We start from the raw sequence: 110,278 nt of genomic DNA on the forward strand, positions 1-110,278 counted from the left end.
TTTCTTTCTTTCTTTCTTTCTTTCTTTCTTTCTTTCTTTCTTTCTTTCTTTCTTGTCAGAGAGAGAGAGTGCACACAAGCAGTGGGAGAAGCAGGCTCCCCTCTGAGCAGGGAGCCCAATGTAGGACTCGATCCCAGGACCCTGGGATCATGACAGGAGCTGAAGCTCAGGAGCTTAACCGACTGAGCCACCCAGGTGTCCCTGGACATGGACATGTGTTTCAATTCTCTTGTTTGAAGAACTGTCAGAATGTTTTCTAAAGTGGCTGCACCATTTTACATTCCCACCAACAGGGTATGACTGTTCTAATTTCTTCATACCTTTACCAACAGCTGCTATTATCTGTCTTTTTATTATAGCCATCCTAGTGGGTGTGAATTTGTGGTTGTGATTTGCATTCCCTTGATGGAAACTGATGTTGAACATCTTGTGTGCTTATTGGCCATTTGTACATCATCTTTGGATAAATGTCTATTCAAGTTCTTTACCCATTTTTTAATTGGACTATTTGACTTTTTGCTGTGGAGTGGCAAAAGTGTTTCTGTATTCTACATAGAAGTTTCCTATGATTTGCAAAAATTCTCTCTCATTGTGTGGATTGTCCTTGTACTTTCTGGGTGCACTTTGAAGCGCAAAAGTTTTCAATTTTGAGGATATCTCATTTATCTATTTTTTTCTTTAGTTGCTTGTGCTTTGTGAGCCATACATAAGAAACCATTTCCTAATCTAAGTTCATGAAGATTTCTGCCTCTTTTTATCTAAGAATGTTAGAAACATAAAGTTCACAACCTAGTTATAAACTTATAAGCTTAAAATTTAGAAAACTTTTGGGGCACCTGGGTGGCTGAGTCGGTTAAGTGTTCAACTCTTGATTTTGGCTCAGGTCATGATCTCAGGGTCCTGGGATGGAGCTCCACAACTGGCTCCACACTCAGCAGGGAGTCTGCTTGAGAATTCTCTCCCTCTCCTTCTGCCCCTCCTCCCCAACCCCATGTGCTCTCTCTCTCTCTCTAAAAATAAATAAATCCTTTTTAAAAATTTATAAAAATGTTTTGTAAACTATAAACGTTTTGGGGCGCCTGGGTGGCTCAGTTGGTTAAGCGACTGCCTTCAGCTCAGGTCATGATCCTGGAGTCCCGGGATCGAGTCCCGCATGGGGCTCCCTGCTCAGCGGGGAGTCTGCTTCTCCCTCTGACCCTCCCCCTCTCATGCTCTCTCTCTCTATCTCATTCTCTCTCTCAAATAAATAAAACCTTTAAAAAAAACTAAACGTTTTATAGCTAAAAGCTCTTATATTTGGATCTTGGATCCATTTTGAGCTAACCTTTGTATGTGTTTGAGAGAGGGGTCCGATTTCATTCTTTTTTTTAAAAATTTTTAAAGGATTTTATTTATTTATTTGACAGAGAGAGACATAGCAAGAGAGGGAACACAAGCAGGGGGAGTGGGAGAGGGAGAAGCAGGCTTCCCACGGAGCAGGGAGCCCGACGCGGGGCTCGATCCCAGGACTCTGGGATCATGACCTGAGCCGAAGGCAGACGCTTAATGACTGAGCCACCCAGGCGCCCCTGATTTCATTCTTTTGCACATGCATATCCCATTATCCCAGCACTATTAGTTAAAAAGAATGTTCTTTCTCCATTGAATTCTCTTGATACCTTGTTGAAAATAAACTAACTGTACACATCGTTTATCTCTGGAATCTCAATTGTATTCCATGAAGATATACATAGCTATCTATCCATCTGTCTATCTATCATCTATCTCTCCTTTCTTTATGCTAGTACCACACTATTTTGCTTATTGCAGCTTTGTAGTAAGTTTTATCAAGACCTGTGATTCCTCCAACTTATTCCTCTATTTCAAGTTTTTCTGGATTCCTTGCATTTCCATATGAATTTTAGGATCTGCTTGCCAATTTTTGTGAAAAATAAAAAAGAAGCTAGGATTTTGATGGGGATTGCATTGAATCTGTAGATCAATTTGAGAAGTATTGCCATCTTAAGAATATTAAATCCTCTGACCCATGAATTTGGGATTTAAAAAATCTTGGGCGCCTGGGTGGCTCAGTTGGTTAAGCGACTGCCTTCAGCTCAGGTCATGATCCTGGAGTACCCGGATCGAGTCCCGCATCGGGCTTCCTGTTCGGCAGGGAGTCTGCTTCGTCCTCTGACCCTATCCCCTCTCAGGTGTTCTCTCTCTCTCATTCTCTCTCTCAAATAAATAAAAATAAAATCTTTAAAAAAAAATCTATTTAGGGATGCCTGGATCAGCTGGTTAAGTATCTGTCTTCAGCTCAGGTCATGATCTCGGGGTCCTGGGATCGAGCCCTAGGTCCAGCTCCCTGCTCAGTGGGGAGTGTGCTTCTCCCTCTCCCTCTGTCCCTACACCATACCCCACTCGTGCTCTCTCTCTCTCAAATAAATAAATAAAATCTTTTTAAAATATTCAGAATTACATTAATTGAAGTATGTCTGGCTGGCTCAGTTGGAAGAGCATTCAGCTCTTGATCTCAGGGTCATGAGTTTGAGCCCCACAGTGGGTTGTAGAGGTTACTTAAAAAAAAAATTTTTTTTTTAATTACATTAATTGATTTTGGATGTTAAACCAACCTTGCATTCCTGAGAAAAATCCCACTTGGTAATGCTGCATAATAATTTTTATTTATTTATTTTTAAAGATTTTATTTATTTATTTGACAGAGAGAGAGACAGCGAGAGAGGGAACACAAGCAGGGGGAGTGGGAGAGGGAGAAGCAGGCTTCCCGCCAAGCAGAGAGCCCGATGTGGGGCTCGATCCCAGGACCCTGGGATCATGACCTGAGCCAAAGGCACACGCTTAACGACTGAGCCACCCAGGCGCCCCTAATAATTTTTATATATTGCTAGATTTGGTTTGTTAGTATTTTGTTGAGGATTTTTGTAAGAAATACACTTGTAGTTTTCTTTTCTTGTGATGTCTTTGTCCAGTTTTATTATCTGGATAATGTCCGGTCTAACTTCTGGCCTTCACTTTTCTTCCGCCCTAACTTCCTTTACCTCCCTGGCTCTCTACCAGGACTGTCCCAGGTAGAGAGTACATCCTGGGAATGCCAAATCATAGGCCCTGCTGCTGGAGCAGCAGCTGGTATCTGTACTATAGACCACAGTCATCACCCCCTACCCAGCCAAATGGCTGGATAAATTACGGGCTTCTCACAGGAGAATGCTCCAGGACCAGGGTTGAGGATGAGATAGGGGAAGGCAGCAAGCTTTGTAGGCAGGGCAGTGATTCTGGATTCAACCAAGATTTAGAGGCCAGTTCTCAATTATCTACACATAGTCCCCTCTCAACAGAAATCCCTCCACCTGGAGCCTGCCTTCCTTTCAGTCCCTAGCCCTGCTCTGACCTCATCTACCTACTCCTATTCAGCAAGCTCCAGCAAACAAATTTGTTTCTTCCCAGGCTTGGGGCCTTTGCACTTGCTTCTCCCTGGGGATGGAACACACTGCCCCAGATTTGCCCATCCATGATGCTCTTTCTCAGCTCCAGTCATACTGTATTAGGTTTCTATTCCTGCATATTAAATAACCACAAACTTAGCATCTTAAAAACAAAACCCATTTTTAAAGATTTATTTATTTATTTGAGAGAGAGAGAGAGCGCGCACCAACAGGGGGCAGAGGGAGAAATAGACTCCCCAATGAGGACGATCCCAACACCGAGATCATGACCTGAGCTAAAATCAAGAGTCGGATGCTTAACCTACTTGAGCCACCCAGGCGCCCCACTCATTTCTTATTTCATAGTTCTATAGGTCAGAAGTCCAGGCTGACTCACCTTGGTCCTCTACTTAGGGTCTCACAAAACTGAAGTCAAGGTCTTGGCCAGTCTGGGTTCTTATCTGGAGGCTCTTGCATAGAGTCCACTTTCAGACTTACCCAGGCTATTAACAGAATTCAGTCCCATTTGGCTGTAGAACTCAGGTCCCTGTTTTCTTTCCTGGCTGTCAGTCAGAGGTTGATCTCAGCTTCTAAAGGCCATCTACATTCCTTGGCTGGGATCCCTTCAAAACTGGCAATGGCACATCAAATCCTCCTCTTTCAAATATCTCTGACTTCTGTCTTCCTCTTCTGTTGCTAGCTGGAGAAGCTTCTCTGCTTTCAGAGTTCATGTAATCACATTGGGTCCACCTGAATAATTCAGGATACTCTCCCTATTTTAAGGTCAACCAATTAGTAAACTTAATTACATGTGCAAAGTCCCTTTTGTCATGTAAGGTAACATATTCATAGAGATTAGGGCATGGAATCTTTAGGGGCCATTATTCTCCTTACTACAGTTCACCCTCTAGCCCTCAAAGATTTGTCTGTTCCACAAGCAAAATACATTCACTTCCTCCCAAAGTCCCTAAAAGTCTCATCCCATTACAGCATCAAGTCAGAGTCCAAAAAAATCTCATACAAATCTTATCAAGTCCAAAGTCCTAAATCTCATTATCTAAAAGTAGATGCAGATGAGGCTCTGGGTATACTCCTTCCTAGAGCACAATTCCTGCCATCTGTGGACCCATGAAACTAAACAAGTCATGTACTCCCAATGTGCAATGGTGGGACGTGCATAGGATAATAGTTATAGACATTCTGGTTCAAAATGGGAAGAAATGGAAGGTAAAAAGGAGTCACTGATCCAAAGCAATTCCAAAATCCAGCTGAGCAAATTCCCTTAGGTTTCCAGTTCTAGAAGGACTCCTCCAGGGCTCTGTTCTGCCCTGAGCTCTCGGGTCTGTCCTTTGGATTAGTCACCTTCTCTAAGAAGCCATTCCTGACTACCTGTTAGCACACCCATCTCCAAACCACTTGCCATTTTTTGTCATACATGTCATGGTTTTGGAATATCTTAGTTATTTCTTTACTTGTCCTTTCCACTAAAATAAAAACTCCACGAAAGGCAGAGACCTTGTCTGTATTTTCACCTCTATTTCTCCAGCACTTTCCATAATATCAGGTACATAACTCTTGCTCAGTATTTTATGAATATATGAAGAATGACTGAAATGTGGAATGGGGCGGTATGGTAGGCTAAACAATGGCCCCCTAACCATGTCCACATCCTAATCCCCGGAACCTGAGAATGTTGCCTTAGATGACAAAAGGGACTTTGCAGATGTAATTAGGAATTGTAAAATGGGAGATTATCCTGCAGTATCTGGATGGGCTCAAAGTAATCAGAAGCATCCTTATAAGAGGGAGACAGGAAGGGCGCCTGGGTGGCTCAGTTGGTTAAGCGACTGCCTTCGGCTCAGGTCATGATCCTGGAGTCCCTGGATCGAGTCCCACATCGGGCTCCCTGCTCAGCAGGGAGTCTGCTTCTCCCTCTGACCCTCCTCCCTCTTGTGCTCTCTCTCATTCTCTCTCTCGCAAATGAATAAAATCTTAAAAAAAAAAAAAAAAGAGGGAGACAGGAAGGTCAGAATCAGAGCAGAAGGTGATGTGACAACGGAAGCTGAGCATGGAAAATGTTCTTTGAAGTGGAGGATGAGGCCACTAGTCAGGGATGCAGGCATCCAACAGAAGCTGAAAAGGGCAAGCAAACAGTTCCTCCAGAAGGAGTCAGCCCTGCCAACTCCTTGACTTTAGCCCAGTGAACTAATATTGGATTTCTGATCTCCGGAGCTGTAAAAGCATAAATGTGTGTTGTTTAAAGCCACTACATTTGTAGTACTTTGTAACAGGAGTAATAGGAAATTAATACAATTGGGATGGGTTAACACGGCTAGTGTGTGGCTGTGACTGCTGATGGTCCCCCAATATTCATCCTTCCAAAGTTAGCTTGTTTCCTGGGAATAGTTCCCCAGGTCCCCTAGAACTTTTATCCAGACAAAAAGCTTGCCCAGGGTGAAGATTGTATTTCTTGGCCATGTGACTACATTCTGGTCAATAGGATTACAGCAGAAATTCTCAGTGCAACTTCTGCAATTTAGGGTAAAGGACAAGCCATCCCCTTCACTTTTCTGCTTCACAAGGGCTAAACTGTGGAAGTGGTGATGGACCATCTTAGACCATGTGGGTGAGGGCAATATCCCAGGGATGGAACGGCAATAAGATAAATAAAAGAATTTATTATTGGGGTGCCTGGGTGGCTCAGTTGGTTAAGTGTCTGCCTTTGGCTCAGGTCATGATCCCAGAGTCCTGGGATCGAGCCCCACATTGGGCTCCTTGCTAAGCTGGGAGTCTGCTTCTCCTTCTCCCTCTGCCCGCCACTCCCCCTGCTTGTGCTCTCTGTCAAATAAATAAAACCTTTAAAAATTATTATTATTTTTTATTATTATTCATTGGTCCTGATGACTTCATGCAAAGACCCACCATAGTAATTTGGACTTTTATGTAAGAGAGAAATAAACTCCTACCTTGTGTAAGCCATGGTTAGTTTGGGTCTCTGTTTCATGCAGATGTACCCATAGGCAAAAATACAGAATTTCCACTTATTATCCATTATGTTGGGGCTTCTCGGAAGGGCAGACATCCATGCAATTAAGGCAAGTTTGGGTTTTATTGTTTTTCCTTTTGGACAAGTCCCTTGTAACGGAGCCATTGTGGTCTTAGGACATATGTGAGATTGGCATTTACTAGGCACCAAGTTGATGCTAGAAGGTCTGGGGCCCCATCCCCCAGATGTCTTTCTAGTTCACATAAGCAGCTACCACAAGTTGCCAAGAACCAGCAAGAATCAAGAAGGCTCACTGGACCTGAGGGTAAATATCTCTAAACAAGGGGCAAGCCTCAGACCTTAGAGAGCCACTGCAGCTCATTTTGGTATGTCATTGTCTTGATGATAGGAAAGGAGAACTACGGGGCGCCTGGGTGGCTCAGTTGGTTAGGCTTCTGCCTTCAGCTCAGGTCATGATCTCAGGGTCCTGGAATCAAGCCCCACATCAGGCTCTCTGCTGGGTGGGGAATCTGCTTCTCCCTCACACTCTCCCTCTGTGCTCTCTCTCTCTCAAATAAATAATGAAATCTTTAAAAAAAAATAGGAAAGGAGAACTGAATAGAGAATCTCTGCAACATGGAGGGAGCTTTTATCAGTCAGCTAGGATCAAATTATGCTGCAGTAACAACCATCCCAAAATTTCAGTGGCTCACAACAAATGTGTTTTATTTTTTTTAATTTGCTAATGTTTATATCAGTACACTAAAACTAAATTTTAGAGACACTGGATATCATTAGTTTGGATACCATTAGTTTATTATAAAAGAGAGAAATGAAAATTATTTACATGATGAAAGATTTCACAACTTCACTGGAATGGGCAGCTTCACTTTGTGCCATTTTAATAATGATTTCAGTTCACATACTTTCCAAGAATGTCACCATCTCTAAGTAAGAAATAATCCTTGTCATCTAGAACTAATTTGGTGCCTCCATATTCTGGGAGAAGAATTTTATCTCCAACTTTCACACTAACTGGTTGAATCTCTCCACCCTTTCCTTTAGAGCCTGATACAACAGCTACTACTGTTGCTTGCCACACTTTTCCTTGAGATTTTCTGGAAGCATAATACCTCCTTTGGTTACAGTTTCAGCTGCACTCCTTTCAACTAAAACTTGGTCAAATTGGGGAAGAAACTTTCTAAACGCCTGCCCTGCCATAACTCCAGACGCCACAGTTTGTACTCTGCTCTAGAGCTGCCGCCCCAAATGTGTTTTTCTCACTCATATTCCATGTCCTCTGTTGGGGGAGGTCACCGAGAGGATATGACTGCCAGTTGACCTGTGAGCAGCACCCCCATAATCAAAGGTTCCTCATACCCCTTCCATGTCCTTGGAATGTACTTGCCTTCCCTGCGCCCAGAGACTGCCCCAAGAATGCAGCTTTGAGAGAGCACCGTGTTGTTGAGACCATCTGGATGGTATACATGACTGAATCCAGTTAAGGCCTCTATATAAAACATTTTTTTAAGAAGGCTCCACGCCCAGTGTGGGGCTTGAACTCATGGCCGTGAGATCAAGAGTCACATGCTCTACTCACTGAGCCAACCAGGCACCCAAGGCCTCTATATAAATTTTTAAGATTTGGTGGGAGCTGAAAAAAAAAAAAAAAAGATTTGGTGGGAGGTGCAGAGATCTACTCATCTGGTGGCTGCCCAAGACAAGCCTTGCATGTAAGTCCCTTTGCTTCTTAACCCCGCTATGTACCGATCTGCAGTGGTCTGCCTCTTTGTTCAATCTCTCCGTGCTCTCTATGTACAGGGGCTGGTTTCAGATTTCACTTGGGAAGCTCCTGAGGATGTTATGAACCAACATCCTCCATGGGACAGCTGTTGCTCTGTTCTACATCATCTTCATTCCAGAATCTAGTCTGAAGGAACAGCTTCAATCTGGAATTTTCAATCTCAAGACAAAGAAGAGAAGAAAGGTGTCAGTCCCCATGATGGCTCTTAAAGCTTCCTCTTGGAAGTAGAACATGTTACTCCTACTCGAGTTCCATGGCCTAATGCAAGCAACATACCCAAAGCTGATGTCAGTGGAGTAGGGATATATGATCTTTTCATATGGCGGGGCCCCACAGAGAGGGTTAATGAATGAGGGTTTTTGAACGATTGTGAAATCCTCTTAGTCTGCCTTCTTTGTCACAAATACGGCCTTTGTGTTTCTTCTACATCAAAATAAACACATATCCTTCCCCAGGGAGACCACCCAACTGACCCATCTAATCATGGCATCAGGCTCAAGTCCAGGACCACTAATAGTCTCTGTATCAGGTCCAGAGGCGGCTTCTCTTGAGCCAGAGACCTATGAACCAAAATGATCACCATCATCACAAGTTACCTCCCCACACACATCCAACATATGAAGTGGAACAGGGACAGGATAATAGCAGTAAACACTCCCATTTAGAAGGAAGAATGGGAGACACACAGCACTTACTGGTCCACAGTAATTGCAACATCCTGCTAAGCAGATGTTGCAAAGGCCCCCCACCTTTACCTGGGAGTGGGATTGCTTCCTGGGACTAGTTCCCTAGTTCCCATAGAGTAGCTCCTCCTTTCCCATTTATTCTCCCTGGCCACATTTGAGAAAACATTGGAGGTTATGCCCTTCTGAGGCAAAGCAGCTTTCCGTCTCCTTTATGCCCATAGAAATTTGGGAACCCTCAAGGTCTTGAACATTCATGGTCTTTTAAAAATCCAACCTAGTGGGGGTGCCTGGGTGGCTCAGATGGTTAAGCATCTGCCTTCGGCTCAGGTCATGATCCCAGGGTCCTGGGATCGAGCCCCACATCAGGCTCCTGGCTCAGCGGGGAGCCTGCTTCCCCTCCTCCCTCTGCCTCTCTCCCTGCTCATGCTCTCTCTCTCCCTCTCTGTATCTCTGTGTCTCAAGTGAATAAATAAAATCTTAAAAAAAAAAAAATCCAACCTAGTGGCTTTTTGTGTGGAGGGAAAGCAGCTTCTTATCTATTTGATTCCAGTCAGTTCTATGGGCTAACTGCCAAACCCACAATTCTCTTCGGACATGTCTCTCTCTTTAGACTTAATTGTAAGCAAATGGAACCTACTAACTCCTTTGGGAATTGCACTCTTAATCTCACTTTTCTGAATTACCTTGACTAACTGAAAGGCTTTACTGGGAACCACTCTGACCAATTCAGAAGTTTCTACAAAAGGCATGAGAGTCATACACTTGATAAGACCCTTGCCACAAAGATTAATTTCACTCAAACTTTTCAGCTTAAGGGCCTTGTCAACTGTATCTTTCACTGGTTAAAAATGTAGATCACCTTCCTGGAGTTTCTATAATCTCTTCCATTTCTTTTTTTTTTTTTTTTAAGATTTTATTTATTTATTTGACAGAGAGAGACACAGCGAGAGAGGGAACACAAGCAGGGGGAGTGGAAGAGGGAGAAGTAGGCTTCCCGCCGAGCAGGGAGCCCGATGCGGGGCTCGATCCCAGGACCCTGGAATCATGACCTGAGTTGAAGGCAGACCTGAGCCACCCATGCGCCCATCTCTTCCATTTCTGCCTAAAAACCGGCCAATTATTTTCGGAGTCATCTCTTTCTTACAGTAACTTGTCAAATGTACCCCCAAAGCAATCAAGTCATGCTACTAATATTCTTTCTCAAATTCTTTTTTCCCTAAAGCCCCAAGCTCATTTGGACATTATTTATATTCTTACTTATTTCCAGCCTACCATTTAACCAAATGCTTCACCACTGCCTAACACATATCACCATCTTTCCAACTTCCACTAATGGTTTCCTCATCAGCCGCTGCCTAGCTCCAGAGCCAATGGCACATAATTCAGATTCATTTTTAATGTGGTAGCACGCACTTCTGGGTACTAGTTCTGTGACAGTTGGTTTAGACTTATTCTGATGTGGCAACAACTATTCTCCAAATATCAGTGGTTCGCAGCAAGTGGGAAAAGAAAAGGCAAGCTGCCAGGCTACTTACTGACACTTAAATACCTGAAAGTGATACTTTACATTTCTACTCACATCCCATTGGCCAAAGCAAGACATATAGCCAAGCCTACTATAAGTGGGGCACGAACGGATATAATCCTATAGTGAGTGATCCAGTAGAAAGGACAGTATATATTTGGAACAATAATACAGTCTATCACAGGGCTGTGATATCATGAGAAATGTCAATCACTGAGCCCATCCACTCCTCCTTTATACACACTCTGCGGCAGTGTTTTGTACCATGTAAACACTTCACATACATCGTGGTCAAGGGTAAAGTCTTGACTCGAGCTCAATTTAGTAACTTTTTTTTTAAAGATTTTATTTATTTATTTGAGACAGAGAGAATGAGATACAGAGAGCATGAGAGGGAGGAGGGTCAGAGGGAGAAGCAGACTCCCCGCCGAGCAGGGAGCCCGATGCGGGACTCGATCCAGGGACTCCAGGATCATGACCTGAGCCGAAGGCAGTCGCTTAACCAACTGAGCCACCCAGGCGCCCTCGAGCTCAATTTATAGGCTGGTCAAAGTAGCCTGACCCAGACCAGTCAGGTTCTTTTTCCTGGCAATCTGAACCATAAAATATCGAGTCAATGAGGCAATAAGCGGGGAGAGCTACAGCTGAAAAGTTATGATGCAAGATGGATTTGGAAAAGCCACACCCAACCAAGACCCTGTTCCCTGAAAGTTGGGCTGAGAGCAGCCAAGACAGGATTTCAGTGCAAAACCTGCCCTTAACTCCTCATTTAGGTCAGCTCCCCGCAGGGAAAGGGTATACACAGGGGAGCCTGTGAAATCTCCAGTGCATGGGTCCACCTGACTGCTAGGTCTGCCCCAAACTTTGCCACTCATCTGTTCAAAAGCCTTCCATGTGTCCCCTAGCCCCCAGGAAAAGTTCAAACTACTGGGCCTGGCATCCAAGGCCTCACTCGGCCATCTAGTTACGTCTGTCAGGAGGTTCTGGACTACTTCCTGGGTGAGACAGGTAAGCAGGCTTTCAGGGGTGGCGCTGTCCAGCAAAGCCAATACAAGGTCACATACCGCACACTGACATCCAGGTGCGTAGATGTGACGCAGTCCTGGCATAGATCTGATCATCTCTATCAGATCCCAGTAGGTGCCAGTGGGTTGTGCAGTTTTCCTCTGAAGGCAGAAAGGTGAGGGGGTGGACAAAGGCGACCAATAGGGCAGAATTCCGCTGAAGATGCAGGCCGCAGGGGAAGAGATGGAGAATTAGGGAAGCCCGGAGGCCCCGTATCTAAATCAGTCTTCTAGTGGGGCAGGATCCGTCTGGCCCCGCAGTTTTCCCAGCGAGTGGACATCCAGGTTGTGTTTGCACACTGGTGAGAATGAGGAGTTCTTTCCTGAGGTATCTAGGGCTTCATCTGTACACAGGACACATGAGCTCAGGCAGGAGGACAAAGGCGTGGGTACCCTTCCAGACTCGTGCAGCTGCCAAGTTCAGCGGTTAGGGAGGGGGACCCAGCCACGCCTTCTCGGGTGAGGTCCCTGACTCACCCTACCCTCTCAAGCCCGTGCCCCCTCCGCCTCATTTAGACGTTTGATCATGCCCCGCCCTGTGATCCAATCACTTTTGGGTGCGACAGAGGACTCGCTGAGGCCCCTCCCATATCCGCGCAAGGCTAATTCTGGTTTAATACCCAGGGCTCACTCCCCCAGGAGGTCCCTGGAAGTCCTACAGACCAATCCTGATGCTCCTTAGGAGCAACATTTGTTCCGCGGGCCAATAATTTTCCACTTGCGGCCAGGCCACGCCCCCTACACGAGGGGCCGAGCAAAGGCTCGGACCTGGCGCAGGCGCCTTGCAACAGCCAAGCCAGGGTCGCTCGAGGGCCACTGGGAGGCGCTGCAGGCGGGTGCCCAGGTGGAAGGAGGCAAAGCAGGCAGGGGTCACTGGGGCCTAATCCCGCCCTCTGGCTCCTCCCCCAGGCCGGGCCCAGGGGCGGGGTCCGAGACTGCACCAAGGCCATCACGTCCAGCCCTTCTATGACTCGCGGCACCCCAGCACCCGAAGCAAGCGGTACTGCGGCCAGATGGGCGGGGCAAGGGCAGCCTGGAGCAGCAGCGACGACAGCAGCAGCAGGGGCCTGTGGCATCGAAAGAGGGATGCGACGCGGTGGCTGGAACCCAGCCCCCAGACCTTGTTTGGGGTCAGGCGCCGCCCCACTCCAACCAGGCTTCGGAGCCAGGAGCTAGCCTACTCCTGAAACCAGGTGTCTGGGGACAGGTGCCATACCCAGCTCTGGAAACCAGGCTTCTGGACTCGGAACTCTTAGAAATCTAGAGCTGGGGCCTGGAGCTTAGGTGCCTCAGAGAAACCAGGGGTCAGGCTCCTCCCCCTCTTCTACTGCTTCACCAACATAGCCCCCTAGTAAGCAGGTGTGTTGATCCAGAGTCCCTGGCTCTCTAGGCCAGACTCTTAGGTCAAAGGCTATGCCCTTTTCTGGGCACAGGGCTGCCTGCTCCCCTCTGCCTGGCAACTCTCCCCCTGCTTCTTCCCATACTGGCTCCTCCTCATTTAATGTTCCACTCAAATGTCACCCCTTCTGAGACAGGCCTTTCCCTGTTCACTGTATCTGAAGTAACAGCCTCCATTACTCACGGTGCCTCTTCCTGACCTCAGGAATACCCGATGCCCACACACATCTCACCTATGTCCCAGCCTGGCCTGGCCCAGCTTCACTGCTCTGGGGTTAGGGGCTCCCAGTAGTCTTTCCCCAAGGACAATACTGAGCCAGATGCGGGTGTTAGCCCCTCCCTGTCCCACCTGTTCCCACGGAGAGAAGGGCAGTGCCAGTTTGCTGTGGTCACAGCACCTAGAACGGTCTGATGTGAGTCTCCCTCGGCTGGGCCTGGCCCCAAGGATGGCCAGGAAAAGGGGAGGCTGGATGCCTGAAGGGCCTGCGCCGGCCCTTCCAGGAACACACATGCACATGGCAGTCTCCAAGCACTTTTTTTTTTTTTAATTTCTTACAAAACCGTGTGTCCCAGCCAAACAGGACACTGCAGGCCATCCCCCAGGCATTGTGGCCTGAGTGGGGAAGCCCCCATGAATGAGAGGCTGGCAACCCCAGGAGAACTGTCTGCCCCTCTGCTCAGGGCCAGTGTGAGGAAGGGGGTCCCGCTGGAGGCTCTGTCCTGCCCTCCCCCCTCAGCTGCTGGGAGAGAGGGCAGGCCGGGGTCTCTGGTGCTCTTAGTGCCTGCAAGGGAAGGAGGGAGAAGAGGGTCTGAGGGGACGAGGAAAGGCTGGGGCCTGGGATGAGGCAGGCCAGGGGGCAGGCCCACAGTATCTCACCAAGAATGTGCGAAGCTCTCAAACCAATGTGGTGATACCAATGATGACTGCCACAATGACGAGAGTGACAGACACACAGATGGCGATCAAGACTTTCTTCTGCGGGAGAGGAGTTCAGGGAAACTCACTCAGGAGGGGAGGAAAGACCACCAGGGCCGGGGAGGGGAGGGGAGAAGAGGGGAGGGGAGGGGAGGCTCACCTTCCGAGCCTTCTTCTGGTTTTCGAGGGCAATCTTGACATGTTCCTGCCCGCGTTCCACATAGTCTGCTGAGCTCAGGATGTTCTTCTCAATCCGGTTGATCATCTCCCCCTGCGCAGAGGAGGGGGTGGTTCAGGCAGGTAGGGATGACCGGGGGTGGAGGGCCCAGCAGCCCCTCTGCTTGCTCACGCTAGCCGCCTGAAGGCCGTCCGCCGGCAGCAAACACAGCACTAACAAAGGTGTGGGGCAGGACCACATCTGACAAAAGTTCGCACACCTGAGGGCGGCTTCCGGGCTCCCCTTTATCATGTGGTCCCTTCCGCCCTGCTCCCTTACCCCCTACAACCTTCATTTGCTGTGGTGGCTTGGAGCCAAGTGCTCATACCTTTTCACAGAGGGTGAACTTTTGTCCCTTCGTAATCTGTCTGAATTCGCCCATTCTTCTAGGCCTGCCTCTCAACAGCTGTGAAGCCCTCCCCATCCCTGCCTCCTCATGGCACCGCCAGCCTTCAGGTCCTAGTACTCCTACTGAATGAAATCCCTCCCCCAGTGGCCCCAAGGCCACTGGCTGCAGCACTAGGGGTCAGCTCCTCCAGGACAGGGCTGGAAGCTTACCTCACCCCATGAAACCAGGGGCAGCAGAAGACCACTCCCACCCCAACCTCATACAGATTTGCGGAGGCAGGCCCTCTGAGGAGTGAGGGCCAGCCTCGGGGGCGGGGGGGACGAAAGCCTCGGGGAGAGAGGCTGGAGGGTGGAATGGGCCGACAGTCACAGCAGGGGTTCTTTTTTTTTTTTTTTTTAATTTATTTGAGAGAGAGAATGAGATAGAGAGAGAGAGCATGAGAGGGGGGAGGGTCAGAGAGAGAAGCAGACTCCCTGCCGAGCAGGGAGCCCAACATGGGACTCGATCCCGGGACTCCAGGATCATGACCTGAGCCGAAGGCAGTCGCCCAACCAACTGAGCCACCCAGGCGCCCCACAGCGGGGGTTCTGACTGAACACGGTCTCACGTCAAGCCCAGCCGGCCATCTTGGGTGCCCACCTGCATCTCCACTTCAGTAGCCAGAAAAGTGAAGATCTCATGAAGTTCACGGATACTGCGTTCAAGCTGCTGGATCTCACTGTGCCGGGCAGAGATCTCATTTAGGGCCTGTCGAGTCACCTGTGTGTCCTTCAGTATCTGGGGAGTGGATAGGAACGGACAGACAGGTCATGGGGAACCCGGCAGCAGGTCAGAAGTTCCTGTTGAGCTCTCAGGCAGCCCTCGGGCTTAGAACTGGGGCTGGGGCCCCGATGAGTGACTCTAGGCCTGCTAACTCCTTCCCCTCCAGGCCTCCGTATCCCCTCAATCAGAGAAGATGAGAGTCCCAGAAGAGGGAGGCTAGCTGTGGCCACTCACATTGGACACAAACACCTCGCTCTGCCCACTGTCCAGCATCTGTTCCAGCTCCTCATCAGACACCATTCCAGCATTCGCTGTGAAGGAAAAGGCCAGGCTCAGAGCTGGGTCAGGTTACCTGACCCTGGAGGCTAGACGCCACAACTCACTGATCTTCAGCTGCCGCCGAATCCGCTCCACGTTCTTCTCCCGGTATTCGGACTGTGTCAAGTTGCACTTGTTGATGAGTTCCACGAATTGCTGGGACAGGACCCCGTGCTAGTGGTAGAGAATATAGGCTGGGCACCCCGGAAGGATTTGGCCTCAACATCCCCACAGGTACAGCGAGCAAACAGCGTAAGCTGTTCTAGGTGCCTGCCCCCTTGACCACCATTCTCTCAAAGTAAAAGCCAAAGCCCTTACCAGGGCTTATGAGGCCCTGCATGACCTTCCCTTTCCCCCATTTCCCCTGTGACCTTACCTCTTCTAGCCGTTCCCTCCCTCACTCCCTCCAACCATGGTGGACTCCTCCCCCCTCGCCCACCAAAGCCACCCCCACCTCAGACTTCTGCATTCACTGCTCCCTGGGCCTAGAATGCTCATGCCGCACAGAGGTCACCTTCTGCCATCCAAGTACTGACCAGGCCCGACCCTGCTTAGCTTCCGAGATCAGATGAGTTCGGGCGCGTTCTGGGTTGAGGTCACCTTCTGAATGAGGTTTTCTCTACCTTACTAAAACGGCAACCTGCCTTCTCCCAGCACTCTCAACCCCTCTTCTCCTCAGTTCTCCCCTTAATGCTTAACTGTGTTCTAAAATAATGTACATATTCACTATGGTGTTTGTCTCTCCCCACCAGAACGTAAGCTCCATGAGGATAGGGTTCTTTGGTTCACTGCTGGATCCCCAACAGCTAGAAAAGGGTCTAGCACACAGTAGGCACTCAATGAATACCTGTGAATGCTTGCTGAACACCAGCCTCACTGCTTAGACTAATATACCTGGAGGTCAGTCCATTGCCTAGATTTTACAGGTCCAGCTGCGCCCTCAGCCTCTCACACTGATGGCCACCACAGGCTCCCCCTGAAACGTCCTCTCATCTTGTCCATTCCCCTGTTGCCTTCAATGTGTTCATTCCTTGGAGCTCCTTCCTCAGAGACATATCTGCTCTCCTGCCTTCAGCTGCACCCTTGCAAGATGCCCAAACTGCTCTACCTTCAATCTAGGGGACTTGCTGAGCTCTGGGCCCACCTACTCCAACTCTGACCTCCAGGAAGTAAAATTACTCCTCACTGGGCACCCGGGGCGGGGGGGTGGGCAGTTAGATCACCTCAAATCTCCTTACTAAGATGTTGATTCAGTGACCTTCTGTCTCCAGGGAAGTTCCTCTTCCTCACTTCCTGAATTCCACCCATGGGGCAGAGCATGTCCCTGTCACATGGGCAGGAAACCTCCCAGTCATTTATGACTGTTCCCCCTTCTTCCCTGGGCAGGGATATTAGCTACCAAACCCTATGTGAGTAATGTCTTTGTCATCTAGTCAAGCTTGACTCCCCATCTTGGTTTCTAGAAAGCATGCCTTCCACAGCCAAACCCAGGTCATATCTGGGGACTCAGCAACTTCTCATTAAATGGACAAGGTGACAGGATGTTAAGTGGACTGGGAGTCGGGAGTCTTGACCTTGGGCAAGTCCTTTTTCTCTCTCAACCTCAGTTTCCCCATTTGAAAACCATCAGATTGGACTTGATCTCTAAGAGCCCTTCCTCCTTACTTCGGCCATCTAATGATCTATGAAACCCTTGCAAAATGTCTTAGTTCTGGGAATAATAACCCACCTGGGTTTTTCTCATCCTTGTGTTGACTGAGTTATAATTCTCATCAGCTTCCTCATTCTGGGGCTCTATGGCTGTGGGAAGATACAAGGGTATTAGTGGGGAAGGGGATTTGATCTGTGATTTCGGAAAATCATGTGGGAACCAGGACACAGGGCCAGGGTCATACCCCATCCATGTAACAGAGAGGTGCTTATCTCCATGGGATTCTTTTGGGAATTATAATTGATTATAAATGGGGCACCTGGGTGGCTCAGTTGGTTAAGCGACTGCCTTCAGCTCAGGTCATGATCCTGGAGTCCCGGGATCGAGTCCCGCATCGGGCTCCCTGCTCGGCGGGGAGTCTGCTTCTCCCTCTGACCCTCCCCCCTCTCATGTGCTTGCTCTCTCTCATTCTCTCTCTCTCAAATAAATAAATAAAATCTTTAAAAAAAAATAATTGATCATAAATAATTCTGAGCCTCTGATGGGAGAAAGTATATTTTTCTTTGCAGTACATCAGAGAATTCGCACAGGTGTACAGAGGCCTCTTGAGAAACCCCCATCTGCCTGTCCAAAGAATGCACATTGGGCAGCAAGAATTGTAGGAGTAAATAGTTTCCTTTCAAATAAAGGAGCTCGAGAGGCAGGCATGTGCTGTGCAAAGTAGGAAGCCAGGAGAAAGAGATTCTAGGCCTAGGCCTGCTGTGTGACCTGGATACATCACGGGCCTCTCTGGGCCACACACTCCCCAGATATACCAGGAGCTGGGCTGGACCACAGGGAAGGATCTGTCTGAGGCCCTAGGAGCTCACCCTTCAGCTGCGATCGGATCTCCCTCCCCAGCTGTTTGATCTCCTCACGCAGGTTCTGCAGGTCCTGCTTCATACCTGAACAAGAGAAAGCCATGACTCCCAAACAGCAGCCCCTACCTCAACAAACCTCCCTGGCCACCACCTGCATGGAACTACAATCCCCACAATCCCTCCGGCTGAGCTTGCGTTTGCACTTGGGGTTTCACTCACTTTCCTCGGGAAGGGGCGTGGCCAGGATGGTGACCTGCTGCTTCTCCAACTCCCGGACTTTATTCTCCAGCTTGACCATAGTCTGTCGAATTGTCCGGACCTGGGGAAGGTGACCGAGACGGCTGAAGGAGATAAGGGGGTACTCCAGACCGCGCTGCTCCTCGGGTCATCCAGCCCCCTCGCGAAGACAGGGCAGAGACCCCAGCTTCTTACCTTCTGGAAGAACTCATCGTCCGGGCTCCCCAGCCGTGCCGTGCCCGGGTGTACCACGAGCGCGACCCGTTCCTTGTCCTCATCGTCCGAGCTGTCATCCCCCTGCCAGGGCCGGGGTCACTGGCATCACTTCCTTGCTGTTGCTTTCTCCCCGCAGGACTCACGGACTTCCGGGTCTTTCCTTCCTAGCCCTCAACCACCCCTCCCTGTCCCGAAGACCAGGAGTCCTGTATTCCAGCCAGACCCCGTCCCGTCCGCCCGTGTCCAACCCTGCAGCCCCCACTTCTCACCTGCCTCAGTTCGTGGGTCCTGTCGCGCATGGTGGCCCGAGCTCCCTCTCCCCGGCGCCGGAGCCCCGAGGGCCTCAAGACTAAGTTTGGAACTCCCGTACCGCACTCGCACTCTGACAGTGACACTCCCCTCCGCCCTCACCCTGCGGACCCCCAAACCACCCCACGAGCCACCAGAGGCTCTGTCCCGGGCACCATCCACAGTCAATGGGAAGAAGCCGACCTCGGGGACCCCCCAAGATTCCACAGGTTGGAATTCCCTTTTCTTTCCCCCCCTCCCGCACCCGCAGCCTCAGCCCCGCCCCTCTGGGATGATCGGGGCATGCGCACGGGGTCGCGTCTCTTCCTCGCCCGAGGGAGAGGTTGAGGTCGGAAGCTGCGGCGCCCCGAACGGAAGCAAAGCTGCCAGGACGTGAGAACCCGCCCCCTTTGCCGGAACTGTCCCATCTTCCAACGGAAATCTAGTTGCCAAACCGGGTGGGAATGCGTCATTGGTGCGTAATCTAAGAGGCCCTGCATCTCACATCACCCCATGGTGCCCCCCCCCACACGTCACATGACCGGCCCGGTCCCACCTTCGCGGACCACACAACGTGACGCTCTGATTGTCACGTGTCTCGGCGCTGTCAACTCCGTCTCTGGAACACCCTTCTCCCCACGACGTCTCCGGCACCCTGGCGCCCAAGCTACGCCCCTCCAGCCCCCACGAAGCGGGGAGGGGGCTACTGGCTATCCCCAGAGACCTTTTGAGGCAGTGGGTGGTAGGCCCCTTGCTGAATTCGGCTTCATTTCTTTTGGGTCCGGGGGTGTGGGCAGACAGAGAACTTAGAATTCGCGGCTGTCACCATCATGGGACCTTGAAATTCAGAGAATAATAAGATCCAGCGTTAGAGAATTGCAGGGTTTTGTAGGCAGAGAATCTGGGGGTGGAAAGTGACCTCACCCAAGGCAGAAATCTCTTCTCCCGCATACTCCTGGCGCAGCCTCTGACAGGTGGGCGGCTGGCGCCCTGCTTGAACACTGCAGTTCCGCCGCACTCACCACCTTCTGAGCATGAGACCATTTCAGGGTAACTAAAGCTGAGAAAAGTGTCTGTATTACATTGAGCAGTCTGCCACTTACGTCTAACTCCCTACCTAGCATCTGGGTCTACCCTCTGAAGCCCGCAAAAAAAAATCTGCACACATTCCACATTATAGTGGACTGTGAGCTCTTGAGGTCAGGGCATGGCAGTCCTGTTCTTACCTGAATCCCCAGTACCCAGCACTTATGGGTCCTCAATAAATATCTGTGGACAGAAATTTAGCCTTTCATGTATCTGAAGATAAAGCTCGTGGTTCCCTAGTCTTTCACGCTTCAGCCTCTCATGGTGACACTGCCCTAGCCCTCTAGATGGTCACTCATTCAATGGATATTTATTGGGCATTTATTATGGGCCAGAGACTGTTCTAGGGGTCAGAGATAAATCAGGGCCTAAAAGACAAAACACCTTTCACTTATGAAACTTAGATTATGTAAGAGGAGTCCCCAAGGCCACTCAGTGAGTCTCAGCATAGCCAGAATAAAAATCAGGTCTCCTGGATTCCAGGGCTCTTTCCAGGGAACTTACATGAAGGTTCAAGCAAAGGAAAGAATGGCCTCTCTCTAGTATGCCCCGGTAAGGAAATCTAGATTCCTGTGACTGAGTTGGTATGGATTTCTGGAAAGTGACTTCTTTGTCTCTGGGCCTCAACCTCCCATCTATACAATGGGTGGCCTAGAGGGATGGGGAGATCATCTTTATGGGTATTCCCTGCTCTAAAGTTCATTGATTATGAGGTTGGAAACTAAAAATGCTGTCTGATTCTACTCGAAGGGCTTTGATCCTTCTATTCCCTTCAGAACCCAGCTCACCTGGGGTTGGGAACGAAGGAGTGAAGATGGTGTGCAGCTCTGATCAACCTACAGGAGGAATGAAGGGTTGGAGGGATTTCGGGAGGCCAAGCCCTGCCCCTTGGGGTCCCCTGGAGATCATGAAGAAGGATTTCTCCACTTTAGGGTCTTTTATATCAGCCTCTGCCTCCCTGCCTCCCCCCATTCCCTCTCTCTCTCTCTCTCTCTCTCTCTCTCTCATACTTTGTCTCTCTGAGTGGGACAGTGGAAGGGCTTTTGGACATCTGACTCCCAGTCCTGCATGTGGTCTTGAATAACTCATTGCTCTTCTCTGGGACTTAATTTCTCCATTTGACAACTTGGTCTGGTAATTTCTGCCTTGCCTAAGGTAAGAATTGAACAGTATCAAGTGAGGTGAGAAACACTATGGAAGCATCTTGTGAACTGTTGAGGGTTGCCCCCTCTGTGGGCTTTTACGACTGTGGGTTCCAGCTCTCTCTAGGACCACCAGTCCCACCTGCCTCTCTGTTAGCCTCTTGATGGTTTGCCTTCTCAGTTCCCAGCTGTGATCTGGAGTTGTTGGTGCCTTTGTTAAATTTCCCAGGATTATGATACTCATTATTGTATTTGTGGTCTCTGGGTGGGATCACAGGGTTTGGAATGGTGGCTTAAGGTCACTGGAAGCTGGGCTTAAAGCCTCATGGAGTGGTATGTGAAGAGGGTGGGGCGCAGGGTCCATATAGGGAGAATGGCTCTGGAGATGGAGTTCTCCAGAGCTGAGTCCTTATCTCTATGTCATGACTTGGGGGTTATTCCTTTTGGGACCTCTGAACAAGCTTGAAGTGCGTGTTAAGTATATTGGGTCTTGGATGTGTAGGTATTAGGGCTGTGTATGTGTGTTCCTTTCAGTCTCTGGGAAGGTCAAGCCCTACCCAGTCCCAAGGCATGGCAGCCGGTCCGGTCCCCTCCACCTGCAGGTCCCTCCGACCAACATCCTACCTGTACTGGAGCCAGATGACCTGGGCTGGAATCCCAGCTCATTCACCTCATCATACAACTCTCTAAGGCAAGTTACATAACTTTGCTATGCCTCAGTTCCCTCATTTGAGAAATGGGAACAATAACAGTACCAACCTCAAAGGATTGCCAGAAGGATTAAATGAGATGATATGTGTGAAGTGAATAGAACAGGGCCTGGTACGGACTGAGTGCTATGTAAGTGTTTGCTGCCATTATATGGCAGTGCTGCTGCTGATCATTACCCTGAGGGGGTGAGCAGCCCCAGTGTCTCCGCACGGATTCCTCTCTGCTCCTTGTCCAGGGTCTCCTTCCGCTTTCCATCTCCTGCACCCCCTGTGCGTCAGGTACGAGGCTAGGGGCCTTGCCAGCTTCTCATGTCTCTCATGTCTCCACCTGGATCTGACACACCATGTATTTTTTATATTATTTATATATATATATATTTTAAAGATTTTATTTATTCATTTGAGACACAGAGATACAGAGAGAGAGAGCATGAGCAGGGAGAGAGGCAGAGGGAGAGGGAGAAGCAGGCTCCCCGCTGAGCCAGGAGCCTGATGCGGGGCTCGATCCCAGGACCCTGGGATCATGACCTGAGCCGAAGGCAGACGCTTAACCATCTGAGCCACCCAGGCACCCCTATTTATATTATTTATATTAATTTTATATATTGTCTGTCTTCACTCCTCCTCTCCACCTACCAGAATGGAAGCTCCACGAGGACAGGGATTTTCACCAGTACCTCCAGGAGCACCTGGCAAATGGTAGCTGGTCAATAAATATTCATGAATGAATGAAGTTATTATTTTTAATGTAATATTTATAGAGCATTTGCTATGTGCCAGGCACCAGTATTAGCACTTTGTAAATATTAACTCATTTAATTTTCATAAGCAGTTCTACAAGATAGGTACTGTTATTGTCCTCATTTTACAGAGGAGGAAACTGAGCCACAGAGGTATTAAGTAACTTGCTGAAGGTTACACAGTAGGGAAGGAGAGAGTCGGGATTTGAACCCAGAAAGTGGAGCTCTAGGTTCTGTGCTCTTGTCCTCTCCACTATGATCCAAGGAAAACGTGGGCCGGGGGAAGGCGCACTGTGTCCACCTACCTTTGGGAACTTGCTGCCACCTGCTGATGCCCTGCTTTAGATCATCTGTGGGGAGGAGAGGGGGAAGACTTTGCCTGCAAGACTGAGCCTTCTCCCCTCCCCTGTCACAGGGTCTCTCTTCCACACCTGCTGGGTGGGGCTGACCGCTGGGAGGTTGTCTTCTTCCCACTCCCTATTTGCTCTGGCCCCAGGAGCCAAAGATACTCATGCATGTTTCACGTAAAGGGCTTCTGTTTATCCTACAAGTCTCTGAGGCGGTTTTTGTGCCAAGCCCCAAGGCCCACAGAGATGAAGCCCCCACAGCTTTCTCCTCATGATTGTGTTTGTGGCCTGACTTTGACCACTCCCTAGAGTTCCATCTGAGAACCTCTCCTCTTCAGACACTACATACAGTCTTGTGGCTTTAACTGGCTCCCAAATCCGTATCTCTAGGCCCAAATTTTCTCCTGACCTCCAGATCCTTGAATCCACTTGTCTCCCAGACATCCCTTCCTGGAGGTCCCAGAGGCACCTTAAATTCAACAACATGTTTCAAACAGGATGCATTGTCTCCCCCTGAGAATCTCCTAAACTAGCTTCTATTTCTTCTGTTGCCTCTCCACGTGGGTTACTCCTGATCACATGGGCCATAACCTTGGCCTTGAACTTCATTTTAAAAGTGATGGATCACACAATTTGTCAGGATAAGCTCCCCTAAAAATACTGGAAGAAAATATGGGCAAAAATCCTTTATAACTCTTAGAGTGAGGAAGCCTTTCCAACTCCAACTCAAAACTCAGAAGCTATAAAAGATTAATACATTTGTCTACATGGAAAAAAATTCTGCATGGCAAAAAAACATCAAAGCAAAATCAAAAGACAATAAACTAGGAAAAAATATTTGCAATTCTTATCATATACAAAGGGTAATCTCTCTGCTATTTAAAGGGCTTCTTCAGGGCGCCTGGGTGGCTCAGTCGGTTAAGTGACTGCCTTCGGCTCAGGTCATGATCCTGGAGTCCCTGGATCGAGTCCCGCATCGGGCTCCCTGCTCGGCGGGGAGTCTGCTTCTCCCTCTGCCCTCTTCCCTCTCATGCTGTCTGTCTCTCATTCTCTCTCTCTCAAATAAATAAATAAAATCTTAAAAAAAAATGTTTAAAGGGCTTCTTCATATTGATAAGAAGGACCAACAGTTCAATAAAAAATGGGCAAAGAACATAACAGATCACAAAAGAGAAAATCCATAAGGCCTTAAACACTTATGCAGATGTTCAACTTCACACATAATGAGAGAAATGAAAAGACAATGAAATGAAATGAAAAGAGATACTGAAATGCCTTTTTTTCCTTTATTGCATTGGCAATAACCCATTATATCCGACAAAACATTTTGTTTTGTCACTCTTTTGGCAAGACTGGGGGGAAACAGGGACTTTCACCCGTTGTTGGCAGGAATGCAAAATGGTACAACCCAGATAATATTTTTTTTAAAGATTTTATTTATTTATTTGAGAGAGAGAATGAGAGAGAGAGAGCACATGAGAGGGGGGAGGGTCAGAGGGAGAAGCAGACTCCCCGCTGAGCAGGGAGTCCGACGTGGGACTCGATCCCGGGACTCCAGGATCATGATCTGAGCCGAAGGCAGTTGCTTAACCAACTGAGCCACCCAGGCGCCCGACCCAGATAATATTTATCAAAATTATAAATGTATACACACTTTGAGCCAGCATTCTCACTTGTGAAAATCTATCTGAAAGGCTACCTGTATCAGTTAGCTATTGCTTCCCAAGAAACCACCTTGATGCTTACTGGCATCAAACAACAACGATTTATTGTTTCTCCAGATTCTAAGGATGGCCAGGTGGTTTTTCTGCTGATCTTATCTTACGTTACTCACGTGATGGCAGTCAGTGGGCACCTCAGCTGGGGCTGGATGGCCCGTCGTGGCTGTCACACTCACTAGTCTGAGACCTTAGCTCTGATGGTTGAGTCAGCTGGGATGGCTGAGCCGCTCTCTCCATGTGGTACTTTATCCTGAGTTTGTTTGTTCAAGTAAGCTCTGTGTCCGATGTGGGGCTTGAACTCACAGCCCTGAGATCAGGGTTGCAGGCTCTACTGACTGGGCCAGCCAGGTGCCCCCAGCCTGAGTTTCTTCATAGCATAGTGTCCTCATGGTTCCAAAAGGGTGAGAGTAGAAGCTGCAAGGTCTCTTGAGGCCCTGCTCAGAAGCTGTATGACATTACTTCTGCCATATTCAATTAGTCCAAACAAGTCACAAGTCCATGCCAGTGCAAAGGGGAGGGGGGGAAACAGAATTTTAACTCACGATATCTGCCCATGTATGAAATGACATATATATCAGTGTTACTCATTGGATTTTGTTTGCAAATTTGTCCATCAGCAGGTAAGCAGCTGTCAAAAAGGATGAGGATGTTCATCCCATATAACGTGAGAGTGCTTTAAAATATCTTGTTAGTCAAATATCAAGGTGTAGAATGAGTATATCATGCTCCTGTGGTATAAGAAAAGAAATGTGGGGGCGCCTGGGTGGCTCAGCCGTTAAGCGTCTGCCTTCGGCTCAGGTCATGATCCCAGAGTCCTGGGATCGAGCCCCGCATCGGGCTCCCTGCTCTGCGGGAAGCCTGCTTCTCCCTCTCCCACTCCCTCTGCTTGTGTTCCCTCTGTCGCTGTGTCTCTCTCTGTCAAATAAATAAAATCTTAAAAAAAAAAAAAAAGAAAGAAAGAAAAGAAATGTGTCTGTGGGCATGCACGTCTGTGTGTGTGTGTGTGTGCGCACGCGTGCGTGCGTGTGTGTATGCTTGTATCCTCAAAGAAATCCTGGAAAGTTACAGAAGAAACTAATAAAAGTGGTTCCCTACAGATGTTTCCTGAGAACAAGGTGGTAAGCACCGTTGTCAAGAGTAAGAATTCTCACTGTAAACCTTTTATGTCATTTAGATTTTTGAACCAGGTGAAAGTATTACCTATTTTAAATAACTGTATCAAAGAAAGAAGGTACCTTTGAATAATTTCAAACAAAGAGATATGTCTTAGTCATCTTGGGCTGCTGTTACAAAATACCGCAGATTGCTGGCTTAACCAACAGACATTTATTTCTCACAGTTCTGGAGGCTGGAAGAAAAAGATCAGGGTGCCTGCAGATTTGGTTCTTGGTGAGGGGTCTCTTCCTGGATTGCGGATGGATTGCTGCATCTTCGCGTGGCAAAAGGAGGACGCTCCGGTGTCTCTTCCTTTTCTTAAAAGGGCTCCAATCCCATCAGGGTCTCCACCCTTGTGACTTCTTCTAAATCTATTTGCCTCCCAAAGGCCCACCCCCTGATACTGTTACAGTGGGGGTTCGGGCTTCAACATATGAATTTGGGGGGGGACACATTCAGCCCATAACAGAATACTATGATCATATTTTCATTTTACAATGATCCTGCTGGTAGCCATGTGCAGGGCCACCACAGATGGCTATCACACAAGAGAGTCACCAACCACATTGTGCACATTCGCATATTTGAATATTTATTACAATTGTCTGACAGATGGGGGTAGAGTGTCCTGAGGAAGGGACACCTTTTTCTATTTGCACAAAGGCGCAACTGCCCTGGCCAGGTGAAGGTTGATTGGGAAATCAGTTAGCAAATAATGAGGCCTGGAGTTGGGGATGGAACATCCATTAAAGTGACAGAGTCTATCAAACATGGTTGCAGATTGGAAAAATTGGTAAGGGAGTAGGAGGGTCCTAGATCACCCCTGGATATCTGGCTCTTGCTATATGTGGAGGCAAGTTTGCTGGAATAAGAGAAATTATTTAAAATAAACTGCCTTTATAAATCATAGCAACAGACTATTAGGAAATGTAAAAATACCATTTATAGAAATATATAGTGCCTAAGTAAACCTTTTAAAAATATGTTAATGTCTTTTATGACAGAACGTTTTACTTTTTTTTAAGATTTTATTTACTTATTTTGGGGGCGGGGAGAGGCAGAGAGGGAGAGAGAGAATCTCAAGCAGACTCCTGATGAGCACAGAGCCTGATGTGGGCCTCGATCTCATGACCCCAAGATCATGACCCAAGCTGAAATCAAGAGTTGGATGCTCAACCCACTGAGCCACCCAGGCGCTCCATGACAGAACACTTTAAATTTTATCAAAAGAGGGGCACCTGGGTGGCTCAGTCGTTAAGCGTCTGCCTTCAGCTCAGGTCATGACCCCAGGGTCCTGGGATCGAGCCCCACATCGGGCTTTCTGCTTGGCGGGAAGCCTGCTTCTCCCTCTCCCACTCCCCCTGCTTGTGTTCCCTCTTTCGCTATCTCTGTCAAATAAATAAAATCTTTAAAAAAATAAATTTTATCAAAAGATTTTAAAGAAATCCAAAACTAATGGGTAGATATACCATGTAAATGGACAGGACGATGTCAATATTGTAATGACATCAGTTCTTCCAAAGTCAGAGCCACGATCCGGTCTCCGTTGCATGACATGGACTCTGGTTCTGATGGAGAGAAGGGCTGGAACGAGGCCCCCAGCAGCCAGATACCAACCGGCTAAGAGAATGTTTCGCTAGTCCAGGATTTCTGCCGGGATTGGATCCCAGCTCCTGCCTTGAATAAATTACTTAAACTCCGTGCACTTCTGTTTCCTTGTCTGTGGATGGAGATAGTGACAGTAACCTTAGATGGCTGTTGTGAAGATTAAATCATACGAATAAAACACATAAAATAGGACCCAGCACGTGATCGGCACCATGTGAGATTTAACTATTACCATCACTACTAGTATCCGTGTTATTGACATTATGTTCATTTTACAGGTTCATGATGGTTCGAATAGGCAGTGGAAATAGGGAGAAGGCTGTGCGGCCAAATTCCAGGGCTGTAATGAATAAAACCTGAAAGCCGGATGTGAGGGGTGGAAGAACAGGACAACAATATTCTTTCACATCTGCTTGAATTCAGATTTTCTAGTTACAGATGGCTTCCATGCCTGTTTTCTCAGTAAATCCTCACACTGTGCCTTGGGGAGGGGGGTGGTGGTGAATCTTATGACCCATTTTACAGATTTGGGACCTAGGACTTAGAGAAATTAGGTTACTGGCTCCATGGAAATGGACAGGTTGATGTTTGTTTTGCTCACCACTCTACCTGAAGCACCACAGCATAGTCTTGCCACAAGGAGGAGGGTCTCCATAAATACTCCATAAATAGTGGGGTCTCCATAAATACTCACTGGTTAATGGATGAATAGGTCAAATGGGTATTCATTCTTCTGTTCCTGAGCACAGCAGGTGTGAGAGATGGGTCCTGTGCCAGGTACCATGGGGAGGCAGAGATTAATCAGATGGGGTCCTTGAACATGAGGCCCTCAGAGTCCACTGGGCTGATAAGCTATGTGGAAATTTCTCCACCTGAAGTACTGCATCTTCCTTGAAGGACAGGAATAACCCAAGCGCACTGCAAAAATAAGCCTTGGTCGCATTAAATCACTGAGATTCGGGGGATGTTTGTTATGTAGCATAACATAGCCTTGGCCCTGCCTAGATACACTGTTGTTCCCAAACTTGACTAAACCTAAGAATTTCTAGAGGTAGTTGCTCAAAACCCAGGTTCCTGAGCTGCAACACAGATCTACCAAATCAGAATTTCCAGGGAAGAGCCTGGTAATCTGCATATTTAACCAGCTTTCCCCTCCATCTTCAGAAGGGTCAAGAAAGACTGAGCAGCTAAACTGGAGGGAAGGGTAGGAGTGGGGCTTCGGGATGTGAGAGGGAAGGGGTGTTCCAGGAGTCGGGAGGAACATGAGAAAAAGCATGGGGTGGGGAAATGCGGGGACTAGCGTGTCACTGGAATCGGAGTACATGAGTGATGGTGGCGTGTGCTGAAGGGGGAAGGCAGGGTAGAAGGTCTGGGCTTTATCTCACAGACAGCGGGAACGTGGGGAGGCCTTCCGAGCAGGGGCCGGACTGGTCGTCCTGATGCTTTAGAAAGGCCAGTCAGGCTGGGAGACGGCGCAGGCTGGGGCATGGTGCAGGCGACCCATCTCATAGGGTTATTGGGTGGACTTTAAGAATCGCTGAACAATGAGAGGAATTACAACTGTTACCACATTGCATGTTCCTGCATCCACCTTAGGAGCTGCAGCCAGATTTGAGATGCACACCTTTCACTCATTCCTTTATTTCACAAATATTTGGGCACCTTCTATGTGCTGGGTGCCTATGTGCCATTGGAGAACCAGCCATGACCAAAACACACAAAAGTCCCTGCCTTCGTGGAACTTATTTCCTTTGTCCCTATGCCTGGGTAAGGGTGTGAAGGAATACGCCATTCATTCATTCATTTATTCATTGAGATTTTTAGTGAACATCTGCTTTGCGCCTGACCTTGGTTGCTGGAGAGAAGCAGACATGAGTCAGGCCCAGTCTGGTCTCATGGAGAAGCTGACTCAGCCCACACCTCCTGAGGTTGTTTGCCTAGACTGCTGGGAGAGGCCTGAAGAGTGGTAAGTCTGACTATCCATGAAGGGGCAAGACAGGGTCCTGGGCAGAGGGGAGATGGCACGGTGAAAGGCTCCGGGGTGTCCAGGGTCTGGGATCCCATGGTGTGGTTAAGGCTTGGGGTCTGCGGCCCAGGGAGGGAAGTGGTAGGAGAGATGAGGTGAGGGTGGTGGGATTCAGATGCCAGAGCAGCTACTGAGTGTAATCCGGGAGGCCATGGCCTGGCGGGCGGAGTCGTTGGTGCAGGGGACTGATATTACCACATTTGTTTAGGGGACAATCACACTAACACCTGGGGAGAAAATGGGACATTCAGGGAAAGGGCTGCAGGTGGGGGGACCAGAGAGGAGGCTCTTGTGATGCTCCCGGTGAAAGCCAATGAGGGCCTAGACTGACCCGAGGTGGTGAGGAGGGAGAGGACCCAGGAGGCAGCTCTGGGTTTGGCAGTTGAGGGAGAAGCTCTAACACTGTGGTTTTACAAGAATAAGGTTTGTAATCAAAGGCTGCCTGCGAGAGCCCCAGCCCTGTCCTTTACTAACCTTGTGAACTTAGGTCCATTACTCAAGCATTCCAAGCCTCAGTTTCCTGATCTGCGCACTTGGGATCATGGCGGTAGCAGCTCCGTTGGGAAGATTCTAGGAGCTACTCAGCATGGCACCTAGGACGCAGCGGACGCTCAGAACATGGCAGCATTATGGGGATGGGTGAGGGAGTCAAGGTCAGGTTTCCATCTGCTTTGAGTGACTGGCTGATGAGATGCCATCTCTGATGGAGAACACAGCTTTGGGAGGAGAAGGCAAGGCCACCACAGTCTTGGCAGTTCCATCAAAGCCCTGGCCTCACTCACTATAGTTACGGATTTACTCGTGTCTCTGATGACATCTTTTGCCTCTGTTGTCGGAGCCCAGCTCAGGGCTCAGGTTCCGGGTAGCTGCTGCCTTTGAGAAGGAGGATCTGACTTGCAGGTATAGATGTGGGGACTGTGGGCAGGTAGGTGCAGTTGACCCTGGGAAGCGAGATGATAAAGAAAGAAGAGAAGGGGCGCCTGGGTGGCTCAGTCGTTAAGCGTCTGCCTTCGGCTCAGGTCATGATCCCAGGGTCCTAGGGTCAAGCCCCACATCGGGCTCCCTGCTCCGCGGGAAGTCTGCTTCTCCCTCTCCCACTCCCCCTGCTTGTGTTCCCTTTCTCTGTCTGTGTCTCTCTCTGTCGAATAAATAAGTAAAATCTTAAAAAAAAAAAAAAAAGAGAGAGAGAACGCAGGGTGGGGCAGGTGGGAACCCTGATATAGAGGGGTTGTGGGAGAAAGGATGGATCTGGAAGGAGGCTGGAAAACAACATTCAGAGGCTGGGGGTGGGGGAGAGGGGAAAGGAGGCAGGAGGCAGGCTGGGAGACAAGGAGGGGAGGGTTTCAAGAAGACAGAGGTCATCAGGGTCATATGTCACTGAAAGACCATGAAGGGTGAGGCCTGACCAGTGGCCGATGGATTTGGCACCAAGGAGGTCGACGGGTAAGTTGGCAGAAGCAGGTTCAAGGCCTGTCAGGGGCGAAAGCTCCATTGCAGGGGTGGAGTAGTTGATGTGATGTTAAAATACGGAGATGGGGAGAGGAGAGGTGGGCATAAAGGTGAAGGACGGAGGGTACTTGGATCCTTCGGTGTACCAGCATTCCCTTCCCAATAAGGACGAATTTCCTTTTCAACAGTCAGAGCCATGTAAAGATAAGCCAAGAGGTCTGGAAAGGTAGTGAGCCCCCTGTCCCCGGAGGTAGACAAGCAGAGCTCTGAGACCCATCGCTGCCGGGAGATCGTCACGGTTAGAGTGGGGAAGGCTGTGCAAAATAAACCCCGAAACAAACAAGTCCCTGTCCTTCTCAGGCTTGGCTGATTCCTTGCATCACAAAAGCCACCTAGAGGGTCAGTTTTGCTATTTCTAGCGTCCAAAGAACCCCCTGCAGGGATACACGCACAGAGGTGGTCGTGCCTGCTCACACAGATACTCGACACCAAACACAAAATCTCCCTAGATCTCCCGGTGTAAAGGGATCCACAGCACCCCCTCCCCTCCCACAGCACCCCTTCCCCGAATTCACTCCCTTACCCCCTTTCTGCCGTCCCCCCCACCCCCAACCCAGCAGCTCGCTGCCTCCCGCCGCAGCTCCTTGGTCTCTCGGCCAATCTCTCCCTCCTTCTCCGGCTCTGCCCTTCCCCACCCGCCTCTAGGCCTCTGCACTCCCCCTCCCCGGACCCCCCCCCCTCAGCCGGACTACAAGCCCCAGGCGCCCCCAGCCCCCGGCGCTGCGCATGCCCCCTGCTCCCCGCCCCCTCCCGGCTCCCCCCTCCCTCCCTTCCTCCTTACCTCCCTCCGCCCCCCTCCCCCGCGCTTCGGCTCCCGCATCCCTCCATCCGAGCCTGTGCCGCAGCCGCATCGCCACCGCAGCCCCGGCAGAGCCGAGCCCGGCCCAGGCCCCTGCCCCTGCCCGGCCCCGGCCCACCGCCCCCGGCCCCGCCCCCGCCCGCGGGCCCCCCCCAGCGGCTCGGGTGCCCCCCGGCGCCCCCAGACTCCGGCCTCCCGCACCGAGGCAGGAGGCAGGGAGCGGAGGCAGGAGGAGGGCGAGGAGGAGGAGGAGGAGGAGGAGGAGAAGGAGCCGTCGCAGGATGAAGGATCGGACTCAGGAGCTGCGGAGTGTGAGCTTGGGGGTGGGGGGAAAGGGGGGGCGGGACCCCAATATCGGGGGAGCGCGTGGGGGTGGAGTGGGGGGAGGTGCTGGGACATAGGGGCAAATGATGGGACGGGAGGCTGGTGGTAGGGGCACCCCAGGATCTGGAGGCACCTGATGTCTCCAATGAACCTGCATTCTGGGGACAGTGGCTGGAAGAGGTTGGAGGCCATTAAGGCTCAAGGGGGCAGGAGAGGTTTCAGGGGCTTTGCGTGCCCACATTCCCAGGAGGGCCCCGAGGGTCTAATCCGGGGATGGGAGAGAGTGAATATCAGGAGAGAACTGGAGGGTACCGTCATCCCCAGAGCAGATTTGCGGAATTGGAAAGATGGGGGCGGTTACTGGGCCAGGCTGAGTCTTGCGGGACCAAGGTTTGGGGGGTGCGGGGGGGAAGGACACAGGTTGGGACAGAGATGCCAACACCTGGCAGTGACTGAAGTGTATGTGTGTGTGTGTGTGTGTGCACGCGCATGTGTTGCTCCCTGTGGGGAGGGGGCTCCTCTCAGAGACCAGGAGGGAAGGGGTGGCCTCAGGAGACAGCCAGAGGGCCAGGGCTTGAGATGGGGTGACCCCAGAGGTGGGAGATGGGTTGCAGAGGAGAGGGGGAGGAGGCTCCATGCACAGGGCCATGGAATTGGGTTGTGTGACATGGAGTGTGCTCTGCTGGGGGGAAGTGGGGCAGGGGCAGGTCGAGGTGGGCCCCTGGTTTGCAGGCCTGAAGAGGCCCAGCTCCCGAGTCTGGCCAGGCAGTTTGTGTTCGGGTGACAGGGGGGAGGAGGGAGGCGCTGATGTCCGCAGTGGAGGCTGCCAGTTGGAGGGGCTGGCCAGTGGGGGCTTGATGAGAATGGTTTCTAGGGTCGGGAGAACGCTGGGGCATTTGTGGGGATGACCTGGGGGCCGAGGAGGCGAAGCTGCCTGCCTGCTGTTTGCTCAGGGCCTGTGGTGTCATGTCCATGAAGTACTAGCCCCAGCCGTGATGTATCCTGATGCACTGGGTCTCTGCCAGGAGGAGCCTGTTGGTTGTTCCCTGCTCCCAGGGTTATTACCCCATTTGACAGATGAGGAAGCTGAGGTGTGGAGATAGCAGGAGCTTGCCCAAGGTCACCAAGCAAGTGGGTGGGAGGATCAGACTGGAACCTGGGTTCCCAGTCTGGCAAGTTGACATGGGTCTCTGCTTTTTTGATCTTTGAAACAGAGGTCTCCACACTGGGGGTAGAAAGCCCCGTCTTTGGAGAGCCCCCGGGATATGGGCGAGGGAAACCAGGCTACAGAAAGATAGGAGGAAGGGGCTGGAAGATAAAGTGACTGTTGTGTCTGTTGTTGTCTCCGGGGAAAGATATGTTGGCAAATGGGAAGGAAGAAGAAACTGGTGGTTGAAAGGGAATTTTCAAGGTTTCTGTATTCAACTTTCACTGAATGTGGGGGCCAGGCATCCGCTAAGTGACAATAATAAAAATAATCAACCCTCTAGAATCAGAAACTGTCCTAAGCGTTTTATTCATATTTACTCATTTTGGTCCTCGCCTCAACCCTGGTACTAGTATGATCCCATTTTATAGGTAAGGAAATTGAGGCCCAGAGAGGTTGAGTAATTTGATCGGTCACAGAGCCAGGAAAAGGCAGGCAGGCAGGCTGGCTCCAGCACCGTGCTCTAAACTCCCCTTCTTTCACCAGGCAGTTTTCAAAGCAGGCTGCCATCCATAATCTCATTAGCCCCTCACTGACCTCCTGGTAAGGTATGTAGACTGAGAGACTACCTCATCTTATAGCTGAGGAAACTGAGGCCCAGAGTGGTTAAATAACGTGCCCAAGGTCACCCAGCTCTCGAGTAAGGAATGCAAATTTGAACCCAGATCCCCTGCTGCCAACACTATCCCATGACTCCAAAACCCAGAGAAAGGGAAAGCGGTTTGAGGTGAGGTGGTGGCAAAATTGTGGTATAATTAGAGAGAGAGGGAGGGAAAACCCTAAGACTAAGATGGGGGGCAGGGCATGGCATCCTCATCCAAGTGGATCAGGGAGCCCCTCCGCCCAGAGGCAAGGAGTTCTGGCTGCTGGGGCTGCAGGGGGTGGGCAATCAGGTGGGGGAGGTGGGAGGTGGTGTGGAGGGGTAAAGGGGTCTGGGTAAATGGCTCTGGTGTTAGTCACAGCTCAGGGAGACTGGCGATTTGGGAGGGGATGGGTAGGGCGGAAAGAAGGTGCCAGATGCAAGGAGTGCAAGGGTCTCCCCACCAAAGTTGAGAGCGAGGAGACTGGGAGGCAGGAGAGACCAGGCAGGGTAGGGGAGAGGCCTGCTAAAGAGGTCTCTGAGATGCTGAGAGGGATGGGGGGTAGTGGCGGGAGGGGACGTCAGCTCAAGGGAGCTGAATATCTTTCCAGCAGTACTTTAGAGTTCCCCAGGGGTTCTCAGATCTGTTCATCCCATAGCCGGTGAGGGCACAGAGATGGGAGTCAGACTGTCTGGGTTCAAATCCTAGCTTTGCTACTTCCTGTGTGACCTTGGGTGAGTTTCTTAACCTCTCTGGTCCTCAGTTTCTTCACGTGTGAATTGAGAATAATAATAGTACCTGTTCGCAGGGTTGTCCTAAGGATTGAAACTAGGTAATAGGCAAAAAGTGTCCAGAAGGAGCCTGGGCACAGTAGTGTCCTTGAGTGTTTGTTATTCTACAGCTGACTTGCTTTTTTCCCTTGAACCTCACATCAGCCCCCTGGGATGGGCAGGATGTGACCCCTAATTTCTTTTGGAGTAGATTGAGGGCCAGAGAGGCAACCTGACCAAGGTCATACAGCTGGTAATGGCAGAGCTGGTGTTGAAACAGGGTTTTCTGTTTTCCAGTTCACCAAGGACCTCTGGGCACGAGCTGGGAGGTGCTGGGCTGGAGTGGAGTTCATCGGGCCGGATTGGTGTCCCAGGGCCCAAGGGGCGGGGCCAGGGACGGGGCTCAAGAGGAGAGAAGGGGGAGCAGGTGCGGCAGAGAGGCCGACTGGGGAGGGAGAGAGGGAAGCGTGTGGGGTCGCGTTGTGGACTGTGCAGTGCCCTGGGGGGTGGGGAAGGTAAGGCCCGTAGTGAGGGAGGCTGGAATTTGAGGCCGGGTGGGCGTGGGGGCTGTTATGGGACAAGCCACGCACCTGAAGGCAGGAACTGAGTCATCTGGGTAGCACTCAGGTATGGGCGAGGCACAGAGAGGGCTTTAAATGGTACCCCTGAATGACAGCAGGGAGGGGTGACCGCGTGAGTGCGCAGGGCCCGGCAGAGCCCCGGTGACGGGCTGTTGTCCCCCAGCTGCGCAGGGCTCCTTTCTGCCATCGCAAACCCACCGAGTTCAGCCCTGCTTCGGGGCCTTGGCCCTTGCTGGTCCCTCTGTTTTGAATGCTCTTCCTTCCACCCGGACCGCTGTCCCCTCCGCCTTAAATTCTGTGTCAGCAAATGTCACCCACCCCCGGAACGGCCCTCCCTGACCATCCTGTAAAGGGCCACCCCTGATGGCCGCTTCTCTGTCTCACGTCGGGTCCATCTCCCCCCTGCTAGTTAGCACAGACCCAAACGGTCTCGTTGGTTCTCCCCCTCCCTCAGCTACTTGGAGGCAGGACCTGTGTCCTGTCTTGTCCACCACTGTGTTCTTAGAAGCAGCCAGAGAGCTTGGCTCAGCTCATGCCTCTCCGCCAGGTGAATGAATGACTCAGTGGGGCAGAGGGAGGACGAGGAAGGGAGTAGGTGGGTAAGGAGGGAGGGCAGACTGGCATGGTGGGGGTGGGAGGGCGGAAAGGCCCAGTCAGGGAGACAGATGGGCAGGAGCAGGGGTGCGGCGGACAGAGGCTCCTGCCTCCAGATCAGATGACGAGCTTGCGCCCCCGAGGAGAACATGTGAGCACGTGTGTGCTGTGCGCACGTGTGTTTACACACACACACGCACTCTCTGACTCTTCTGTCACCCAACACCAGGCTCTTTCTGCTGCTGTGTTAGTCACCTCCTCACCAGCTGTCTCTGGTCCCTGACTTGCTGGCTCACTGCGTCCCTCTCTTTCCATCCACACATCTGTCTGTGTTGTCCCCCTGCACCGGCGCGCCCGAGGGCCCCTGGTATCTCTGATGGGAAAGACTGCAGCGGGAGGCTTGGATCTGACGCCCCCGATGCCCAGGCGGAGCCACAAGGTGCCCGGGACCCCTGCAGTCTCTCGTGTCATTCTCTCAAGCGCTTGACAAGCTGGTGAGCAGGGAGAGCAGAGGGCCTGGGTTCGAACCCAGGTGCCACCCTGTCAGCGCCCCATACAGTGCCTGCTCTGTCATCTTGGGCAAGTCACTTAATCGCTCCATGCCTCAGTTTCCTCCTCTGTCAAGTGGGCATAAGAATCGTATCTGCTTCATGGAGCGCTTATAAGGGTTAAAGGAGACACACAAAGCCCTTGTCACAGGGCCCAGGTCACTGTAATCAGTACACACGTGTTAGATTTCTTATCTTCTTCATTTTGCACATGGGGAAACTGAGGCTTGAATTGTCCATAAAGTGGATCGGGGGCATATGATCGTCTTTTTCTGGGTGATCTCATTTGCCCACAGCCTGCGTTCTTTTAGGCTGGCCAGCTTCTTCCGGAAATGGAGGCCGCGCTCATTATTAAATGTGCACCCCTCAGAGCAGTGAGGGCCCTTGGTGCACTGGCCTGCCTTTTCCGTAGACGATCTGGGGCGCAGAGAAGGGCTGAGATTTGCCTCGGCAGATCACAGAGCAGGGCGAGGGGAGGTAGAACGCCTGGCCTTCTCCCTGGGCTCTTCCTGCAGCCTGGCCCGTCTTCCTGGCTTTCTCTCCCAGCCGCAGGAGTTCATCAGTACTAGGGACAGGCAGAGCGGGACGGTTGCGGGGGGGAAGCCTGGGATTAAGCACTAGGCAGTTCAGGTCCCACCTCTGGCCTGCTTTGCTGTGAAACCTTCGGCAGGTCAGGCAACCTCTCTGAGCCTGTTTCCTCATCTGTAACACGGGAGGGGCAGGGGGTCCTAGCCAACCCTCACTAAACACTGCGTCTTTCTGGTAGCATTAGGCATTTTTCCTGCCTGGTCTCATTGCCTCCACCTACCCAGCATTTGGGCAAACGTTATTGCTGTTCAGCCAAGGCAGAGGCTGAAGCCCAGAAGGCAGAAATCGTGTGGCCTTGTAGCTGCTAGCCTGGGCAAGTTCTTTAGCCGCTCTGTGCCTCAGTTTCCCCATCTATAAAAGGGAGCTATAATAATACCTACCTCAGGAGGCTTTTGTAAGAATTAAATGGACAGATATATACAAAGGGCATAGAATGGTGCCCAGCTCATGATCACATGTATGTAAATGTTTGCCATAATTATAATTATGCTGCCCAGTGGTCCTTATAGGGTTTAAAGAAAGATTCAATGAGATAACGAGGATGTAAGACCCATGTAGAAGATGCTGTTTTGTTTTTTTTTTAAGATTTTTATTTATTTATTTGAGAGAGAGAGAGAACACGAACAGGGGGAGAGGGGCAAAGGGGCAGAGAGAGAGAGAAGCAGGCTTCCCGCTGAGCAGGGAGCCCAACGCAGGGCTCCCAGGACCCTGGGATCATGACCTGAGCCGAAGGCAGCTGCTTAACTGACTGAGCCACCCAGGTGCCCCGAAGATGCTGTTAAAAGATATTTTCCTAGGATTACAGGGCACGGAGCCCCACCAGATGGGGCCTTAGCAGGAGCTGAGCTGAGAGGGAAACAGCTGTGGCAGAGCCCCTGGAAGGAGGTGGCCTGGCCTCGAGCCTTAGAAGGGGCTGTGAGGGAGTCTATCGTAGATGCTTATAATTTCCAGCCCATTCAGCCTAGGCGCCCTTGGACAGGTCACTTTCCCTTTCCTCCCTCTGACCTCCCGTTCCCTCATCTGTGAAATGGGGACAATGATATTTGCTCGGGCTTTCCTTTCAGGGCTGTGTGGTGAGGATCAAAAGGGATTAGAGATGTAAAAGTGTTGGTGAACTGTAGAGGATTATTAGCTCTCAGCTCCCTGTAATTATTATACCAAATAAGTCATACTTGGGCCTCTACCTTTCTTCCTTTCTCAAGGACAAGTAAACAGGCAGCCAGGGATGCCCCGGGGCAGAATCTAAGGGAACTTGGCTCTGGGGACAAACAGGAGAGAGAGAGGGAAATTAAACTTTAGAAAGTCGAAAGTCAGCCTGGGGACGAGGCGGAGAACAGGAAAGTTCCCAGGCACCCGGACCAGAGAGACGCCCCATGACCTGTGGGCAGCTGGGCAGGGGGCCGAAGTCAGAGAAGGGGCAGAGGAACGGCTTTGGCTCTAGGGGAAGGAGACCCCGTGGGGCAGCTGGCTTGAGGACAAGGCATCAGGGTCCTCCAAGGTGAGCTGAGCCTCCCAGAGCCTCTGGGGGCCAAGGTCTATCGGCTTAGCCCTGGGTTTGGTGGAGACTTGAGAAGCCGGAGGCCCTCTCAGAATACCCAAGCCCCGCCTGGGCCATCTCTCCTTCCGAGGGCAGCTGTGGGCAGAGACAGAGGAGCCTCCCTTTCCCAGTGGATGTTTGGGATTGTCTGGAAATTAAATGGAAGCGCTGAATACATTTTCTGCGGTGCGGTGGGACCCAGCGTCTGCGGGGAGAATCCCCCACGTTCCGTTTGGGCAGGAAGCTGGGGGGGCATCGAGAGTGTGCAGCTGGAGGGCTCCCGCAGGCTTGCAGGCTCCTCCTGGGGCTGTCGGGGCTCTGCTGATTCCGAGTTCACTTGGCTGCCTAGATTGCATCTCGGTCCCATCTGGCTCTGTCTAGGTTCGATCTGAGCTGTCTGGTGGGATCCGTCTGCCCGAGTAGCTGGGGCTGAGCCTGTCTGGTTTCTGGCAGGTCCTGTCTGCGATCTGCTCGGACCCTGTCGAGGTTCCATGGGAGCTCCTCTCTTTAGATCCCAGCGGGCTATGCTCCAGGTGGACACTTTTGGATCCCGTCTGGATACCATTCAGGCTCCGGTAGTCCGATTCCGTCCTGTTTGGGCTATAGGTTCTTTCTGGAAGTCAGGCTGAACTCTGTTTAAATGTCCACTGGGGCTGATGAGGGCTCCGCACGTTAATTAAGCTTGCCGGGCTCAGCTTTTGTTCTCTGACTTCTGCCCCAAGTGGAGAAGAGCCTCAAGTCCGGAGCGTGCAGCACTGGGCAGCCCAGTCCACCCCCACCCCCCCGCCGTCTTCTTACCTGGCCCTGAATGAGTGTGCAGGCCTGAGGCTCGGGCAGCCCGGGAGAACAGGCCCGCAGGGCCCTCTCGAATGTCCCTGGGGGCGCGGGGACACATCTGTGGGGCCACGCAGGGCAACAGGCAGCTTTGCCGTGGGGCCGAGTGTGGGTGAGCGTCAGCGTGTCAGTGTATCTCCGCGTGGGTGTCAGTGGGCCTATTTCTGTGTGCCTTGTGTGTCAGCCCTTCTGTCTGTGTCACTGGTCTGTCTGGCGGTGGCGGTGTGGGTGGGTAAATCCCTTTGTGTCTCTGAGCCCGGGGGGTGGAGGGCTGAGCCGCAGCAGGTTGCAACTGGGAAATCCAGGCAAGTGAGAGTAGGTGGGTGTGAAGTTGGGAGAGGCTGGATGAAAGCAAGTGAATACATGAGAGGGGCAGAGCAGCAGAGGGGGTGAAAGCAGGCGGGAGGAGGCAGGCACGGGGAGCCAGGGGGGTCGGGGTGCTGCCTGTGTCTCTCCTCCAGCCCCCCTGGGCTTGACTGTGCTTGCTCAGCTCGGCACCTGCTGCTACCAGTGAAGTGACCTCGCACAGGGGACGTGGCCGGTTGGGTGGAGGCTGGAGGGGAAGAGAAGGGGAGCAAAGTGAGGCCTGGATAGGAGCGGCCAGGGAGACAGCGGCCAGGGTCAGCCTCCTGGGCCTCCACTCCAGACCCCTGCCGGGAGCCCAGAGCCGGTTCCTGCAAGGCTGACATTTAGCTGGTGGGGACGAGACCGGTTAATGGCAGTTGTCCTGGGTGTCACCCACCTCCAGGGTGACTGCATTCTCAGGTCCACTTCCACCCTTGAAAGGGTGCCTTCTGCTAATTCCCTCCAAGGTGTCCTTTGGGCTGTCAGCTGCCTGGCCTCCAGGACCCTGTTCCACAAGATTTCCGGTGTTCATTCGGACCGCTTGGGGCCCTTGCATTTGCCCTGCGAATGACCTGCCCCCTGCAGATGACACCTCCTCAGACCCCTGCTCTGAGCCTAGAGCTGGGAGCATCAGGCTCAGGGTAGGATTCTGCCTTTCTTTGCCTCCCAGGCGAAAGACAGTGATGATGAAGAGGAGGTGGTCCATGTGGATCGGGACCACTTCATGGACGAGTTCTTTGAACAGGTAACGGAGCTTCCAGTGCTCCCAGACCCAGAAGCTGGCCCCCGGCCAACGACTCCCTTTGCCCTGTTCCCACCCCTGCTCCCCACTCCTACCCCCTCTTGGCCTTTTACCCATCCCTCGGCTCTGGCCCATTTACCCGAACCCTGACTAAGCCCTCAGGGCCCCTTGCCTGGCTCAGCGACTTGGCTGGGCACAGCTGATTTGCTGCCCCAGGTGGAAGAGATCCGGGGCTGCATTGAGAAGCTGTCAGAGGATGTGGAGCAAGTGAAAAAACAGCATAGTGCCATCCTGGCCGCCCCCAACCCAGATGAGAGTGAGTACCGCTGCTGGGCAGCTGCGAGGGGGATGGGGGCAGACAGTGTGCGTGGGGGGAGGGAGGAGAGGGGGTCTGGGCTCCCATCCAGACTTCTCATCTGCTCTGGCTCTCCCCTCAGAGACCAAACAGGAGCTGGAGGACCTCACTGCAGACATCAAGAAGACAGCCAACAAGGTTCGGTCCAAGTTGAAAGGTGAGGAATGCAATCCCCAGACTAAGGAGAAAAACAACTCTGCCCTCATTAGACCAAACATGTCTTTCTGTAAGGAGTGTCTACAGATTTCCAGGACCCAGATTCCTAAACAGTGAGAAAGCACAAAACCCCAGATTCCCCCCCGCCCGCCCCCCGCCCCTTGCTCCAGATTCTTTGGAGAAAGATACATGGCAAAGAAATGAGGGAGAGGAGGGTTTCTGCCCAAGTTGCATCTGAGCGCTGCTGGATCCACCAGCATGAAGGTCCACCAGAAGAGAGAGTCTTGCAAGTGGCTTCGGTTTCATTAAATCCTTATTTCTCCAGAACAGTTGCCGGGCATAGCGCTAAGCACCCAGTAGGTGGGCTCAGCAAATGCTTCTGAACTGGTATCCTCGGCTCAGGACAGATTGGACTGTGTGGCTGACATCAGGAGTTGGCAAGCTTTCAGGAGGGACCTGCCAAATCCTTATGTATTCGCTCTAATTTAAGGACTTGGGTGCTGGTAATAACCACCTTCCCCCAAAGCACTGTGGGTTGGGAACCTCCTTGTCTGCGGGTGCCAGGGGAATAGCAGTGTTACCGTGATGTGGTAGATTCAGTATCAGAAAACATTTGCCAAGCACGTACTTTGTCTGAGGCCCACTGCGGGGCACTGGGGAAAAGGTACCATGTCAGGTACCTGGCCTTGGCCACACCGACCTGGGTCCAGAGAGTTGAGAACAGGGACTTCCCGGACTCAGTGGGAGGTCATGTGTGAGCCTCCAGTGCTGACCTGTAAAAATAAGCCTTCTACACTTGTATCCTGGAAAGGAAAATGACTTAAACTGGGAGCACATTAAGTACAAATCCAGGCAGAGGGAGTTCAACTTCCATCATCAACTCAATTCTGGACAACTTCCATCATCAACTCATTCCTCCCCTCGGCTTCCTCACTGGCACAGTAAGAAAAACAGAAGCAACTTCAAAGCAGGCTTTTTTTTTCAAGGGGTAGCAATTTTTTTTTTTTTTTCCTTAAATGAAATCTTACAAAGAACTCCAATATATACAATACATAAAAGACAGGCTGTTCTGGCTGAACTGGGGCTGGGAGGCCCAGGGCCCTACCCAGCTGGTCTCCCCTTTACTCCCAGCAACAGCCCCTGAGGTTCTTTCCCAGAAGCAGGGTTCCATGGAACACCGTTTAAAAATCCCTGAGCTTAAAGACTTCTTTGGGCCCACCGAGCTCTCACCTTAACACTCTCTGTAAGACCATGAGGTGGGCTCCACGGATTAGGGGTCCGGGAACAGACCAAGAAGGAAGCTAGGAAAAGTAGCAGTGACATAGAGAAGCTGACCTTCCAGACCTCCAGAAAAAGAGAAGATTCTCTTCTCCGCCATCTTTCTCCAGCTATTTGGTGGCATGAGCTCAGGCTTTGTGTGTGACCTTAAGTGAGTCGTTTTCCCCGTTTTCCCCAGTTGAACCTCAGGTTCTAGTGTGATCCATGGGCTGATACCACTGAACTCTCAAGATTCTTGTAAGAAGTCAATGAGACCCTCTAAAGGACCTTCCACTGCAGGGTTTGGCTCCAGCCCCAAGTCTGACGACAGGGTCCCTGTAGGGGCCAGAGGTTGCGACCTCCCTGGGTGTGCTGTGCCTTCCTGGCCTTTCCTGCAGCAGGTGGGCCAGGTGTCACTCGGTCACTGTGCCCACCATTGCTGGCAGGGGAACGTTGGGGTGCTTTTCAGCCCCCAACTTTTCCCGCTGCCAGCAGAACAAAGAAGTGATGTTCTCAAGAATGGCCTGGAGCCCCTTCCAGTTCTGGAGGGCCTGGTGATTCATCCCTGCTGTATTTTCAGAGCACTGTAGATCTTATCGCAGGCAAGCTCTTTTTTTAGAAAATCTGAAGGATAGATGTCAGGAGTGCATGATCCAGAAGCAGGAATCCCAGTTAATCTGTGCGCTTTTCCAGAACATCCTTTAGAAGTGGGAATTCCCGAAACAGAGATCACCTTCCAGGGCTTGGGGGGAGAGCTATTTTTTGGCGGACATCCCTCCCTCCGCGTAGAATTTTCCAAGAAAGAGGCGGCCACTAGAACCTGACCCACCTGGAAGTGCCTGCCTTCCGCCAGAAAAACCGCAGGATGGGTTCCTGCACTCTTTCCAGAGGCTGTAGGAAGTGGAGAGTTCCCCACGTACTGGAGACCCCCGTGGGGTCAAGCAGGAGTTACAGCTGTGGCCCTTTCTAAGACCTAACCCCTCCGCCAGGACAAGTAGCCCCTTTCTGCCTGGTGACCCACCGACCCTCATCTCCCCTCCCCCTGAAACACCTGTCCTCTATTCACCCGCACCCTGGATCCTTTACTGTCTGCCCTCGCCATGGGTGTGACATCTCTTCACAGGCCCGGGGCCTGCCTCGGGGTGTCGACCCTCCCCACGTCCCGGACCCCCGCCCCACAGGCCCCGGGTCTCCCGGCCGGTCACTGCACCCTCTCTCCCGCAGCAATCGAACAAAGCATTGAACAAGAGGAGGGGCTGAACCGTTCCTCCGCGGACCTGCGCATCCGCAAGACCCAGGTAGGAGGCCGCGGCCTGGCGGGGCGGGGACCGGACCGGATCGGATCGGACTGGGGAAGGAGCCCGGGAGGGAGCCGCGAAAGGAGAGTGGGCGGGCCAGAGCGGCGCGGGGCGTGGCCAAGGAGGCGCCTGGGCGGGGTTCGGGCGGGGGGCGGGGCCGGGCCATATCTCCGCGCGTTTGGCGGGGCCGCGGCACGCTAGGGGGTTGCGGGAGGGCGCGGGGGCGGGGGCGTCCTGGGACTGAGCGCTTGTCCGGGGTTGGGATCGCGGCGCGAGCTGAAGAAGGGCCGTAGGCCAGCTCAGCCTCTCCTCCCCACTGCATCCCTCCACTGGCCTTCTCGCCCCGCTCTGTCCCGGCCTCCTGATGTGTCTGTACCCCACCCTAGCACTCCACACTGTCCCGGAAGTTCGTGGAAGTAATGACCGAATATAACGCGACCCAGTCCAAGTACCGGGACCGCTGCAAGGACCGGATCCAGCGGCAGCTGGAGATCAGTGCGTGTGCCCCGCTGCAGAGTTCCCAGGCTTGCCCCAGCGCTCTTCCGTGGCTGCCCCGGGCCTTCCGTGGAGGCCTAAGGCCGGGTGGGAGGGTGGGCTCCTGGGTCTCTGCCCCATCCCACTACCTCAGGCCCCCAGACTGGCCCAGTCCCTGAGCACGGAGGCCTTTCTCCCCACAGCTGGAAGGACCACGACGAACGAAGAACTGGAAGACATGCTGGAGAGCGGGAAGTTGGCCATCTTCACGGATGATGTGAGCCCCGGGTGGGGGTGGGCCTGGCTTTGGAAAACATTTACTTCTCCTCCCTCCCCGAGCTGAGGTTGAATTAAGGTCCTAAGTCCACCCTGGAATCACAAACAGTGGGAAGTCAGGACCCGGAGCTGGGGATTTCCATGGGAGCAGGGCCTGCAGGAAGGCACCCCCATAAAAATGGTCAGCATTTTGAGTAGCCAGACACTGTTCTAAGCACTTTTACATATTTACACTTGCCTGCTATCTCACTCGGTCCTCACCACCAGCCTCTGAGGGAGCCAGATTTCACCAATGAGGACATCTGACCCAGAGATTCACCAGAGAGGTTAAATAAGTTGCCCAAGGCCTCAGAGCCAGGATTCAGATCCGCCGTCTCCTGTCACTTAGGGCTCTGACGTCTGCCTACTGAAGCAGGTCATTTCACCAAATGACTAACTTGCCTACATTATGAAATTTAAAAAAAAATACCAGTTTTAGTTTTGCTAAAGTTTTACGCCCTGCCCTGCCCTTGTCATCTTAAATGTGAGTGAATGGGCTTCCCCCACTGTAGTTCTTCTTTCTCTTTGTAGATTTTGCCTTGGCCTGCCCAGTTCTGTCTCTGCTTCTGATGGCAGAATGGCTCTGGTTAAGATTTCTAGACCAGAACTCGAGTGTCTTCAGTGACTGGCAGTTTTTAGCAAACTGTTACTTAGAGAACTGATCTTTGTTAAATTAGCTTTGAGCAAATTGATTAGGGCCAGTTAGCCTGGAGCCCTCCCAAACAGCTCTGCCCAGGCTTCTGTCTGAGAACGGAGGGGAGCCTGGTGGGTTCTAAGACGACAGATCTGATCCCTGCCAGTGAACCCACCATCATTACAATGGAAACCTGTCGTTACAATGCAGGGTGGTCGGGATCTTGCCTGAGGGATGTGCATCCTGCAGACAGGCTCTAAGGTAGTGGTTAACTACTGGAGCCAGGGAGGACTTCCTGGGGGAAGTGGCATTGGGCTGTGCTTTAAGAAACAGGGAATATTTGGACATGGTGAGCTGGGCGAAAGGCCCACTAGAGAAAGGGAACAGATTGAACAAAGACAGGGAGAGAGGACCACTTGCCAAACAGCCACTGGATGATTTTGGCTCTTAGCGGATATGTAGGAGATGAAGCCAGAAAGGGAGAACGAGCCCCGGATAGGGTGAGGTGTACAGCCTGTGGTGGTGGTGGGGAGCAGGGAGGAATCGTGGGGAGCCCTGGAGGGTTTCAGAGCAGAGGAATGGCTTGATGAGGTCTGAACAGTGAGCAGTTTGGGAAGCGAGTGGCCTGGCTCAGGCCAGGTGTGTGTGGGGGGGACAGGAATATCCGATTGTGGGTTGGAGTTAATCTCTCTCCCTGACTCTTGAGGGCTGCGGTGCATTTCTTTATTTCTCCCCCGCCTAATGTCATGGGGGCTCCAGAGTGGGCACACTGCCTTCTCATCTGGGCCTTCTCTGCTTCTACTTGCTTTCTCTGCTGGGTCCTCTGCCTTTGACCAGACAGGGGCCCCCAGTATTAATGGTGACTCTACCCCCCCCCCCCATTGCTCTTCCCTGGGCTTCCCTGGTGGTGTGTGTGTGTGTGTGTGTGTTAGAGGAAGCCCTGGGTGAGGTGGTGGGCTCAGGCCAACTTCTATTTCTTGTAACTTAACAAACTTCTCTTTAGTGCTTACTGTGTGCCAGGCAGATGCTGTTCTGATTGGTGGATACATAGTAACTCACTTACCGTTCACAAGAACGCTGGGAGGTGGGCACTGCCATCATCCACCTTTTCCAAGTGGGGAAACTGAGGCCCAGAAAGGTTAAACAATTTGCCCACAGTTAGAGCTAGTAAATGACAGTCAGATTTGAACCCAGACCCTCTGGCTGCAGAATCCAAACTGCTACGGGAGTGAAGGGGGCTCTGCAGCTCCTCCCCTCCTGCCCTCCACCCTATTGCCCTAGATCAAAATGGACTCACAGATGACAAAGCAGGCACTGAATGAGATCGAGACGAGGCACAACGAGATCATCAAACTGGAAACCAGCATCCGAGAGCTGCATGACATGTTTGTGGACATGGCCATGCTCGTGGAAAGCCAGGTACAGCCTCTCCCCCACCTTCTAGGAGCCTCCTGCAGATCCCTGGGGTGCCCCCTCCTCCAGCCCAGCCCCCACCCCATCCTATGCACATCTTCTCTGCAGGGTGAGATGATTGACCGCATCGAGTACAACGTGGAACATTCCGTGGACTATGTGGAACGAGCTGTGTCCGACACCAAGAAAGCTGTGAAATACCAGAGCAAGGCCCGGAGGGTAAGAGGGTGGGGGGTGACGAGTGGGCCGGCGCCTGGGGGTGGGGGGCAGTGGTGGTGGGAACAGGCTGGCCTTGGGGGAGGCGAGCAGGCCTGTGGATGGGGACAGGCAGGCGGGGTAGGTGGGCTGGAGCGGAGCGCTTGGGGCTAGGTTCAGGCCAGGGCTGACCTGAGTGTTGAAATCCAGAGGGAGGCCTTATCTCTGATCTCTGGCTCTGACCTTCCTTTTTCTGTTTTCTCTCTCCCCTCCTCTCTTCCCTCACACCTCCTCCCCCATCTTTCCCCCCCATCTGTCTGTCTCTCTTTATCTCTCTCTCTCGTCCTTCTTCCCTATCAACCCTTTCTGCCTGCAGAAGAAAATCATGATCATCATTTGCTGTGTGGTGCTGGGGGTGGTCTTGGCGTCATCCATTGGGGGGACGCTGGGCTTGTAGGCCCCCCACGCCTGTCTCTCCCAGACCCTTCCCCCACCACATTGGGAGCAATACCCCCACCACCCCTTTCACTCCATCCCCTGCTCCAGGCTCACCCCCGAGACAGACCCAGGCAGCCCCCCTTCCCCACCTCCTGTCAGACCCTGGAGTCCCTGGACCTCACCCCGCCATGGACCACCCCCGGCCCCGCACGTAGATAGCAGCAGGCGTGATTACACATGCACACCAACATGCATGCCGCCGGCACATGCTCAAGACGTGTGGACACCCCAGCGTGTGTGTGTGTGTGTGTCTGTGTGTAGATGTGTGTAGAAGCACCAAATCACCTTTCTGGCCCCCACCTCAAGTCTGTGTGTCGTCTGAGCGTCCCCCCTTCACCTGGCCTGTCCTGTGTAGACTGTGGCCAGGGGCCCACCAAGCCCCGCTCTGTCTTCTGTGAATAGGTGTGTGTGTGTGTGTGGCCACAGCTCCACGGACGCCATCGGTGTACGTGGACTTCTGTGTCTGAGTGTTTGGATTCGGTACAACAGCACTTCCTCCCATGACCCCCGCCTCCGCCGTGCCTGCTCTAGAGACGGCGGGCTGTGAGTGCACGGGGGCTCACACTCGCATTCGCGGACGATCCAGGTCAGCCCCGGTGCACAGAGGCCATGGCAGACACCCCGGTGTGATGTTGAGCAAACCCCAGGGAGTGTGTGTGTGTGTGCGTGCGTGTGCGTGCGCGTGTGCACGACGTGTGTGCATTGTGAGCCTGTGGAGTGTAACCAAGGTGAGTGGAAGCATACACGTACCCGTAACCCAGCTCAGCCTGTCTGTACGTGTGCACTTCTCCCAGCAGGTAGTGTGAGGAGTGCGTGTGTGCGTGCGTGTGTGCGTGCGTGTGCGTGTGTGTCCAGGATGTGCTTCAGGTGTTGGTAGGTCTTGTCCTCAGACGGAGCCCTCCGTGTTGGGTGGGCACAAAAAATCTGTATTTCTGTGCTATGTAGACTGTGTGTGTGAGTGTGTGTGTGTGAGTGAGTGTGAGGCTTTCTACATAGTGTGTCTCTGCCCGCCTGTGTGTCCTGTGCACACGTGTGTGCTTCTTTAAACCTGTGTGCCCCGTCCCGGGTGGTTCACCTAGCTGTATTTGCCCTCTCCCTCTCTCCCCAGAGCTGCTGACCAACATCTGGTGTGGCCTCACACCGTTCCACCAACACTGTGCAACTGGCGCTTCCTGCCCTGCCAGGTCTCCGAGCCCCCGTGCACACATGCCCACGTGCCAGTCTTTTCCATGTCTCTGCCAGAGGGTAGCCCTGCAGCTGGGAGAGCGGGGGTACGTCCGTGTGCTCACACGTGCCCAGGCCGAGGAGGCCCCGCGCGGGTGCCCCCCCAGCCCCGGGCGCGGCCATGTCCGCCGACGCGGCCAAGCTGCCCACACGCCGGTGCCGCCTGGAAGGGCTCTTTGTGGGACGTGTTACCGGTGAGGGGCATGTCCAGGGCTGCCCCGGACCGATTGAAAAGGAGGGCACTCGCGCCTTGCACACGTTTCCCGCAGAACTGGGAGAGGCCAGGGTGTGTCTTCAGCCCTCCCTTGGAGGCCCCGGGCTCTGCCGGTGTGGCGGCCTCCGCCCCAGGGGAGCTGAGTCCCGGGACCCCTCCCCTGGACACATCTCCTGCTAGATGTCGGCCATGGCTGTCCCCGACCCTGCCCCGGGTGGAGACTGAGGTGGCCCACGGGCCTGGGTGTCTGAGGGCGAGGAAGAGGCCAGCGCCTCCCTCGCTGCGTGGACCACACCTGCCCGAGGCACGGGTGGGTTCGCGAGGCTGGTGGCAGGCGGGAGGTGCCTGAGCCAAGGACCCGCGTGGACGCGAGTGTATACCCAGGGCTGGGCGTGCGTGTGCACAGGGTGAAGGGGTCGCGTACGTGTGTGCAGATTGTTTCCCAGGGTCCCGCTTCCTGTGCAGTGTGTGTGAGTGTGAGAGACACAGAGACAGGGAGCCAACGCAGATGTGGCCTTCCAGAACACAATACCCCTCCCGCCCGCCCCCCCCCCAGCTCCTGTAGCTGACCCCTTCCCTACCTGAGCTGTCTGAGCCCCGCCTGTGTGAGGCCGGTCGTTACAGCCCCCACGGTGGGCTCTCTCGACGAGGGGAGCCTGCCCGTCCCTTCCAAGAATGTCCTTCTGCAGGACGGGAAGTTTGCCCCGGCATCTAATTACAGCCCTCGTGCTCCCATGTCAGCCACCTTTGGGGACGTCAGAACGGGCCCCGGCACCCCCGCCCTTTTCCCTTCCTGCCGCCGAGCCAGGACGGCCTTGCAGCCCCGGTGTTCCCGGAATTCCCACAGCCCTGGGGCCACGAGCGCGAGGGCGGAGCCGCGGCTGGAGTGTTGCCGTGGCCTCCGTGAGTGGTGTCAGGCCCACGTCTCTGGGAGGATCCCCGAGGGGCTGCTGTGCCGCAGCTTCTTCAAGTCCCCACATCATGTGACGGCCGCTTGTCGGCTGCTGTGTCGGTGTGTGTCGTGGACCGTTGTCTGGGGGCTGGTGTCATGCACGTTCTGGGACGAGTGTGTGCGGCTCTCCCTCCACGCACCTGCGACCCCCAAGCCCATGTGTGCCCCGTGGGTGGCCCTGGGCCTGGCCGGGCCTCGCTGCTTTCCTGTCCCCCCCCCCCAGCCCTGCCTCTCACGAAGCACACTGCGTGTCCATCCCATGTGCCTGTCGGGCGATGCACGCTCTTGCCACGCGTTGAGCGTGTGTACATGATGTGTTCTATGCATTCGCCCTGTCCCCCCAGCCCGCCCCGTACAGGACAAGATGGGTGGCCCCCGGCTCCCCGCCCCCCCGCCCGCTGTGCAGCCGTGTGCGTTGGCGTGTGTTTCCGTGTCGCTGGCGTGTCACGTGACGTAGCCGTGTTTGCTGACATGAGCCCTTGCCCCTTCTGTTTCTCCGTTGGTTTCTAGAGTTCTTTCCCTCTCCTCTCCGGAGGGGACAGGACTCCTGGGGCCTGGCTGGGGGCCCAGAGCCAGGCCACCCTCTCCTGTTAGCCCTCAGAGTCCCATCTCTCTCTATTGGTGACCAAGTTGCAAATGGATAAAACACAGGAAAATTCTGCCCCCCCCACCCCGCCCTGCATGTCCTGTCCCCAGAGCCCCCCCACCCCCACCGCGGGCCGGGTTGGGCCCCGTGGGACGGGAGAAATAGCAACCAATCCAACAGCGGGCGTGCTGTGTGCTCACTTCCTTCTGTCTCCACATGGGACAGGCGCCGTGGGGAGGGGGAGACAGGGTGGGAGGCAGGAGGGGGGAGCGGACAGGTAGATGGACACAGGCTTGGGTAGGGAGCTTTAATCCAGGGCTCGGCCATGTACAGCACAATATTGTAGGAACTAATTTGGGTGGAGCGGGCAGAAGAAGGGAGAATGCACAGATCTGCTTAGGCTTCGTTGAAGAGAAGAGAGGGCTGTCTAAAGCTGATAAATATTTTTAAAAGAACGGGACTATGACCCCCAAGGAGGGCCAAAGGTGGTGGGAGGAGCCAGAAAGAATCTTCCCGCTGAATGGAGGCCCGAATCCAGGCCTGGACCTCAGAAGGCCAGCACGAAGCCCGTGGAAGTGCTACTCACTTCCTGCTTGAAAAGCCAGAAATGGGACGGGGTGGCTGAGATCATCAGGGGCATCGGACATTCGCCCACCAGCCGTCAGGCCTGGGTTGAGAGTGAAGACACGCCTGTCCCAAAGCCCCGCCCTAGAACTTAGAGGCACAAGGACACCGACTCAAGGCTCGTGGATGCGACACGGGGAGAGCTGTAGGGACAGCCAGGCTGGCCCCAGACCCCTGCTCCAGCTCCAGACTGCAGCCCCCCCCCCCCCCCCCCCCCCCTCCAGGGTTTGAGGGCTCCGGACCCGGATGGATGCTCCAGGCCCTAGCTCCACCGTCACTGGGCCGAACCCTCCATGGCCCGCACCCAGCGGATGGTGCGGGTCCGGCTGTCCTCCCACGAGAACAGGGGCTCGTAGCCGAAGTGGCGCTGAGCCTTGTCGGTGCTCACGGTGAAGGTGGTGTTGGCCACGGCCAGTGTGTAGGGGTTGAGCAGGGGCGCGTAGAGGAGCAGCGGCCGCAGCAGCCACTGCAGGAGGGCGTTGAGAACAGCCAGGAGCATCAGCAGCCAGTAGGGCGCCAGCAGGCGGGTTTCCACCAGCCGCAGCCCGCAGGGGCCCAGGAACTCCATGTTGAAGTCCTCGTAGCTCTTATAGGGCGACTCGTCGTAGCAGAAGTACACCTGGCCGCCCACGAGTGCCGCTCGCCGCTCCAGCTCCCGCGCCACCAGCACGTGCATCCAGGCCACGTTGCCTACCGGTGGGGGAAGGGAGGCGGCTGTGGCCCCGAGTGCCCCGGAGCCCGCGGAGAGGCTGCCCTCTCCCGGGCCGGCCGGTGTCCAAGCCGCCCCCCCACCCCGGCCCCCGGCCCCCGGCCCCCGCCCCCGGCTTTGGGCTCACGTGCACGCGCCCGCGTAACTACGGCCCTTGTAAAGGCTGCTTTCTCCCCAGCCCCTGTAGCCACTTGCCCTCCAGGGCCAGCCTGGGTGGAGGCCACTGCTTCGGCGGCTCCCGTGCGGGTGCTGCCCCTGGCCTCTCCCGGGGAGATGCGGCTCCCGTAACCGCGGTCCTGTCCTCGGCCCGGGACCTATTTCTTCCGTTCGCCTTCCCAGCTCGCACGGCCGCCGCTTCCTCTCTGGTCGTGCAGGCAAGGCCCGCGCATCCGGCTGCTCCGGCCCACGCGTGGCTCACCCTTCGCTGGCCGGGGGCGCACACCGCCCACCCAGGACGACGCGGGCCCTGCCCCGTTCTCAGCCTCCCCGCTGTGTAGCCGGGGCCTTACCCACATAGACCCGACCGTGCTCCACAGAGGCTGGGATGGCCCGGAAGAGCCGACCCCCCAGGCGAAGGCCCTGGTGGTAGAAGTCCCTCATGATCTGGTGGCCTTCGCCGTAGATGCCAGTGGGACGCAGGGCACACGTCACCAGGGGCAGCCCCCCACGGACCTGGGGGCGAAAGGCAGGCATGGTGAAGGCCCAGGACCCGGCAGCCTGCCCTCTGGCCCGGCCCCCTCAAACTGGAGATGGAAGGGAGGTGCCCAGGGCAGGCTGCAGAGAAGCCCCGCCGGCACTGGCAGCCCTCCCCACCCCGGCTTCGTGTCTCTTCGCCTCCTGTCTCACCTCCCTTCCATTGGCTTCCAGGACCAGCCGCTCAGCTTGGGCCTTGCTGCAAGGATAGGGGTGTTTGTGGACTGCTTCATAGGGGGTGTCCTCATTGCCCCTAGTTGAGAGAGAGGGAAAATTCTTAATGCTGAGGGGAGATGGGGCTCCTAGAGTCTTGAGGGGAACCTCAGCTTACCGGTAGAAGGGGTGGCCTTTGATGTTGGGCCCCACAACTTCCATGCTGCTCGTGTAGACCAGGAACCGTGTTCCAGTCTGCACACAAGCCTCAATCACGTTCTTTGTGCCTGGGAGAGGTGGTGGGGAGGGGAAGGGTGGACCCGAGCTACAACTTCCTCCCTCTCTGCATCTTTCCCACCCCGCAACTCAAATCTGGATGACGGCCCCGGGCTTCCTTCCCCGGGTCCAGGGAAAACCACAGCGGGGCTGAGGGCCGCCGGACCCGCCATTACGGCGGGGGCAGGAGTGTCCAGAGGAGACACAGGAGAATCCCAGAAGTCAAGGTCAAAGAGGGGGTGGGGAACAAGCAGCCACCTCACCCTGCACGTTGACCTCGTGGATGGTCTTTGGGCTGGCCCGCCCAAACACATCCACCAGCCCAGCTGCGTGGATGACCACGTGGGCTCCAGCCACAGCCGCTGCCACCTCGTGGGCCTGGGTCACATCCCCCTGGATGGTAGTCACCTGCACGGGCCCTGGTAGGGATGGGGACAGCCAGAGGCAGTGTCAGAGCTGGGGCCGCCGGCCAGCTGCTGGGCTCAGCCTACCCCCTTAGGAGCCACATGTTCCCAAGGTGACTCATTCATCCCATCCATGTGCACTGGAAGATATAAACATGCATCATCTTTTCCACCCCGGCCAGCGGAGTCCGCCCACCCCACCCTCGCGTCCCTCCCCACCATGGTCACCTGTCTTCAGCTCCTCCAGCCAGGGGCCCAGGTGCAGGTCAAAGACCCGCAGCTCCGAGAGCCGGGGTTCCCGCTGCAGAAGCATCCGCACCACATGCTCCCCCAGGAAGCCGCAGCCACCTGTGACCAGGTACACCAGCTTCCGGACCTCTGTGGACTCGGCCATGCCTGGCTGGGGAAGAGAACCCGAGCTGCCTGCCCCCGCATACCCGGTGCCGGCGGCACACCTGTTACCCCTCGCCGCCGCCTCTGGCCTGGTAGGCTCCCGAACCTGCAGCTGGGGCTGCAGCAGCCAGGCTACCTGCCCTCTGAGCCTGCCAACTGCAGCCCCCGAGAGAAGAAGGCTGAGGGCCTGGCGTCTGGGAAGGGCTCAGGGGCTGAGCTGGAGGGGGTGGTTCTGGGACAAAAATGGAGGGCAGGAGGTAAAGAGCTGAGGAAGAAAGGAGAGGGAGACGGGAAGGGCTGTGACTAGGGAAAGGGACCTTGGGGCCCTGGCATCACCTCGGCCTACCTGCAGCCACGCTCCCAGGATACCCAAACTGGCCACCGGACGGGCCGTCTTCTCTCGACGCCTGGGCCAGCCGGCCACCACACCGTCCCCTTCCGCTTGCTCCTCCTCCCTCCTGGCCCATTCCAGGAACAGACACCAACCCAGCCTCCACCCCTCCGTCCCCAGCACTCTTGCCATAGGGCGCCCCCTGGCGGCCACTCTGCAGTCCGCTGGCAGCTGGTTCCAGCAAAGAACTTGGGGAAGGAGGCTGGGGAAGCCACAACCTGCTGGGTGGGCACTGAGGACGGAGCGGGTGCAGTGACCTCATTCCTACTGCATGACATCAGTCCTCCCCTCTTGCTGGATTTCCCAGGATGCCAAAAGCCCAGCAGCAGCTGTGGTTCTGGGAAGGGAAGGGAGGCCGACCTTGGCCCAGCTCCAGCTGACCTTGGTGGGGGATTTCTGGATGACCATTCCAGCCTAATAGGTGGCCCAGAGCAATGGTGGTTGAGTCTGTACGTCTACCCACCCCAAACCTCAGGCCACCCATTTCCCCCTCTCTTCACTCAACCCATCCTCTGTCCTTAAACCCCCATCCCCCACCCACTCTTCCCCAAAGATACTGAGCAAGCACTTTTGTACAATAAAGTTTAATCACAATTATAAAAATGTGGCGTTGGGTTTGCGCTATTAACATATGTACAATCCAGCCCAACAGGAAGGGCCCACCCCCCACCATCCTGGCCTGACGGAACAGGAGCTTCCAGACGCCAGGGTGGGAGGGTGACCCACAGGGTCTGGCAGGAACAGAAGATGAGGCAGGGTTCCAGGCACGGAGTCCCTAGGACTGGGGGCACAGGGCCCCCCCCAGGGGGAGAACATGGCCACTGCCCCTAGAGACCCCTAAACTGGGGAGGGGTGCACGCAGGGCACAAAGGGGAAGTCCCCATTAACACAAAGCAAAGGGGCTAGCAGCCCCCCAAGAACAGGATCTGTACAGGCCGGCACCCCAGGTTTCCACAGGAAACAGCTGCTGGCAGCTACAAAACATTTACAGCTTCTTCTCCGCAAAGAAAAAAAGTTAGGGGGTGGGTGGGCAGGGGCGACGGGGCAGGCAGACGTTGCCTCAAGGAACTGAGGCTCCCTCACTGGGCTCGGGGCAGGTGAGGCCTGCGGAGCCCCAAGGGGAATAAATAGGGGCGCGGGCACCCGTCCTGCCCCTCAGTTGAGGGAGCCTCGGCAGCTCTCGGTGCCGCACAGACACGGGATCTTGTTGTCCTCCAGCGGGAACTTGTAGTCGTACGTGATCTCCTCATCCACGCCGATGGGCTGCTTGGAGTAAATCACAATCTTCTTCTGGGACTCGATGGTGATCACCTTGGCATAGCAGTTGGGCTGCACAGGGGAGGGCAGTGTGAGCCGTGGCCCCTGCCCCGGGATCCCCGCCCCCCACCCCCGGCCGGGACCCCCCCACCCCACGCACCGTGCAGCAGTGGTTGATGAACCTCGCCAGGTTGCCGCACTTGGTAGCATCGATGATGGTGTCGTGGTCCACCCGGAACAGGTAGCTGCTGCCGATGCCCTCCTGCACGTAGCGCTTCTCCCGCATGTCGGCCACCATCTGGTAGAACGGGGCGCCGCCACGGTCAGCTGCCAGCCAGACCAGGCCTGACCCCACCAGCCCCCGTGAAGGGGCCCCGGACAGTCCCCAGCTACCACCCTGGGAGCCACATCGACCTGTCCTGGACCTGCAGAGCTCTTCCTCTGGCTCCCACCAACCCAAGGTGCTGTCTGCTTCCGGGAGCCCTGTCTCTTAGGGTCCCCCCCCCGGCCCTGCCCCGGATACCTTTGGCTGCCATTCTGAGTCTCCCAAAGGGCACCTCGGGGAAGTCTGCAGGGGTCAGTGGGCAGGAGCCCCTGCCTGGCCCAAAGTGGGCAGGCCAGTTCCCGAGATGACAAGGCCATTTCAGAGGCTGAACCCTACTCATCTCTTCTCCTAGGACCCTCTCTCTCCCAAACAGGCACCCACAGGCTGCCACTCGGCGCCATAAGGGCCCACAGTCCTGTGTGAGGAGTGACTCCTATTTCCCAGAAAATGGGACGCTCAACCCTCTGCTCTCTCCCCTTGGGTGATCTCACTCTCTTCCACGGCTTCAGCTGCCAGATAAGTGCTAGGGACTCCTCCCCAACTTCCATCTCCAGCCAAAATCCACCTCGGTGGAGCTGCTGGGCGTCATCCTCTAGATGTCCCCGGGGCCTGGCAATGGCACGCGTCCCCGACTGGAACTCCATTCGACCACACAGCTGCTGCTCCTCCTCACTGCCCACCTCGCTGGCAGCCCGAGCTACGTCCAGCTGCTCCGAGCAGTGCTGAGAAATGGCCTCGCCTCCCCCCGGGCCCCGCTCACTGGAGCCAGCTCGTTGCCCGTTGCTGCCAGCTGCCTTGGACCCACAGGCTCCTCTGTTACCTCAGCTGCCACTAGGCTGCCACTGCCTAGTCCGGGCCACCTGGGCCTCTATGGGATCCCTGTGACAGTGCCCCCGCCGGTCGTGGCCTCCGGCTGTCCCCTCACGCTGCAAAGCCCGTTACCACTGGGCGCTTGGCCACAGCCTCCCTCCCCCTACAGCCGGCCCCAGCTCACCACCACGGCTCCTAAGCTCCGCGGAATCTGGCCTCCACCGGCCTCTCTAACCTTCACTGCGGCCGCCGGCCCTGGTTTCTCCAACTAGCCATACTGACCTCCTTGCCCTCCTCAGACTATCCTGTCTCTGGGCCTTTGCACACGCTGTCTGGCAACTGGAGCACCCCTCCCCTCATCTGAGTCTGGGAGTTCGTCGTCATCCTTCAGCTCCTGGCTTCCACATCACCGTGCGCCCACCGCTGCGGCCTCCCCGAACTTCCCCTTCCCGACCGACCAAATGCCATCGTTCGGTGCAGTTCCTTGTGCAGCGGCTGTCTTCCCCCACTGAACTAGGAGGCCCTTAAAGCGAGAAAGAGCACTGGTCTTGCTTCTTCCTGATCATTCCCATCTAGCTTAGGAGTACCCATTACTAACTGTTGATGGAAGGAAGGAAACACAAAGAGGCAGGTTTCACCAACTACATCTTGGAACCGGGAGGTCACGTGGGGCTTTACCCAGAGATGAGGTGGTTCTCATGCCAGTGTCCCGTGCGGCCATCTGACCGGGGGCTGGGTACAGGGCCTCACCTGGCGGATGTTCTGACCCACGTATTCGATGACCATCTCGTCGGCTGCAATGGGCTCCATGGCAAACAGACCCCACTCGTGGATCCGGCTGCGGCCGAACCGGAGCTTCTTCTTCCGGAACTAGAGGGCAGAAGGCAAACGGTGCTGCTCGGTGCCTCCCTCAACCTAACCCCTTGCCTTGGCCGCCCTCCTCCGAGGGGAGGAGCGAGCTTTTGGCCCCGTGCCTCCACGCCCCCCCCCAGGCGACGTCGTGATGCCACCCTCCCTCCGAGCCGCTCTTCCCCCCCCCCCCGAGTCCCGGCTCCTCACCTTGAGCTGGTTCAGCTTCAGCAGATCACTGTCCATGATGGCAGAGGTGCCAATGGCGCTCAGCAGCCGCCGCTGCTCAGACCGGCGCTCCGAAAGCACACGGTTAGTCCCCTGGGAGAAGCAGGACGGGGGTCGGGGGGGGGAGGGGAGGTGAGTGAAAGGAGAAACCACGGGAAGAGATGCCAGGGGGCCAGGTACCAGGGCAGAGCCTTACCTGAGTGTCCGCTCCTTCCAGCTGCCGGGCCGAAACAGGGCACACATCCAGGTACCTGTCCTTTTCCTTCTTGCTGATGGGGTAATAGCCTTCACTGCGGGCTGAACCTGTCTGGTGCTCACGGGGCCCGTCCTGGGGCCGCCGCTTGCGTTTTGGAGTGCTCAGGTTGGTGAGTGCAGCGTGTTAAGGAAGAAAATGGGTTCCTCACTGGCCAGATCCCCGGGGCCCTCTCCCCTCTATCCCCCCAGTCCCAGCCCAAGGAAGGGGTGACTGACCTTAGCTGGAGGTCCCAAGCATTATTTAGTGTGAGAAGGACAGAAAGATGGAGAGAAGGAAGTCTCAGACCTCACCTTTTCTGCCAGAAAAACTCTGGGAGGCAGAGAAGGGGCAAGAGGCAGAAAGAAAAGAATGGCCTGGAGACCAGGTGAGAAATACCCAGGCTGGCCGTGGCAGAGAGCAGCGGACAGGGAGATAAACCCAGAGGCTAGCTGCAACCTGAGGGGGCTCCTGCCCCCACCACTGAGGCCTGCCCTCCGGTCCAGAGCAGGCCGGCCGCGAGGGCCCAGGATATTGGTGTGATGCACCCAGTGGGTGTCGTTAAGCCAGTCAGCCCCGCTTGTCTGCTGCAACAGCCGCTCGTACGTGAGCCGCAGGTAGCCCATGTCCTCCAAGTCCAGGCCCGAGTTCCAAATGTCATACAAGATGGTCATCTGCTCAAACTCACTGCGGGGCTCGAAGGTGGGGGGCGGAGGGGGCGGAGGGGGCGGGGGGGGCCGCCTGTGCCGGGCATGGGAGCGGAGGCTTCGCCTCCGCACGGCGCCCCCCCCGTCACTGCTGCTGCTGCCACTGCTCTCCGAGGACTCGGACTCCTCCTCCTCCTCCTCCTCCTCCTCCCGCTCCTCCTGCGGCGGCTGCCGCTGCGGCTGCGGCTGCTTCGGCTCCTCTGCCTCGGCCACCACCACCTCGGGGGCCTCCAGGACCTCATCCGCTGGGGAGCTGAAGAGGGCGGCGGGGGCAGGAACCGGCTCCAGGGGCCGAGGGGCCGGTGTGGAAGGCGGCGGCTTGACGGCCAAGGCGTAGTTGTGCTCCAGGAGGATGTGGCTGAGCAGGGGGCCCGCGCGCTCGGCCTCGTCCAACGTCTCTGTGGCCTCCGAGTCATCGCGACGGGCTGGGGTCAGGGCCAGGTCGGCCAGCACCGCCAGGTCCACTTCTGTCCCTGGCTCAGCTTCCTCCTCCTCAGCAGAGCGGCCGCGGCCCCCAGGCCGGCTGCGACCTCCTCGGGACACCTCCTCAGGCCAACTCTTAACCAGAGACGCATGGTCCAGGGGCAGGTTTCGAATGGTCCGCTCCACGGCCCGGGGGGCTTTGCGGGCAACGGGGCCAGGAGACTTGATCTGCGGAGGGGCGGCTGGGGGCGGCTCTGGTGCCGGCACCTCCTCCAGGGCAGAGAAGGAGACAGTTTTCCGGCGTTTCTTGGGTGGGGGCAGGAGGGGGATAGGAGAGGAGGGGCGCTCATCGGGCCGGGGGGCGGGGGCCGCAGGCCCCACCGGCGGCTCGGCGGGCGGCTGGGGCACACTGGGAGGCGGCTCCTCAGTGGAACCTGGGGAAGGAAGCACATAGGGAGAAGCAGAGGGTCAGCAACTCGGGCCAGCCATCCTCAGAGGGGATTCCGTGCGGGCGGGGCACCGGCCAGCCTCGCCGGGGAGGCCGCACGCAGGCTGCCGGCTCTCCTCCGCTTCGGGCGGTCACTTGTCCTGGCTCGGCCGACAGAGCTGCCTCACGCCCGCCATGTCCTCGGCACCGTGGGCTCCCTTGGCAGGAGGAGATTCTGCACCTGCTCGTTCACACAGTCGACAAACATTCACGGAGCACCAACTCCCGTGTCAGGCACGGGGTAAACAAGTCGAGCAAACGCTTTCAAAACCCTCAACAGAGCTTACAGTCCAATGGGGACAATGACAGGAAACAAATGTACAGCCCAAACTGCGCAGAGTCGAGATGGGGGCTCTAGAGAAACCAACGCTTAGGCTCAGGCCTTTTTACCAAGACTGGCAGTGACTGAACTATGTCCAAAGACTAGGCACCCAGGCCAAGACTATTTCTGCCGGCCGCACTGCATGATGGGGATGCAATTAACCCTCTCTGAATTAAAGTATGTTATTTCAACTACAATGTTCTCTGTTTAGTGATGTGAAAAAGATATAATGTAAGCAGCTGACTCTTTGTATTAAAACACTGCATAAAATCTGTTTCCTTCCCACCACCTGCCAAGTAGCAGGAGGGTTTGCCAAAGTGGGGAGGGTTCAGGAAGACTCCCCTAAAGAAGCTGAGGGTGAAGTTGAGATCCCAAGGACGGGCAGATAGCCTGCAGAGGGGACACACCGTCTTGAGCAGGTGGTGTGATCTCTCTCCAGTCCACCAGACAGGAAGCACATCCTCCCTGTTGGGATCCCCAAGTCTGTTGCTGAGTGTGGGGGTCTGAATACAGCTCAAGACGTACACTGACTTGTCCCTGGGGCAGACCCGGTCCTGCGGACTGACCCTCTCCGCTCCTAGGTTTCAGCCACCAGAACAGGCATGGCCTTTCAGACCTGCCTCTCCCTTCTTGCCTACTGGGAAAGCTCACATGCGGCTTTTAGCCCCAGCTCAACGCCATCTTTGTGAAGGCTACCCCAACTTCTCAAGACGCTGGTAGTAACTTCCTCTCAGAACCAGAAGGCCGGTGGTTCTCAAGTGCCAGGCTTCAGGGCGGCAGCAGACTGGTAACTAGTATTTTGCACCAAGCACCAATCCAAGACTTTGACGTATGTTAACTACTCATTTCTTTTTCTTTTTTTTTTTTTAAGATTTTTATTTATTTGAGAGAGAATGAGAGACAGAGAGCACAAGAGGGAAGAGGGTCAGAGGAAGAAGCAGGCTCCCTGCCGAGCAGGAAGCCCGATGCGGGACTCGATCCAGGGACTCCAGGATCATGACCTGAGCCGAAGGCAGTCTAACTACTCTTAACTACTCATTTCGTTCCCCACAACCACCCCGTGAAGTGGGTACTATTATTAAACCCAGCTTACCGATAAGGAAACTGAGGCAGAGGGAGGTTGTTAACTGGCCCAAGGTCACACAGCTCACAAATGCCAGAATAAGATCTGCACCTCAGGCGGCCAGGGTTGAACTTCGAGCTCTCTTCAACTGCCCCATGCTGCTCTGGGCATCCCGCAGTGGGACTCGGTGGTTTGACGTCTGGCTCTAGCACTCCCAGAACTAAAGGGCAGCCAGCTCCAGGCCAACCTGTGTCCATGACCTTAACAGCCATTCACCAGCCAGGCACCCCGAGCAAGGCCCTCCGCCTGCTGTCTCCCGAGGCTCTGGAGAGCAGCCGGAGTCTCAGCCAGCAGTGAGCCACACTCTGAAGCTAGTGAGGCGCCGGGTGCTCGTCCCAGGCCCTCCAGTTTCTCCAAGTCTCCTTCTCTCTGCTGTTCTGGGGCAGCCCTGCCTTTGACCCATCATCCCAACCGAGCCACTGTGCCCTCTGGAAGCCTGGCTCTTGAGGAGAACGAATTCCCCTCCTGGCTCAGCTTCTTCACACAGACTTCTCTTTCGCTTCCTGTTCTCAAAGAAACCTGGCCATGCTTTTCCTTTAGGGAGACAACTTTTGGGATAGCTGCCCAGTCTATACAACTCCCAAAAGCCAAGGTTTCTACAACATGACCTGCCCCACTCCCTGCCCCAGCCAACATTAACTGATAACCTGACCCAAGCCAGGCCAACCAGAAACTTCCCTGAGAATAAGGATCTAAGATAGGAGTGGGTTTCTCCGTAGGAGTGGACAGAAGCAGGGAAGCCCATCTGCAGGAGAGGAATGAATCAGACCAGAAGACAGAAGAAAGGCAAATCCCAAAGGTGTCCAGGTCCCATCTTTGGGTTTCACCAGACAAGTCCTCTCTTGCCTTCGGGCCACATACTCTCTATCCAGTTGCATCCTTGGAACTCGAACATCCCCATTGTTCTCTAAAAGCCAAGGGACCTGCCTTAACCTTCTTTCCCTCTCCCAACTCTGCCATCTACTTCCAGGACTGTTCACCCCATTCTTCCCTCTCCAGTGCCTTCCTTCACTCATTCTCAGCTAGCCTTCCCCACTCACACACATGACCTTGGTAACCCCCAGATGGCCCCACCCAGGACCTTAACCCTCTGATGCCCTGCCCTCTGATCACAATTCCTCAGCTCCTTTCAGTTCACGCCACTGCACCTGTTCCATTTCCCACCTTCAGGCTCCCCCTAGCCTGTCACCCTCCTCCTAAATGAGCCACTCTCATTCCTGTGCCTGCCCCCTGTGCCCGCCAGCAGGGCCCCCACTCTGTCTTCCCCTTTCACAGCACTTTCCACAGCCTTCAGCCACCGCTGCCACCCTGGAGACCCCCAACCCTAACTTTGCCCAACCACCTGCATTTTCTCCTCCTTCACCCGACTCCCAGTCTCAGCAGGACATCTGGGTCGCGAGCCCTGTCCATTTTCATCCTCACTCCTCACTCTCCTTCCCCAAGGCTCCTCCTCTACCCATCCCTTTGTGCTCAGAAAATGCCCTTCCTTCCTACTACAGAGTGAAACAGGGCGTCCTTGGGCATGAAAGCCCACATCTCTCTGCCTCCCCAATTATGGGTGTACGTGCGTCAGGCCTAGAGGTCACCCGCCCACCCCCAGGTAGGCCACCCTGACAGGTGCTGCGCTCTCTCCTGGCCCGTCTACCTGCCTCGAATCTACATGCTTGTTTCACCTTTTTAGTTTTTGAAAAACTAACCCTCCACCAACCCTGCATTCTCTTTCATCTCTCTGATCCCAGCTGGGTGACCTCAAGCATCTCTCTAAGCCTCAAATTCCTCATCTGGAAAGCGGGAGTAACAGGGATGGTGTGCGGCCTGCATGAGGAAACAATCAGCAGTGTGCTAAGCCAAGAGCCTGGCCCACAGGAAGCACTCAAAAAACGTTACCTAGTATCACTCATCACGGCCTTTAGACTCTTCTTCAGAGGAGTAGTCTACCCTTCCACAAGACTGGTTATCTCTGTCACCTGCCCTCACTCCTTTAACACCCCATAAGTTGGCTCCAGTCTGACCCACTCTACTGAAAACGATAAGGTCACCAGTGACCCCCTAACTGCCAAATCCAACAGAAGCTCTTCCTATCTTAACAAGGACCTCTCTTTCGGCCTGCTCCTACACAACCACTCCATCCTTTGGAAAACCAAGCTGCCACATTTCCTTCCCATCTGACCTTCAGATCTAGTGATCCAACTGCCTGTTGGATGTTTCTTTTTTTTTTTTTTTATTTCTTTCTTTTTCTTTTATTCATTTGGGACAGAGAGATACAGAGAGAGAGAGAGCATGAGCAGGGGGAGGGGCAGAAGGAGAAGCAGATTCCCCGCTGGGCAGGGAGCCCGATATGGGACTCGATCCCAGGATCCTGGGATCATGACCTGAGCCGAAGGCAGAGGCTTAACCATCTGAGCCACCCAGGCGCCCCTGTTGGATGTTTCTTACCTGGAGGTCCCAAAGGCATACCAGAGTCAACCCCAAGGAAGCATATCAGCTTTCTTCCTAATGCCGGTCCTCCTCATCTTCCCTTTCCTGGGAAGTCGTTTAACCAAGTGGTTCATCTCCTCAATTTCTCTCAAATCCTCATCCCCACCTCTACTGTACACCTCACTGTAACCAGCCCTGCTTTGGTTCATGCCCTTCACTTACCTGCATCTCTTCAAACCCTCACATGGGTCACCCTACCTCCTTCCTCACCCCTTCCAAATCCCCCCCTTCCTACCAGGATGATCCTTCTGGAGAAATGCAAAACGGACCATGCCCCACTCTTTCTACCTGCCCTGAGAGTGATGCCCTCTGATCACCAGCTCTCCTGCTACTGATGGGCTTATTAGGAAAGGCCGGGAGAGGCGTCTCAGGATTAATGAGAGCCTCGACTCCTCTTGAGAGGCCTGCACCAGAGCAGAGTGCAACAGCGCTGGGAGGTCTTTATGCAGTTACTGTTCATCTCAGACCACAGATTCTCAGTACCATTTGAGAGAGGTGTCTGGAGGGCCACATGCATTTACGAAGCCTATCTTGAAAACTGACTTACTGATGCCATGCTAAGAACACCCTACTCCGAGTTACCGCCATTGCTCGCCTCACTTACTAACCGCAACAGCCTCCTAGCCTCCCGACACATACTCTGGCCCCTCTCCAAGTTCTCTCTGCACTGCATCTTTTTAAAACACAAATAAGATCACGTCACTCCTCTGATGGCATTCCACTGCCCTCAAGATAAAGACCAAATTCCTAATGAGGCCGAGTCCTCTTGTACGGCCCCGTCCTTGCTCACCTCTCCAGTTCCAGCCATTCCAGCTTCCCCTCGCTCCCCACCATCCGGAAGGCCTGTTTTATGTCTCCAACATGCTGTTTCCTCTGCCCTCAGGGACTTTGCACATTCTAATCAAGCCCAGCTGCCTGCTCTGCCTTGATTTCAGCCCAAGGATGCTTCAGCAGAAAAGACCAGCAAAGACATCCCCACAGATGTGCTCAGGTTCTCAGAGAACCCTGTTCTTCTCTCTTATGGGGCTTATCAGTTTGCCATCAGATTTGAGAGATTTTCTGAAGTATTTATTACTCAACTAAACGGTCTTTCCCTATAGACCATAAGCTTCAGGAGGGTGAGAACAGGGCCTATCGTGCCTACCACTGTACCCCATACACCTGCCATAAGTACCGATGACCCTAGAACGACACAGGTTTGAACTGTGCAGGGCCACTCACACACACACTTTTTCTGAGAAATACGGTTGAGTATCATAAACATATCTTCCTTATGATTTTGAGGGTTTTTTTCCCTCTAGCTTACTCTTTTGTAAGAATATAGCACACAATACGTATAACATACAGAAAACATGTTAACCGACTACTTATGTCATCAGTAAGGCTTCTGGTCAACAGTAGACTATTAATAGTTAAGCTTTTGGGGAGTCAAAAGTTACAGGTGGATTTTCAACTGCACAGGGGGATGGCGCCCCTAACCCCGCATGTTCAGGGGTCAACTGTACTCAGTAAATAAATATCCCCTGCCTGAATGAACAGCGTACGTACTATAAAGTAACAGTCAAACGTACAAATCCACAAGGAACTTGGAAAGAGACCGTTCTGGGACGGGCAGGGTGCGGGAGCGGTGAAAGAGACCACTGCTGTCCTTGGTAGCCACATGCCTGCTCTGGCTCTGCGAGCCGCCCCTGGCAGCACAGTCTGAACGTGGCCATAAATGTCTCCAAGGGAGGACTGACAGGAGATGGTGACTTCTGTCCAGTTTGTATGCTTTCAAACAAAGCCACGTACTAGTACATCATTCACAAACGTGGACCCCACTGTTCTCACAAGGACAGATGCAAACATAAAGACCAAATCACCGGCTCGGCACCACCTACCTGCAGGTCTTGCTGGAGACTTTTCCTGTTCAGGGAGAGGCGTGGCTGGGGAGCCCGCAACCGGCTCTGGCTCGGGCTCTTCCACGGGTGCTGGCGGGGGCGCGGGGACATCTCGGGGGGGAGGTGATGCTGGGGGTACGGCTGCTGGCTGCTCCTCTTCCTCTTCCTCTTCTGAGGAGGACTCAGATGATGAGGAGGATGATGAGGACGAGGAGGAGGAAGATGAAGAAGATGAGGAGCTGGATGAGCTGCTGCTCTCGGAGTCCGACGTGCTATCATTTTCACCATCTGAGTCAGCATACAGAGAACATTTGGAGGACGAATCGCTTTCCCCGTCCTCGCCTGGAAATCCAGAAGGGGCAATCAGGCGAGGTGGGAACACCCCTTACTTGGCCAAGCCCTGGGTCTATTCACTGACTCACTACTATGGATAGGTTAGGCTCTGTGCCAGGTGCTGGGAAGTGCAACCCTCAAGGAGTTGGATAAGTACACTGTTTGCTCACAGTGAGACCAGCTTCAGTATGGAAGACCAGGGGAGCAAGGCAAAGGGAAGTCCTGGTTTCTGCCGAAGATCCAGTCAGGGGAGGGATCCCTGTGAGGGAGATGCTCAAGTCGAGAAGGACAAGTAGAAATGCACTAGGAAGACACAAGGGCTAAACAGGGGTGTCAGAGGTGAAGGGAGATGGGGAGACCAGAGACCGCTAAGCGGTCTGCTTTAACTACCAAAGCTTTTCCCAAGGTGGGTCTTAGAGAAGCTGCTGGGGCGAGACTCATAAAAAGGAGTCCAGGGTAAAATGAGCTTTAAAAGTGTTATATGCACGGGGCGCCTGGGTGGCTCAGTTGGTTAAGCGACAGCCTTCAGCTCAGGCCTGGGATGGAGCCCCACATCGGGCTCCCTGCTCCTCGGAGAACCTGCTTCTCCCTATCCCTCTGCCTGCAGCTCCCCCTGCTTGTGCTGTCAAATAAAATCTTAAAAAAAAAAAAGGTGTTATATGCTCTATGCCTCTGGGAAATGGCAATATGTTTGGAAGGACTTTATAAGAAATTAAGAATTTTGAAGTGTCTGAGGAACACAAGTGAATGAATTTATTTTTAATTTTTTTTAAGATTTTATTTATTTATTTGACACAAGTGGATGAATTTAGAATAGATGGTGGTGGTGGCCTGAGATGGGTCTGGAGGATGGCAAGATAGAGCTCAACAGATAAATTGGAGCTAGGTTATAAATGGCCCAAAGTATTGGGCTGAGGAGTCATCTTCTAGAAAATAGGGAGCTAGAAATAGACTTTACGGAGGGAAGTAACAGTGTCAGGTGTGTGCTGGAGGGAAGAGAATTCCATCTGCAGACTGGAAAATGGACTGAATAGAGGAGGAAGGATGGAACCAAAGACAGGGAAATCAGTCAACACAGCTGCAAAAGACTCTAAGTGAGAACGACAGGCCAGCAGGAACAAAGAAGGCAACAAATCCCAGAAACGCTGAGGCAGTGAAACGGACAGAAAGCGGTGACCAAGTGGATGTGTGGCAGTCTCCCCACTTAGAGCAGGTGACCCCACCCTCTGCCTTCCTGAAAAGACAGCCTCTCAGATCATCATTCTTCCCATCTGGCCTCTGCTGAAATGGCACCTCTCAGAGGTGCTCCTTCTCCAAGATATCTAGAACAGCCCATCTTTCCCCAGCTCCCCCATCCGTTACTCTCCACCCCAGTAACCTAGTTTTTCTTCTTTAAACTATGAATCTGTCTTCCAAGGTGCTATCTGTTCATTTGTCAAGTCTCCTCCTCCCCTCCAATCGATCCCAAGTTCCATAAAAGATGTGTCCCCAATACCTAGAACAGTGCCTGGTACCGAGTAGGAGCTCAACAGCTAGCACTGAACAAATGAAGGAGAAGCAAGACTAAACCATGTGCCCTAGACTCAATGGATGTGGATGGACAAACAGGTGTCCAACTGAAGAGCGGAGTTGTGTCTGGGCATGGCAGCCGGGGGAGAGGAGATGAGGGGGCGCACGGCTCAGCGGCCGGGCCTTCAAAGACGAGCAGTGCTCAAAGGCAGAAAGGCACAGTCTGGTAGTACCAGGGGGCAGCAGGAGAACTCAGACCCCTCATCCTGAGGGACTGAGAAAATAAGTTAGTTCTGCTGGGTTGTCATCAGGCGAGAGCCATGTGTCAGCACAGCAGGTAAGAAGAAGGGAGCGGTCTGGGTGTCGGAGTTACTGTTTACAATGGGCCAAGGGTTCCAACAGATGGGGCTGAAAGACAGTTGCTTTGGGGAAGAGCAAAGGAGGCCAAAACATCCAGCACGAAGTTTCTGTGGATTCAGGGAAGGGCTAGACAGGCAGCGGAACCCCTTCTTCCCCAAGCCAGAACTCGGCTGTCCTGTCTGTAACTTACCATCTGACGCCTCGGTCTCCTTCTTTGCAGTGTCCATGGCTTCCTCACGTTCTTCATCTTCTTCATCTTCCTCATCCTCCTCCTCCTCCTTAAAGAAAAGGACAAATAGGGACTAATAAGAAAAGGACAGTTGTCCTCCAGGAGGCCACTGCTACATGGGCTCCAGGCCAGAGAGGCGGTGGCTACGGGGACGGGAAATCTTGGCAGGGAGCGGGCGCCAATGGCCCCTCACCTTCTCTGAGGAGGACTCCTGGGATGCCTCCTCCCCCTCACTGTCCAGAGCAAAGGACTTGCGGTGCTTGCCCTGGGTCTTGCTTCGCTCTTCGTCTCGCTTTGGGGGCTTGGTACCCGCACGTCCAGGCTCTCCGCCCTCCTTGTCCCGCTCAGGGTCTAGGCGCAGTTGAGTGGCAGTTAGAGGGCAATTTACCATCATTAGGAACAGTTCCCGTCCCCTGGTCTGAAAAGAGCTTTGCACACACCCCTGATCTTCCTGACGGTCCGACCAGACAGACCTCATTTTACAGACAAGAAGCTGAAGCTCAACAGAGAAATACAAAAACCCCAAAGCTACCTAGCATTTTCTATAGTTTAACCACACCGCACCCGCTTCACCTTTTGTCCTTTTTGGGGTCGGGTGGAAGAGGGAACGGACTTGTTACGCCTGCCCCAAGAAAATAGCACTAAGCCAATGGGTCTCCAGGGAAGCCAATCGGACTCAGTAAGGAAGTTGCCTAGCCACGTAAGCCATCAACCCACAGCTCAGACCTAGGCAAACTGGAAAGAAGGTTGGAGAAGAGCTTAAGCATTAGATGGGAAACCAAGGTAAGCGACCTGTTTAACCTTGAAACCCTAGGATTCTAGATGTTAAACTTACCATTTCTATTTTACGGGGGAACTATGAAACACAGGAAGCTTCAACCAGCACGCCAGAGTAAGAACCACAACCAAGACCCAGGAATGACCCTATCTTAAGCTTCTCACATCTCTCCGCACTGCTTTAACTCTGTAGCAAAACCGCTACCTGGCCACTTGCCCTCAGGCACCTTCCCTCTTTCTCACTGCTTCCTGCATTCCTATTAGAAGCTAGTATCCTTTCCCCTTTCTGCTCCCACCTGACCTCCCACTCACCATCTTCATCTTCCTCAGCTGGAGTGGAAGGACGGGGCCTCTTTTCCTCACTGGCCTCTGAAATTTCTGAAGGCTCTTTTCGCTTCACCTGGGGCGTGGGAAGAGATGGGGCCTGTTTTGAACTCACACACTCACCGATCCCAAGCACCCCTACCTACCCCACGGAAGGGAGGTCCCCAGCCCACCCTCACCTCCCTCTGAGGAAACATCAGTTCTGGGTACCTTGAAAGAAGGCAGCCGCAGGGCCCCTCGCAGCCCTGACCCAAAGGCGAAGGCCTCGATGCCCGTGGTCCCCCCACTCTTGGCCCAGTCTACGAGGGACAGCAGGCCCGGCTCTTTGAGTTTTGTCTTCTCTTTATCCTCCTCCTTGGCTTGCTGTTTGGCTGCGTTCTGGAATGGCTGCAGGCAGTAGGGGGACTGAGCCCCAGAACCCAGGCGCTCCCTCCTGCCTCCTGCCTGAGAACTACTCCCAGGTCCCAGGAATACAGAAATGCATCTACTCACTCCTCTATTTGACACAGATCTATGCCACACCCCCCTGCACCAGCCCCGTACAGGCATTTTCTCCAAAGTCTGCTCGTTTAGTCCACCCACCTTACAAAAAGCAGCTACTATCATTCCCATTCTACAAACAGAAACGTTGAAGATCAAAACTCAGAGATTTAAGGGCCTCACATAAGCCAGAAGTCTTTCTCCAACGGAGCCCCAAGGTTTCCCCAGTCCCAGGCACTGCCCCTCACCTTGGCCTTCTCTTCTTTGCTCTCCCACCACTGGTCAAAGGCTCCAAAGGCCACGTTCTCCACCATCTTGCGGTTGAGGTCTCGCTGCATGATGCTCTTCATCTCTTGGACGAGGGTGGCCAACACCCGTCCCACGGTGCCTGCTGATGGTAGGGCCTTGCCCTCTGCCAGCTCTGCCTCCTCCCTGGGAGGTAGCCGGGCCTCTTCTCCCGAGATTGAAGAGGAGGGCAGGGGCTCGGCTGCCATGGGCAAAGGCAGGTGGTAGGCCTCCCGGGAGTAGGCCCCTCGGCCTTCTTGCCCTTGTGTGTACAGAGCATAGGGTAAGCCATAGGCTGCCTCTTGCGGGGGTGGGAATGGGAGGAAGGCCTCCCCAAAGGCTCCACCGGGGGGACCAGCTGAGGCAGCAGTCAATCCCTTGCCCTGCCGCAGCTGGTGAAGCCGAGTTAACATCTGGGTCTGCATCTGGAAGGACATGGGCATCCCTCCCCACTGAGCCCCAAGTCGATCCATGAGCTCTAGGGAGTTCACAAAGTCATAAATGTGGGGGGGTGGCGGAGGAGGTGGGGGGTACTCAGGGGGTGGTGGCCCATCAGGGCGCGGTGGAAGGAGGTAGGCAGGCTGGTGGGGAGGATAACCAAGGGGCAGGGAAGCCAAGTAGGGAGGGGGAGGAGGGGGCGGAGGAGGAGGGGGTGGAGGCTGCTGGGGGGGGTGTTGGGGCTGGAGGGGGTGAGCCGCCCCTGTCATCGTCGGAGATCTCCATGTCCTCTCCAGAAGAGCATGGAGAAGCCTGTAGGGGTGCAGAGAAGGGTCACAGAAAGCTTCTGCCTATTTCCTGGTCTCTTCCTCAAATCCGTTCTCTTGCCTGATTCCCTTCCCTCCCCCGCCGGGCCCAACCCTGCCTCCCAGATCCCAGGCACCTCTGCTGGCTGACCCCCAACCTCACCTGGTTCTGTCCGTTGGCCTTGGGAGACTCCCGGGTAGCCCCTGGTTCCCCACTCCCTGTAGGTGCCACATCCTCAAAATTAGCTGGGGCTGGAGGGGGCGTGCAGGGTCCATGACCTGACCCAGAAGGCACCTCGCTCCCTGCGTCTCTAGACCCAGGGCCTGTGGTGCTGTTCTCTTCCTCCTCCTCCGTGTCAGAGGCCAGGAACGAAAACTTGGAGCGCTGCTCCTTCAGCAACATCTCAATGCGGGAATCCAGGCTGCTATGTTGAGCGAAGGGCACACTCTCGTTGGTGGTCTCTGGGGCCGGAGAGCCGGAGCGGGCAGGTGAAGCTGGGCGGGGGGAGGTCCGAGCTTCTTCTCTCTCAGGGCTGGGCCCCCCCCCCACCCCCGCCTCCACCCGGTTCTGGAGGCTCCGGGGGTGGAGCTTCTGAGGCAGGAGGCCGGTAGTCCTGGTCGGCAGGCCGGCTGGGCTCAGGGGGCAAGTAGGAGGTGTAGGAAGGCGGGAAGCGCTCAGCTGCATTTTCAGCAAAAGATGCCCCAGGGGGCTCCTCCCGAGTCGCCCGGCGGGGAGGGTAGGAAGCATGGCGTTGGTAGCGGTTCCAGCTCTCATAATACGCTGGGTAGTTAGAGTCAGTCCCACGAAAATGAGAGGAGGAGGACGAAGAGGAGGACGAAGAGGACGAGGACAACGAGGACGAGGAGGAGGAGGACGAGGAGGACGAGGACGAGGCAGTGGCTACAGTCGTGGCGGAGACAGCAGTGGAGGTGGTCGTGGGGGCTGAAGATGCGGAGAAATGGCGGCGGGAGAAGGAATCCTGGTAGCTGTTCTCCGAGCGCCGGGGCTTGAAGGAGGTTGAAGTGGTGCTGGAGAGAGAGTGCAGGAGTTAGCTGGGTTCAGCTCTGTAGGACCGAACCCTAGTGTCCTGGTTCTCAGGACCCAAAGCCCCTTGAGTCAACGCCCCCAAAGGAAGATCTAAACACTGTTGGGTTTCTAGCTAGACAGTGAGTTCCCTGAGGACAGGGATTTGTTGGCTGAATCCACAGAGAAACCAGGACAAATGACTCCCAACTCCCCTTTTAGAGAGACTTCAGGTTTCTTCTTCCTAGTGGCAACTCCCAGAATCTGGGGGTCCCAGAGGGTGTTCACTCTGCACCTGCTGGAGTAGGCAGAGTCCTGAGAGTAGGGGGTGCTGCCCCGAGATGTGTAAGGGGTTCCTTGGGAGGACTGAGGGGTGAATTGGCCAAAGGAAGATGGGGTGTCTTGTCGGCTGCTGGAGAAGCTTGTGTCCTGGGAGCAAGGGGTTCCATTGCCAGGTGTGCCCACACCAGTGGTGCCTGCCGGGTAGGCAGCCGTGTCAGAGGAGGAGCGGCGGCGGGATTCAGTCTGGAGGGCAAAAGTAGAGCAGGGAGAAAAGAAGAGATCAAGTACCATGTGACAGCTTGCCCTTCCCCAAACCACGAACCTCAGTCCCCTGTCTTTTGGAAGCATCTCAGCATCTTTTCTTGGCTCTTGCTATCCTTAACAGGGAAGTCCAGAACCTCCCAAATGCTGTTCCTGGCACCCAAGCACTGTGCCCAGGTGGCGAGGGCCACGGCAACCATGAGCTACTTACTGCCTCAGCAGCTGCACCAGAGCCCTGGAACTTCTCACTCAGGGCCTTGCCCCCCGTGGGCACTGTCTGAGGGGTGTAGGAGCCGTTGACTATCAGTTCATAGTACTTCATTCGCTGTTGTCCTGGAGGGAGGAAGATGGGAACCATCAGAGTCAGACAGAAAAAACTCCTCCTTCCTGATTTGTTTTTCCCACTTCTTTCTCAGACCTCAAGTTTCCTACAATTTCTTGGAGTCCTGAATTCAGGGATTTCAGTTACCTTACCTCTATCTTTGGGACCTTCTATCTCATCTCTACCTAACGATATTACAAACGACGGGCCGAATGGCACTTTGCAGCTTATAAATAAACGCCTCTACTTATATTACTAAGTTGGATGATCACCAGGAGAGAGAAGCATCAGTACCCCTATTTTATAAGCTCAAAGAAAATTGACCTGCACAAAGTCACAAAGTTGGTCAGTGGCAGACTGGAATTCAAACCCAGGTCGTCTGATGCTAGATCCCACCATGCTCTTCATCCTACAAACTAAAGGTTGCAAAATGGCAGCCTGAGGGCTAAATCCAGGCCACAGGTCTATTTGCCCTACAAAATCACTTAAAAAAATTTGGGGGAGGGGGTTGCAGCATTTAAAACCCTGAGATTTACACAAAAACCTAGATTTTTGACTTAATAACAAAACATTACTTGGCAACATTAGTCCTCATTCTCACTTGCAAACTGGCTAATACCAACTAACAGCTGCCTCCTTTCGATGGCACAGTACTCTACAGTCCGACCCCCCCACCACCACAAGTCCCTCGCTCCTCCCTACTGCCTCTTAACACAGAACCCCAGGCTGCTTCACTCATCTGTACAGGTCCCAAATTCTTGATCCAAAATTTCAAAACCCCAAGAAACTCCAGACCAAGCATTTTTTGGAATTTGATCTCAAAATCTGATCTGAGCTGAGGCGATTTACTAGTTCTTACTGATCATACCTAGCATGACCCTTCCTACATTCTTACAAATACAGTCAAGTGCTAGACTATAAGACGCTACCCAACCTTGCCAAAGATCACACAGACAGAAAACACATAAAAGCCATAATTCCTCTGTAAAGTTCTAATTTCAGAAACACATCTGGCCCCAAGAGTTTCAGCTGAGGAATCATGAACCTGACCATGCGCCTGGCCCCAAACAGGCATTTGCACGTGCAGTCTCTGCTGGAGCTCAACCTTAGGCAGCAGGCAAGAGAGCCCTCACCTTTGATGTCGAGCTGGGCATGGATGATGTTGCCCATGACGGAGGTAAGGTGGAGGTTTTTGACTGTTTCCTTGGCTCCCCGAGTGCTAGTGAAGAGCACGCGGGCCAGGCCCAGGTGCTTGCGAGTACGGGGGTGAAGAAGGATCTCTACCTCTTCCACCTCACCGTACTTTCGGCACATATCCTTCAGGAAGGTCTCCCGCACATTGTCATTCAGCCTCGCGAAAGTCACTTCCTTCAGTGGGATCTGTCCAATATAGAACTCATCGAGCTGTGGAGAGGACAGGAGTCTTGAGTCTGGGGTCTCAATACTGACCACGGTGCCTTTGCCCTTTGGGAAACTTGGTCGAGAGAAGACCAGGAAACACAAGCAAAGAAACGGGGGAAAGGGCCCCAACAAGTGCAACGTGAGACCGACCCCTCTCTGCTCTGAGTTCTTCTCATCACCAAATAACGCAAGAACCAAGAAAAGAAACGTACAACTGAGAAATAAACATACGCAGAAAAAACTAATTATAGAGAATAACTCACTAGTTTAGCTTTTACCACGGACTGGGCACTAGGAATACAAAGATGAAAAAAAAAAAGATTCCTGTTCAGAAAAGCAGATCAGACAGTCACAACAGGACACAAATGTCAGCATAAGTATAGACAGGGTGTCTGGGAGCCCAGCGAAGGAGTGGAGGCAGGGAAGAATTCATAAAGATGGTGTCATTCCTGTTTGGCTTTTTGGGTAGCTAGAGTTCACTGGATGACAAGGACTTGTAGGACACAGAACTATAAAATAACTTGGCATTTTCTAGGAGCTGCAAAACGTACGGTAGAGTGGAACACATGTGTGGCAGGAGATGAGGCTTGGCCAGATCAATAATCATATGTGCCAATACACAAAACATGGGACTTGGCAATGAAAGTAATGTAAGAGTAAAATAAAAAAGACAAATGGCAGGGTGGAACATGAAATGGGAAAAGAGAACAGAGGCATATAACATATAAGAGTATGCATTAAAAAAACAGCAACGGAAAAAGGAAAATTAAGATTAAAAAGAAAATGGGTTTAGGAAAAAGAGTCAGCAGGACTTGGTAACAGATTATGTAATACAGGAGAGGACAATCAAAAGATGACTCCCAGGTTTCCAGTTTGTGCAGCTGAATAGATGGTTTTACCATTCATCAGTAAGAGGGAAATGGAAGGGAAAGTGGGATTAAGGAGTAAAGGTAACTTGTTTTCGATCTCTTGAGTCTGCTATGTCTGTGGGGCCTCCAGATGAAGCTGTCCCTCAATCAGGGCATACAAGTCTGGAGTTCAAGAGACTGATTTTGGCTGGAAACAGAAATTTGGAAGTCACCAATGTTTCAGCTACAGTCAAAATTATGTGTATGGAAAAGACTGTCTCGAGAGAATATACAAAGTGAAAAAAAAATGGACTGAGAGTACCTTACAAATGATTTATTTAAAAAGGAAGGAAAATAAAGAATTAGTGAAGGAAACCGAGAACCTTCAGTTTTCGAGGGCCAGTCCAAGGCCTGATGAATATTCTGCCTAGACAGGGAAATAGGAATCTTCTGAAGAAACAAGATGCAGGATCAAGTGACCAAACGAGGGGTAAGGAGCAGAGGACTCCCAAGGATGGAGTCCCTGGCCTTGTCACTCCCCTTAATTGTTGAGAAACTGGGGTACCACACCAGGGCACTGTAATGCTGTGCATTTTCTAGGAGTACGCAGTGACGGGTACAGCAACTAAACATACCTTTACTTCATTCTTCAAGAAGTCAGCACCCCTGCTTGGAACACCTCACCTATACCTTTCTAGAAAATAAACACAACTCTTCTCCATAACAACTAAGTTTCACAGCCTCAGAGATTATAAGATCTGGTTATGATCCCTTCATAGAAAAGCCCCTTCCCCCTTTCATTAGCTTATCTTGAGACTAAACTAACAGGATGGATCCTCCACACACACACCCCCCCACAAGGCCCACCACACCCAGAGTCTAGCAGATACATACCTTAAACTTAGGGACTGGGAGGGAAAAGTCTCTGTTTTTGGACCTGACGTGGCAACGGGGATCTTGGAGGTCTTCCACTGGTATATACTTCGAGTCCTAGGAAGGAAAGCAGGAACAGAAAGACAGCTCAAGGTGAAAAAGCCGTGCTGCTGAGCTTGAGGAAGCACATTTGGAGGCCCACAGGCAAAAGAGCAGGGTTCTGGTTGCCCACTTTGAAGAAGGCAGGCTATGGGTATGGGAGTTCAGGGTGCTCAACAGAGGTAACAGAGACGAATGGGGCCCAGAGTTCCCTAGCTGGCAAGGCCTGGGGGCACTCACGTTGACACTGAAGTGGACGCCATCGTAGCGGTACACCTTTTGAGAAGGCCTGCGCAAGGCAGGGTCTAAGGCAGGATCCACGATGAGCTTGTAGTTCCGCCACTGGAAGCTCGGGGCTTTCTGCCCATCTCCCCCACCTTCCTGATCCATCTTTGCTCATTTACACTGTTGGGAAAGAGAAATACGCAAGGGGGTTCAGGACTTAGGCCTGACTCCCTTGCTGCCCCTCACTGACTAGCCCAGACTTCAGGTCCTCTCATCACCCCAGTTTCCACACCTCACCATGACCCGTGACTCCCCCAGATTTTCCCCCAAGTACCCTCTTTCACCACAACACCCCATTCTCTCTCCACCTCCCAACTCTCCCCTCAGGCCCCCAGGCCCATCTCGCGCCCCCTTACCTTCCCGCTCTGCCTAGCGCGCGCCCCACTTGGCCTCAGAGCAAGACCCCTCCCCCGCCCCCTGGCAGGCCCCGCCCCCTCCCGCCTCCTCACCGGCCAGCGGCCCGGGCCAAGCCCGGCTCTCGCTCCCACACACCCGCTCGCGTCCCCGCGCCCCGATCCTCTGGCCAAGAGGTGGCACCTCTTCGGGGCGTTGGAAACACCGCGAGACCGAGCCCGAGACCCGGCTTCGGCCCCGAATCCGGGCGGGGGGGGGTGGGGGGAACGCGCGCCGCTGCCCTCTCCTCCCGCCCCGGCGCGATCTGCCCCCCCATCTCCGCGCACGCGCGGCGAGGCCTCACTCACCCGCTCGTGGCGAGCGGCTCCCCCTCCCCCCACCCCGCGCGGCACCTCAGCGGCGCGAGGCGGCGGCGGCGGCGGCGGCAGCGCGAGACCCGGCCCCGCAGCGGTGGCGGCGGCGGCGCCCCCCCACCACCACCTCCCCGGCGCGCGCACCAAACACCACCGCCACCTGCGCGAGGCCCAGCGGGCACAGCGTCTACATTCGCACTTTCGCCACGGGTGCCGCCAGGAGATCCACGGGGCCGAGGAGAGCGGCTTCGCCTCGGCCGGCGCCCTTTAAGGCTCGAGAGGTGCGGCCCAGGGAGCCTGGAGATTGGCCGCATTCCCCGGAGAGTGGGCTTCACCACGACTATCCAGCTGCTTTGGCCTGGGGTCCTTGACGAATCGGCGGCGACGGAAGCAGCGACTAATCCCTGAGGAAAAAGGGGGCGGGGCGGAGGGGAGGAGGCCAGCCAGAGCTGGGGAGATTTGAGTGGCGCGTTGAACAGACGCAGATTCGTCAGGCGGGCGGGGCGAATCGGTGGATGGGATGCGCGCTCCTCTCTTCTTTCCTGCCTCTTCCTCGCGCGGCCAAAGACCTAAAAGGCTGCAGATTCGCCACAGGTCCTGGCCTCACTGTCGCCTCCCTTCACCCGCCTTGCTGGAGTCAAGAAAATAATGCCTGGTTCGCCAAGCCCTGTTGGCAGAGTTGGCCACTTTTTTGGATCTTTCTTAGTAGCGCAGCTTAGGGGATGCCCAATTCCGACCCTGGGGAAATGGCTACGGCCCAAAGCTGCTCTCGGAGTATTATAAGAATTTTCGGCCGAGTATAGAGACGCCCAAGTAATTCTGAGGAGGAGCCGGTCTGGCGAATCTGCGGACCCTCCTGTGGGCGGGGCCAAGGCGCGGCGCGCAGAGGGCGTGGCCAGGGCGTGTAAAGCCGGGCGTCGCGGGGGCGCTTCCTGTAGGACCCACCGAAACCGTGCGGGCTGGGAGGGGCGCCCAGGAGGTGGAAAAATACAACCAACAGTGGTGACTCAGGCCGTTTGCCTGGCGTCGCACATAATGCGGGGAAGGTTTTCCTGTCGCCATCCCCCTTGGGCCTCTAGCTGTTTAAGATGCCCATTTGACAGACTGGGAGACTGAGGCCTGCAGAAGGTGCCGCATTTTACCTATACTCGACCCACCATTCGTGATTCAATCGAAGGCTACCTCAAAGTAATGTTATAAGACTTGTGGGGCCTAAAGGCCCTAGAACAGGTCTTGTGAAAAATAAACTAGTACGTACTGGAGCTGGGATGGTCGATTCTTCAAGCATCATGGTCCCAGTGCCCACCGTTTTCAGCCGGGGGGGGGGGCTAAGCTTACGTGGTCCCGCCGCTCGAGGGCAGCACCGGCCCAGGCGCTCAGGTCACCGAGGCTGGGCATCCTTTTCTTTCGCTGGGACGCAGGGCATCTTGGTTTCTGGGTAATGGCACTCCCAGGAGACCCCTCGGCTTGAGCTGAGGATGCCCTAGCTTTCAGACATTTCTATCTACGTTAGTCCCTCGCTGTGTGACCTTGGGCAAGCCACTGACCTCTCTGAACTTAAGATTCTTCCTCTGAAAAGATGTTAATTCCTGTCACGGAGGACTACTGTAGGCGTCGGAACAGTGCAGGAAAGGTAGGCCTGGTTCATGCAAATTCACAATTCTAAGTAACAGGAAAAGAGAAAAGACGGACTTGACCGAGGTCGCAACGTGGTAAGAATAGATGAGAGGATTAGAACCCCTTAAAATTTTGAGGAAAATTAGGCTGAAAAGAATTTTCATGAACGCATGGTGATGAGAGCAGATTCCTTTCTCTTGTCTCAGTTGAAAGGTATTGGCTTTTTATATCAGAAAGAGATTCCCCGTGCTATGGTAAAGGTAGTCCCAAGTTTTCATTGGCTTTGGGCAAGATCCTCCCTCAGCTTTCGCAGGTCTGTTTCCTTATCTCTGAAATGCAAATGATAAATACTTGTCTCTTGAGGTGGTTGTGAGAGTTAGATAAGGTTACCTAGCTTCTAGTATGTAGTAGTCACTCAAGAAAGTTACACCAAAAGAAGCTTATTCTAAATCCACAACGGAAGAGATGGAGACTCTGGGCTCAGGAAAAAGAGTGCAAACATTTTTGGCTTTGGAATAACTCAGTCTCCAAATCAGGAGCTACTGGCCCCTGTCAGCGCCAGAAGGGGGTCATATCTGGAACCATTCTCCACCTCCTGGTATACCTGCTCGCACCTGGCTCTTAGGAATAAGTCACCTGGGGGCACCTGGGCAACTCAGTCTGTTAAGGATCTACCTTTAGCTCAGGTCATGATCCCACAGTCCTGGGATCGAGCCCCATGTTGGCTTCCCTGCTCAGTGGGGAGTCTGCTTCTCCCTTTCTGCTCACACTCTCTCTGTCTCAAATAAATAAACTCTAAAAAAATAAGAGAGAGAGAGAAAGTCACCTGATCCCAAGGCGGCCTCTCCTTCACCCCATTCAAAGCCACAGAGACATATGTGAAACACATTTTATTATACAAAACAAGGTGCATCAAAAACTCAGTGTCAGAATAGCTCTGTATTCCAAGGCCTAGTGACTGGACCTTCTCCCTTAAAACCTTCTCACCCCAAGACCCTTTCTAGGGAGTCAGGTTGGGCACATGGGCCCTCAGTCTCCAAAGATCTCCAGCCCTGGCCTAGGAGAGTGAGAACCAGACATAGAAGCTTAAGTGTGGGTGTAGGGCAGTGGGGCAGGCACTTGAACCTCCAAAAATAGGGAGGCTCCTCCTAGGTAAGACTGGACCTATGTCTGTGGTAGAACCACACAAATCCTTCTCTACAGCAACTAAAGCAAGAATGTGGAACCCATCAAAATCTGGAGATGGGGGAAAGCTTCCCCCAAATGCCAACCACAAAGTAGATTCTACAGAAATAAAGCAAGGGTTGACTGCCTTCTGAGGCAGCTGGCTGGGTGTGTAACCTTCTGACCTCCACATCCTGTACAGGGGTAAGTGGCTAAGGTCAGCACCAAAGGTCTGACCAGGATCTCCCTGCCTCCCCTCTACCTACCATGATCCTTGGACTGAAGACCTGCTACTTCCTCGCTTGCTCCTCCCAGCCCAGATGTAGAGTAGACAGACTGGGATAGACTGACAGGGAGCATCCCTGGGAATGTGGAAGCTGCCCCAAGGCCCAGCCCAAAGGACCCTGAAGGCAGGAATCTGGTCTCTGCCTGAGAGTGGCCACAAGAAGCGGCTCCAGGCAGGGGCAGGGAATGGGGTCTGCGGACCGGGGTCCCCTTGCAGACCGGAGGGCGGCAGTGTTTACAGCGGTAGCGCACGTGGGCCTCACACAGCCTGCAGCTCCCCCTGCAGGCGACTCAGCTCCTCCAGCTCCTGCTTGTGGCGGTCGGTCTTGTGTGCCACTAAGGAGCGGTAGAAATGCAGGGCAAAGGCCACGAACACAAGCCCCACGGGTACCATGATTGCCGTGGAGGCCATGGCTGCTTGCCAGCCTGGCCCATGGGCCCCTCCTCCAGCAACACACCCTTGCCGGGGTGGGCAGGCCTCAGATGGCTCAGCCCGTGATGGAGCTACAGAAGGGGAGGACGCCTTGGAAGCTGGACGAAGGGAGGTGGTCAGTGGTAACAGAGTCCCAGGCACCTGGGAGGCAGGTACCAGGGGGGCTGGTGTGCCCAAGGGCGTCCCAATGGGCACAAACTTGACCCAGCCAACCAGGACAACTTCAGCGAGGAAGAGGAAGGTGCCCAAGGCAGTGGAGAAGCCCCAGGCCAGCTCCACGTAGCGGTGGAGTCGCTGGTGTGGCGACTGGTGGACAGAGTTGAGGTTGTGGATGTTGCTAACGGCTTCTATGTGGGGCAGCAGACACGTGGAGACCATGAGTGCAAAGAGGTGCACGGCTACTAGCACGGTGGTGCAGGCACTAAAGGCCACCAGCAGGCCTGGCGGGTATTCATGGTCGCTCTCCAGCTGTACCTCCACCATGGCCACCTATGGGGACAGAGGAGACGGATTGAGTGCCCACCACCTCTTTGGCAGTAGAGGGTTGTTTTGCCCGTTGGTCTACATCACCAGGGCATCCCTGGGGCCTAGAACGGTGCCTGGTAGGAAGGAGGTGCTTAGTCTCTGTTGAGTGAATGAACTGGCCACCTTGGTAAGGCTCTGTGCTGTTCTGGCTTCGGTTTCTGCACCTGGCTATCGAGAGGGCTGACACATTAGATGACACATTTCTGAAAATCTTACCTTGTTAGGGGGCTTAAAAAAGCAGGTTGTGGGGGTGGCTGGGTGGCTCAGTCGGTTAAGCGCCTGCCTTCAGCTCAGGGCATGATCCCAGGGTCCTGGGATCGAGCCCCACATCAGGCTCCCTGCTCAGAAGGGGTCTGCTTCTCCCTCTCCCTCTGCACGCATGCGCGCGCACACACACACACACACACACACACACACACACACACACTCTCTCTCTCTCTCTCTCTCTCTCTCTCTAATAAATAAAATCTTTTTTTTAAAGCAGTTTCTGGAGCTGGGCCGCCTGGGTTTACTCTCAGCTCTACAAGCTGCGGAATCTTGAGCAAGTGATTCAGTTCTATGCCTCAATTTCCTCATCTGGAAAGTGGGGATTGATAATGATACCTACTTACCTTACAGGGTTGTTGTGAAAATTACAACACCTGTAATTTGTTACAGTGCTAAGTGTAAGCACTAAGAATAGTATAAGGCACACAGTAAGCTCTAGGTGTTTGTTGTTGTTATTACGGTTATTAACTGTTCTTTTTTTTTTTTTTTGGTTATTAACTGTTCTTAATACTAGTGTTATTATTAGTGTTAGGGGAGAGCAAGGCTCTTAAGAACACTGAATGAAGTCCAAGGCCAGAGTTTGCAAACTGGTATACCATGAACCCAAGCCAACTTTGCACACATGTTTTGCTTGGCTCATACAGTGTGTTTTTTAAGGAACTAGGTTGCACTTTTAAAACTCAAGAGATTTCCTATAAATATCCCTATTTCTAGATCCCCTTGAAAATTTGGAAGATCTGGTTACACCAGACCCACATTCCTACATGTCAACTATCAGCTAGAGTTGAGTCATGACTGCTCCCTTTGGACAGGTCATGGGGTCTCCTGATAGCCATCCCCACTCAGTCCATAATACCTGCCTGTCCTTTGCAAACATTTGCGTTGATGATGCTATTCTAGAGTTGTATAAATTTGGATTCCAGAGCCAGACTACCTAAGTTCAAATTCTGTCACTTACTTGCTGTGGGATCCTGGGCAGGTGTCTTAACATCTCTGATTTGTTTTCTCATCTGTAAAATGGTCATAGTAGTGGTACCTACTTCACAGAATAATAAATGTGATACACATAAAAGCTGGTACTGCATAACATGGGACACGCATTACCTGGTACTGCATGACAGGGCAATACAATTTGTATAATGTGATTCTAACCCAGGGTACCCAAATACCAGAATCTGGATCTTTCCCCATGCCTGGTTCTAGCAGGACCCATTAGATTGCTCTGGGGCTGGGGGAAGGAAGAAGGTACAGTCTGGAGGGTGCTGGTTAGGAAGACAAAGCTAAGTATTTTGGGAAACTGGGCCATGGCGAGTGTTAGCAGTTTCCACAGACAGAGATCTGGGCCAGGCCTAGGCCTGGTTTCTCCCAGAGCCTGACCCAGCCTTGCTCTCCCCTGGCAGGACTGGGGCAGTCCTGCCCCCAGAACCCACTCATCTGGCCTTTTGATCCTGCAGAGAAGGTCCTGGCGTTTAAGCTGTCACCCTGGCAACGTGCAAGTCCAGCAGCAGGCTGGATTGTCCCCTTGGGAACAGGCTGGACCACGGGATGGATGGGGGTGGGGGACCTCCCTCAGCCAGGTCCATGAAGTCGCTTCCTTCCCTCTGCAGTCTGTACAGGTGAAAGAGAGTCACTTCCCCGTCCCTAGCTGACCCCACATCAGGAAAAGTGGGCTGGCCTATGGATACTGGGCCCCCAAAGAGAAAACCATAGACCCTGGATGACGCCTAGGGATAGACTTTTCCTCTCATCATTCAAATACAGAGGCTCTGGTAAAGAGCAGGGCAGAGACTAACGCAAATCACCTAGTGCTGTGACCCCTCCATCCTCATCTCCATAGGTTCCTATGAAGACCGCCCCCCTCCAGCTTGCTTTCTCCTTCCCATCATGATGGTGGAGAAACTCTGGACTAACGACAGTTCAGTGATCCAGGGTCCTAGATCATTCTGCAGCATTCATCTGCTGAGCACTCTTGGCAGAGGCACTGCCCCATTCTGGGCCTTGGTTTCTATGCCTGCCCAATAAACAGGTAGTCTGAGCCATCTCTGATGTGTGTCTTGCTCTGACACACTGGGATCTAGAGTTTGGCAAGAATCAGCTCATTCTGGGGCAGCTATTTGCAGGCTACAGAGGGCACAGCCTCTATGATCTCACAGTTTCCCACTGGCCCTCGAGGGGTTGGATGCCTGTCCAGGGTCACACAGCTGGCCACAGGCCCAGAGGAGGCAGGGTTTGTGTCTGCTGACTCCTCCTGACCCTGGGACTCCTTCAGTCCCATTTCCTATGAGGCCTCCTCGGGACCGTTAGCTGATATCATCCTCCCACACCTGCAGTTTATCAGATCAGGAATCACGTATCAGCTTCCTAATCACCTTTCCCCAGCAGCTTCCTCAGGGGCATCCTCTCTGCTCAAAGCTGTCCTGGGTTACACCAAGCCCTCTTTGTGCCTGCCAGGGACTGGTCATCCTCCTGGGGATGGGGCCGCCTTCAGCTGGGGGACTACTGCATCCAGTTTATTTTCTTTGACTCTCCCAGTCCTGTTTATAGGGCCCCCACCCAGCTCTGATTTGCCTTTGAATCTCTCCGGTGAACCTGGTAATGACTTCTGTCTGGGACCACGCTCCTTCTGGACCTCTCTGCCCCACCCTCGCATATGTATCCCCCTTGGTGATTTGTCTTCCCTCCTTGGAGGCTTGTTTATACTCCCTATGGCCCAGTATATGCTAGGGGTCTGTTTACACACACGCACACACACACGCACGCACACCCGTAAAACGGGACTCGAGTAGTCCCTTGGGACCTTGTCTGTACTCCTTTACCTCTTAAAAACCCTTGCTTTCCCTTTCCTCTGTCCCATCTCCCTTGGGTACCCGTTTACTTGGCCCGCGACCCCCTGCCCCCATGTGCCTCACCCCCACCCTGTGCGCCCCTTCCCTCCCCTCACCATGGCGAAGCCCGAGAGCAGGGCAGACGTGCGGCTGGAGGCTTTGAGCTTGGCCCGGCTGAGGTAGAGGCGGCGCCAGCTGAGGGCCCGCAGCGAGTGCTGACTGGCCCCCATGAGGTCCAAGTAGCCGCGGTGCACGAACTCTCGGTACGTGGCCGAGCCCGCGGGGCTCTCGGCCTCCGGGTTCAGCGGGGCCTGTTCGCCCGCGTCCCCCTCGCCGCCCTTCATCCCGGGGGCCGCAGCACTGGGCGGGCTGGGTGGTCACGGGGGCGCCGAGTCGCCCCGGGGGTCCCACGAGGGCCGGCCCAGGCCGGTGGAAGGCCCCATCCCCGGGCGGGGCGAGCGGGGATGCCGGCGGCGGACGCCCAGGAAGAGGTGCCCGTGTGGAGCAGGGAAAGCAGGCGTCTGCGAGGAGCCCCAGGGGCCGAAGCCGGATAGTAGAGGCCGAAACCGGAACTGGGGCGGAGGCGGAGCCCGAACGGCCACAGGATGGGGTGGAGCTCGGGCGGGGGTGGGGCGGGGAACGAAAGACTCGGCAGAGATCCCGAGGGACCTCGCGACCCCAGGCCACTTCACTATCACCCAGGCGCCCGGACCCCAGCCTAGGACTGGGGGTTCCCGGGCCCTGGACAACTCGGCACACTTGGACACCCCCTAGATGCCCAGACCTCCGAACCCCTCCCCGTAAGTAGTGAGCTGGGGGAAGGTGAACCCATTCACCTGTAGGCACCGCAGGGTGTCCGGCATCCTCAGTTCCGAGAAGCTGGGAGGTCCTAAGGACCCCCAGATCCATCCGGGAGGCCCAAAGGATGAGCGCTCCGGTCGTCCCAGCTCTTCCCCCCCACCCCAACGCCGGTGAGAGACACACGAACGCGGCGGCCCTGGCTGGAAGATTTTGAGTTTTATAGCAAACCGTATTGTACAGACCTGGGGCCCAGGGGCCCAGCCCGGCTGGGCCCCCCACTTGCCCCCGCCGGGCTGCCTCCTCCCCCTCCCCCAAGCGGCCCCATCCTCAAGCCTTTCGCGATACCCAGAACCCCCTCCCCTCCGGCCTTTGGTCCGCCCAGTCCCTCCCCCCACCCTCGCACCTCCCTGTTACCTGAGGTATGTGGATAGATCCCCCCTCCCCTACATGGTACAACCCGGCTCCCCCGGGGTGGGGCCTGGGCCGAGGGGCGGGACCTGGCCCCAACTCCTCCCCGTGGCTCCCCAAGCCCCGCCCCCACCCCAGGAGGGTGGGGGAGGGCCAAGAGTCTGTTACTAAGTTCCCATGGCAACTAAGAGGGGCCATTTCCAGCCTTAGCACTGGCTTCGGGAGGTGTCCATTGGCTGCTATTTCCATGGCAACCAGGAGTGGCAGTTCCCTGGGCAAATGGGATACAAGTTTCCATGACGATGGAAAGAGTGGGAAGAGCCAAGCTGGAGGAGTCCCATCTTCCCCATCATTGGGCTGGCACCCCACCCCCACCCCCACCTTAGGTCAGGAGGGGTGGAGCTGCTCAATACAGTAAAGCAAGAGAGAGCCTGGGGGTGGCGCAGTCCAAACTGGGTGCCCACCAGTCCAGTCTCAGTCCAAGCCGATCAGTCCCCTCACTCCGGCTCCCCCAGGTCCGAGGTTCCCCCGGTTCAAGTAACACTTCAGTACAGATGAATGTTCAAGTATTGTGCGGGGAGACAGGTAGGGGGCTGGGGTACCCCTCACCACTCCCCTGGGCCACGCTGAACAGCGGGTAGGCCCGCGGCCCCCACTCCTCGCAATAGCTGCCATTGTCAGTGACGTTCAAGGAGTCAGGGTTGGGGGGGGAAGGAACTGAAATCTGGGGAGGGAGTAAGGAGAGGGGTGTGACCCCCTGAGGGGGTACTACTGCCCCCACACCTGCTCTTTGCCCCCACCCCTCTCTCAGCCCTGGCTTTCCCCTGGTTCCCCGAGTCCCCCCCCATCTCTGACACGTGGATCCCCAATTGCTCCTCTGGTTTCCCTTTTTGGCCCCACCCCCACCCACCAACTCCAAGTATCTGGTCTTTGTTCCCTGAACCCTTGGTGGTCTGCTTTCTGCGCCCCCCCACCCCCCGCCCCCAGCCCATCCTCCACCTCCCCCAGCCCCCTGGCTCCCAGTATCCTGTGTGCAGGTACCCTTTCCCCATTTCCCTCCCTCAAACTTGCACCTTACCCCCCCACACCATCCCTTTGGCTCAGCACCCCCCTGTACCTCTGACCCACTCCCCCCAGGGGATGGACAATGAAGCAGGTGGAAGGGAGAGGGGATGGGAAGGAGAGACCCCCAGAGATATCAGTGCAGGGGGTAGAGAGGGGGGAGGCTGGCTCGAGTCCCTGGGCAGGAATCCCAAGTCATGAGGTGGGTAACCTGGCCTCCTGGCAGGGATAAAATGAAGGCCCGAGGTCCAGGCTCCTGATGAGTCCTGGGGGAGGGTGGGGGGCACCCAACTAGCTGTCCTTGAGAAGTAGCTTCTCCTCTGGGCAGCGGAAGGGGCCAGGGGGCCCAGCGGCTGCCAGCCGGGCACAAGCTTCAGGTGAGAGCTGGCGGCAGGAGCGCAGGTCTAGGCGGCGAAGGCGCGGGCAGCGGCGGAACAGCGGGAGGCAGTGGTCCGTGAGGCGGTGGCAACCTGGGGGGGGGCAGTGGCGGCGGAGACCACGAAGGTGAGTAGGGGGTGGGCACTGGCCACGGGGACCAACACGCTAGCAGGATGGACAGAGAGGATGCTTACCAGCAAGATTGAGGTGCACCAAGGTCTCGCGGAGTGGGGAAGTGGGGGCTGTAAGGAGGTGGACGCTGGGGTCCCCGACGTGGGCGCAGTGGCTCAGGTCCAGCGCACTCAGCTGGGGTGCGTGGCGCAGCAGGAGCCGCAGGGAGGCATCTGTCAGCTCCAGGCCTGCCAGGCGCAGCTCTGCTACCCCCTGCAGCCGCCCACGGCTCTCCGTTTGCCCTGGGCAGGCAGTTAAGAGGTCAGCACCCCCGGCTACTCCTGTGCCTGCCCCTCAGCATCCAGACCAGCCGTCTCTCCACACTCCTATCGCTCGCCACCCCCTAAACCTGCTTCCACAATAACAGAGCCTCCACCTGCGTTCTCTACAGGGCTTGCTCTTCTCCCAAACACCCGTACAACCTGACCTCATCTAATCTGTCCATTGCTCACATCACCTCCTCGGTGAGACCCTCCATGATTACTCCTTTTGATATGGTAACATTCCACATACTCCTACCCCTTCCCTGCCATTATTGTCCCCCCCTCCTTTTCTCACCATGGAACCTATTTTTTTCTCTCCTCCCACTAGAATGTAAGTTCCACAAAGGCAAGAATTTTTGTCTTGTTCTTGCTCTATCCCTAGCAATTGAGACATAGGTGCTCGGTATATATTCACTCATCCAACAAATGCCATCCCTAATGGAACTGCCACCCCAGGCCCCCCTCCTACTTCCCTCTCCTTCCATTAGTAACATCACCAGCTGAATCCCTTTCTCTCCATTCCCTGGGCGCCCCTCAGGGACAACACCACTCTTGCCTCAACTCCTGCCCCAGCCTCCTCACCCAGTCCAGTCTCTCCTCTCCTTCCTGGCATTCAAAGAGAGCTGTGCTCACAAACAAGTGGGGCAGGGGCGCCTGGCTGGCTCAGTCGGTTAAGCATCTGCCTTCGGCTTTGGTCATGATCCTGGGGTCCTGGGATCAAGCCCCGTGTCCGGCTCCCAGTTCATCAGGGAGCCTGTTTCTCCCTCTCCTCCCCACTGTGCTCTCTCTTGCTATCTCTGTCTCTTTCAAATAAATAAAAATTTTTTTTAAAAAGTGAGGCACCATCCCTCCTCTACTAAAAACTCTGAGGGCACCTCCTTGTTTAGAACATTCCAGTTCCTATAAAGGTTCATCCCTGTCTCTGTTCCTAACCCCCCCTCCCACACTCCCAAACACCTGGGCCAAATTCCACAGGTGACCCTGCTCTGAGACTCTGCCCACGGACACCTAATGTTCAATCCTATGCCTGGCTGGCGTCCCTGGCTTTTAGATCTGAGGTTAGAGACCACTTCTTCCCTCATCTCCACGGAAGAAGAACTCATGTCCCTCATCTCTAAACCCAAAGCATGTGGCATGTAGCCTGCTTTTCTTTTATTGTATCTACCACATTCCTGCATTTTGGGTTTTGAGAGGAGAGGGGAGGGGCAGAGGGAGAGACAGAATCTTAAGCAGGCTCCATGCCCAGCATGGAGCCCAACGGGTAGCTCCATCTGTCGACCCTGAGATCATGACCTGAGCGGAAATCAAGAGTCAGATGCTTAACCCACAGCCACACAGGCGCCTATGTTTTTTTGTTTTTTAAACTAAGCGCCTAAACACCAGCCACCATTAATTGAGCACTCAGTGTGGGCCAGGCACCAGCCAAGGGGGCCAAGTGGCGGCCTGCCCCTAGGCCAGGGGCTCTTCTGCGTCCCCTGGAGGGCTGCCTAAAATGGTTGCTGGACCCACCCAGAGGTTAGGGAATCTAAGGTTGAGCCTCAGAGCTTATTTTTCTAACAAGCTCTCCAGTAATGGTGATGCTGCTGGTCTGGACCACGCTCTAAGAACCACAGCTATGTGATTATCACTCCTGCTTACAAATGACAACTTTGAGGATCAAGTCATTAAAGCAATCTGTCCGAGGTCACATGACTGAAATAACAGAGGACGCCAGACCAAACATACCACAACACTATCTGCCTCCCAGGCACCAGCCTAGCCCATAGATAAACCAGATCAGATATCACCAACTCATGAAACTAGCCTACACAAATGCGTTATGGAATCTACACAGTGCTGGAATTTTTCTCAAATGACGAATGCTACAAAAGGGGCATTTCCATAAAGAAATTTAGATAGAGCCTTTCTCTGAAAAATTATAAGATCTGGCGCCACTGGGCTATCCCTTTCACCTGAAAAGGACTAGCTGGGAACTGGGTTGCAAGATGCTATTCCCTAAAGCCATTCCCCAAGCGCATCCCCTCTGTCACCTGCCAGGCCATCTTTGTGGGCACTTGACTTGGCAAACTGAATTCTGCCTCGTTTTTTCCTTTGAGGAGCTGAGAGCCTGGGAAGGGGCTACATCTACAGATGCCCTCAATCGTGGGCCACAGCTAAAAGTCATTAGAGGGAAGCAGAGGACAGACAGGTCACTTCTGGCTTGGGCAGGGGAAGTGGGCATCTGCAAGGATTTCACTGAGGTGGCAGCATTTAAGCTGGGCTTTCAAGGATTTGAATGTGAGAAGTGGGACGAGAGCAGGCCAGGCAGAGAACAGCAGGGACAAAAATAAGGAAATAGAAGAACTTTAAGTTTTGCTCAAGGAATGCTGCCCAGAGCCAGGGAGCCAAGATAAGAAAAGTGGGTGTAGAGTCCCAACACTACAATAGGTCTCAGGGCCTGGAAGGCTCATCTCTGCAAGCTCCTGAGGTAGTTCAGGCAGGAGGAACTGGTATCACGGTGCCCACCAACCAGCACTTTCTCACCTTCTGGAATCCACGGTTCCCAGTGCCCACCCTCACCCCCACCCAAATCTTCCTGGCTCAGTCCGATTCCGGTGAGAGTGGGCAACGGGGAGTGCTCCGGTCTAGCTCTGTGTGACTTGCAGCAGTCAGTCAACCCCTCTGAGCCTCTGGTGCCTTGTCCAGATAGTAAGAAGAATCCTAGATGCTTCTCTACCTCCTTCCAAGGCTACTGTGAAGGGGGCGGTGGAGTGGGAAGAAGGGAACTGAAAAGTGAGCTGTGAAAGCAAGGCTCTGGGGTGAGCACAGCCCCTGCCCTCCCAAAGCTTAGAACTCAGGGAGAGGAAATGGGTGTTCATCAAATCACTTCACCACCATGCAGTGATAGCTGGGAGGGAACCGCTCTCAAGCTCTAAAGGAACCCTGATCTCGGGGCGGGGGGGGGGGGGGAGGATTATGGAGGGCTTCTAGGAGGAAGTGGCATTTTTGCTGAGGCCTGAAGAATGATTAGGTGTTAATTAGACAAAGGGGGGTACAGCATTCTAGACAAAGAGGACTAAGCAAAGGCCTGAGGGCTGGAGGCAACCTTGGCAAGGAGGCTGAAGAGGCTGAAATGTGGGGATGGCACAGGTCAGTGGGAGCCAGACCACACCAGGCCTTAGTGACAATGTATTAGTCTTTATCCAAAGAGCACTGGGAGATTATGAGGAGGAGTTTAGAGCACAGGGCTGACACGGACAGATCTGCCCTTCTGGATGGTTCCCCTGGCAAGAGAAGCTATTGTGAGCATCCCATCTCCTGGCTAGACAAGGAAGGAACCCCCAGGCCTCAGTGCTCCTAACCCATACCTCCGTTGTGACCAGCCTCTGCTCCCAGCATTCCCCTCTACCAGTATGGGCCTCATTCCCTACGAAAGTGCTTACTCCTGCCTCACACTCCCTGGGACAACCCTGTCCCTTTCAGGACTCAGTTCAAACAGCACTTCCTCAAGGAGGGATTCTCTCTCTGCTCCCCATGCCCAACCACATCCTCCACTGTACCACCCCGTAACCTTCTGTTTCTGATTCTCTCTCTTCTGCGCTACTGGGATTCTACCAGGGTAGGGACTGGGGCTGTTTGAGGTCTCCAGGGCCCTATATAGGGCCAAGGCCAGAGTATGTGTCCAACAGTAAAAGCTGTCTTTACCTGACAGGGTACCCGGGCCTGACCCAGGGTGAAGAGGTAGCAGGCCTGACGGGAGAAGATACCACCACCCTGATGCAACCTTCCAAGTCAACTGGATCCCTCCTTCTGCTCCACTCCCTCAGGAAAACCCTTATCCTTTTCCCGTAGGGCAAGGGGGCACAGGAGCCAAATCTATTGCTCAGCCATATACGTACTGATCCACACATGAATTTTAAAAGAATGTTAAGTTAACTGCTGTCATTTAAAATCAAGGATATTTCACAGGAAAATCCACGTGTCTGGCTCCTCTTGATGAACGGAAGTGACTGGTCATCCTGGGCCTGCATTTTCCATGGCCATTGCCGCTGCCCCCTCTGGAGGAGGCTCTTCAGGAGCGCCCACCACACCCAGTGAGTTCACTCCTATCTGCCATCGGCCAGGCCACTGGCTTCTTCCAGAATTCTTATGCCATCTTCCTGTCCTATACCGTGTTTCATCACATAATCATCTCCCCTCTGGAGCGCAGGGGCCACTTCCCCTTCATCTCTGTTCCCTCACAGCTCCTATCACAGGGCCCAATGCATAGCAGGGAAGTAAACGAATGAACAGTGGCCAAGCAAGGCCTCCTAACCAAATTCATGCGTTCTGCCCTTTCTTCAAATCTCTTAACATCCAGCATGAGCCGGAAGAGACCTTGGAGGCCTCATACCCGCCCCCTTCCCCTGCCCAACCCATTCTACAGATGAGCCAACAGACGCCACACCTGGTTTGGTGTCTGGTGGAGGCAACAGCAGCTCGCGGAGCTGGGAGTCTTTAACATCCTCAATCCAGCGGAGGTCCAGGAGCCGCAGGGCCGGCAGTGGGGCTGAGCCCAGGGCGGAGACAGAGAGCCAGGAGCAGCCAGAGAGCACCAGCTCCTGCAGGCCTGGGCAGGGGAGGTCAGGAAGTTGGTGCTCCATCCCAGCACTGTCTCCCTCTTCACCCTGTCCTACCTCGCCATCCCACCCTACCTTGCAGACGGTTCAGAAGCCACATGAGCTGCTTCTTGGAGACACCTGTCCAGCTGAGGTCCAGGGCTCGGGGCTGGCGACGAACCACACCACTGAGCATGGGTGGGGTCAGTGACTTTCGCCGGCTCAGGTCCATTCGAGGCCACAGACGCTTGTCATAGCACCTATCAGCCACAAGAGGGAGACAGAGCCCTCAGCTCTTAGGGAGCCTGCGAAACTCCCTACTTCAAGGGTTCATTGGCCACAGCTCTGTTCTGGCCCACAAAGACAGCAGGGGTGGCAGGAAGTACCCAGCCTCGGGCCAAGGGCACTGGGTTTGGGGCTCAGTTTCATCACTAACTGGATGCGAGACCCCAGGCAGGCCCATTCCTCTCCCTGAGCCTCAGACGCTCCACTTGTAAAATGAAGATAATGATCCAGACTCAGACTGCCCCATAGGGCTACTGTGAGATCAAATGAGGTCACTGCAGTTTGTAGACCTTATAGCTTATAAAGCATTCGGCCAAAGACACAAACACCCTACACATTGTATTTGACGTAACACCAAAGGGATCTGTCACCAGCCCCACCTTGTGCTTCTGGAGTTCTCCCTGGCTAAGTTACGGTGACTCGTGGGAACTTCTCATCTCCTCTATTCATCTCTGCCTTTGAGCCACATCTGGCCCATTCTGATGGCCAGCTGCCCAAGGCTCGACTTCCAGCCCTGTTACCTCCTGTCTCGGGTTACTGTGTCCCTCCAACTAGAATGTAGGCCCTACCAGGGCAGGACGGCTTTTCCCCTTTGGTAGCGCCAGTACCTGGCACTGTGCCAGGGGTTATCTGTTGCACATTTGTTGCATGAATGAATGGTGCGAAGCCGGCATGAAGTCCCTGAAGCTTCCACTGAGCACTCCCCAACAACACACATCATCTACAGCTTTTCATTTATCCACTCAATGTTTATGGAAGGCATGGTAGGGCCCAGGAATCAAAGTTCCAAAGATGAATGAGGCCTACACAAAGTTAAACAGCTTTTCTGATCCCTGAGAGCCCTGACGGATCCGACAAGCAGTGAACCAGAGAAGGGCCTCCCAAACTTAACTTTACCAAGGAACCCTTCCCCACCTCTCCCAAGGTCATCTGTGAACACTTTGTGGCACACTAGAGTTCATCAAGACTTAGTCTGAAAACTCTCTTCCAGTTCTCAAAAGCATGTCAGGAAATTCCCACTGGGCTAGCCGGACTGTGTCAGAAGCAGCAGGGGTGGGGAAGGCCCAGGAAGCTGTGTGTGACCTCCCTCCCACCCTCCATTCTGAGAGCTTTCCCTTCGAGAAGCCCTGGGCTGGAGCAGTGGTTACCAACTCCAGTTAGTTGCTATCCCCTTCTCTCAGAATGTGAATTTATCTTTCAATCGATCCCCTCCTTGCACTTAAACCCAGTATTGCTTCACATAAAAATGTTAACCTTGGAAATACGTACAATAAAAACCGACCGGGATTATTAGGCTTTAGGCTACCACCTGAAGACTATTTTTGTTAAACAGGGAGATAAGTATTAGAGAGGTGTTAAAGATACAATAGCACGCAATGGAGAGACTTCCTTTTCAAAACTAATAGAAGGATTAAGCCATGGTTTTGTGCCACTTGAAACTCCCAGGCGTTCTCCACAGAGCCCCATCTGACATTTTAGGGAATTACTGGGGGCACAGACACTAAGGCTTTAATCCAAACAACCCCACTTCTTGGTCCCGCCTGCCGCCCCTTCCCCCTTTCCTCCTTTTCCCCCCTCTCCTGGTATTATAGCCTCTCCCTCTCCTGGTTCCTTCCACTCAACCAATAACCACTTGCAAGTCTCTCCCATTACAAAACAGAAAAGGAAAAAACCCAGCCTACCCTCAACCGAGCTTCTGCCCCTTTTCTCATTCCCCTCGGTGAAATCCTGCCCACTCCAACTCAGGCTTCAGTCTCAGCTCAACTGCCACGACCACCCTGAAGCCCTTGGGTCTTCCATGGCTAGAAAGGAACCCTTCCCCCCTGGGGGCACACACAGGCCCCCAACTGCTTCTGTATCATACTCCACAACAGCCACACCCAACCACCTGCCCGCCGATAGACACACAATGCTGCCTGGTGCCAACATATATTGGTACATGTTGTGCTTCTGCCCGAAACGCCAACCAACCCAGAGCTTTCAACACTCAGTCCCAGTGTCTCCTCTTCCGGGAAGTCTCCCATGACTTTTCTTGGCTTGAACTAATTGGTCCCTTTGCCCTTGAATGACCAGGACACTGGGTTTAAACCTCAGAGTGGCAGCCAATAATCACTCAGGGCCCTACAGATCCTAAGTGTCCAGCCTCCACTGCACTGTCAGGAAAGTGGAGGAAACACAGCCAGTCCACGGTAACTGAAGCAGCAAGGGATATAGTCAGAATCAACAAGGGGACTGGACAGGGCGCTTCCCAGGGAGACAGTGAGAAGAGGGAAGAGAATGTATGTTCCAGATGGGGAAGAACCAGTGTCCAGGCCTAGGATAGAGAGAGAAAACGGAGCGCTCTGAGAAACTCAGGCAGCAGGAACAAAGGGCAATCCACACCTCACCTTAATAATGAGGGTTAATAATAATAAAGATGGGGAGGACTACGGCATTAATACCTAGTGTTCATCAAGGGTTTACTATGGGCCAGGTACTGGTCTGTGCATTAGGCAGGTAACCTCACAACAGCCCTAGGAGGTAAATACTATTACTATAACCTCCTTTTTACTTATTTATTTTTTTAAAGAATTTTTTTTTTTATTTATTCATTTGAGACAGAGAGATACAGAGAGAGCGAGAGAGAGAGAGTAGGAGCAGTGGGGAGAGGCAGAGGGAGAGGGAGATGCAGACTCCCCGCTGAGCAGGGAGCCTGATGCGGGGCTCGATCCCAGGACCTTGAGATCATGACCTGAGCCGAAGGCAGACGCTTAACGACTGAGCCACCCAGGCGCCCCTATAACCTCCTTTTTAGAGTTAAGGAAAATGAGGTCCAGAGAGGTTGGGAAACTTGTTCGAGGTCCCACAGCTACTAAGTGGCAGCAGAACCAGGTTTTAACCCAAGCTGGTCTGGATTGAGCACCTGAGTTGTGTCTGAGGAAGGGGCAGGGGGGGAGACTGCAGAGGAGACTGGGGTGGCACGCCGTGGCAAGGAGGCCGCAATGCCCAGTGGGACCGTCATTTAGTGCAGGCACTGAGATACCATACGTGTGCAAATGTCCAACAGGGCTGTGAGAGTTCACTGTGAGGGCAGCAGGGAACCATGCATGGGTCCTTTCTAAGCTGCGGAATGACACTAAGGTGAGGGGCAGGAAGAACTGCTAAGAGGCACGGCCTGCCCTCATCCGGGAGCATCAGGGCTTGATGTCCGAGTTCCCTAACCCAGTTCATTTTACCCTAGCCTCCAGCCACCCCGACCCAGTCAGCCCCCTATTAAGCCCACCTCCCAAATCCGAAATTCTAGTCCTAAGCCTCTGTCTTGCAGAGGCCCTTTGGGGATGTGGATGTACCAGCCCAACTGGTAGGAGCTCACAGCCTGGTTCTTTCCTCTCAGCTCGCTGGGCTCCCCGATGCCACCACTGTCCTCCTATCCACCAGTCTCCAGGCCTTTATTCCCAGCCCCAACTGGCCTTGACCTTGGGGTCCAGTCCCTTCCTTGCCACCCTCTGCCCATGTCCCCCAAAGTTCCAACCCTCTTTTCTGAGCCTCAACAACTCTACCATGCTTCCTCTGCCTGCTCCCCTCCCCTCGCTCTTGGTACATTCACTTTGCCTCCCAGTTCCAAGAGATAAAAGCCACCAGACAGGAAAGCCTGCAACTCCCTGCTCTCCCACCTACAAATTTCTCTCTGGCTCCACCCTCACTGCCTCTTCCCTCACACCATCCTGGTTTCCTCACTTCCTTCCATCCATCCATCCATCCATCCATCCATCCATCCAGTACTATCTTAGAACCTACTGGATGCCGGGCGCCATCTTAGAAACTAGGGACACCACAACGAACAGATCAAGTGCCTGCCTTGGAGCTGATGTTCTCAACCCCATGTGACCTGGCTTTGGTGCCCTACTCCCACGTAGTACAGCCAAGGACACCAGGGCCTCATGTAGCAAATCCAACTGCCGCTTGTGGTCGGTCCTTGGTCTCCCACGACCTCTTGCCAACATCCTACACTCTTATCATTCACTCCTTCCTCAATCTCTCTCCTGCAGGACACTTCCACCATCTCCTTCATGTCTCTGGTTGGTCTTTCTCTAACTCACAGATACTGACATTCTGTCTTCTCTCCTCTTTCTGGAAGCTGCTACCTGCAGGGGGAAAACTTCCAAACCTGGATCCTTCCAGCATCAGACCTGTACATGCATCTGCCGTCCTGCCAGCTCCTGACTGGCCCACAGGCCTTTCGGACCAAACGTGTCAAATCTGAGCACTTCGCGTTCCCGGAACCTGCTCCTCCTCTGGTATTCCCGAGCTTGGGGAATAGCGCTGCTGCCCACCCAGGCTTGTGGGCCAGAAACTCAGCTGAAGAGTTATCACCCTGCTGCCCAGGTACCAAACACAAGCCATTCTGCTTCTTAAAAAATTCTCAGCCCCAGTCCCTCCTCTCTACCCCTCCAGCCCCTACTTCTGCGCCTAGACCTGAGAGAGCCTCCTGACTGGTCCCACTGTACCTCTGCTCCGCCCTACCCTCGTCCTTACCAAAAACGACCATTTTATTGAGTGTTTAGTACCTTTCAGGTATTGCGATAAGTGCGTTGCAAGAACCACTTCATTTAATCCCCACAGGGTATTAGTATGAACCCCAGACTACAGATGAGAAAACAAGCCTTGAAAAGTAGAGCTATCCATCCACAGCTATATATTCAAGCAGGACAGGAGTCACAGTGGATGACACCCATGGGTGCCAGACTCCAGGGCCCAAGCTGGAAATCACTGTGCCGTCCAGCCTCTCTGCTTTGTCCACTTCCAGTCACAAGTCTCTCCTTGAGGTAGAAATTAAGGCCTCTTCAGTCCTGGATTCCCCCGTGCCAAGCACAGAGCTGGCCTTGAAGAGGCCCCAGCAACATATCCCCGAACACTACATGTGCAGGGGTGGTGATTCCCAGCAACCGCTCTCTTTGCTCCTGTGCTGAAGGCTGACTGGGAGCTCCTCAAGGGCCCAGGCCCGCACTCAGAAAGTCTGTGCTTTCAGTCAGTATTTGTAACTGAATGAATAATACAGGTTACAGTTAGGGCACTGAGTAGTTTCTACTTCCTGGGTACTGTCCTCGGTTCTCTATGTACATTAGCTCATAAAGACACTACGACATTGGGGAGATTATGTGCTATGGTGAGCGCTGTGAATTGTGTAAGACTGTTGAATCACAGACCTGTACCTTTGAAATAAATAATACACTATATGTTAAAAAAAAAAAAAAAAAGAAGATAGCAGGAAGGGAAAAATGAAGGGGGGGTGGAGATCGGAGGGGGAGACGAACCATGAGAGACTATGGACTCTGAGAAACAAACTGAGAGTTCTAGAGGGGAGGGGGGTGGGGGGCTGGGTTGGCCCGGTGATGGGTATTAAGGAGGGCATGTACTGAATGGAGCACTGGGTGTTGTACGCAAACGGTGAGTCGTGGAACACTACGTTAAAAACTAATGATGTAACATATGGTGACTAACACAACATAATAAAATAAAAATAAATAAATAAAAATAAATAAATAAAAATAAAGACACTACGAAGTAAATGCTTTGGTTCTCCTGGCTTAACAGATGAAGAAGAAACTGAGGCACAGAGAAGTTAAGAAACTAGCCCAGTGGCTGTCAGCTTATCAGGGGAAGAGTAAGACTCAAACACAGGCAATCTGCTTCCAGAGCCCGCACTCCCATCCTCTCAGCTCTCCAGCCTCCACAGAGACCAGAGGTGCAAGCTAGTGCCCCAGAGTCCCAAGGAAAAGGAGTTGAGTTCAAATTCAGCCACCAGTTTGCGCTGTGACTTCAGGTGTCCCTCATCCTCCCACAGGGCTGCGATTACAAGGAACGAGGCAGCCCACAATTTGCAAAGTGCCCACCAGGACGCCTGCTGCACAGGAAGTGCCTGGGAAAGAGCCTAATGTACTCATTTAATGAACTACTTCTCGGGCACCTCCACTGCCCTCGTCCTGTGCTGGGAACACGCAGATAAAACAGACACAGTATCTGCCCCACTCTAACAAGCGATGAGAACATGAGTGTGAATAAATGAGTGAAGGCTCGTCAACGTGTGGAAGGCCTCTGTGTGCTCCGTGAGGGGAACAGGGTGCAGTGGGAGTCTGATGGGACTGGGGGAGGACTTTGTCAGGGGCAGGATTGAAGAGGGAAACCAGGGGCTTGGGAGGATGACCGACATGTCTGAACAAGCAAGGTTCAGGAAGCAGGGGGGAGATGGGGGGAGGATAGACAGAGGGAGCTGGTGGTGGCTCCGGGGCATAGAAAAGTGACAAGGGGAGTCAGGAGCCTGAAGTATGGCTGCCTCCGAGAGGGCAGGGGTCACCTCAGCAAAGAGCTTTCTCATGTGTAAAGGGGACCTCTAGTGAGCCCGTCCTCAGAGAAAGGACTGTGCAAAGCAAACGGGGTGACGTGCGACAGCTCTTAGCGCTCTGCTTTGCCACGTTAACGCTCCTAAATGACGGTTATTAGGAGCAAAGATTCTGGAGCCATGGGGCCTGGGTTCAAATTCCTGGTTCTCCTACCTCCTCTCCACAACCTTGACCTCAGCTTCATCTGTAAAAAAGGAATAATAGGCCCTACCCTCACAAAGTTGTTATGAGAGTTAAATGAGCCCCAACAACGGAAAGTGGCTTTGCACGCAGCAAATACGCAAGTATCAGACTAGAAAACATCCATGCTACAGGAGTATGATCAACGGAAGAACAGGACCCAGGGAGATCGTAACTGGCTGTCGCGGGTCATACGGCAAGTGGGGACCTAGGCCCGTCCCCGCCACTCACCAGCGGCTCCAAGTCCGGCAGACTCGCATGCAGATGCACAGCTCTCGGGGCCCGAGGTGCTGGAAGACACGAAGCCAGGCGGCTCGGGGCAGCGGGTGGTCGGATCCAGCGGCCAAAGGCAGCGTGTCGGGCTCAGGGCTTCGAGGTGGGGGCCGGACCACGTGCCTCTCCAGCTGTGGGGGCCGGGGCGGTGGGGCGGGGCCCAGGGGCCAGCTGAGGAGGGGCCCCCCACTGCCGGGGCGCACAGCCCGCCGCCCCCCGCGGTTCTCCTTCTCGCCCGAGCTGCCCCGGGCCGGCCGTCGCCCATTCCGGGCCTCGCCAGGGGCCTCCTCCTCACTGAGCGATGTGCCTGAAGAGTCAGAGTCGGAATCCGAGTCCGAGGAGGACGAGGAGGTGTCAGGGACCCGCTCCAGCAGCTGGCACATGCGCTTGAAACGCTCGAGCTTCTCCCTCTGTGGGGACGGGGATGGCGCTGCCGGGCCCTCAGCAGAGGCCAAAGGCGGCTTTGGTTTCTGCAAGGAGATGGGGGGAGGCTGTTCTAGGGCCTGGCACGCACTTGCCCACCTCCCTGCCCTGAGGAGTCAGCAGGGGATGAGCAGCCCAAGAGACAGTCCTGGGTTCCAGCCATGGCTCTGCCCCTGAACGACGTGAGGCCTCAGCCGCATCATGTCCCTCTCTGGACCTCAGTCTCCTTATCTGTCACGTGAAGGCACTGATGCAAAGAATTAGAAGCCTTCCAGGTTTCAATAGCTTATGAGTTTCCAAAGGCAGTGAAATACGGAGAACACTTAGAGATGTCGTTTTGAGTATCGGCTCGGCTACCACCTCTCTGTGTGACCTTGGGAAGCCCCGGCCTCATCATCTACAACACAGAACGCTGGACTAGGTGATTCCAAGGGTCTACTCAACGATGTGAGAGTGCCAGAGCACCTCATACTCACGGACTCACATCCTCACAGTGCTCCAATGGAGTGGCAACCTGGACCACTCTTCTTACACTCGAGGAAACTGAGGCTCAGAGAGACCGAGTGACTTGCCCGAGGTTACAAACTGACAAATGGCAGACGCAGGATTTGAACACAATCAGGCAGACCCTTGCATTCATGTGTCAGTGCAAAATGACATCTGAATTCTAGCTTTGCTGTGGGACCTTGGGCAAGTCTTTTAACCTCTCTGGGCCTCATCTTCCTCAAATCTAAGTACATTTCACAGTTCACAAATCTCATTTACTTTCATTAGATGTAAACAGTTCTGTGGGATGGGTGGATAAGATAGGTAGTATCCTCTCCTTCACAGATGAGGAACCGAGGCTCAGAGCAGCTGACAAGTTGCCAAGACCACACAGGGAGTCAGTGGGCAGGGATTTGAACTCAGTTCTTTTCCCTTTAAGGTTTGGAAAGATGACGCAAATGGGTCAGATGACACCCGAGGGGTTCCTGGAAAGTCCTGTGGGCTGGCCCCAACCCACCTCTCCCCCTCCACTCTTCCCAGGGGTCCAGATGCCACTGTGGCCAAATGGGGCAGGGGCAGGACAAGGTGAGCAGGAAGGGACAGATCTCTGTCTCCAGGGTGGAGGATAGGGCAAGGAAAGATGGGAGGGGGAGGGTGGAGGTCCCCGGCACACCTCCCAGTTCTCGGGAGGGAGCCCAGGGTGGCAGGATGAGAAAGCCTGGCTCGGATTCAGAACCCTGGGGGGCAGAAGGCCGGGGCCGCCTGGGTCCGATCCTCGGAGGAGGCAGGCGTCTCCACCCACCTTCTTCAGGTGCCTCTCTCGGCCTCCTTTCACCTACCAGAGCAAGAGGGAAATATGGGGAAAGGGAGAGGCCCCATTAGCCCCTCATTGTCCACAAAACTAAGATCCATGCTCGCTTCTTAGACTACAAATCCCAGAAGCCCGCATCTCAGGAAGAACTCTGAGCATGCTCACCTTCCAACCAGTGTCTTGGCTCACTGAGCATGCTCTCCTCTTCTCTTTCTTCCCCCTCAGGCCCTTTCCAGCCCCTCCTTCCTCCTCGGTAGCAGCTAATTTGAGCATGCTCTCTCCCTCCTACCTGAAGCACCCAGGGCTCCCAAAGCTTCCCTGCCCAGTGCCAGTTGCCCCTCACCTGTACCTCTCCTCCCTACCGAGCATGCTCCACCCTCCCCGCCCAACATTTCCTAAACTACATCCCCCAACAACCCCTTGGAGAACCCACAGAGCGCAGCCTCCCAGGCCCACCCTCCCCAAAAAGGAACTACACTACCGTTCCCAGAATCCCTTGGGCTGGACCTAATGAGCATGCTCCCTGGCTCACCTTTTTCCTTGGGGTGGGGGGCTCATTCCCTGCCTCCCTCTCCTTTCTTTTGGGGGGCCCAGGCACGTCCTCTGGGGGGGGCCCAGCAGGTAAGGGGCCCTTGCGCCTGGGTGGGGGTGGTGGAAGCGGCGGCTCCTCCGTCAGCTTCCATCCACTCCCCAGGCTGGCGCCCTCCTCGCCGTTGTCAGCCCTGCGGCGGCCTGGTCCCTCACCTGAATCCTGGGGAGATGGAAGCTGGGGTTGAGGTTCTCTCCAGCTCCCCAACCCACTGTCTACGCAGAACCCAGCACCCAGCCCAGCCCCTACCCCTACCTTGCTGGTCCGGCCTTCCTGGGTGCAGCGAGGGCACTCCCAGCAGTTAGGGATCTCCGCATTGATGACACCCTCAGCCTTCCCCATCTGTAGGCAGAGGGCAGGGAGTGGATGTAGGGTGCCAGTAAACCCAGAGGCAGCGCTCCCCAGGGCCATCACCTTCAGACTCCAGGGCCCCCAGGGCCGTCACCTTCAGGCAGCCAGGGTGGACGATCTCATTGCAGATTGTACACTCCATGAGGCTCAAACCAAATTTCTCTTCCTCTCCCTCTACTGTGTCCTCCTTCCCAGCCTCCCCACACAAGAGGCACACAGCTGTGTGTGGGAGCACGGGCTGTTGGGGAAGAGGGAGTATTAGGGACCCCGAAAGCAAGCGACAGGGGGAAGACCCTTTCTTCTGGGGAGCCTGGCCAGCTGCTGGGTGAGGTTCAGAACCCATGGGTCAAGCTAGGTCAAATCTTGAATTTGTTCCTTTTTGGCAGTATGACCTTGAGCAAGTGGTTTAACCTCCTTGGCGTCTGTTTCTCCACCTGTAAAATGGGGCTAGGCATTTTTCCTTTGCAAGACCTCTGGAAGAATGAGATCACTCGGGGAGGCACTGGATACATAGTTGTTATCGCTGTTGCAAATGTTGCAGCTGGAGTCAGGGTCTGTGTGTGTGACCCTGAAACTGTTGCTGGCTTTGGGGAAGGATAGAAACCATGGCAAACAGGACAATACTGTTGAAAGAGAGAGCTGCAGGGGACGTGGCCGCAGCTTGGGATGATTCTGAGTTTGCACAATGGGCAGCCCAAGGGTTGCTCTGGACCCTACAATGAATCAGGTTTTGGCAAGACTCCTGGGCATGCTAAAGGCAGCTGGCTGGTCCTAGGGGAGAGCAGCCCTCAGACAACTTGACTTTGGTGGAGGGAACAGGGTAATATGGAGTCATGTGAGGGATGCTGAAGGTTGGGAGGCAGGCCCAAGGTAAAAAAGAGGTAGGGAAAGGAGGAAAAGGAAAGTGAGGCAAGGGTTGGAGGACAAAGAAAGAGAAGAGGGGGGCTGTAGGGTAAAGAGGCAGCAGAGGGGCTGGAGGAAAAAGGAGGCGGCGGTCCTCCAGGAGGGGGTGCAGGATGCTGGCTCCTCAAGTCTGCTGGAGAAGGGCCACAAAGGGGGCTCAAAGGAAGAAACCCATGTTCTCTGATACCTACTGTGTGCTGGGCACACTCACATCCACGCTCTTTCTTCATCTTTACAACTCAGCAGAGGAAATGTTTCACAGGAAAGGTACCTTGAGGTTCAAAGTGTCTGTTCAAGGTCACACAAAGGGTAAGCTTGGCCTCAAATCCGAGACCACTCTGGCAGGTGGGGAAGAGGCCGGAGAAGGCTAACACCTATTCCCTTGGGCCAGCTCCGGAAGTGCGCCCCTGTGCACAGATTCCTCCAGGAAGGAGCACAAGAGGGGCTGAGCTGAGCTCTCTATGGGTCTGTGCCTCCGAAGCCGGCAAAAACGTGAAGGTAAGCACGGGGTTAGATTCTTGTGGGTACCCTAACATCACCCCCCGCTTGCAACTGGAGACCAAAACGGGCCTGATGGACAACTGAACAGAAAGCAACTCTACAGTGTGTGCCAGGAAGCAGCCAGCCCAGAAAGGTTCGTGGGCCGGCTGGGGAAGGGCACCCAAAGCCCCGGGGGTGTCGGGTGGGCTGGGGGCAGAACTCACGGCAGTGCACTGCCGGAGCAGGCACGACTGCTTCATGCGCCCGGGCCCCCCGAACTTCTTCATGTCTCTGCAGAAGTGGCAGTCCCCGCACTCAGTGCGCACACAGGCCCGGCAGCGGCGGCAGCGGGTTCGGCGTCGGCGCGCTCCGGCCCCCGGCCCCCGGCTGCTCGACGACATTGGGGGCGTCAGCAACGCCGAGGGCTGTGGGTCAACGGAAGCAGGGTCAGGGAAGGCCCTGGCCTGGGAAACTCCTGGTAGCTCCCCCCATTCCTAGGCAGCCAGAGCTTGCTCTCCTACCCCCGGGAGACAAGGAACAAGGAGACTGTCCCTCCTGGGGTGGGAGGGAGCACCACTCCCTCTACTCAAGGCCTCTCTCCAAAGCGCTCACCTGGCTCCTCTGGGAGCCTGAGAACCGGCTTCCTGACCTCACTCCTCTTTCCTCACACTTCCTCAGCATCCCCTTGCCCAGCCGGGGGAGAAAGGGACTGGGGCCTCTGCACTGACATCCCCACACCAAAGCTCCTTGGAAAGCCAGGGCTCCTACTAGTTTGTGGAGTTACCTTAGAGAGGCCCCAACTCTTCCCCTGGTATCCAAATGCACTCCACCTAAAATTCCCCCAGACTTACCTCCAAGATACCCACAAATTCCTGGGTAGAAGCTCTAGACCTTTCTTCCTCCCTCCTTTCTCTCTCTGGCACACAACTACCACCCAATCTCTCTTCCCCCAAAACCTACACATTGTCAACAGATCCAATGGGATGCTTGCCCTCCCCCAGGGCTCTGAGACACTCCACCTCCCCCCCATGCTGCTTCAGAGCCCCTCCTCAGCCCAAGATCGCAACTGCTCTGCTCCCCACAGAGCTCCCTCTGCCCCAAGACATCCTCCTCTTGGATCTCTCAGGTCAGCCTGGGCAATCTCCCAGATTCCCTGGGATTCTAGAATCCACCCTGACATCTCCACAGAACTCAGGATGGGCTCAATCCTACATGTCTTCTCCCCCACCCTCAAGCTTCCCAGGCTACTTTTCCATCCCTAATTGTCTAGAATCCCTTGGGCTCCCCTTCCCATGGAAACCAGATCCTCCAAGATCCCATACAGACTCAGCAGGCCTGGAGGGGGTCTCTTCGTGGCCAGAGTCTTACCCTAGCTTCCCCCTTTCCAGGGACTTCCAGACCCATCCATGGGGGGAAGGGGCCCTCCAGCGCTCCAGGGGAGGGGCCTGGAGGGCGGCGACTGCAGGCGGGGATGGGGGTCTGCAAGGGGAAGCAGGGTCTAGGAAGGAAGGCCAGTTCCCCAGGGTTGAGAGGTAACAGGAAGGAGGGCTGGAGATGAGAGGAGTTTGGAGCAAAGAGAGGGCGAGGCTGGGGGCGGGGAAGGTGGAGAGAGGCCGGGCTGAGGATGAATGGGAGTGGGAGCTGCCCAGGTCTGGGGGTGAGGAGGAGCCGCATGAACCCACCTCACACGTGTCCCGGGAGCCATCTCTCCCTTCTCGGCAGCTCCCGGCGGGTCGGCGGCCATCGGCGGCGGGGGGGCCGGGCGGCGCGGGGCGCGGAACGCTCAGAACGCCGGGGTCCACGGCCCCCCGAGGGCGCTCGGCCCCTCCCTCCGGCGGAGGCCGGGACGGCGGCGAGTGGAGATGGGGGGCGCCGGGGGCGAGGCCCTCCCACGGGCTGCGGCGCGGCCCTTCCAGGGGGAGGTCCTGCTCTGGGGGGCTCAGTCCCTCAGCCCCCCCAGGCCAACGGGGGCTCCTCGGGCGCAGGGTGCTCAGCTTCTGCCCGGGCCCCACTCAGTCCGGGGTCCGAGTCACAGCTCCCCTCCCCCCACCCCGCCTCTCCCCAGCGCCCCCGGCCCTTTAACTGGCCCCTTCCCGGCCCCCACCGCCCAGGGGTCCAGGGCCAGGCCTGGGCCCCCCACCGTTTCCGGGGTTCAAGCCCCGCCCACCGCCGGTTCCCGGGGAGGGGGGGGTCCCTGTAACCTGCCCCCCTCCCCTGGGCCCGCCCCTAGACTGCGGCCCCCTGCCCTAGGGCTACCGGGCGAGTGGAGGGGGGTGAAGGAAGCTGCTCCGGCCCCGCCCCCCCAGGCTGCGCGCGCCCCCGCCCTCTCCCCCTCCCCCCAGCGCGCGACCCTCCAGAGATAGGGATTTAAATAAAATTTGAATAAATCCCCTTCCTCAAGCCGGAGGGTGGAAGGAAAGGATGGAAGGGGGCAGGGAAAGGGGGAGGGGGCAATTGGGGTGCCTCAGCCCCCCTGGTCCCCCGGCCCCGCGCTGCTTCGGCCCGGGGCCCTGGCCGCCTCTCTCATCCCTCCTGAGCTCCTTCCTCCTTCCTCCTCTCTTCCCCCACCCCTCCCTCCTCCTTCCCTCCTCCTCCTCCTCTTTACTCCCTCCTTCTCCCAGAGGAACCCCGCCCCCTGCCCCCTCCTCTCCCCACCACCTCCACTTTCCAGGACGAACACGCGCAGGGCACGACGGAAATCGTAGTCCTGCGGACGCTGGTGATACCGTGGGAACAATGGGATGCTGGGGCCAGCGGGGACTACAAAGAAGATGGCGGAGGGCGTGCCAAGCCGGGAGCCGAGGATGCCGGGAGTTATAGTCCGGTTGCCCCGAGGCTCCCCGTTGCAGAGGATAGAGAAGGAGCGGGAACGATGACTACAAACAAGATGGCCTTCTCCCCCGACCCAACCTCCTTCCCAGGCACTCACACGCCCTCCTGTCCACAACCCTCCGCGTGTGTGGTACCTGACGGGAGTCGCAGTCCATCTGCTGCCTTCCCGCTGCCATTTCTACTCGTCAGGAACAATGGAAAGGTGAAAAGGAACGAGAACTACAAGCAAGATGGCGGAAGAGGGGCGTACACCTGACTAGTAGTCGGTCTTTTGAGGTGCGATGGGAATAGTAGTTTTCTAGCCTTCTAGTGTGCCTTAAGAATGGCGGAACCACGAGAATAAGGAGACTACCATAAAGATGGCAGGCTACCTGGCCTCTCCCCGTCGCCTCATTCTACCACCTTGGGCCCCTCGCCCGCCTGAAACATCGAAATCCCCCTCCCGGTGGTGCAGAGCCTGACGGGAGTTGCAGTCTTCCCAGCTCCGCTCTATTATCTTCGGTCGAGACAATGGAAGGGGAAGGGGGCGGGGACAACCAGCAAAGATGGCGGTCGAAGGGAAGGGGAGACGGCGACCTGGGACTTGTAGTCCATGCGCTAAGACTGTTCCCTTGTGGAAACGCGGGAAAGGACTACAATGATGATGGCGGCCCATGGCTCGTTCTCTGCGGCAGTGCCTGCTGGGGGTTGTAGTCCCTTCCTTAGCTCTCCAGAGAAAGGACGTGGGCTGTTGAAATGTGCATCACGGCGGACACGCCAAATTGCGAACCTACGGAAAGCGAGAGTGTCTTTCCTCCTCTCGCCACCACCTCTTTCTGAACGACCTGCCGGGAATTGTAGTCCCACGCCTCCACTCGCTAGTGGATGGGGAGAATTTATGTCACTAGTGGGGCTCAGTGCGGGTGAGGGAGAAAGACGTCCGGGAGATCTAAGGAATATATAATGTCCGCCTCCGCGTGTGGCAAGGACTTCGTATTTGAGGGTAAGGCTCTTAAAGGAAAGCAACAGTAATCAGTATTGTCGCGACAAGGGAGGCGTGGTTCTCGCCGAAAGTACCATCACGCTGTTGTCCCCTCGGAAAGCTTGGGCGCCTCACACCCAAAGCTTGTTCCCCAAACCTCATGGAATCGGTATCTTCCAGGTCGTGAGGACGCCAGGGAAGAAAGAGGCTCTGAAGTCATAAAAAATCCCCTCCCCTCCTTGAGAAGTCACCAAACCTCGGTTTTCTCATCTGAAAAATGGGGATAATGATACCTACCTCCAAGTAGAGTTAGGTGTGTTAGGACAATGTTCACGAAAGTGCCCAGCTCTGGGCCTGACACGGGGCACGTGTTAGTAGTTCCTTTTTCGAGGTCCCTTCCTGCCTAGCTCTTCTGGGATCCCAGGAATCCATCATGCCGGAAGGGGTTAGCTGCTGTGAGAAGAAAACTGTAGCAGGCAGTCGGCCCCCATCTTGAGCCGCACCCCCTCCTCCAACACCACCCCCCGCCCCCCTCATCTGAGTCCTCCAGCGTCCACTACCGAGCACTGCTCCCAGGGGGCGCCCATTCTCCATTTGACTGAGGTCCTGCATCCTCGCCAGATTGCTCAGCCTGAAGTTGTAGGTTGTGCGTCCTGCCCAGCCTGAGCTCCAGCCCGGCTTGGAGGCATCCCTCTAGACGTCTCAGCTGCCAAAGCAAATGAGACTGCTTCCCACCTTTGTGCCTTCTTACCTGTCTTCTTGATCTTCCTCCTCTGCCCGGAAAACTACTCACTTCTGACCCCAAGCCAGCACCCCTGCTCTCCTCTCTCTTCTGTGTTTGAGAGAAGAGGGTTAGAGGGCCCTGCGGAAGACTTGGTGGGTGTGGTTTTTCTGTCCGGGGAAGTTAACTCTGGCCAGTGTAGTGGGGTCTTAAGTTTGCAGGGACTGGCCTGAGGCTGAACTGAGGCTCCTTCCATTTCCCACCTTATCAGGAAATCCTTGGCTCCCACATGATTGTCTCCTCTGTGTCCTCGCTGCTTTAGCGTTGGCTTGATGATTGTTCAGGACCTTCTCAAGGGCTTTTCCCACTGCCTGTTAGGTCCTTCCCCTTCCCCCATCTCGCTTCTCTACTCTTCATCCTTCAGGTTTCTGTTTAAATGCCACTGCCCCAATGAAGTCTTCCTGTAATTCCCAGATGAAATTCATTTATTGACTCACTACACTGTAAGCTTTATGAGGTGTCCACTTCACATATTAATTCAGTGCTTTCAGGATCTCATCCGATCTTCAGAAGAATCCTATGAGGTAGAATCCCATTTTCTAGATGAGGAAACTGGGGCCCAGACAGATGAGTGGTAGAGCCAGGATTCAAACCTAGAACTCCAGAACCCATCCTGAGGACTACCGCAACATCCACAAACAGATCAAATCCAGCCAGATGTGTATGCTTAGTTCGGCACGACAACAAATTTCTCCTGCAAAAATGGATTTCCACTTTCCTGAAATCTAGCAATACTGAGGCCCTGTTCCTTGTACAAGAAACAAGTGGACCTGAGCAAACGGCTGCCCCTTTGGATAAGACATGTACTCACCAGTTCAACACAGTCCCCTCCCCCGCCCCCCCCCCCCAGCTTGCTTCAGTTCTAATGTAAATATTATGGGCCCCACTCCATTAACTGAGACAACCAGTATAAGCCTATTGAGGGTAAAGACCATTTCTTACACTGTATATATAGCACCCCAGTGCCAGGCTCATAAACCTTATTTATGCATTTTGTCTAAGACACTTTGGAAGTGGATGGCTTAGGACTACTCAGTGGTGCGGTTTTCTTTGTGAGGGCCTGGACTGTAGGACTACAGACCAGTTTCAGAAATAGGTCGGACCACTCAGTATCTAGAGGAACTGCTAAAAAGGAATGAAGGGCACTTGCCTACTTTCAGAACTATCTGCAACCTTGGAATGAGCACACTGAATTCAGGAGCTGGAGCAGCCCATTTATCCTGAAATTCCTCCCTATCCTGAAGGCTGTTCGCTGCTTGTCCTTCTCGATCTTTTCTAGATTTCTGTAGATGTTCATAGCTTCTATATCAGCCAGGATAGGCTAGGTTAAGTTGCGATAACAAATAACACCTAAGTTTGGGTGGCTTATAACAACAAAGGTCTGTTTCTCACTCATGCTGCATGTCTGGTGGGGGTGGTCTGCTCCTTCCAGTCACTCAGGGAAGAGGCTCCATCTTGATATGAGTTTCCATGTGACAGTTCTGTTCACATTGTATTGACCAATCCATAACCTGACCTAACTTCAAAGGGGGCAGAACAGAGATGTCTCCACATGCCTGGAAAAACTGGAATACTTGTGAGCAACCCTAATGACAAGGACAGCTTCCTAAGGGCCTTAGGGGAAGTTAGTGCCACCATATAGTGGATTTTCTGGGCAAGCACCCACTAGGAGACACCTGCTGAGTGAGCTCTTCTGTTGTCATATGGGATGGCAACATCCACACGAAGGAGAGAGAAGTCTGATATACATTGACCTAAAGTGGACAAGTGAACAGAAAAGGCCTCTGAGAGGTTGATGGTCAGCTCTGGGATCAATCATCACAAAAAGCAAGGTGCCCCCTGGGGTACCTGGGTGGCTCAGTTGGTTAAGCATCCGACTCTTGGTTTTGGCTCAGGTCATGAGCTCAGGGTCGTAAGATCGAGCCCCGAGTCAGGCTCTGTGCTCAGCTTGGAGTCTGCTGGAGATTCTCTCTTTCCTTCTCCCTCTACCCCTCCTCCTGCTCTCTCCTTACATACATAAATAAATAAAATCTTTAAAAAAAAAAAAAAAAGAAGGCAAGGTGCCCCAAAAGCTGCCTGGATCTGATTAGTGAAGATCCCAGAAGTGAAATGCTCAGCAATGGGTGTGGCTTCACGTGGCCTGCTTCTCCTTCTCCCTCTGCCTCTCCCCCCCAACTTGTGTTCTCTCTCACTCTGCTCTCTCTCTCAAATAAATGTTTTTAAAATCTTAAAAAAAAAATAAAATAGAAACAAACAAACAGGGGCTCCTGGGTGGCTCAGTCGGTTGGGCATCTGCCTTCAGCTCAGGTCATGATCTCGGGCTTCCTGCTTAGTAGGGAGTCTGGTTCTCTCTCTCCCTCTGCCCCTCCCCACTGCTCTTTCTCTCTCTCTCTCAAATAAAATCTTAAAAATAAATAAAAACAAACAAACAGAAAATACCAAGTGTGGGCAAGGATGTGGAGAAACTGGAATCCTTGTGCATTGCTGACAGGAATGTAAAATACTGCAGCCACTGTGGAGGCCAGTATGGCAGGTCCTCAAAAAAAACCCCATGAGGGGTGCCTGGGTGGCTCAGTCTAAGCATCTGCCTTCGGCTCAGGTCATGATCCCAGGGTCCTGGGATCAAGTCCCGCATCAGGCTCCCTGCTCGGCGGGAAGCCTGCTTCTCCCTCTCCCACTCCCCCTGCTTGTGTTCCCTCTCTCGCTCTCTCTCTCTGTCAAATAAATAAATAAAATCTTAAAAAAACCCATGAATTTAACGTGTAGTTGACATGTAATTAATTAGTTAATCAAACATAGAATTATCATAAGACCTAGCAATCCCATTTTGGAGTATGTATCCAAAAGAATTGAAAGCAGAGACTTGAACAGATACTTGTACACCCCCGGTCATAGCAGCATTATTCATATTCACCAAACTAAATGCCTGCCAATGGGTGACTGGGTAGATAAAAGGTGGTGTGTATATACAATGGGATATTTTTCAACCTTAAAAAGGCATGAAATTCTGATACACGCCACAACATCCTGAAGACAGGATGCTAAGTGAAACAAACCAGAAAAAAAAGCACCAACACTGTATTGTTCCACTGATCTGGGGCACTTGGACAAATTCACAGAGACAAAGTGGAATGGTGGTTACCCAGGGCCTGGGGCAGAGGGAATGGGGAGTTATTGTTTAATGGGTACAGAGTTTCAATTTGGGAAAAAAAGTTCTGGAGACATATGGTGGTCATGGTGCCCAAGAATGTGGATACACTTAATGCCACTGAACTGTACGCTTAGAAATGATTAAAATGATAAATTTTATGTTATGTTTATTTGACCGCAATCAACAACAAACCACTATAATAAGGGGGGAAGAAGAACAGAATTGCAACAAGTTTTCTAGTTTATTTTTTTTTAAGATTTTATTTATTTATTTGAGATAGGGAGAGAGAGAGCACACAAGCGTTGGGGGGGCAGGTGGGCAGAGACAGAGGGAGAAGCAGGCTCCCCGCCAGCAGGGAGCTTGATGCAGGACTCGATCCCAGGACCCTGGGACGATGACCTGATCGAAGGCAGACACTTAACCAACTGAGCCACCCAGGCGCCCCAAGTTTTCTAGTTTAGAATAGACATAGAAGATACGGGTTTAAATTATGCAATGAACTCAGAATATTACTTGGAAACTTTTCACATTTATATTCCAGTCATGTTCACTTTCTTGTAAAAACAGAATAAAGAGACAAAATTGTAATTTAAAAACAACTAGTATGAAATGACTGAGCAACTTTTTAAAAATTATAAAAATATTAGTTTCACCTGTACAATATAATGATTCAACAATTCCATACATCACCCTCTGCCCATCAGGACAAGGGCACTACTTAATCCCCATCCCCCCACCCCTCTCCCTTCTGGTAACCATCAGTGTGTTCTCAACTGTTGGTTAGGAGTCTAGGGGCGCCTGGGTGGCTCAGTTGGTTAAGCGTCTGCCTTCGGCTCAGGTCATGATCCTGGAGTCCTGGGATCGAGCCCCACAAGGAGTCTGCTTCTCCCTCCCCCCTGCTCTTTCCCTGCTCCTCCCCTGCTCTTTCCCTGCTCCTCCCCTGCTC

The 110,278-nt window shown here is 54.1% G+C and overlaps 6 protein-coding genes, 1 long non-coding RNA gene and 1 pseudogene across 14 annotated transcripts; 2 read left to right on the plus strand and 6 right to left on the minus strand.

Moving 5' to 3' along the window:
- Positions 1-7,197: 7,197 nt before the first annotated feature.
- On the minus strand, positions 7,198-7,934 carry LOC117999214 (annotated as a pseudogene).
- Positions 7,935-13,081: 5,147 nt separating this feature from the next.
- Positions 13,082-18,815, minus strand: STX4 (syntaxin 4). Its single transcript, XM_034988821.1, has 11 exons — positions 18,681-18,815; positions 18,391-18,492; positions 18,178-18,277; positions 17,968-18,042; positions 17,177-17,247; positions 15,513-15,621; positions 15,364-15,440; positions 15,007-15,144; positions 13,962-14,072; positions 13,763-13,861; positions 13,082-13,667 (listed from the first exon to the last, which is right to left on the minus strand). The coding sequence occupies exons 1-10, from the start codon at positions 18,708-18,710 to the stop codon at positions 13,781-13,783; spliced, it is 894 nt and encodes a 297-aa protein (XP_034844712.1). The 5' UTR covers positions 18,711-18,815; the 3' UTR covers positions 13,082-13,667; positions 13,763-13,780.
- A 21,312-nt stretch (positions 18,816-40,127) lies between these two features.
- On the plus strand, positions 40,128-48,755 carry STX1B (syntaxin 1B). Its single transcript, XM_034988820.1, has 9 exons — positions 40,128-40,196; positions 40,410-40,509; positions 40,631-40,705; positions 43,186-43,259; positions 43,646-43,754; positions 43,937-44,010; positions 45,964-46,101; positions 46,204-46,314; positions 47,897-48,755. Exons 1-9 carry the CDS (start codon positions 40,176-40,178, stop codon positions 47,903-47,905), a joined length of 711 nt encoding a protein of 236 aa, XP_034844711.1. The 5' UTR covers positions 40,128-40,175; the 3' UTR covers positions 47,906-48,755.
- A 50-nt stretch (positions 48,756-48,805) lies between these two features.
- On the minus strand, positions 48,806-53,728 carry HSD3B7 (hydroxy-delta-5-steroid dehydrogenase, 3 beta- and steroid delta-isomerase 7). Of its 3 annotated transcripts, none has more exons than XM_034988824.1 (7): positions 53,363-53,728; positions 52,852-53,023; positions 52,483-52,638; positions 52,122-52,230; positions 51,944-52,043; positions 51,607-51,769; positions 48,806-51,078 (listed from the first exon to the last, which is right to left on the minus strand). In XM_034988824.1, the coding sequence occupies exons 1-7, from the start codon at positions 53,537-53,539 to the stop codon at positions 50,663-50,665; spliced, it is 1,293 nt and encodes a 430-aa protein (XP_034844715.1). In that variant the 5' UTR covers positions 53,540-53,728; the 3' UTR covers positions 48,806-50,662. The 3 variants fall into 3 exon arrangements, with proteins under 3 accessions (XP_034844715.1, XP_034844714.1, XP_034844716.1); XM_034988823.1 differs by having other exon boundaries at positions 52,852-53,019; positions 53,353-53,728; XM_034988825.1 differs by having other exon boundaries at positions 52,852-53,019; positions 53,363-53,482.
- A 247-nt stretch (positions 53,729-53,975) lies between these two features.
- SETD1A (SET domain containing 1A, histone lysine methyltransferase) lies at positions 53,976-76,984 on the minus strand. Its single transcript, XM_034988822.1, is given in 21 exon segments — positions 53,976-54,736; positions 54,825-54,962; positions 56,550-56,669; positions 56,859-56,969; positions 57,073-57,245; positions 57,644-58,672; positions 64,529-64,870; positions 66,921-67,008; positions 67,153-67,310; positions 68,049-68,136; positions 68,271-68,447; positions 68,789-69,496; positions 69,498-69,575; positions 69,732-70,115; positions 70,117-70,597; positions 70,888-71,117; positions 71,347-71,468; positions 72,591-72,861; positions 74,601-74,696; positions 74,919-75,083; positions 75,870-76,984. Coding segments are annotated over 20 exon segments (5,118 nt in total). The 5' UTR covers positions 75,069-75,083; positions 75,870-76,984; the 3' UTR covers positions 53,976-54,562.
- Positions 76,985-78,162: 1,178 nt separating this feature from the next.
- Positions 78,163-83,291, minus strand: ORAI3 (ORAI calcium release-activated calcium modulator 3). The gene is made up of 2 exons (XM_034988832.1): positions 82,903-83,291; positions 78,163-79,658 (listed from the first exon to the last, which is right to left on the minus strand). The coding sequence occupies exons 1-2, from the start codon at positions 83,128-83,130 to the stop codon at positions 78,996-78,998; spliced, it is 891 nt and encodes a 296-aa protein (XP_034844723.1). The 5' UTR covers positions 83,131-83,291; the 3' UTR covers positions 78,163-78,995.
- Positions 83,292-83,406: 115 nt separating this feature from the next.
- Positions 83,407-95,686, plus strand: LOC117999578. Its single transcript, XR_004676288.1, has 4 exons — positions 83,407-83,586; positions 89,561-89,942; positions 94,849-95,096; positions 95,334-95,686. It is a non-coding gene; the product is annotated as an uncharacterized LOC117999578 (long non-coding RNA).
- Positions 85,017-103,666, minus strand: FBXL19 (F-box and leucine rich repeat protein 19). Of its 6 annotated transcripts, none has more exons than XM_034988827.1 (11): positions 103,290-103,666; positions 101,832-102,032; positions 100,319-100,462; positions 100,129-100,215; positions 99,817-100,035; positions 99,276-99,308; positions 97,523-98,034; positions 90,543-90,706; positions 90,296-90,457; positions 85,630-85,848; positions 85,017-85,527 (listed from the first exon to the last, which is right to left on the minus strand). In XM_034988827.1, exons 2-11 carry the CDS (start codon positions 102,006-102,008, stop codon positions 85,349-85,351), a joined length of 1,896 nt encoding a protein of 631 aa, XP_034844718.1. In that variant the 5' UTR covers positions 102,009-102,032; positions 103,290-103,666; the 3' UTR covers positions 85,017-85,348. The 6 variants fall into 6 exon arrangements, with proteins under 6 accessions (XP_034844718.1, XP_034844717.1, XP_034844719.1 ...); XM_034988826.1 differs by having other exon boundaries at positions 99,147-99,308; XM_034988828.1 differs by lacking the exon at positions 99,276-99,308.
- Positions 103,667-110,278: the final 6,612 nt, after the last annotated feature.

The sequence above is a fragment of the Mirounga leonina genome, unplaced genomic scaffold (assembly GCF_011800145.1).
Source record: "Mirounga leonina isolate KUSES-001 unplaced genomic scaffold, KU_Mleo_1.0 Mir_454, whole genome shotgun sequence".
Taxonomy (NCBI): domain Eukaryota; kingdom Metazoa; phylum Chordata; class Mammalia; order Carnivora; family Phocidae; genus Mirounga; species Mirounga leonina.

What these genes read in the sequence shown, in the direction of transcription:
- FBXL19 (XM_034988826.1), bottom strand. Translation starts at nt 102,008, where the DNA reads ATGTCGTCGAGCAGCCGGGGGCCGGGGGCCGGAGCGCGCCGACGCCGA. An exon ending in CCCCCACCCCAAGGAAAAAG is followed by an intron (nt 99,309 to 99,816) that starts GTGAGCCAGGGA and finishes TTGCTCTGGTAG; the next exon opens with GTGAAAGGAGGCCGAGAGAG. An exon ending in TCCACCAGACACCAAACCAG is followed by an intron (nt 85,849 to 90,295) that starts GTGTGGCGTCTG and finishes CTGCCTGCCCAG; the next exon opens with GGCAAACGGAGAGCCGTGGG.
- ORAI3 (XM_034988832.1), bottom strand. Translation starts at nt 83,130, where the DNA reads ATGAAGGGCGGCGAGGGGGACGCGGGCGAACAGGCCCCGCTGAACCCG. An exon ending in TGCTCTCGGGCTTCGCCATG is followed by an intron (nt 79,659 to 82,902) that starts GTGAGGGGAGGG and finishes CTGTCCCCATAG; the next exon opens with GTGGCCATGGTGGAGGTACA.
- STX4 (XM_034988821.1), bottom strand. Translation starts at nt 18,710, where the DNA reads ATGCGCGACAGGACCCACGAACTGAGGCAG. An exon ending in ACGATGAGTTCTTCCAGAAG is followed by an intron (nt 18,278 to 18,390) that starts GTAAGAAGCTGG and finishes CACCTTCCCCAG; the next exon opens with GTCCGGACAATTCGACAGAC. An exon ending in TCGGCGGCAGCTGAAGATCA is followed by an intron (nt 15,441 to 15,512) that starts GTGAGTTGTGGC and finishes TTTCCTTCACAG; the next exon opens with CGAATGCTGGAATGGTGTCT.
- STX1B (XM_034988820.1), top strand. Translation starts at nt 40,176, where the DNA reads ATGGACGAGTTCTTTGAACAG. An exon ending in CGCCCCCAACCCAGATGAGA is followed by an intron (nt 40,510 to 40,630) that starts GTGAGTACCGCT and finishes CTCTCCCCTCAG; the next exon opens with AGACCAAACAGGAGCTGGAG. An exon ending in TGGCCATCTTCACGGATGAT is followed by an intron (nt 44,011 to 45,963) that starts GTGAGCCCCGGG and finishes CTATTGCCCTAG; the next exon opens with ATCAAAATGGACTCACAGAT.
- HSD3B7 (XM_034988823.1), bottom strand. Translation starts at nt 53,539, where the DNA reads ATGGCAAGAGTGCTGGGGACGGAGGGGTGGAGGCTGGGTTGGTGTCTG. An exon ending in GCTGGAGGAGCTGAAGACAG is followed by an intron (nt 52,639 to 52,851) that starts GTGACCATGGTG and finishes CATCCCTACCAG; the next exon opens with GGCCCGTGCAGGTGACTACC. An exon ending in CCACGAGGTCAACGTGCAGG is followed by an intron (nt 52,231 to 52,482) that starts GTGAGGTGGCTG and finishes CACCTCTCCCAG; the next exon opens with GCACAAAGAACGTGATTGAG.